Raw genomic sequence first — 117,649 nt, 5'->3', positions numbered from 1 at the left:
CATTTTACAAATGAGGGCACTGGGACTCAGAGAAGTGATCTACCTTCCTAAGATGATCTCGGCCACTGTCACCCCCTCTTGTGCCCCTTTCCTTTCCTCCCCCTCCCTCTTCATAGCACAGCACCTAAGCCAAAAGGTATTCAGTGCAACCCCCTCAGGTTATAGATGAAGAAGCAGACCTGGGGAAGGAGGGGACTTCCGCAAGATCACATGGCAAATCCTAAGGGGCCCAGAGTCAGAAACCAGACTCTTGACTCCTGACACAGTGCTCTCCACGCTGTGTCCCATCCTGATCCCTCGCGGCTGCCTCCTGCTGCAGTTACAGTTTAGGCGGCCCACTGGTATCCACCCAGGACCTCCTGGGGGCAGACTCTCACCCAGAACCCCGTGCCTTGCAGAGACCCTGATCTGAGAAAGCCTTGTTCGTGGATGTTAGAAGTGGGCCTGGGAGGGCAAAGAGAGTCAGGCTGTCAGGCAAAGATCAGGCCCACCGGGCCACACCCCGGCTCCTGCGGGCACTGCCCCCTTGTTGGATCTCCAGATAGCTAGAAAAAGGTTCTGCCCAGAGGAGGGTAAGCATACAGCTTCTGGGGAGGGGGTCTGTGCTGAAGCCCCAGTGGGGATGGGCTGGGGCGGGAAGCTGAGCCGCTGGAAGGAGGGGGTAAGGGCAGGTTGAATCTTCTGGGGGAGGAGGAAGAAAGCCGGCTTGGGGAAAGACCACTTCCATTTCTGCCTTTGGGGGGAGCAAGGAATCTGTGCCTCAGACAGCAAATTGCAGTCCTTCCCTGGAGCCCAGCTGGAGAAGCTAGGATGTGCCCACTCTCCTTTCCCCCTCCTTTCCCTCCACTTCCCCTGCAGACTTCCTCCACACTCCCAATGGCATCCCAACATTCTGCTTTGTCCCCACGGCACGTGAACACGCCAACCAGTGCGTCTGTCCCCCTGCCTTGAACCCTTGCCTTGGCCCAAGTTCTTTTGGGATCAAGGCTTTCTTTTGATTTTCACTCAGCCCCCTGATTTTCACTCATGTAGCTGATAGAAAAACCCCAGGAAGACCCAGGCAGGTCTAGCTGGGGCTGGGGGTGGGGGGGAGGGAAGTGATGCATCACCCTATCTAACCTTCCAGCATCTTCAGCTCTGGAGGGCACCTGAGCTCTCCCCCAGTTCTTCTCACTGTGGGTGGCTGACATGGAGTGGATACGTTTGCGCAATACCTGTAGATCATGTTTTTCTTCAGTTCTGGGTGAAATGAACCGAAACCCTCTTCCCTTCTTTCCTCTCTCTCTCCCTCCCTTCCTCCCTCAACCTCTGCCTGTTCCCAGGGCCGGGCCTCCTGGGGGATTACACTGGCCTGTTTGAGAACAGAGCTGGCCCAGTCAGGGTCCATCCCAGAGAGCTGTTCTGGAAAAAAACACACTATCTCCTCAGAGTCGTTTGGGCAGGAGGGAGTGGGGGTGTCCATGGTAAACACAGTGCTCCTGGGCAGCAGAGCCATTTGGTGCCATGAAAAGAGCACTTGATTAAGAGTCAGAAGAGCTGGAGGCTGACTTCTAGGCCTTACTCTGCCACTCACTGGATGGGTGGTCCAGGCAAATCACGTTTCCTCCCTTGGCTTCTGTTTACCCATCGGTCAACTCAGGCAATTGACATCTTTCGTCCTCTCCTGCTCCAACAGCTGGTAAGTTCATTCCAAGGGGAGAGACATGGCCAAGATGGAGACCACGGGTGCTGGGCCTTTCTACCTAGAAACGTTGTGAGTCCTGACTACCCCATCTAGGGCAGATTCCAGGACTGAGAGGAAGAGAGTTTTGTGGCAGGAGAAGGGGGCATCAGAGGTCTGTAATGGGAAAAAGACAATGTGAGAAAGTGTAGGCAAAACAGGTGAAAAAAGATTCCCAGGATTTACATTGAGCCAAAAACTCTCTGGCTTTCCAAGTATGTCCAGGACCCCCTGACTAGATGACCCTCCCCAGACCGGGGGCCACTCCTGCTCTGCCAAGACATGACCCTCCAGGCTTTCCCCTCCTTGAACAGATGAGTCTTGGTTTCTTCATCCATAAAATGGGCATAGGAGTACTACCTCCCGCATAGCTGCGAGGGCTTAATGCGCTGACTTATGAGAGTGGCTGGAACAGATATTTTATCCACAAGACAAGTAGGCAGCACCAGGCAGCTGGAGTGGTGTCCGCAGTGGAAGGAGTAGGGGAATGCAAAATTCTCAAATTTGCTCTGTGCAGCCAGTCGTGCTAAATCCCACAGGTACCAGACTCGGGGGCCCTTACAGGAACCCAGTGAAAAGCTTTTTGTGGCTCAAGGGACAAGATAATATCACAGTGAGTCTAAATACTCCCAGGGCCTACCCTTCACCCCCTCGCCCCTTTACCTCTTGGTCCCACTTTTTTCCTTCCGGAGCCCCATCCTGGGCTTCTCCAGGCCCCTCACCCCTGCAGTCTCTGTGCTGAGGGCAGGGCTGTAGGGAGAAGAGGGAGGGCTGAAGTGTAGCCCCCCTGAGGGGCAACCTCACATGCCCTCCTTCCTAGAATTCTCCAAACTAGACAGGGAAGGGTCTGTCCAAGGAGGGAAGCCATTCCTGGGCACCCATTCTCAGGATACCAGCAGGAATGGGGTAGCGAGGCCAGCAAGGCCCCCAGAGAGGCCTGGGGGAGTGGATGAGGTTTAAGATTTGTCTCTTTCCCTTTCCAGCAGGGAGGAGGTTATTTTGGTCTCTGTGGTGTTTCTCAGCATTGTTCTGGGCAGTATGTGTACAAGGAGAAAGGGGAGGAGGGCTGAGCCAGGGCAGGCAGGTTGGAGGGGAAGGATTTCTGGATGGCTGGGAAGCCCCTGGCCTTCCCCCCCCCCGCCCCGGGAGCCCACCTCCAAGCCCCTGCAGTGACTTCCTCCGAGTTCCCTCCCTCTTCAGATTTGGAATCTAGGTCTCTCTGCGTCCTCATCCCTTCTCCCCTCTCCCAGGTCAGAGGCTCCTGTGGGGGAGATGCTGGGGAAGGAGTTTCCACGTGGCCTGCATATTCCCCTGTGAGCCTGCGTGCTTGTGAGGGCGGGGGAGGCATGGGATCGGTCGGGGCTAGTTAGTCCAAGTTCCTCCAGACAGCATGGAACTCTTCCTGAAGGAGGACGTCACTCTCATTCCTTCTCAGCCTCATTGTTCCTTTGTTCATTCATTCATTCTTTTATCCTATTCAACAAACATTTATTGCACCCCTTTTCTCGTATCAGACAGTGATCTGAGCACTGGGGATAGAGAGATAAGAAAACTAAAGTCTCCCCCATAGTTTCCAGAAAGAGCTCCCATCAGGTGGGGAACATCGGCTTGAACAATACACGTCCCTCCTGTGAGGATAGGATGTCTTTCTAACCTCAGTCTCCACCCCCCCACCAACCCCGGTCTTGTTGAATTTCAGCAGGGATGAAAAAGAGTCGATGCCAGGGCTGGAAGGGTGGCTGGCAGCCCTCTCACCAGTGGGGTGGGATGGGCGGGTTGTACTGGGAGCTGAGGACCCTTCAGGGCTTGGGGGAGAAGCCTCAGGGCCTCCAAGACTGGGAAGGAGGCTCAGGTCTTGGGGGCTCACAGAGCCACCCACTGCTTTTTCTAGAGCGCCTCTGCCCTGACTGGTCGGACGTGTGGGCTCCTGGTGTGAGATTTTATTTGAATGTAAGGTTTTATTAGCTCTGTGTCTTTAAAAAAACTTGAAAATCGGAAGTTCAACTCAACGTGTTCATCGTGTACATGAGGAAACCGAGACCCAGAGAGGCCCTTAACTTGGTCAAACCTACCCATGCGATGGGGAAGAGCCTGGTGCCTAGGGGGAGACATCCAGAAATGAGCCGTGCTCTGGGCCCCGGCCCCATGGATCCCTCGGGGAACCCCTTGAGCACCAGCCATTTAACCCCCCGCTGGAGTTCACGGCCTCCCCAGCACCCCCAGACAGAGCCGGCATCGAGTAGATGCACAGTCCCATGATAACAGAGGGGTGTCAGGTGCACAGCAGTTATGGCCCACAGAGAGCAGCCCGTTTAATGCTCACCACACGCCTGGCAGGTAGCAAAGCCATTGTCAGCTGAAGCCAAGAGGTTAAAAGGGAAGCCACCTGGCGGAGCTGAGACTGACCCAGTTGTGGTGTGTTTTATTCTGGGCAGGATGTGTGAGGGTCAGGGGGTGATTGGGATTACTGAACCCATTGGTCTGGAAGGGGTTCCTGGAGAAAGGAATCTCCAGCAGCCTCATCCATTCATTGGTTAGCTCAACTAATATTAATGAGGGACCTACGATGGAGATGGCCCTGTTCCAAGGTGCTGTCCAAGAGCTCAGAGTGTGCACCCAGAGGACAGGGCTAGCGTCGAGCCTGCTTAGAATTTGATAGAGCTCCAGAGGGTATGTTGCAGGTGCCACAGGGAAGGCAGAGTGCTCACTGGGCCGGCCCGGCCTGGGGGCCTTGGAGGAGAAGCAGGATGCTCCGTGTTTGTGGAGAAGCTCCGATGGGATGGAGGAGGGGTTTCTGAGCAAGACTGGGGCCTTGGCTGGGGCACTGACCTCAGGCTGGGTAGCAGGGTGACAGCTGGGGACCATGCTGCTGCTGGCCTCCCGGGGGAGGCTGAGAAGACTCACATGGGCCAGGCACCCAGGAGAATCCAGAAGACTTCAGCCCCAGTCCCGGCTCCCCTTGTGGCACTGGGTGAACCCCAGTCACTCACCACATCCCTCTGAGCTTCAGTCCTCTTTTCTATAAAAGAGGAATAATGATGTTACCTGTTTTATTTGTTCGAAAGTGCTTTTCACGTTGGAAATCACAAGGCAGATATCATGACCTACGCTATCAGTGATGAGAAGCCTCTGAGCATTTTTGAGCAGGACGAGGATGGATCTGAAAGATGCTTTGGAAAGACCATTCTGTGACCCTGTGCAGAGTGGACTGGAGGAGGGAGAGGTAGAGCAGGAAGACCTGTCTTGGCCAAAGAAGATTAAAAGCCAAACATAAGAGGAAGCTGTGGGAACGGAGAAAATGGCCAAGAGAGATGTCACATGGGACTCCCAGGCTCCTTGGCCAGTCACACAGAGCAGCCAGGGAGAACGGAGAGGCGATGATTTAGATTTCTAGCCGGGGCTCCTGGGGAGTGCTGGCGACAATGGGGTGGACATAAAGCAGGAGACGTGGCTTTCAGGGGCTGGGGGCAGGAGCACAGGTTGGGGGGGATGTGCCTACGGGGACATCCAGGCGCAAGGGCCAGCAGGCTTGTGGACATGGCCAAGGAGACAGTCAGAGCTCCGGCTGGGTCCTCTCCATCGAGGTGGTGGTCCAAGCCCTGGGAGAGAGGAGATCACTCAGGGGGAGCAGGCAGGAGAGAAATTGGAAAGAAGCCGGCTGTGCCCACGGCACCGGGAAGAACAGTCAGAGTGGGGAGCAGGCTAGCAGCTGTTTCAGGAAGAAGGGTGCTGAGTGGTTCAGGCCTGGAGAGCAGCCGTGAAGGATCTGAGGGGGAAGTGGTAGGATTTGGTGACAAGAAGGGGGAGGAGTGGGGGTAGAAACACCATCTCCAGAGCTAACGCTGGAGCAGGTAGGGAAAGGGGGGGCCGCGGGTGCAGACAAGGCTTTGAAAGAGCCTGGCAGGGAAGAGAATAAAAGATGGACGATTAGCTGCAGGAGAGTGGGGTCAAAAAGAGGTTGGTTTTAGGCGGGGAGATCTGAGCATGCTCACAGCCTGAGGGAGTGAAGCAGGGGCAAGGAAGAGATGAATCCGAGGGAAGAGAAACTGAGAACAGACCCCCCCCTTGTCAAGTATCCTAAGTGGCTGCTGACAGCTGGCTGGGCACAGAGCTCTGGAAGCTCACAGACCTGGGGGTACTAGCTTTCCACCATCTCCCAGCCCCTCTTCCCCCACCCCCACTGAGTCTTGAGGGCAGGCCCCCCAGGCCTTCTGCCCCAGCCTGACTCTCCCCCACTCCCCACCCCCCCCACCGCCCCCACCAGACACATGGCCAGCAGTTTGCCCTGGCACGTTGCACACCAATTAAAGAATCAGCCTTCTCCAGGCCCCAGCAACTCCTCATGTGACAGCCCATGGCCTGGCCCCACCCCTGACCCCAGCCCACGGGGCACCAGCTGTGGATTTTTTGGCTCCTCTGCCCCTGACGGCAGCCAAAGAAGCACCCCTGTACAGTCCACCTGCCACCCCACCACCGCCGGGAAGATCCCCGGCGGCTCCACCACATAACAGGCACATGAGAGCTCCCTGCATGGCCCACCCCACCTGGCCATTCTCCCCACCTTCCTGGACTCCCCCAACACCGTCTCCAGGGATGCAAGGGCCCGGGTCCCCTGCCTCCTCTCCCCACAGTGGGCCAAAGGGGAAATCAAGGCAGGGGAGCTCCCGCGGCTTCTGTCGTAGTTAGGCAGGGTGGCATCCGGACTCCCTAATGCGTCCCTATTCCTTCCCACCCATCCAACAGTGCCCTTGCCCCTCAAGAAAGAGAAGTATGCCCATTACCTTCTGTATGTTCTGAGAGGGAGAAGAGGGCCATGAAGGTTGGGGGAGAGAGGGGAGGAGGGGCAGAAGAGGGGTTTCTAGATTAAATCAGGACACCCAGATGCCTTTTTTAAACCGCTTTATTGATGCCTAATTTACCTATCATAAAGTTCACCGTGTAAAGTGAACAACTCGGGGGTGTTTCAGCATAATGACGGACTTGTGCGGCCATCCCATGGCCCAATTTGAGGACATTTTCGTCACCCTCCAAAAACCCTCGCCCCCATTAGCAGTCACTTCCCGAACCCTATCCACCCCTCCGCAGACCCAGGCGGGTACTACTGATCTGCTTGCTGTCTCGGGGCGTTTCCTGTTCTGGACCCTTCATGCGAGCAGAGCCATACATCATGCCGTCCTCTGTGGCTGGCTTCTTTCACTTGGCATAACGTCCTCGGGGTTCAGCTGTACTGAGCAAGTGTTAGTCCTGCATTCCTTCTGAGGACTGAATAGCCCGGCGAGTGTCTGTACCACACCGTGTTGATTGGCTCGTCGGCTGATGTTCATTTGGGTGGTGTCCACTTTGAGGCTATCGTAAATGATGCCGCTGTGAAATTCGTGTCTGAGTTTTTGTGTGAACCTGTCTTCTCACTTGTTTTGGGGAGATGCAGACAGAAGGAGGGGCCGGACCACGCACCTGGGACTTTGTCACATCTATCCGAGGTATCGTCCTGCTGCCTGGTGCAGAAGCTCTTATGATCCCCTGTAACAGGTTACGACACAGAGGCTCAGAGGAAGGCCTGGGACCACCAAAGACTGGCACTGAAACAGGAGCTCAGGCCTCCCATTCCTGGTCTGGGGTTCTTTGCAACAGATCACGATGAGCCCCTCTCGGATATTCTGCGGTCTGCCCGAGGGAACAAGGCGTCCGGAATTTGAAAAGCAGCATCACCAGTGTGAACAGTCACCTTGTCACGCTGAATTCCTCATCAGGTGCTTTGGGGACTGCGCCCTGGGTGGAGGGGGGGTGCAGACTGAAGGCTTGCTGGCAGGAGCGAGGCGGAAAGCCCACCGCACACAGGCTTCCACCGAGATGGCCTGACGCAAGCCCCGCCCAGCAGGGATGGGAGCCAGGAGCCCAACCACCAGGCACAGACTCCATACCACTGCAGCATCCAAATGGGTCCACATTCTTGGGAAAAGAACAGACAAGAGACCTTTGAAAAATCTCAGGCTTGGCCACAGATTCTGGCTTCAGCCCATTCTCTCAGCTCCAGTCTTACCCTGATTTTAAGCAGAACTCTAAATGCTAGTTGGGGTTATTCCGTTCACATCTTCCCCGGCCCTCTGCCCTGAGCCCAAGGCCCTATCACCAGAGAGCCCTGGCGTGTGAAAGGTCTTTGCACTAAGTGCATTTTCCTAAAGTCAGGGTGGAGAGGTGGATGTGGCCTGGGCTCCCTGCCTCCTCTGCGGGCCCACCCAGAAGTCCAAACTTCCTGGCCAGAGGAATAGACAGGAGCTTGCTGGAAGTGTCCACTCACACCCAAGAGCCCCCACTCTCTCTGGTCAGGGGCATGGGAGGCACAGAGGAGGCCTCCAGTTGCCAAGCTTTTCCATTTTAACCATGGTCTGTGGCCCACAAGTTAGACAGGCTTCATCCAGGACTGAAAATGGGTTTCTAGTGCCTAGCAGAGTTCAAGAAACATTTACTGAATGCTGAATGTTCAGAATAACATAGTACAAAAGAACAAGAAGAGAGTCTAGCAACGCTTTATTGTCTAGAACTCATTTAACTCTCACATCACTGCTGATGAAGTTAAGTATAATTATTTTCCCATTTCTCAGACCAGGACACTGAGGCTCAGGGTGGCCAGTGGCTCTGTTGACCCATAGCAACCTGAGCCAGAAGAAGCCGCCCCGCTCAGGGCCGTTGCCTGGGCCTCGGGCTCCCCCTGCTGGCCGGACGGAAGTCTGGGCGTGGGGTGAGGCGCTGCCCAGGGCCTGCACCCCGCCCCCCCCCCCCCCCCCCCAGCTGCTGCTCGATCCCCAGCCCGCTCTGTGCCGGATTCCTGAGGCTGGGAGAAGGAGCCGTATCTGGGTTCAGGGGTAGGACGACTCGCAGGTGCACTGCGCCAGGCGTCCGGTGAGATGTTCCACCGGCAGAGTGCACCAGGCCAGAGGGAGACAGACGGAGTCTCTGTCCCCACCTCCGGAGGCTTTGTCTTGCTCCTATGGAAAGCTGTAAGACCCAGGGGGCTCGGGTCTAGGAATGCCAGCAAACCTGCCCGCCCAGAGCGAATGGAGAGACTCGGGTCTCCTGACGCCCAGCTCAGTGCTTGGTTCCCTTTTCTCCAGCCCAAGTCTCCTAAACCAGCCCAAAGGGGTGGGATCACTCCTATTGGGAAATAGCTCCAGAGAAAAGGGTTTTCTAGCTTCCTTTACTTCCCACCCTACCTCATCTACCTGCTCGGAATTCAGACAGAGAAAACAGCTAATTTAGCCCCATCCCCCTCTCGCTCCTTCTGGAAATGGGGAAGGGCTGGGTCTCAGGTGAGCCTTTTGCTCATTCAGTCCTCCTCAAAGGTTATGAGTTTGGTCTCTTGTGTCAAACAAATGCGACATCAAATCTTTTGTCCCTTCTTAGTGTCTGACTTTGAGCGCGTTACTTAACCAAGAAGCCTCAGTTTTCTCACCTGTAAAATGGAAGTTCCAGTACTTTCATAGTGGGCTGTTGGAAGGATACAGTGATAAATTATAACATCAGTAGCCTTGTGCATACAGTAAGTGTTCTATAAGTGTTACTAATAACCATCACTCTATTCACAGTTCTCTTACCTTTCCTACTACCCTTTCACTTAACTAAAGAGAAATGGGGTGAGGGGGGCAGTGGGCAGGTGAGAGTTTGGGGCAGAATAGTGTGGACTGTCCTGTCATGTGTTCGTGACTTCCCAACCTGGTCACCTCCTCGTGCTCCTACCGCTTGTCTGCAAGGGGAGGGGTGGCAGCTGCTTCCCTCCCCTGCCCGGGCCCTGACCCAGCCAAAGGCCTGGCCCAGCTGCTGGAATGGCCCAAATGCCTCGGGTTTAGGGCTACGTAGAGGACAGCTGGGGATGGGGGAGGAGGGCGGAGGGGCAGAAAAGGCGCACTGTCCTCCCTCACTGTGTCCACTCATCCTGCTGCTCCCTAAGCCTGTCAGGTCAGCCTGGGACCTCTGACCTCCCTCCTGCCTCAATCTCCCGGGTGGGCCGGGCGGGAGTGGGCGGGAGGAATTCTCCCTCTTTCCCTCCCTTATCCTCTGCCTTGTCATGCCTCCTCTCCACGGCTGAACCCACCCACCCCAGCCCACCCCCGTGCCCCTGCTCCCTCTCCCGCCCACGCGCTGCTCAGCTGTCCCCGGCCTTGAGCTGGGCACCCCGCCTGCCTGCACCACTCATGAATCGCCAGCATTCACACTCTGGCCCCAGAGCCTCCACCTGTTCCCCTCGGTCTGAGCAGCAAGGCTGTGTGGCCCCATCTGTTGTCCTCCATCCAGGATTCAGGGCAAGAGACTGCACTTCAAAACCCTCAGCTTCCACCTGCTGGGCTGGGGGTGGGGAAGACTGGCTGAGAGGCAGGGACTGAGTCAGGGGCATCCTCATCTTCCGGAAAAGCTTCCCCCCAGCGGGGCCCACCAGTACTGTCTGAAACAACCTACACACCAGCAGGGGACGGGGGGGGGGGGGGGGGGAAGCCCACTCTTCCCAGCAGGACATTTGCATATTTAGCCGCACTCTCTTACTACGTACAGTTCATTTCTGTGCAGACAGCACCTGAATCCGGGCTGGTCAGTGTACAATGCAAACAAGAAGACACAACAGCAGCAACATTCATTTAATTAATTTTTGGTTATACAGGCAATATGTGAGTACATTTTCCTTGATTAAAACAAAAATGAAACCAGTGCAGTTTAGACTTCGATTCCCTTTGATCGGTCCCCCAAATCCATGCCTTTTCTCCCGAACAGAGAGGTGATCACTGTTATCAGCCTGTCTGTATAGATTCACAGAAAGTATAAGGTACTGTCATGTGAGCTTGCGTTTTGCTGTTATTTTTCATGTAAATTGTAACTACGAATATTCTGCAACTAAATTCACCAAAAAAAAGTCTTATCTACCTAAGCTGGTACATACAGATCTGCAACAATATCTTTATTTTTTGTAAGATTTTATTTATTTATTGAGAGAGAGCACAAGGAAGGGGAGTGACAGGCAGAGGGAGAGGGAGAAGCAGACACCCCACTGAGCAGGGAGCTGGATGCGGGGCTTGATCCCAGGACCCTGGGATCAAGACCTGAGCCGAAGGCAGATGCTTCACCCACTGAACCACCCAGGTGCCCCTACAACAATCTCTTGAAATGATACGTTATATTCTGAGCATGGACATAACATGGTTTACTTAGCTGTTTCCCTATCGCTAGACATTCAGGTCGTGTCTCTCTTTCTTCCATTACAAACATTGTGTCCCTGTCATAGGCTTGCGCCTTCTCTCATAGTCCTGCCTAATCCTATATTCCTACCCCCTGTGGGCAAGAAGCTTTACCATTTATACTGTTTTAAGGGTACAAAAATAGCAAAAGTGACCATAGCAGCATTTTATAACCAATTAGTAGTAATTTTTCTTTCCAAAATTCTGGGCCCCACTAAGGTGATTTCCATATTCACTTGGGGGCAAATTACTATTCTAAAAGACAGTTATGGTCAAGGAGGTAGAAGGAGACACGAGAAACAGCAAAGAGAGGAGAAAGTGAGGAAAAGTGAACAGGGAGGAAGAAGAAAGAGGAGTAAACGATGCTGTTTATTACAGCACACTCTGCAACAGGGAAAAACTGGAACTGTCCAGCAGAAAGGAAACAGTTAAGTAAAACTTGGCATATCTATTCTACGGAATATTATGCAGCCATTAAAATGATAATTATGAAGACTATGTAGGAGCATGGAAAATGCTTCTGATATTAAGTTAAAAAGTAGACTACAAAATTAAAACTGCATTATGATTACAACTCTGCAAAATTATGTGGGCATACAGAGATGGGAAGGGAATCTAGACAAATGAAAACAATCAGATTTGTTGTGGTAGCAGAATTGTGGGTACACTATTATTATCACTTATTTCCATTACCATTGCTATAATATTGCTTTGTGCAACATAAGATTAATGCTAAATAGCAACAGGAAGAAGGAGGGGAAGGAAAATGAATAAAAGAAAAGACGAAGAGCGGGAAGGAGGAGGGCATAGACAGAGAGATGAGGCAGGGAGGCTGGAGTAAAAGCCCATGTTCTGGGGTTTGGAACATTGTTAGCAGCCATGGCAGCCACAGCGTCGACCCGGGCTCTTCCTCCAGGATCTTTGGACTGAAAACAGTTTTCACTGTGCACAGAAGATGTAGAGCTCCTTCCTGCTGCCCTTCAGGATTTTTTAAAGCTTACCAAGGAGTTAAGGACACCAAGCTCAGGATTTTAAGGGACTCAGAGTCTAGCAGGTGGGGGGGGGGCATAGATATGTAAGCAATGGCAATCAACAAACACTCCCCCAGAGGTCTAATCCTGAAGCTGGAGGCTCTAGAGTCCCAGGAGTCCCCACAAATTGGGTCTCAAGGGATGGGTAGGAGATTGGCAGGTAGAGAAAAGGGGGTAGCATCCCAGGTAGAAGACACATGCGCAGACGCACTGAAACCTACACACACACACACACACACACACACACACACACACACTGCATATACACTACCATTTAGCATGGCTAAACATAGTGCTCAGGAGAAACAAAGACAGGTGATGAGACCTTAATTATAAAGAGAAGCATTGCAATGTTTAATCAGAACCACGGTACACTCTAAGTTGTGCCTTGGAGAGATGACCCTTGAGAGGATGAGGAAAGTGAGTGGGAGTAAGCCAAAGTGGAGAGAAGGAACATCAGTTAAGAGGTTACTTTATTAAGAGTTCTGATGGGAAAGACCAGGACCCTCAACTGGGGCAGTTAATGGAATGGGGACAGAGGGATTAACTCAAGAAATTCTTACATAGAAATGATAGGACATTATTTATTTATGCAATGAACATCTTTTGAGGGTCTGCTATGGCACTGACCATTCAGAGATGGAAGACAGTCTCTGTCCTCAGAGGGCAAGATGGACAGGGAGACAGATGGTTCCAGATCAGTGTGAAAAGTGCTGCAATAGAGGTAAGCCAATGAGGGAGAGACCATGAGGGACCGAGAGCAGATGGGATGTGGGAAGTGAGGGAGGTCCTTTTAGGTCCCCACTTCAGACGTGGGGTGGATAGGGGAGCCATCAACTGTGTCGGGAAGTGCAGGGCAGGGGGGTGGGGGCTGCAGGCAGGTGATGGTTGTGACTTGGACCTCTCACTCTTGCTTTGCTCCTACCCTATTGAGAAGAGCCAAATGTGGCTTAGGCTGCCTGTTGCCTTCCCAGTTGAATGAATCACATGGAAAGCACCTAGAATAGATCCTGGCACAGAGTATGTGCCCAACAAATGCTAACTTAAAGAAAACAAGGAAAAAATGCAGACACTTAAAGCAAGATTCACACTTATCAGGCTAGGATCTCTCCATGAGACCAGGGAGAGACTTACGGCCCCCTGGTCCTGAAAGGCAGTCCACCAGAGCTTTTGATGAAACCAGACTTCCACCTCCCAAGAAGAGGTTGTTAAAAAGAGTGTGGCTATAAACATGCAAAACCCAAGCTCACTGCAGATGGACGGGGCTCCCACAAACAAAGGCAAAGAGGGGGGCAGAAGAGTCTCAGTAGTTTTGTCCTACTGAAAGGAGTTGGCCTAACATCATTTGTTTGAAGAATATGGACCACGCACTTTGCAAATCACACTCACTGCATGATTCCACAGAGCAAGGCACCAAAACTGTGAATTTTCTTTCTTTGTGGGCTTTTGTTGGTTTATTGGAAGTTTGGAAGAAGACGAAGCAGAGTATGGAGACATTGTTTATGTTGATGCTGTTGGGTGATGACATCACGGAAACTTGTCGGAAAGATTTACTGAACTGCTTTCCCACCACAGGGAATTAAAAGGCTTTGAAGGACCCAACTCACCAGAGCTCAGGCGGCTCATGTCTTACTGATGTGACAAGACTTGTAAACACTCTCATCTTGAAAGTAAAACACTGCTGATGCATTAGATGGAGGAAGTGCTCACACTGAACTGACACTGGCCCTACAGCCTGAGAGACTGACCACTGGCATCTGCTTTCTTCTCGTACTGCTTGACTACTCCGCGCACCGTGAAACCACCGATGGTGAAGAAATGCAGTGCTGTCTGATGGGCATGACATCACATTTTAGGAGAAATCCTTGGATGTTTAAGTATGAGTTTTGCTTTAAGTTTCTGTATTCTTTACATTTTTAAAGTTAACCTCTGTTGAGTGCTTATATGTTCCAGGCACAATTCTTGGTGTCTGGTGTGTGCTTATTCATACACGCTGCACAACAAATCTGTGGGGTAGTTTCTAGCATTATTCTCATTTCCCAATAATAAAACAGAGACGCAGAGAGGTTCAGAAGAAAACCTTTTAAGTGGGGGAGCCTGGACTCTGACCCTGGCTGTCTGACCTCAGTGCTCTTGACCACTTCTCATAAACTTGAGGATAGAGCCGAATCATGGAGCACCAGCCCTATCAATGGGGCTTCATCTCCAGGGAACTCTTACGATGAAAGTGAATTACACTCACCGAAAAGACTCACTCTTCCTAGAATTTTAGAATGCACTGGATAATGCACCTATTGTGTGGTCTAACTTTAGGCAATGTTTGGGTCCATTTCCTTCTTTTCATAGAACAGCTGAGACTAACACTGAGAACTGTCATAGCGATGTATACCTGGGGTCTGTGTTGACACATGCCTGACCGAAGGACACTTCACTGCTCCCTCTGTTAAACACCCGTCCTCATGGACTTCACTGATCCTCTCAAAACTGACCCACGTCTAGCATAGGTGCACAGGAGTGCACTTCGGTATAAACTATGTTAATTTGGTTTTGTACTGCTTCTTTGCGGCTGTTAAAAATCCACACATTTATTCAGCTAACTTCACCATTGCTATTCATTTTTGAAAGTGGCGGGCTACAGGTTCTAAAATATAGCAGAGGAGTGTACCGACTGATCCTCACACTAAAGACAACTAAAAATACTGGACAAAATAAATGAAAACCTCTTTTCACTCTGCCTCCTCTACTGCGAGAATGAAGACCATTCTTGGCAATAGACCGCTGACATTCCAGAAAATGTTGACATCACTCTGATGCGCTGTTACTCTGAAGGGTCCCAGAGGAACTCTGCAAAAGTACTTAAATCACATCGATGTAGAACTCAGTCTCCTTGGAAAGAAAAAGAAGAGGCTCCGAGCTGATGAATGGTGGGACCTAAAAAAGAACTGGCTTCCACTCACACTATCTGTAGTCATGTACAGAACTTGATCAAGGGTGTTACGCTGGGCTTCCATTACAAGATGAGGTCCGGGTATGCTCACTTCACCATAAACATTGTTATTCAGGAGAATGGTTCCCTGGTTGAAATCTGAAATTTCGTGGATGAAAAAAATATATCCACAGGGTTTGTATGAGGCCAGGTGTTGCTTTTTCAGTATCTCAGACCCAGAAAGATGAGTTAATTCTTGAAGGAAATGGCATTGAACTTGTATCAAATTCAGCTATATTGATTCAGCAAGCCACAACAGTTAAAAATAAGGATACCAGAACGTTCTGGGATGGCATCTATGTTTCAGAGCAGGCTGATGTCCAGCTACAGAAACAGCAAAAGGCCAGATGACTTTTCAGACTTATTTGTGGTATTTTAAAGATGCAAGAAAAGCCATATTGATTTGGGGCTTTTTCTTCAAGCAAACCAAACCAAACCAACAAACAAAAACACCTCTTTTTAAATGTAGCAATTGACTGGAGAAGAATGAAAGGTGAATTTGGAAACCTAAAGTCATGAAAGCAGGACTCAGAGAGAATCCTCACACTGATGTCAGCATTTACAATGAGCTTCAACTTTCACAAACCTCACAAGGCATTGGAGGGCTTGTCAAAGGTGAGGAGTCTTAGAGGAAGCTGCACTCCCAGCATAAACCTATAAACCTGGAACCCAAAGGCTGCAATTGATTTTAAGGGTGAATTCAAAATAAATCCATGCTCTATCTACTTGCAATGAACAGAAGGGAGAAAAACATCTCTTCTTGAGAAGTAGTAACTACCAGCTAGCCATTGTGCAGTGTTGCTGCCCAAATTCACACCACCTAGGTGGCCCAAATAATCACAACTAAAAATTTACTTTTTTGCAATCCTGAGCTGCCAATGCCCTCAGGTGCCTGGCGGTAGCAAATGAAAAACAGTCCTGAAAGAAAACAGCTTAAACCCGGGCATCGGAGAATTTCCAGGGCACAGTTCTAAGAAACATGAGCTTACAGTAAAGACAAATCACAAAACACAAGGAAACAAGACCTAGGAAGTGAGGTCCCAGGAGGGGAAAAAAAAATAGAAAGCATAGTGGTTCACAGTCCAGGGCAATTTTGCCCTGCAGGGGATATTTTTGGTTGTCACAATTGGAGGGGGAGAAATGCGTGCCACTGGATCTAGTGTGTAGAGATCAGGGATGCTGTTAAACGTTCTACAATGCCCAGGACAGCTTCCCACAATGAAGATTCATCTAGCCCATAATGTCAACAATGTCAAGGTCGGGAAGCTCTGAGACAGCAGAATCAAACCTGCAAAGCTTCTGTTTTGGAATTATCAAAAATAGTATATGAAATAAGTAAAGGTGCAGACTTGAAGACATTTAACATATGAGTAAAGAGCAAGGGAGTGTATTATCAAGCAGATTTGAAGACGAACCCCAAAAATTCTCAAAATGAATTAAGTAAAACAACTGAAATTAAAAAATTAGTGGAACAACCATTTTAGAAAATGGCTTTGAATTATCTAGCAAAATTGAAGATATACATAATCTGTGACCTGACAAGTTCACTCCTAGTATATAGCCTAGAGAAACTCCTACACATGTGCTCCAACATACATACACATGGTGTATACATACACAAATACATATACCAATGTTCATGGCAGCATTGTTGAAAGTGGTTCCTCTTCAAAAGGGGGGATGAACTAACCCAACAAAACAGAATGAAAATGCATAATATATTTATACAACAGACTACCTCACAGCAGTGAAAGTAAATGAACCATTGGTACAAACATGGATTAACTTTCAAATATCATGTTGAATGAAAGAAGCAAGACTCCAAATGTATACAGATTATTAAAGAGAACAGACAAAAATGGACAGAGCTGATAAAACTATTAGGAGAAGCAAAAACATTAATTACATTGAAGTTAGAGTGGTGGTTACCTCTGGTGGAGGAAGGGGTTAGAGATCATGAAAGGACATACAAGGGGCTTCTGGACTATTGGTAATGTTCTATTTCTAGGGCAATTACTTGGCATTTGTTTTATAATTAATTGTTAAGCTGTGTGTCTATTTTTTTTTCACATTTTTCTGAATTGTGTTGCATTTTCCCAATTTAAAAAAAACGTTCTAAAAATGAAGTGGCAGGCTTAACACCAAATTAGACAAAGCTGAAGTGAGAATTATTGTACCGGAAGACAGATCTGAAGAAATTATCCAGAATGCAGTTCGGAGACACAAAGAGATGGAAAGTATGACAGAAAAATTAAGTTGGAATTCTGGAAGACATGAGAGAGAGAATGAATGACTTAATATTTGAAGAGTTAATAGCTGACATTTTCTTGGAACTGAAAAATAGATAACTGATAACCGTCCACTAAATTGGGAAGCCCAGCTAATCACAAACAGTATAAATAAAAGGTAATCCACACCTAGACCACATCACAGTGAAATTTTCAGAATGTCTCAATTTTTTTTAATTCAAAAGAATGAAAAGATATTAAAACCAGTCAGAGAGAAAAGATATATAACCTTCAAGTAAAGGACAATTAGGCTGCTTTTCATCAATAGTGAAAGTCAGAAGATAGCATATCATTAATAGAGTTATATCATTAATATACCTTAAAAATAACTCTCATCCTAGAATTATAATTCTTAGTGAAAATATCATCCATGAAAGAGATATAAAAAAATTTAATAATTCATAGATTAAGGAGTAAATTATAATGGAAATTTAAATATTTAAAAAAGCTTAAAACAAAAACACTACATGTCAAATTTGTTAAATACAATTAAACTGGTACTTCAGAAGGAAATCATAATCTCAATGCTTATATTAGAAAATAAAAAGATTGAAAATTACGGGCACCTGGGTGGCACAGTCAGTTAAGCATCCAACTTTGTTTCAGCTCAGGTGGTGATCTCAGAGTCGTGAGATGGAGCCCTGCATTGGGCTCTGTGCTCAGTGCAGAGTCTGCTTAAGTTTCTCTCTCTCTCTCTGCCCCTCCCCCTGCTCTCTCATTCTCTCTCTCTAAAATAACTTAAAAAATCTTTAAAGAAAAAGATTAAAAATTAATGTGTTAACTATTCAACTTCAGAAATTTAATAAAGAACAATAGATTAAATTCAAAGAAAGTAGAAGGAAGAAAACAATAAAGATAAGAACCAGAATTAATAAAATAGAATCAATAATGCCAAAAGCTAGCTTTTTTGAAAAGCCTAATAAAATTGATAAAACCCTGGCAAGAATGATTGTGTAAAAGAGAGAGGATATGACACAAAAAAATGAAGAATGAAAAGGGGGCAGAAATACATAGGCTACAAGGATTTTTAAAAGATAGTAAGATGATATTACGAAAATTTTTATGTGCAAAATTTTGGAGCTTTAGATGAAATGGAAAAATTTCTAGGAAAATATAATTTACCAAAACTAACCCAAGGAAAAAAATCTGAATGGTCTTGTAACCAATAAGGAAATTGAGTCAGTAGTTTTACCAAAATTCAAGAAATAAATAACTGCTATCTTAAAAAAACTCTTCTAGAAATATAAAAAAGGGGAAATGCCCAAATCATTTTACAAACCTAGCATAACCTTGATACCAAAACCAGATCAAAAAAAGTATGAGAACAAAATTTTATAGGCCATTTTTATCATGAATATATATATGCAAAATCTAAACAAAAAATTAGCAAACCAGATATAGCAACATATACAACATCTTAACCAAGGGTTTATTCAAGGAATGAAAGTTGTTCTATCATTTTTTTTAAAAAAAACAATTAATGTACTTCACCACATTAACAGACTAAAGGAGATAAATCATCTCACTTGCTACTTTAAAAAAATTTGATTAAATATCTGTTCATGATGAAAACTCTTAGCACACTAGAAACAGAAGGAAATTGATTTTAAAAAATAGCCTTTAAAAACTCGCAGCAAGGGGCGCCTGGGTGGCACAGCGGTTAAGCATCTGCCTTCGGATCAGGGCGTGATCCTGGCGTTATGGGATCGAGCCCCACATCAGGCTCCTCCGCTATAAGCCTGCTTCTTCCTCTCCCACTCCCCCTGCCTGTGTTCCCTCTCTTGCTGGCTGTCTCTCTCTGTGTCAAATAAATAAATAAAATCTTTAAAAAAAAAAAAAACTCGCAGCAAATACTATACATAACAGCAGATCCTTTGAAATATTTCCTACAATATCAGGAACAAGAAGAGGCTATATATTATCACCCACATTGATCTGGAAAGTCAAAGCAAGACACAGAAGGTGGGAAAGGAAAAAAGGAAGAGAGGGGAAATTTAAAAGAATTGATGTGGGATCATCAAAATTGTTATTTCTCACAGATGATAAGATTATCTGTAAGACAAATCCTAAAGAATGCACAGGTAAGTAATTAGAACAAATTGAAGCATTTTGCAAGGTTACTGAGAAAAAATATCACTATACAAAAATCAATTTCACTTAATTTTATTTCCATGAACCAGCAAAAACAGATAGAGAATACAAGTTTTAAAACTATGGTCATTCAAAATAACATCTAAATATAAAGTAACTAGGAATATATCTAACAGAAGATTGCAAGTTTTTTATGAAGAAATATTTAAAACTTTATTGGAAAACATTAAAGGGGAATTATTATTTCATATAACAGTTTTGCAAAACCCACTACGTATCAAGTGCTTCTAATGTTTTACAATTATTAACTTACTAATTCCTCATAACCATCCCTATGAGAAAGACATTATTATTATAATCATTGCATTTACAGGTGAGGAAACTAGAAACTATCACCAGGTCACAAATCTATTGAATGATAGAGCTGGGACTTGAACCCAGGCAGTTTAGCCATAGAATCCATGCTCTTGATCTATTATGTTGCCTTTCTTTGTAAATTAAATAAATGGAGAGAGACATCTTATGTATAGTTTGTAATACACAAAATTATAAAGATGTCAAATCTCTGTGAAATTGATAGTTTCAATGCAATTCCAATTAAAATCACAGGAGATACCACAGTGGTTCAGGTGCCGCATCTGCCCAGATTTTGAGGTTCACTTGCAATTCCTGAGGCAAATCACATCATTAATGTGACCCATGTAGAAGCCAAGACTGGGCTGCCCCATTTATTAAGCACCTACTGTATTCTAGTCACTGCCCTAGAAACTAGGATACAGTGAAGAATGAGATAGACACGGTCGGTCCCTGCTCTCACTGAGTTTTTAATCTAGGGGGGACTTTTGCTTTTACTTATAAAAACGTAACTGGTATCAGATTATTCCTCACACTGGGGCACCTGGGTGGCTCAGTCATTAAGCGTCTGCCTTCGGCTCAGGACATGATCCCAGAGTCCTGAGATCGAGCCCTGCATTGGGATCCCTGCTCAGCGGGAATCCTGCTTCTCCCTCTCCCACTCCCCCTGCTTGTGTTCCCTGTCTCACTGTGTCTCTCTCTGTCAAATAAATAAAATCTTTAAAAAAAAATGATTATCCCTCACACCGAGAACTTTAAAATCTAGTCAAAATCAGTTGAAGGCATGAAGCTATGGTGGCCATCTTGGATGGAGGGCCAAAGTCCAAAGAAAAGGGAAATGTACTCAGCTGATCCCAACATTCTGAAGACAATTTTCCATCAAGTAATTTGCCTACATTGTGCATATGTAAGGCAATGCTTCAAGAAACCAAGTAGAAATTTTGGCAATGCTATGGTTCAGGAGAGACAAATTAGAGTTCAGGGCCCCAGGCTTTCAATTAAGCCACTGGAAGAACTATATCCTCGAAGTAAGGGTAACATGGAAACAGACAAGTCTCAATTGAATCAGGTTAATTTGATCATAATCTATCTGCCTGCCAGAAGAAAATTAAATCCTTATCTGGAGGAAGTTAACATCATCTAGACCTTCTACAATTTATCAGAAACAATATCTAGCAATCAATCAAAAATTGGCAACACAAGAGATTGAAAGCCAAGAGGGAAAAAAAAAAAAAAAGACCTTTATCCCCAAGAAGAAAACCCAGACCCATAGTCGATTGAGATTTGTTATTTACCATATACAGACTTTAAAATAACTATGATTAATGTATTCAAGAAAATACATTAAAAGATATATATTTTGGCAGAGGAATAGAATCTTGAAAGATTCTCTTCTCTTGAAGAGATCCTAGGACTGAAAAATAGAATAACATATTTAACAACAAATAATTCATTTGATGGGTCTAACAGCAGATTAGATGAAGCCAAAGAAAGGATTGGTAAACTGGAAGATGAATCAATGAAAAAAATCAGATTAAAATTAAAATCACTCTCCCAAAAAGGCAGAAAATGTGTAAGACGCATAGTATATAGTTAAAATCCCAACATATGTGTAATTGGTGTGCCACAAGAAGAGAAAAGAAAGATAAGACAGATGCAGTATTTGAAGAGATACTTGAAATATAAGCATTCCGGGACACCTGGGAGGCTCAGTCGGTTAAGCATCTGCCTTCGGCTCAGGCTATGATCTCAAGGTCCTGAGATTGAGCCCCACATCAGGCTCTCCACTCAGTGGGGAGTCTATTTCTCCCTCTCCCTCTGCTCCTCCCTCTTGCTCATGCTCTCTCTCTCCTCTCCCCCCACCAAATAAGTTTTTAAAAAATCTTAAAAAACAAAAACAAATGTAAGTATTCTAAATCCTAGAACATTCCAAAATGATAGAGGAGGTGGGTGGGGATGGGTGAAATAGGTGAGGGGGATTAAGAGCACACTTACCATGAGGAGCACAGTGTAATACATAGAATTGTCGAATCACCATATACACCTGAAACTAATATAACACTGTATGTTAACTATACTTGAATAAAATACACACACACACACACACACACACACAGGGGAAAAAGAGAAATGAAGAAAAAAACCAAAACAACAACAAAAATGGAGCCATAGACTCAAGAATATCTATACCCCTCCCCTGAAAACAAAACAAAACAAAATACATCATAGTAAAACTGGAAAAAACAAAAAGAGAAAATCTTAAAAGCAGACAGAGTAAAAAGACACATTGTTGCGAAGGAGCTAATTCAGTTAGCAAACTCTTCAACAGAAACAATTGAAAGCCAGGAGACAATGGAGTAACATCTCTGAAGTGCTAAAAACAAATAACTTCAGATTTAGAATTTATAAACAGCAAACACAACTTTGGAGTGACATCAGCAAGATGGCAGAGTAGGGGACAGCAGGTTTGTTCCCCCACAAAAAACAACGGACAGCTATCCACAAACAAAAATAGCCCTGGGAGGGCTCAATAGTCTATTTAAGGACCTATAGAAACACCATGGAGCAAAAATAGAAAATATCCACAAAGAAAGATTGTTAGGGACATTGGCTTACCTGACATGTCTGAAGATGGCTGGGAATAAAGAAGAAGGGTGGGGGCTATCAGTATCAGCCACATGGCAGTGCCATCAGGGTCCCCAGTGGCCTGCTCTGTGGGGACACCAGCAGCTTTTGCCACTGGGGACACCAACAGCCTCACACCACATACAAAACTTGGTTCAGACACAGAGACCTAAATGTGAAAGGTCAAAAAAGACCACTTCTGGAAGAAAATAGAAAAAAGTATCTTCATGACCTTGCAAAACAGAGATTTCCTAAACAAAACAAAAATCCTTAACTCTAAAGGAAAAGAAGCAAAAAGACATCTCAAGAGTGAAAAGGAAACCAGAGTGGGAGAAGATATCTGTCATACTTCTCTCTGACAAATGACTACTATCAAGAATATGAGGGGGCCTGGGTGGCTCCATCAGCTCAGTGTCTGACTCTTGAACTCAGCTCAGGTCTCGATGTCAGGGTTTCGAATTCAAGCCCCATGTTGGGCTCTGTGTTGGGCATGGAGCCTACTTAAAAAAAAAAAAAAGAATATGAGGAACTCTACAACCAATAAGAAAATGATAAACAATCTAATAGAAAAATGGGCCAAGCACTTGAACAGGAATTTCACAAATGAAGAAATACGAATGGCCAATAAATATCTGAAAAAGTAGTTAACTCTATTAGTCATCAGGGATATGCAAATTTTAACCATAAGAGATGCCATTTTTTTTAAGATTTTATTTATTTATTTGATAAAGAGAGAGCACAAGTGGGGTGGGGGGTGGGTGGAGGGACAGAGGGAGAGGAATAAGCAGACTCCCAGCTGAGCAGGGCCAATTCCAGGACCCTGGGGTCATGACCTGAGCCAAAGGCAGATGCTTCACCGACTGAGCCACCCGCGTGCCCCAAGAGATACCATTTTAATCCCTCCCAATAAACAAACAAAATTTTTAAGTTTGACAATATCACTGTTAGTGGAAGTGTTAATTGGGGCAATCACCTTAGAAAGCACGTCTTACATTATCTAACAAAGTTAAGATGTCTTTACTCTGTGGGGCAACAATTCCACTGCTTTGTATACACACTAGAGCAGCTCTTTCAGGTAGAAGAACATTCGTTGTAGTGTAGCATCCAGTACTCCCAGACTGGGGGGAAATCCTTTCCATCAGCAACAGAATTGAGAAGTAAGTTGTGGTATATTCACGCAAGGGAATCCAGCACTATAATGAAAGAAAACGTGAATAGCAACGCAAAGCAACAGAGATGAAAGAAACCAGTCTCGAGAAGATATGTACTTTGATCCCACTGATAAAATACTCAAAAACGTATGAAATCAAGCTATATCTCATTTTGGGATAGAAATGTGATAAAACTTTGGGGCGCCTGGATGGCTCAGTCGTTAAGCGTCTGCCTTAGGCTCAGGGCGTGATCCCGGCATTATGAGATCGAGCCCCACATCAGGCTCCTCCGCTATGAGCCCGCTTCTTCCTCTCCCACTCCCCCTGCTTGTGTTCCCTCTCTTGCTGGCTGTCTCTTTCTCTGTCAAATAAATAAATAAAAAATCTTTAAAAGAAAAGAAAGTAATGTGATAAAACTGTAAAGAAAAGCAAGGAAATCATGAGCACAGAATTAATGATGAGGGTTACCTCAACTCAAGGGGGGAATGGGTAAGATTAGGGAGGCATTCAAAGGCGATGTTTCTTAAAAAAAAACGTCCTGTTTCTTAAAATACGTAGCAGGACTGTGAATGTCTGTTGAATTTTTATTGTTATACATTATAACTTACAAATACTACTTTCTATTTAGTAAAATTTGATACATTTAACACTTTATATATCTCACATCCATATGGATTTCTGATCAGTTGGCTTGTGGTGGAAGAAACATGGCTGCCCCTACCCCAGGTTTCAGCTAAGAAGAAGACCACAGCCATTGACGTTGTCTCCAAGAAGGCCCTGTTGAAATGCTCTTCTTGAGAAGAAGGGAGTGTCCTGACCAATTTGTTCATACAGTGTCAGTCAGCTCAGGCAGCCATAATAAAATACCACAGACAGGGTGTCTTAAACAACAGAAATTTATCTTCTCAGTGTTCTGGAGGCTGGGAGTCCAAGGTCAGGGTGCAGGCATGGTCAGAGTCTGGTGAGGCCTCCTTCCTGGCTGGCAGAAAGCCACCTTCTCACTCTTCTCCCATGGCCTTTCCTCAGTGAGAACATAGGGAGAGAGGGCAAGCTCTCTGCTGTCTCTTCTTAAAAGGGCACTAATCCCATTATGAGGTCCCCACCCTCATGACCTCATCCAACCCAAACTGCCTCCTAAAGACTCCATCTCCAAATACCATCACACTGGGTGTTAGGGCTTCAACATCTGAATTTGGTGGGGGGCGGGGGACACACATATTCAGTCCATAGCATATGGCCACCTGATTACCCAGTCATTATATTTAGCTAATATATATTATACCTAGCTAATTATTGCAGGCTGAGAGGGGCCGGGGCCCACAGGACTGCTATGTGTTTTTAGGGGGCAGGAATGAGAACAAAGGAAGGGCCCAGGGATTCTCACCTCATCTCCCCAACAAGGTTGGGGGTTTGCTTAGCCCTGGAGACTCCGAGAGCCACTGCTTCTGAGCCCCTCTGCTGTAGGGGGGCACGTACCTCACAGGCCTGGCAGGTTTTCAGTGCACATTCCATCTGCCATATTAGCCTCTGACCCTGCCCGGCCATGGGTGAAGGGAGGGAGCACAGTACTTCTGGGCAATTTCTTTAAATGGGCATTTCCTTCCAAAAGAACCGTTCCCCAGAGATTTCCTTGACATCTGCAATGATGAAGAGTCCACACACGGGCTTGGGAAGAGCTTTAACTTCTGAAGCAGAGAAAATAAAAATCCTGCCAGAAACAGAAGATGGGTAAGGATGGAGACAGGGATCTAGGAAGCTTCTGCTTTTGGGCTCAGTATTGGGGTTTCATAGAACAGATGGCCAGGGGTTATTTATAACTCGCAACAGGCAGAGCTGAGATCCGTGAAATGCTATGGGCTTGTTTGACAATGGATGGGTCCAGGGTAGGGACTGAAACCTCCCCAAGGGCTCCTAGAATGCTAGTCTCGTGTGTGTGTGTGTGTGTGTGTGTGTGTGTGTGTGTGTGTGTGTGTGTGTGTGGCGGGGAGCTGGGGAAGGGTACCATCATGGAAAGTTTGTGGAACCCCAGCCCCATCTCCCAGCTAGGTGGGAGATCCCCCAGAGAAACACTACTTTCAGGAATAATAATGTTCCCACTAGCAATAATACATGGTAACTAACACGTAATTAGCCGGCTGGGTGCCAGGCACCAAGCTAAGTGTATTGTTATGCCCATTTTCCAAATGAGAAAGCTCACCAACCTAAGGCCTCATAACTCTAAGCGATGAAATTCTCTGCCTGGCGCCTTGGCTTTTGTGGGAAGGAGGAGAGGCCAAGGGTCTAGACAGCTTCCACTGTCATGTCAGCCCTTAGCCACTGTAAAGAGGCAGGATCACAAGGGGTAGAAACCTGGACCAGGAACTTTGATGGGGGTGGAAGGGGACAGGGAGCTGGCAGAGCCAAGGGCGTGTACGTGTGTGTGGACAGGCATGCGTGCGTGGTGTGTGTATACACCCAGGTGATCACTCAGCTGGAGGCAATGTGATTATACATAGAAGACAGTACATGTATATTAAATGAATACCTCCTGGCTCTCAAAGACAAGGCAGGCAGGCTGCTGAAGTACAATATGGCTTACCCCACTCTGCCATCTGTCACCTTAGGCAAGTCACTTCCTACTCTCTACTTCTCAGTTTTTCCTCTTTAAAATGAGACAGTTGGTCTAAGATTCTTCCCAGCTCTGATCATCTTTGCAGCTATGGTTTCACTGGAGTTAGCAAGTGTTGGGGAGTGGGGAGGGGGTTGGGGTGGTCAGAGGTCCGAAGTCAAGCTTTTGGCTACTAACCTCCACAGCCAAGAACCAAGCCCTGGTGAGGACAGCCAGCAAGAGCAAAGCAAAAGGAAGCAAGTCAGGAGGCTTTTCTCCATCGGCTCCATGTGGCAAGGAACAAGGCACCGTGAGCACCACTGATCATGCCAACACCCACTCCCAGGACTACAGGCACTGGTGCCAGGCATGCCCGCCAACGGGTGGATGGAATGTTCCTAAATTCATGACTCTAGGAGCGAGACTCTCTGTTTCAGAATAAGCAAATCCCCAGGCAGCTGTATACAGCTCACCTTTTCTGCAACCGCCCTTTTGAAGGTCAAGCTGTCCAGCCTCCTGTCTCAACCTGTTGACAATTCTATGCCCCTCTGCGTGACATCTTCACTCTTCCCAGTGGGTCCCACCAGCACCCAAAGAGCCAGGAATTCACCCCAGGTCACAAAGCGTGAAGACTGTGACGTTCAGGTCAGCCCAGAGAAGGAAAAATGGCCCGAACTCTCATCTTGTGCCAAAGAAGGGACTTGCTTTAATGACATGGGCTCCGTTGTTCAGCTCAGCTAATCAGTAAGTATGTAGTGAACATATCTACACGTATGCTTGCTGAATACCTACTGTATACCCAGTGTAAAGAAGAGCTGCTCACCAAGGTTGCCTAAGGCTTGAGTCTGAGGTGGTAGACATTCATGGAGGAGACAGTCCACCAACTTTGGAGTCGGCCAGCCTGGGTTCTAACCCTGCTTCTACCTTCTATTAATACTGTTCACAAATTTCTTAACCATGACTCCCAGTCTGAAAATTGAGGTAAGAATACTTACTTCATAGTATTATTGTAGGGACCAAATAGTTTGTGTGTATAAAGCGTTCATCACAGTGCCTGGTAGACAGGAAAGTCCTAAATGGTGATGTCGTTGTTGATGATGACCTCGTAATGACAGTCACATTGTCCCCGAGTCAATCCTGCTCTGGACCCAGGGTACTTCCCCTGACCAGCCAATGCCTACCAGGCGACATGAGATGGTGAAGGCAGCTGCCTCTGGGTTCGGGAATCTAAGAGAACATTGCTCCTCACCCCTGGACCAGGAAGTGTGAGAGCTCCCTAGGCAACAAAGGAAACAGTCTCTTTCAAAAATCTGGTTACAGCCAAGAAAGATGAGAAATAGGCAACTGGAGACTTGGGAAGCCAGACACAGTGTTGGGAAAGCAGCCTTATTGAAAGACAGGGGTGGGGGGTCCAGTCCAGTTGGGGGAGGGCAGGTGCATGAGTTCCTGTCCCAGTCTGAGTCCCAAGGCCTCAAGTTCCCCATCTATAAATGCAGAAAGCAAACCATAGTCTGAGAGGAGCCATGGCTAGAAATCTGAAATCAGGGCTCTGTGTCCACTGTGAGTGAGCCAAGATGGAGTGAGGGCATGGAGCACACGAGTTAGTGAACTCCACCACAGTCTGAGGGTGCAAGGCTTGGCACTTTAGGAATGAATACAGCCTACAGAGGAAAAATCCCTGGGCCTGGGAAGCAAGTCCACCCCACCCCACCCGACCACCAGGAGGCCATCTGCTTTCAGGCGCAGAAAAGCAAATGGGTCCTGCCTTGGGCTGGCCCAAGCCCCCACAGAGAGGGGAATGCAGACAGGCAGTATGGCTCAGGGAAAACACTCCAGGCACCAGGGCCGGAGGGCAGAACGCAGTGTTCCCACAGCCCGCTATTCGGGGAACGCAGCAGATGGATCTGCCCCAACTCCCGGGAAACATTTGGTTTCTTGTCCCACACCAACTCACTGAAGAGGATTGTGAGGAGGGCCTGGGGATAAGACAAACAAAAGAGAAGGGCAGGGAAGGGCAGGGAAGCCAAGCCAGGAAGCTAAGCACCGATTTCCTAAGATCCCTCCAGAGGCCTTGAGCAGGGGGTGACAAAATGCCAAAGCTGGAAGGTATCTTCCTGAACACTGAATCCAATCCCCTTGTTTTACAGATCAGGAAATGGGAGGCCCTAGAGAAGTCAGCCTAGCACGATGGAAAGAAACTATGGAGTCACGGACAGGAGCTCATCATTTATAAGCTGTGTGATTTGATGCAGGTTCCTTAACTTTTCTGAGCCTCAGGTTTCCCCTTTGTAAAACGGGGACTCTGCCTCCACTCCGCATACTTGTGAGAAATGAGTGAGGTCATGTACATGGACCCACGTAGCACTGTGGCCAGCATGCAGTAGAGACTCTGCAAATACTAGCTTCCATTTCCCAAGGCCACGCAGGAGTTCGCAGCAGAGCTAGGAGTAGAATACAGACGTCCTGACTCTCAACCAACGAGTTACACCACATTCCTCATCCCAGCTCAGAAAAGAGTCAAAGACAAGACATGCCTATGATGTGCCCTTTAGGGTGGGGTAGGGAGGGGGTGAAGTGATGTTAGAAGGGATTTTCTCACGGCCAAAACATGGGAATGCATTACCAAGGGTTCCATTTTGGGAGCTTATTTAAGTGTGTGCCTGGAATGGATTAAAGGCTGGGAGTGAACTAAATGTCATCGCAATGACCTGTTCAGCCCGCAGATGCTAGAATTCAACTTACCAGAAGCATGACCGGTTGTACCACTCCCTAACGCTTGCCCCCCAAAAAAGGAAATAAATACTCATTCATTCATTCAACGAACATTTATTGAATATATGATATGCCCGGAGAAACAGGTTTTCTAATTAGCGTTTTGTCTGCAAAAAAAAGTTTTCAAGATAGTAAATGAATAAGAGGTCACAGAACTAGCAAGTGGCAGAGCCGGATTCAACGTCACCCCACGCCATCTGCATCTCCTGTCTCCCGACGGAGAGAAAGGAATGAGATTGTGCCGAGGGCTGATGACCTCAGTGGTGGACGTGGACAGGAGTCTTGGGACAACTCCCGCCTGGCCCCTTCCTGAAGACAGAAGTAGCCCTTGGAGGCTGCCTTGGGATGTCATTCTAAGAGCCACCCAACTCTCTCTGGGGACCACCCTGCCCTGGGTAGGAATCTGTCTACATGGCTCCCTCAACAGGGCCCCTCCCTGCAACATGCTCACCTCCCGGGAGGTGCCTGCCACATTCTCATCCCTGTCCTGAGAACAGAGGGGCAGGCAACGAAGGAAATTCAGAGCCTGACGACGCAGACCCAGTCCCTGTCTAATGGTAGAGACACATTTTGTGCCTTCTGGGAGCCCCCCGCTCATTAGGGAAGATGCAGCCCCTCTCCCCAGAGAGCTCCCAGGATGATAGAGTGATAGAAAAAAAACCACTACTACTGCTCTCAGGGAGCTCCCAGTCTAATGGAGGAGACAAGGACAGAAAGCAGATGCAATATTAAGAACAGAGCTAAGTTAATTGAGTAGACACTGAGTGCCAGGAGCTTTATACATACGAACCCATTTCATCTATACAACAATTCCATGAGACAGGTCCTATATTTATCCTTATTAAATGAAAAAGTAGAGGCACAGAGAGGTCAAGTCACTTATATAAGGTCACAAAGCTCAAAAGTGACAATGCCAGGACTACAAGCCAGGCTGTCTGCCTCAAGGGTCTCTCAGTAAAAGACCAAGAAAAAGCAAGCCCCTGAGCAGCGCTGGACAGTCTGGGGATGCTTCGGCTACCGTGGATTCCAGGAGACGGGCGTCCGTGGGTGTGGTCTGAGAAGGCTTTCTGAGGAGCATAAGAGTCTCAGGTCTTGCTTGGAACTGAGGGCCCAGGGATAAGCTTCCAGAAAGGCCTGAAGCAGAGAGCAGGCTCACTGAGATCAGGATGGGGGAGCCAAGTCTGGGGGCAGTAGAAGGAGGACCCCTGGAGGAGGAAGAGCAGGAGCACTTGGAGAGAGTTGGATGGAGCACCTGCAGAAGGCCAGTGAGGCTGCCATGGAGAGAGCTGGCTGGGGACAGGGGAGCCCCGAAGCTGAGAGGAATCTGGGTGGGGAAGTGCACCAGGAAACATCCGGTGTGAGACTGTCCATAGGGAAGGTTCTTGAGCACCAAGCCTGGGGGTAAGACTGGGGATGGGGAGTTGGAGAGGAGGCAAGCAGCCTGTCAACAGCTCAGCCACGCACTCCCCCACCCCAGGCCCAACAGGGCTCTCCCAGCCCGGTGCTCTTTGGGGCACCCATCTTAAATGCTCTAACTAGTTGACTGTTGAACAACATAACTGATCATGAGCTGGGCTTTGGCATGAGATGGATCTGAGTTTCTGGTCCCGGCTTTACAATTTACCAGCTGCCTACCCTCTCTGGGCTCTGGATCCTTGATCTGCAAAATGGTGATAATAGTGATTATCTTATGGGGATTATTGTGAGGATTAAGTGAGACACAGTTTATCTAGCACTTAGCATAGGGCTTGGCAGAAAGGGCTCAATAAGGAATCATCTGTGGGTTATTTAAAAGTTTAATTTCCAAATATTTGGGGGATATTCTAGAAATTTCTATAATTGGTTTCCAATTGAATTCCATTGCGCTCAGAGCACATGCTCTTTGTTGTCAGTATTTTTAAATCTATTGCAACTTTCAGTGGCCCAGCATATGACCTACCTTGGTCAGTGTTTCATGTGCCACTTATTGTTACAAACGTCAGTTGGTAAATTGATGGAATGAGTGAAGTCTTCTATTTCCATATTAATTTTACCTACTCGTTCTGTGAGAAAGGATTTTTGAAATCTCTAAGAGGGCACCTGGGTGGCTCAGTCGGTTAACCATCTAACTCTTGATTTTGGCTCAGGTCTTGATCTCAGGGCTGTAAGTTTGGGCCCCACGTTGGGCTCCTCACTGGGTACGGAGCCTATTTAAAAAATAAAAATTTTTTAAAAATAAAATTTCTAACTAAAGTTTTGGGTGTATCTAGTTTTCCTTTCAGTTCTGTCATTTTTTGCTTCATCTATTTTGAACATCTATTATTAGCTGCATAGACATTCAAAAATTAATACTTCTTATTGATGAATGTCAATATTACCTTTATCATGTAATGTCTCTCTTTATCCCTGGTGATATTTCTTGTTCTGAAATCTACTTTTTCCTGATACTCATAGAGCCACTCCACATTTCTTTTTCTTTTTTTTAAGATTTTTTATTTTAAGTAATCTCTACACCCAACATGGGGCTCAAACTCACAACCCTGACATCAAGAAGTCACACACTCCACCAACTGAGCCAGCCGGGGGCCCCGACGCTTCATGGTTAGTGTTTGCATGGTATGTATCTTTCCATCATTTTACTCTCAACCTGTCTTTACATGTTAAGTTAATTTCTTGTAGACAGCCTATAATTGGGTATTGCTTTTTATCCAGTCACACTATTTACATTTAATGCAGTTATAGATACAGTTGGGGGTAAATCTACCATCTTGCAAATTGTTTCCAATTTGTCCCACCTGCTCTCTGTTCCTCTTCCTCTCTTCCTGTCTTCTTCTAGATCAACTAAATGTTTTTTTTAATATTCCCATTTATCTCCAGTATTGGCTTATTAGTTGTAGGTCTACATTTTATTTTTTTAGAAGCTCCTGTAGTGTTAACAATATGCATCTTTATTTTTTTAATACTTTTTTTTTAAAGATTTTATTTATTTATTTGACAGAGAGAGAGACAGCCAGCGAGAGAGGGAACACAAGCAGGGGGAGTGGGAGAGGAAGAAGCAGGCTCCCAGCAGAGGAGCCTGACGTGGGGCTCGATCCCAGAACGCTGGGATCACGCCCTGAGCCAAAGGCAGACGCTTAACGACTGAGCCACCCAGGTGCCCCAACAACATGCATCTTTAACTTCTCGCAGTCTACCCTCAAATAATACAATACTACTTCACATATAATGTAGAAACCTTACAACAGTATAATTCCATTTCCCAACTCCCATTCTCTGTGTTATTGTTCTCATACATTCTATTCTTATCTTAATACCCTACAGCACATAGTTACTATGGCTGCCTTAAATAGGGAACTATCTTTTAAAGAAATTTTTAAATTTGTTGGGGGTAGAGTGTAATCCTTTTCATATCACCCATGAGTTTAGCATTTCTGATGCTCTTCATTCCTTTCTGCACATTCAAGTTTCTACCTTGTATCATTTTTCTTCTGCCTAAAGAACTCCCTTTAACATTTATTATAGGGACTATTTCCTGGTAATAAATTCTGCCAGCTATTCTCTGTCTGAAAAAGGCTTTACTTCACTTTCATTCTTGAAAGATATTTTTATTGGGTATAGAAGACTTGGTTTATAGTTTTTCTTTTCTTTTAGCACTTTAAAGATGCTGTTCTATTGTCTTCTGGCCTTCATAGTATCCGACAAAAAATCAATACTTTTTTTTTTAACTTGATTTCCTATTTGGCGTGTGCCTCTTTTTCTCTGACTGCTTTTAAAATTTTCTCTTTACCACCGGTTTTTGGAAATTTGATTATGATGTGCCTTTTTAAAAAAAAGATTTTATTTATTTATTTATTTGACAGAGAGAGACAGTGAGAGAGAGAGAGCACAAGCAAGGGGAACAGCAGAGGGAAAGGGAGAAGCAGGCTCCCCGCTGAACAGAGAGACCGATGCAGGGCTCAATCCCAGGACATTGGGATCACAATCTGAGCTGAAAGCAGATGCTTAACGACTGAGCCACCCAGGCGTTATGATGTGCCTTGGTGTGGTTCTCTTTGAGTTTATCCTTTTGGGGATACACGATTTAGATTAATGAGTTTATAGTTAATAATTTTCATCAAGTTTGGAAAATCTATAGCTATTATTTCTTCCAACATTTTTCTGCCCCTTTCCAGGACTTCAATTACCTGTACGTTAGTCTACTTGATATTGTCCCATGGGTAAGTGAAACTTCTTTTAAATGTTATTTTTCTCTGTGTTTCATTTTGGATATTTCTATTGCTTGGTATTCAGACTCAGTGAACTTTTTTCGGCAACGTCTAATCTGCTATTAATATGTAATATAGTGAGTGTTTGTGTTCTCCCCAATAGTCATATGTTGAAGCCCTTGCCCCCAGTGTGATGGTATTTGGAAATGGGGCTTTGGAGAGATAATGAGGTCATGAAGGTGAGAGCCTTGTCTAATGGGATTAGTAACCTTTATAAGAAGAAACACCAGAGAGCTTGATCTCTCTCTCTGTACACATGCACTGAAGAAAGGCCATGTGAATACACAGCAAGAAGGCAGCCATTTGCAAACCAGGAAGAGAGCTGTCACCAGACCCCAACCATGCTGGCACCCTGACCTCAGACTTTCAGCCTCTAGAACTGTGAGAAAAGAAGTTTCTGCTGTTTAAGCCACCCTGTCGATGGTATTTTGTTATGGCAACAAAAGCAGACTAATATATAATCCTATCCAGCGAAATTGTAATTCCTTTTTGTATCTTCTAATTCTCTCTTCATTATGTTCATGTTTTTCTTTAAATCCTTAAACATACCGAGCATATTTATAATAGCTCTTTTAATGGCCCTGCCTAATTCTATCTTCCCTATCATTTATTTAAAAAAAAAAAAGATGTATTTACTTATTTGAGAGAGAGAGAGAGAGAGAGAGCATGCGAGCACACGCACACGGGGTAGGGGCAGAGGGAGAGAATCTTCAAGCAGACTCCCTGCTGAGTGAGGAGCCCAACACGAGGCTCCATCCCATGACCCTAGGATCTTGACCTGAGCCAAAATCAAGAGTCAGACACTCCACTGACTGAGCCATCCAGGCGCCCCTCTATCTTCCCTATCATTTCTGAATCTATTTCAGTTGACTGATTTTTCTCTGCGAGTCACATTGAAATAAAATCTTTAGAGAAGACAAGAGTAATGGGGTTAATAGCACAGGGAGAGTTCCCAAGTTCCTACAGTTAACAGGTGGCAAAACTACCTGCTGTTGGCAAGGAAGACATTATTCATCACCCCCATCTTAAAGATAGAAAAATAAAGCCCAGGGCAAGGGAGACTTGCCTCAAACCACACAGACTGGGACTTGGCAGAAGAGCTCCTGCCCCCACACCCAGCCACCTGACTTTCTATCCAGAAGGCTCCCTTTGTATCAGTCTAGAGCCTGGGCCACTCCTGTAGAAACTGAGGAAAAGCTGGATGTCTGAGTTCCACAGAGGGGAATGCAGGGAGGGTCTTCCAGCACATTCTGGGAAGGGGTGGCTGTTGGGAGAGGTATCAGGGAGGAGAAGACAGAGCCAGGAGAAAAGCAAAGGCATCTCCACCCAGGCAGCAGCTGCTCCCAAATATGTCACAACTTGTCAAAGAGGCAGAAATAGAAGCTGTCCATGGAGTGGAAGGGGGAGGGGCAGCTTCCGCACCCACAGGGAGGGCAGAATGGGGGGGGTTACTAGGAGGGAAGGGGGCTAGGTGGGGGGCTAAGTCTGACAAATATATGCCAGGCAGTTCTAGGGAGACGGAAATGAGTCCAGAGAACCATCTGGTTGCCCTTCAGCGAGACTGAGTATGGGAGGAGGAGTGGAGTTGGGAAAAGGACAACAAATCCAAGGAAACCTGCCTTCTCTGATCCTCCAAGTCCATGTGCTCGGGCCAGGCCCAGTTCAAACAACTCTCCAAACCGCCCTACTCGGACCCTATGAGCACTTCCTCAGGACCCACATGCTGAGTCAGAAAAAAAATGTTACCTCTCAAAGGGCCATTTGGATCATCCAGATCAGCGCCTTCATCTACAAACAGGGAAACTGAGAACCAGAGAGGACGAACGACGGCAACGTGGCCCGACGTCTTATCCAAGGTTCCTTCTTCCACTTGCCCTTGACTTCCTCACAGTATTTGTCATCATCCAGAGCTGAAGGCCCGGCTCACATAGGAACACGGGATACTCATAAGAAAATCCTCACCCATTTTTCCAAAGGCCCCTAGGTTCACGCGGCCACACAGTCTGCCCAAACCTGGTCTGGTTATTTTTAAACCTAGTTCTGTGCTTCGTGTCCACCAGTCACCACCCCCATGACCCCCACTCCCTGGGGGCCCATTCCCTTCCGCCTCCAGGCCCACACCTTCCCCCACCCCAAGGCCAGAGATTCTTGATGAATGAGCCTGGCTCTGAGCTCCAGATTCCAAGCAGGGACGGATTTCCCAGTGGTTATCTGATGCTCAGTCCTCAACGGAAACAATGTGTGGCCTCCGGAGACCTGGGGCCCCCCTGTGCCTCACCTCTCAGCTGGGGCTCCCATCTGCCTCTAGACCTCTCCTCCTGTCTCAAACCCCAGGCTTCCCTCGGTCTCCCCAGCCTAGTGTCTCTCACCCCCTTCTCCTGTCTTCATCTCTCCGCATCTCCCGGACTCTCCATTCGAAGCCTAGAGCACCTGCAGTTGTCCCCTCACTGCCTCCCACCTGGAAAGCACATACTCCCGTGAAGCACGTTCCTCACCTGTCAGCCTCGGGGAGGCAGAGGAGACACCTGGATTCGGCCCCAAGGCCTAAAATCAAGTAGTCCAAGAGCCAACACCCTTCACACTTCTGGTCCTAGTGCTCTATGCACCCCCGGGCAAGTCGCATCTCGCCTCTGGGCCTCAGTTTCCCAGTGTGTAGAAGAAAGAAGGTGGACTAGCTAATCCTTAGGCTGCCTCCCAGCTCTGACAGTCTATGACTCTGTGATGGGTTCTCACCCCGCCGCGAGGCTCCTGCTCCCCAAATAATCAAGCTGATTTGTAAGCCACATTCATGCATCTAGGTCCTTGAAATGTACACACATTCCTGCCACCCAACCCCCACCTAGTTCTCATCCATAGCACCCAGAGACCCAGGCTTAGAAAACAAAAGGTGGGCCCTTTTTGGAGAAGCCGGAAGCCTCCACCCTTTCCAGACTCTTCTCCTTTTTGCTTCTCTATTGCCAGGCGCTTGAGACTCCAGAATGGGAAACCTGCTTTGATGTTGGCCAAGCCACAAGGCAGCCCAGGTCAGCCCACCTGTGAGGTCAGCAGGGACTGGAAGAGGCTAGGAGTCAGAGAGCAGAACTGGGTGTGCAGCAGAGGGGGAAAGAAGGACCCACGAGGCAGGTGAAGGGGATTTCTGGGCATTTTGAAACCCAACCACTACCATGCAAATGAGATCAGCCCGGCATGCAAATAGACACAATTGAGTTGAGACAGACAGGGTGGGGGCACAAACAGCTTGGCCCTGGAGCCCCAGCCAGGGATAAGGGCTTCCTCTGGAGGGAGCAGGACGGCTGGAGGCCTCGAGGCTACAGTCGGGGCAGGGGGCCCTGTGTGCCCAAGCCAGCAGGGGTGGGGATTAGGGCCCGACGCCCTGCTGTCAGGTTAGAGCTGATGGATCACCGCTGGTGGCGGAGCACAAAGGCTGCTCTGTGCTTGGCACCAATGTGTTCCCATCCATCAGAGGGCAGCCTGCGTGGGGTGGACGAGTGTGCAGGGGAGGAACGCCAAGCCCCTAGATGCGGCTGCTCCGCAGCTCAGCTATGAAAGAGGAACAAGGTGGGTAGAGCATCAATCCCCCCATCAGGGTTTTGAGGTCAGAGATGCCTGGGCCACCCTACCTTCTCAGTCCTGGGAGGGTCTGTGCCCCACAGGTGGGCCCTGACATGGTCCTCAGGCCACTTACACGGACAGACATACACAAACGTATCTACAGACAGGGATTCGTTGAAACCCAGACACAGAAGATCACCCTAACCTTCCAGCCCTGCCGTCACCTTTGGTTAGCGACAAACGTTACACACGCGAGGCCAAACTCACACCTCGACCGGAGATTAGGTGCTGAGCCTGTTTACCGCTCTCACCCAGGTCTGGCCCCAGCCCCGGGGACTGACGCAGAGGGGGCTCCTAGGAAACTGGGTTCACCCAAGGAAGGGGGGAGTTGATAAATTCTTCCTCTGGGTTATAGCACAGCACTTTTTCGAACCTACTCTTGTACCAGCTAACACTGTCTGCCTTGGTTAGCTTTGCGCATTCACCTTCCTTACTCAACCTTGACTGTGCTGGGGGCACAAAAACCACGTCTTATTCACATCCGTAAGCCCAACACCCAGCACAAGGTGTGCGATCAGTGCCTTGATTGAAAGAGTGAGTGAATAAATACACACCTGGGGATGGGGCCAGGGCTTCCCTCCCCCACTCCTGCTCTTCTGGTCCCCTGGAGGCGGAGGATTGCCTGGGAGAGAGGCCAGGAGTGGAGAAGAGGACAAAGCAAGGAAAGGGACTGCTATTTATTGGGTGTCTCCATGGGCCAGCCGTCCTTTCCTTACTACAGCGGCCATTCCCTTCTAGCACGCACGCGCACGCACACGCACGCACGAGCACGCCATCCCTCTGCCAGCTGAAACACACACCCTCCCCTGGTGGAATCCATCCTCCCGCCTCTCAGTGGGTTGCTCGGGCCTCCAGCACCTCACTGCTGGATCACTGCTGTGGTTTTCTGCTATGGGATCTCTCTGCCTCGGCTTTCGAGTCCACCCATGTCCAGTTGGGCCTCCTCCTATCTTTACAGACTCGTGGAATCGCCTACTTACCAGAAGCCCGAGAGCCACGCAACCCTCTACACCCAGAGCCCCCCTCCGCCTCCTCTCTTCGCATCGAAATCCCACCTGTTCTCCTAGAGCCAGCCCAGCACTCTCCTCCTCACGCCTTCCACAGAGACCAGACTTCGGTGATTTTGACTTTCTACAAACTCCTGAAACGCTGGGTTGATGAGCCCACTCATTTGCAATCGATCACGGCCCCCATGTTTCCTGCTGAATTAAAATAGCTCTCTCTTACATTACAATTTAACATTCACGTTTCAGTGTCCATGCTCGCCAACTAGATAGTAAGATCCTGGAAATCAGAGCAGGCCCAGCTTTCCTGCTTCCATTTTTAGAGGATGTGAACACACTGTTTAGGGGCAAGGCAGATTGCATCCCAAAAGGACCAAACGATGAAATTTTTCCGTTTCCATAGTAACTTCCACACCACTTCTTTCCTCAGGGCTCATAGGACTGGAGTGTAAACTGAGGCAAGGTTTTTCTTTTATCTTTGCTTGGCGGGATGTGTTAGAAATAGCACTTGTTCTTCAGCCCAGCTGGTCCAAGCAGGGGTGAGAGCCCAGAGCCCTCAGGCTGCCACACTGGGAAGGCCAAGAACCCAGTAAAGACCCCTACTTCCCTCAGCTGCTTGGGGTTTTTTTATTGCCCAGCTGCGACCCCTCCTCATCTTTGGCCCCTACCCCAAACAGACACCAGCATTTTCCTGGCTCCTCACCATAGACAGTGAACGTCAGGAAAGCCAGCTCCTTCAAGCTCCATTCAGGTCTCACCCCCCATGAGAAGTTTTCTCGGAGTCCCCAGCACCATTCCTGCTCCTCTTAGTGTCCTTGCCACCGGCTGGAACTTATAACATCAATCTCAAATGTCAAGTGGAGGAGGGATCAGACTTAGTTCACGGGATCCTAGGGAAAAAACAGGACCAAAGGATAAAAAAGGGAGCACATCACAGTCCAAAACCCAGAAGGCTTCCCTGCGGCCAGAGCTGCCCCTCAGTGGAACGGGCTACCTCCTGAGGTCAGCAGCAGCTGGACAATGGCCACCTGTGAAGGGGATTCAGGACTCAGGGGCTGGGGGGATCTAGGTGATCAGCAGGGTCCACTTATGGTGAGGTCCTTGAGGGCAGAGACCCTGCCTAGGGCGTCCCTGTCACTCTTCAGTCCCAAGACTGAACTTGTGCCCTGCTGGTCTCTCAGGTCAGCCCACAGTCTTGGGAGCACTGTCCTCTCAGAGCCCAAACCCTCTGCTGAGAGGTGACCATGGACCGAGAAGCCTGAAGATGTAGGAGCCCCTCCTCCCCCTGACATCTGAGACCTACATGCTACGCGTAAAACTGATGGCTTAACCGAGAAGGTGCAGAACCACCAGGCCAGGTGGTTAAGGAGAGGCGAGATTCAAAGTGAGTCTGGAGGGCTCTGCTTTTTCTCCCTCCCACCCCACCCAGAGTACGCAGTCAGGAAAAGCTGGGTGTCCAGATGGGGCAGCAAACAGAGTTGAAGAGGCAACACAGAGGACAGATACATTATCCAGAGGGAGAGAGGGAGGTGACAGAGGGTTTAGTGGATCTTGACCTTGCTACTGCGGGGAAGGTGGCAAGGGGGAGCCTGTAAGTCCTCATTCTCGCTCTGCCCCTGACCAGCTGTGTTAAAGGGAAGACTTCTACTGACCCCTGCCAAAAAGACCAAACAATCCCTCTTGTCTCCATTTCCCCCCGTTACAGGAGACCTTTGAGACATAGGATGTCCAGGCTGCTTCGGAAACTCAGAAGTTGAAGCCATTTGCCTCTCCAGGTTCCTTCTTACCCTTGGACATTGAGCCCCCATACACACCCCAAATTTGAAGCGGTCTCACGCTTCTGACGGATGGAAGCTGGTGAAGGTGCTGTCAGGAAGCAGGGGGATGGACACATTGACTTCTTCAGGCCCCTTCCAGCCTGAACCCTGCCCTTCCTTGTTCCCTCCCCTCGGCTTCCCTCCCCACCCCCCACACACATCCTACTTCTTTGGGACTAGCAAGGAGAAAGCAGGCCGCCCTCCTGGCTAGGAGTAATTGAAAGGAGCAGATGAGAGGAGAATGTGTGTCCTCCCCCACCTCCCCTGCCCCACGGGGGCTGCTGGGAAATGAAAACTAATCAAATTACACCGACGGCCTCCCTCCCCGTGCACAGGAGCCGGCCGGGCTGGGGCAGGCAGGCTGGGTGGGGTGGGGGCTGGGGGGAGAGGGAAGGGGAATCACATCTAATCCACTGTAAACGTCTTGATGTGCAGCGACAGCTTAGGGGGGCTCAGGTTTCCGCGGCATTGGCTATATTTATCTCTGGGTCCATGCCAGCGGGGAGGGTTTAAATGGCACCCAGCAGTTGGCGTGAGGGGCTGCCGGAGCTTGGGGGCCGGTGGCAGGAACAAGTCCTTTCCGACCCCATGGAGCTATATGAGACATCCCCCTACTTCTACCAGGAACCCCACTTCTATGACGGGGAGAACTACCTGCCCGTCCACCTCCAGGCCTTCGATCCGCCAGGCTACGAGCGGACGGAGCTCAGCCTGAGCCCCGAGGCCCGAGGGCCCCTCGAAGACAAGGGGCTGGGGACCCCCGAGCACTGCCTGGGCCAGTGCCTGCCGTGGGCGTGCAAGGTGTGTAAGAGGAAGTCGGTGTCGGTGGACCGGCGGCGTGCGGCCACGCTGAGGGAGAAGCGCAGGCTCAAGAAGGTGAATGAGGCCTTCGAGGCTCTGAAGAGGAGCACCCTGCTCAACCCCAACCAGCGGCTGCCCAAGGTCGAGATCCTGCGCAGTGCCATCCAGTACATCGAGCGCCTGCAGGCCCTGCTCAGCTCCCTCAACCAGGAAGAGCGGGACCTCCGCTACCGCGGCGGGGGCGGGCCCCAGCCCGGGGTAAGTGGCTGTCCCACCCCGGGCCCCAGGGGGAGGGGGCACAGGAGGCGCCTGGATGGCCTGGGGACCCCAGTGTGGGGCTCCGTCAGAAGGTTGGAGCAGGTGGCAGGTGGGACCTTACGGGGCCACAGGACCCCCTCCTTCATCAGAGCTGGGCTGTCCGGTTGACCTCCCGTGTCCCTTTGTCCTTTCAGGCCAAGCTAAAGGCAGTGGGGAGAAGCAGGTGTGGAGGGGGGTGGCAGAGGACCGAAGGAGGGACCCAAGAGCAAGTCCAGGGTCAGCTTGGGTGGGAGTGAGGATTAAGCCCGGCGCCTGGGGATGGGGCCCGCAAGGCATGGCCAAGTGCCACTTTGTACCCCCTCCACTCCACCCCATGCTGGGTGTGTGGCCAGACAGAGAGAACACCTACCCAATGTCTCTCCCAGAGCCCCAGCCGGCCTGCACCTGCTTCCTTCACCCTTATCCTCCACCCTTATCCTAGCGTCAGGAAAACCAGGGGCCCCTTTATGCTGGGTGCCTGCGAGGACAGAATCACCACCCAGGATGGAGGACAGGAAAGACCTGGCAGCAGGGGCTCTGTGGCCAGGTGGGGGCATGAAAGTTGGTGATTGTGAAGATCCTGAGGCTGGAGGGCTGCAGCCTGTGGCCCACCCTCCAACCCCACAATGGGAGCTTTTGCCCATTGGAACTGGACAGAGAGACACCGCCAAAAATGGCCCGTGCTCTGACCTTGGGCCTTTACTCTATCTTGCAGGTACCCAGTGAATGCAGCTCCCACAGCGCCTCCTGCAGTCCAGAGTGGGGCAGCACACTGGAGTTTGGCCCCAGCACAGGGGGTAAGTGAGACCCCGACCCTCAGAATCTCAACCCCATCAGCCTGACTGTAGGCCCAGTTGTCTCTTTTTACCTTACTTCTGCTCCAGTCCTCTTCTCTTGGTCTCTCCAGGGAACTGCTGAACCCAGGGCCCCAAATGGCCCTCTGCCCCTATGGCTCCTGGAGACCTTGCCCAGCTAAGGATCGGTCTAGGCCTCCTGCAGCTCCCCAGCCCGTGCCTGGGGCCCGACCTTCTCCATGGAGAGGAGACTGTCCGTGCCCCAGGGGTCCCTGGGAATTGCTGAGTCAGTGCTGCAGAGCTGGCCAGCAAAGGGCAGTCCCAGTCTCCCAGGATACGCCGTCCTGGCTCCACCTCAGAGTAGCTGCTTTCAAATTCTAACCCAACTAGCAGAGTTCAGAGAGGAGGCACAAGTGTTCAGTGCACACACACACACACGTACATGCACTCATGCACGCACGTAGGGCACCGGGAAAGGTGTGGGCTGGGGAATAGGATTCTTGAGGTTTGCTCACCCATCTGTCCGGGAAAACCTGCACCACCCCCAAAGAGCTCGTTCCCTGTCCTGGGTCTTGAAACCCCCTTCGCCACCCAGGTAACATCCTCCCACCTTCTCCTTACAGATCACCTGCTCACAGCTGACCCAGGAGACGCCCACAACCTGCACTCTCTCACCTCCATCGTGGACAGCATCACCGTGGAAGATGTCTCTGTGGCCTTCCCAGATGAAACCATGCCTAACTGAGCTCGTCTGCCAGGCTGGGCATCCATGAGAGCCCCCACGCTGGCCGCAGATGCCACAGCTCCGTAGCCTGGGCTTCCTAAGCCAGGCCGTCCTAATGCCAGCCAGCCAGCCAGCCAGCCAGCTCCGGGGCCGCCAAGTGCCAGACTATCCCCTTCCTCATCCATATAAGGTTAAGTCACCACCCAGAGAGGGAATGGAGGCTCTCACCTAGCTGACTCCTTACAGCAAGGAGCATCCTCTGCCCAGGGAGATAAAGCAGGGGACCAGAGCGCCCCTCGTGTGTGCCCGTCTCAGGGGGCAAACTCAGGAGCTTTCCTTTGTTCATAATGCAGCCAATTCTACCCCCTCAAGAGAAACGGTTTGAGTGCCGAAGACAGCGTCCTGACCAGGACGAGCTGTGTACATCTCCTGTTCTTGTCTCTTCCTGATGCCAGTGGCTGGGCTGGGCCTGCCCTGAATCGAGGGAGAAGAAAGGGAGAGGAACAGTCCTCTGTTCCCAAGTCCCTGGGGGGCCAAGCTTTTGCAGTGAATACTGGGGAACCTTCCAGTGGTTTTATGTTTTGTGTTGTTTGTAAAGCTGCCATCTGACCAAGGTCTCCTGGGCACAAGTTGCCAGGGACAGGCAGGGAGGGGGGCAGGGGCTCCTGGGGTGATTTCTTTTCTTAACTAAGCATCGTGTGGTTTTGACATTGTTTTGTAATTGTTTTTTCTTTTTTTGCTAACTTATTTGGATTTCTTTTTTAAAAAATGAATAAAGACTGGGTGCTAGAAGAGCGTCTGTGATGATGTGGAGGGAGGGGGTGCCCCTGCTCCTGCCCCTCCCCCTCGGTGGTACAGACAACCCCCCTTCGGTGCCTCCTAACGACTGAATTTGGTGGGGCTCCAAAAGCAGCCGAGGCACTGTCTTGCTCGTGCTGGGAGCCCTGCTCTTTTCAGCATCATGAAGGGAGCTGGCTGTGCCCCACCGGCTAGGTGAAGACCAGATCCACAAGCTCCTTGAGACCTGGAGGAAAGCCTGGCCAGCGTTCTGTGGCACGCTTCCTTATTCGTGGACACCGCAACAGTCTATGTGCTCTGTCTGAAATCCCGAGGGGGCCGGTCCCTCCCAACCAATGAATATGCTCTATGCCCCGCGCTCATCCCACAGCCACGGGCAGGGTTGTAGAGCGGGAATTTGTGAGTTTCCCTCCCCAATCCCTGCCTCTCCTCTCGTGTGACATTACCGGGAGCCCTGCAGGAAAGTAGGAGGTGAATAAATCAGTGTGATTGGGGTCAGACACTGTCACTTCCCTGCAGGCCAACCAGCACGTCCCCTCGCCATACCCTTCTATCCCTCCAGGCTGAAGGGGATTCTGGCCCCTGCCCACAGCTCCAAGGATGAAGGCAGTTCTGCTGGGGGCAGGCGGAGGACCTCACAAGAACACTTTTCAGAGGAAGAGAAGCCGGGGCTCCCTTCATAGGCTGCTGTCTTCCAACTACTGGCTGAAGGGAGAAGGTGGGTGGAGAATTCAGAAGATTCTGGACAGAAACAACATAAGGACTAGTTGGGGAGATAGCAGGGGCTAGAATTTGAATGCGCCATGAACCTCTACTAAAAATTTTATTAACTCCAACTGCTTTAGGCTAAATTTGTCTGATTTATTGCAAATTATAAGTTTCAGAATCATTACAGAAGTCTGGGGATTCGGAGCATGACACATTCCGGCCCCCACTCAATTCTTCGGGGCCCCTGACAATGGACTTCACCCGGTTTGACCTCCCAGGCTCTGGGAGCCAGTCTGCACTTGCTCTGGGCTCAGCGGGGCCATCTCCCCCACATCTGCCCTCCCGACTTGCTCCTGAAGAGGGCTATCACCTCCCTGCTCCCAGAAACCCTGCCTAAGGAAGAGAAGGAAGTCTCAGAGCAGGCTCACAGACCAAGGTGAGGGTACAGAAGGAAGCAGCCCCCTGCCCCAGGGGCTGTTTGTCTCCAACAACCAGTCAGGGCTGGGCCTACTGGGAGGCACAGACTGGCTTCATCTGCCCCATCTGTGGGGGTTTTCTTCTTGAGTTTGTGTCCCTGTGTTTACAGTCTCACCTTCTTGGAACAAGGGCCGGAGAGGAATACCTATGTCATTTGCATGACTCGTAGCTTCCCCTGACTCACTGCCCTTGGAGATGAGGAGAGCCACAAGCCTGGGTGCAACACCTTGGCTCTCAAGTCTACATTCACTCCCTTACTATCCACTAAAAATGCTAGACTACACATTCAAGGGGGTGTCTGCTCCCCTCAAGTTCATTTCCTCTGTCCCTGGCACCTCCCAAGCTCCCAGGTGGATACGATCCCACCACGTTCAGTTGCCCTGCCTCTCACTGGGGGGCCAGGGGCAGCCAAGGACAAGGGTACTCGTCTCTACCACACAGCTGATAGGCTCTTGAGTGGCTGGACAGATTTTTTAGGTTTATTCTTCTTCAGTTACCACGTCAGTTGGACACTGAGGTTCATATTCCTAACCTGGTAAGAATGAACAGTCCTCAGCTATGGCCACCAGGGTCGACCATTCCTGACCATTGTCAGGGGGTGGCCATTGTCTACCTATTTCTTCTTTGGTCTTTAAGTCCTTAAGCCTCCCACCAGAGCGACAAGCTGCTGGGATCTCCCAGGTGTGAACAGCAAACTTTGCCACATGGAAGCCCAACCTCACCCATTATTTGCACAAAATAAACAATTGTCATCAATGCACTGAGCCTTTCCTAAAATAAATGCTTAGCCTTCGCAATTAAATTACAGATAAGACTTCAATTAATGAATAATGAGTGGTAGTTCTTTAGGGAAATTAGCTTAAATCTGGTCTCCAGTGGAAGTACCTGCAATGAATCAAACCGGGTTATTCAAATGTTACCTAATAATGGACTTCAGGGAATCCTCTAGAACGTAAAGATAAGACTTACTGGGCATTGACATACTGGTTGTCAATGTGTAAATAGGAACTTCTCAGAGGGTTTAGCTAATCAGCGTGAACTGAAGAATGCTTCCAGGACTATCTGTTGCTCCAAGTACTCTTGTTGCTTAGGTATCCAACTTCTCAGGTCATCTATCTGGCAAACTGGAAAACCTTTTCAGTGCTGCCGGTGTAGTAGCCGGTTGGACCACCTGGAGAGGGAGGTGGAGGAGGACAACGGAGGGTGAGAGGAGAGGCGCCCCCTCAAATCGGGTGTCTGTTGCCTGGATAGAACCCTATCACCAACGTGTCTCATCCCTTGGACTTGTCTGAGTCCCCGGCTTCTGGGCTCCAGGCTGGAGCTGAGGCCCCTGGTAGTGCACCGAACCTCAAGGACTGAAGGTTCTGGGTTCGGCTGGGGTCTTGGCTAAGGACCCACAGCCCAGGCCTGGGTGGAAACCCCAAATCTCCACCCTACGGCAATTCTGGCTGTGCCTCAACCCCCAGCCACAGGCAACCACCAGACACAGACTCTTTGCCTCTCGCTCTGCTTGGAACATTCCTAAGGCAGGCAAAGGAAAGTGTTCTAGGAAAGAAACCTAGAGCCTTCTTTCTTTTCTACAAATGCTGACAGAAACATGATGTTGGGGTCTCATCTCAAGCTCAGAATGTCTACAACTGAACTCACATTTCCATGTACACTTGCTTCTTCCACATTCCCCATCCCAGTGGATGGCAACACCGGAAAACACTTTTCAATCCAAAAAAAGTTTTTCTGGATTCTTTCAGATCTCATCCTGTAGCCAGCTGGTCACCAAGACTGGTCAATTCTACCTTTGGTCTTGGAGTGGGTGGGAGGAGACCTCCAGAGGTTTGCAGGCACTAGGCCAGCACCTTCTCTCCTCTGTGTGCCCTTCCTGGGTCACAGGTTGCTTTGTCTGGCTCCCATCCTGTCACCTGTGCCCGTGGACTCTGCCACCCTGTGTCATCAGTGTTTGGGACAGTGGTAGCCTTAGAAAGGATATGGTGTATTATGCTGCTCTCAAGGAGTCCACAAATTAGGTGAGCAGAGAAACAGTCCAAAGAAGATCACAGAAGCCTAGAACCACATGAGTGTGCATTTGGGAGAGAGAGCTGGGGAAAGCTGAGCCGAGGGGCAGAGGCTGGAGCTCACTTAAAACAGAAGCAAATAAGAGAGAGAGAGAGGAGCAAGTAACATTTGGTAGGCAGTCCTGGCATTGGGTCAGAAGTTTTAACATACATACTGTAGCCAGGACAAGGCACTGCAGTCAGAAGACCTAGCTTTGGAACCTACATCTGTCTCTCACCAGCTGTGTGGTCTTAGCCTTACAATTTCCTGTTCTGCAAAACAGCCAAGATAACACACCACAGGGCTGCAAGGATTAAATGAGCTAATACATTGGGCATGCTTAAACGGTATCTGGCACACAACAGTTCCCAGTAAATTTTACTTTATTTAATAATAATCCTCATAAAAACTCTCTGAGATAAGGTTGATTCATTTATTCACTCGAGTGTGCCCATCTAGGGATCCGGAGATCAATAAGACAGACCCAAGGGGCTTCCTCACAGCCCCGTGTGGGAACAGACGAGGAGAAAGACTACATAGCATGGTGGGGTGCAGAGTGCCAGGGAGCAAAGGGCTGTTGCTTATCTAATTCTGCTGGGGAGGGGCTGGTCATGCCTCTCAGGTCATGTTCCAAGTGGGTCTGGAAGGTTCATCGAGGTAAAGGCAAGGCAAGAGGTACTCTCGCTGTCTTCTGGTGTTGGGGCTGGGGGACAGACGTTTCTGAGTTCGGTGGACTCAGACTGGTGAGTGAGGGGGCTTTGGAGCCAAGTCATAGGCAGCCATCACGCCACATGGAGGGGTGGGCCTCTGCTCAACAGGCAGAGGGGGCTGCTGCAGCGTGAGACAAGGGGTGACCTGAGCAGTGGCCGTGCAGGGGGAGCAGCCCTGGGAGCCTGGCGAAAGGCCAGCAGGAGGGCAGAGCTGGACCGTGTGAGTAGAAAGGAAGAAGAGGAAGAAGTCGGGCCCAGCAACAGGGTTCCTCACTCCTTTTCCTCAACTCCCTTGGCACGAGCAACCTGGACATGAACCTCTCTGGCAATCCCATGGTTATGTAAGTAAACAGAAGGTTCCCGACCATATGTCTTTAAAACGCGGATGTTTACTTCCCAGAGGAGCGCAGCCCAGAAGACTGTGGAGGAAGCTGGACATGTCAGCGGAGCTCTAAGTTGAAAAGAGAAAAAAGACCAGAGCCATGTGTAGGTTGTCTTAAAACCAGGTTGTTTATTGGCACGTACACACCCACACTCACACTCATCCACACCCACACACCCATCCCTGACACACTGAGCCAGTACAGTACTGAGAAGGGAACCGACGAGATACAGGAGGCTGGTGAGGGCGGGGTCGGGGCACTGGCGACTCTCCAGGTAAAAACTACATCAACTGTGAGGCAAGGGAGACTCCAAGATAACAGCTTTCCATCACTGTACGCACGAGTTCTCCTGCCCGTCAGCTCCCTGCAATACTTCCCAGGATGCCCTCAATAGACCCAGGTACATGGCCAACCACGACAGGGTGAAGGTGCGGAGGAGAAGCTGGGGCTGAACTTCCCACTTGGCTAGTCCATCAAAAGTCCCCTGACGCAGTCAGATGGCCTGATGGTCCCCAACTCCACTAATCTTAGGAATCCGGAGTTTCTCCACAATCTTAACATCCACGACCCAGGGATGGGGGCCTTTTCTCTCCATCCAACTCAGAACGCCGCCAGCTCCACTTGCAGCAGCCTGCCAGCAGGGAGGGCAAGGAACCATGAGGGAGAATCAGAGCGGCTGCTTGCTGCGCCCACGCCCGGGGAGCCCACTCGGCCCCACCATGGGTGGACCTCCTCTCTACTGAAAAACAGCAGAAGGTTCCAAGCCCTGGCATCGCCCCAGGCTCCATCACTCCTTCTGGCCAGGGTGCTCTGACCCACTATCCCACCTGCTAGCCAAGCCCCTGCTCAGAACCCAAGTCGATCAGGTTGCAAACCAGCTGCTCGACCACCTGCAGGATGGCTGGGCGCGGGCGCTTCTCCAGGACACGTGCTCCAGATACTTTTCCTCTCTCTCACTGGGGTCCATCAGCTCACCCTGAACTCGGGTGCCAAACACTTCCAGGCTTTTTGGCAGGATGAAGAAGCGGCTAAGGAGGAGGGGTTTCTTGGGAATGACATTCCGACCAAACCAGGACCTGTATCCCCGAGCCCCAGTTGCCACCATGCTGCTGAGGAAAGCAATGAAAATTATCGAGGCTGGGTGGGTCTCCAGAATTTCTGGAGGAGGCAGTCCCTGCGCACCAAAAGAGCCCTGAACAAGGGGTGGGTGACTTAGGGGCAAGCAGGAGAGTGATGGGCTTCACCAACATTGGATTTCCTGGACCTGGGATCAGACTCACGGAAGGGGAAGCTTTATTTTCTTCCCAAGAGATCAGGAGAAGAGAGCCTCACACTACCTTTTCCCAAATCTGATTTGGAAGTCAATGTATCTTCAATCCATCCATCGTGTATATTCTTAGGGGCTGGATTACTCAAGAGGTGGGGCAGAGGAGGACAGCAAGGGAGGCAAGACTGGGAGCAGAGTGGGCAGTGCATGGGTGGCTCTCTTCTGTCCCAAAGCCAAGACCCCACACGACCCCCCAGCCCGGCCCCAGCAGCAGCTCCACCTTACAGCTGGGGCATTCCGCCAGCCTTTGGGGCTTATGGCTAACACAGGCCATTGGCTCTCCCTCCAGCTGGCCGGCCTACATGTCTCACTGGGCTGGAGGGCTGAGGGTTTCCCCATCCTTAACCTTGGCTCAAAGCTCAGGGGCCCATTTCTCTGATTCTTCCCCAACTCATGTTTGGGATTCATCTTAAGCAAGGGCCTGGAATCACCACCTTAGCCTTCCTCCCCAGCCTCACCATCCTGAGAGAGAATGGGGCTTTCTGCAGCCCCTCCCAGCCGCCAAGGAGGTCCTGGAGACAGGAGCGGCCCTTGTGGGGATGAGGTGGGAAAGGGGTGATGCCGGGTGGGCCGAGGCCAAATGTCAGACAGCCCGGATGTAGGCAGGCACCGGAAGGCCCAACAGCCTGAGCAAGGCAGAGTCTGAAGTGCCGTTTTCTGGGAAGGGCCATCTCCAGTCCTTGGCCCCGCGTGCTGGTCTCTGGTGGAGGTCGCAGTCCAGACCAGGCTAGGTCCAGAAGAAGGACCGTGAAGTCACACCCCGCCCTGGGCTGTTGCTGTCCTGTCCCTTTGGCAGAATCCCAAGCATGGACAACCTGGACACCCAGCCACAGCCACAAGAGACTTACAAAGGACACACGGTGGGACTCAGGGTAATGGGATGCCGAGGGGATGGATGAGTATATTCTGAGATCCAGGGCAACTGGAAAGTCACGGAGGAGACTAGGAGCCGTGAGAGGACGGGGAACGAGCAGGAGGGGCCAGGGCCGGCTGAGCCTGCGAAACACAGCCGGAGGACGCTGGCCCTGGGGGCCGTGGCTAGTCCCGAAAGGCGGAGAGCATGTGTCCGTAGAGATAGTGGGAGCGAGCTGAGAGAGAGGGAGGGAGAGAGAGAGGAGTTGCGCGGTGAGCTGGGAGTCGTCCCGGCGGCCAGGGGGTGCAGGCGTGAGCGGCGAGCTTGCAAGCGCCAGGCGCCCCGGCGGCAGCGGCGGAAGCGGCGGGGCGGGGGAAGGCCGGGCGGGGGGCGCAGCGCGCGCGAGCAGGGGCCGGCGGCGGCGGGGGGCGTGCGGCCCGGGCCCGGCCCACTTACCCCGCGCCACAGGCACACCCCCGCGAGGGCCGGGGCGGGAGGCGGGGGTCAGCAGGAGTAGGTCCGAACCGTGGAGGGCTCCAGTCTCGGCGCCCCCGCCGTCCCGGCTGGGAGGAGTCGGCGGCCGCGGGAGAACACAGAGCGGCGGTTAGTGCGCGCGCTCCGAGGGCCCGCCCGCCCCGCCGGCCCGGCGGCAGCGTGAGTGCAGCGGCGCGCGCAGGCCCCTCCGGCGGCCCGTCACTCACCCTCCGGCGTGATCTTCTTCGGCGGCGCGGGCGGGGGCTGCAGCGGCCCCAGGCTGGCCACGCGGAAGGCGGCCGGGAGCGTCTCCGCCGAGGCGCCGAGGAGGCCGCCGTGCGGGTCCCGCGGCCGGAAGCGCTTCCTCCAGGACGGCGCGCGCCGGAACACCTTGTCCTCGCCCTGCACGCGACACGCGGAGACCCTCACTCCCTGCCTGCGCGAGGGCCCCCGCGGCCGCTTCTAGGGGTGCCGCTCCCGGCCCGCGCGAAGGCGGGGGCCAAGGTCACCTCCCCTGTCGGACCCTGTCTTTCCCTCTGTAGACGGATCGGGCTGAAGGAGACGACTCCCAGGGGCCCTTGCAGGCTCTGCGACGCCCGGTCTCCAGGTGGGATGGGGTCCCCGCTGGTCTGACCTGTCACCACCCTGCAGCATCCTGCCCAGCCCCGTCATCTCAACCTGGGCGGGGAAGCCCACTGACCTTTCAAGCATTTCCCCCCCAGCCTCGTCCCATGGGAAGTGGGCAGTGCCCCCCCCCCCAACGCCTCCTGCCTTCACTCTGGCTTCGGTCCAGGGCGCTGGAAGCGCACCCGGCCACGGAGACCTGGCTGCCATTTTACTAGCTCCGTGTCCCTGCACAAGTTAAGGGACCTCTCTGAGCTTCGGTTTCTGAAAAATGGGAAGAACATTATCCGCCTTTTTCTCAGGCTGCCTACCCCTAATGGGATTAAGTGAGAGCACCTTGTGACAGTGATGGGGCAGGTGGATGGCCCATCAGAGGCAGGTTCCTCCAAAGGCCTCTACCACCTACCAGCTGAGTCTCCAAACTATGTCTGCCAAAGGGCACCCAGAGCCACAATCCTACAGGATGCCCCTCTACACAGTCCTCCCCACCCCACCCGGAAGAGCCCACTTCCACCCTGCTTGGCAGCCATGTCTAATCTCCCGCCACCCTCAAGCCAACCCTGGTGTTCTCAGAACAGGTGCAGGCCGAGAGCTGCCAGAGGAACAAAGGACACTAACCCACCAGTTCTTGCCTCAACAACCCCTCCCAGTCCCAAGACCTAGGGGTTTGCTGCTCATGCCCTGAGGAGGCCAAAGGCTCCTATCACTCTTGGCACCATGCACCTCTGTCCCAGCACCCACCCCAGTATCATTTTTTTCATGTTTTTACAAGATTATTTCATTAAGCTCTCCCTCTCCTTCTCCCTCAACCCCACTCCCTCAACTCTCTCCCTCTCACTTTCAAATTCTATGCTCCACAGGACAGAGACCATGATCTTTTTTGTTCCAACAGGTATATCCCCAAAGGCAGTGCTTGGGAACACAGTAGGCCCTCAATAAATATTTGTTAAATGAATGGATGGCAGCTGGCTTCCTATGCAAGCATCCCATCCGTGAGTTCATCAGCAACTTTCCTCATCACTTTTATCCACTCCATGATCCTGCCCTTAACCTAGCCCAGATTGCTTTCCCTTTCTCTCTCTCTCCCTCCTTTCCTGGTTCCCTCTCTCTCTCTCTCCATTTCCACCTTCAGCCAACCCTAAGACTTGTGTCTGTAGCACTTGTCCCCTAATAGATGTTCTTCCTGCTCCCCTCCTCTTTTTCCTGGAGTCCTGCTCTCCATGTAGGGGGAGAATCAGATGCAAGGGCCTTGGAGCTTGCGAGGGGAAACTGAGAACCAGAATTGACAGAGGAAACACTTCAAGAGATAGCTCAAGGTTGCTGATGGCTGGACAGGAAACAGTCTCCCTGGATCTCTGAACTCCCCTGCAGCACCACCACCAAATCCCACCCTATTCCCAGCACCTGGCCTTCGACTTTGAGCTTTCTGAAAGAACCAGTCCTCTGTAGCCCCACACCTAGCTGCATCCCAGAAATCCCTCTGTGCTGCCAAGATGACATCATCTACTCAATAACCCCACCCCAATGTCTGAAGCCAGAGAAGCTGGCTAGCTCTGCATGCTTCTAGAAGGCAGCAGGATATAGGGGAGAGAATAGGAATCAGAAACACTTGCTCCATCCCTGCTCTGCCACGCATCGGCCTGTGACAGCAGGTAAGTTACCTCTTTGAGCTTAGTTCCTCATCAGTCAGTCCGATGGGATAATAACCCATCCCCCATGATGACTGTTAGCATAAAACGAGATGTCTGTCACCACTGTACTCCTCTGCCTGGGCCAATGCCTGGCCCAGAGTAGGTTCTTCAAAGAATATTTTTGTAAGGATTGAAGGAATAAATAGCTTTCTAACTAGAAAGCACCAGGCTAAGATATACAGACATCATGTGTCTACGCAGCATCAAAGAAAGCCAAGATCCTAGGTGTGGGGGAAGTAAGAGGAGGATGCACATAGCAGGGGCATTGGGAAAACTAAGATCCCGGAGAGTGGGGACAGCTGGTGGGGTCTGGCAATGTATCTCCTTGACGGGAATATGTACACACACATACACATGTATATGACGTGTACGTGTAAATAACACACTCCCAATTTCAAGGAACCTCTGTGAAGAAAATACCCCTCCACAAATTCTGTGTATTCCTGGGTGTGTCCTATCCACCGAAGCAGGGCAGTCACTCCACAAAGGTGGACTTCAGCCTATGAAACCTAACTCAGAAAGACTAATTGATACATAGGTAACACGAATGGTGTCCCAAAAGAGAGGCCCAAAAGTCTAAACAGAGGCATTGGTCGGGGCAGGGGTGTGTAGAAAGGGAAGCTACACAGGCCATGGAGATCAGAAGAAACAGACCTGATTGAAGATGGAGACACTAAAAATAAGTAATCTGGGCTCTTTCTTAACTTGTTTGGAGCCAAGGCAGCCAAGCCTGACCTGACAGGCAAAGGTAGGCGAGGCTGGTGATCGAAAAGTGAGTAGGGAGAAAAGGACGAGGAGGAGGGAAGGGGGAGGAGAGAAGGGGGAAGAAGAGGAGTGCTGAGGAGGGGCTGCATTCTCAGGAAACAGGTACTTTGGCAGGCATCTCCAATGGGAGCATTACAGCTCAGGACTCAGTCCAGCCTAAACTCAGGGAAAGGCCTGACAAAACCCAGGGGAAAAGGCTGGTTTTTCACTGACCAGGGGGACCAGAAGAGGAGAACCTTAACTTGGCTTGAAGGTGACTCAAGAATAGAACTGGAAAAGAAGCTGTGATGATAAACGTCTGGGCCAGGGTGTCAAACTGCACGGCCGAACAAGCAAGCAGACCCTTCATTTAAGGACCTCGGCACAACGCGGACCTCCAAACAACCACGCTATGACAGGATGGGAAACCTGAGAAGCAGGCTGGAGTCATGCTCTGCCAAGAGCACTGAGAGATGGGGTCTGAGAAATGAAAAAAAAAGGTGTGATCCCAAAGAGATGGCCTTTGGGGGGAACCTCTGATTCTACGTAGTTAGGAGGGTGGCAGGGCACAGAGTTGGAAGGTGCTAGAAGTATAACATATAGGAGCCTTTCGTTTTTGTACAAGGAGTTTCATGGAGACTTCTCTAGGCCTATTGCTAGGCCTGGCCCTGGCCCTCCCCCCCCAACTCTCTGACTTCATCGCCATCCCCTCAGCTCTCCTCTCTCAGACCACCCCACCAATCATCAGCCAAGGAAGGCGCAACTCATGAATTTCAACCCAACGAAACAATAATGCCCAAATCCAAAGGCCCCTAATTCACAGCCAAGTACTCACATCATCCAGCTTCCGGTCTGTGCCCAAGGCCAACAGGTTGTTGAACTCTCTCTCCATCACCTGGCGTGCCTGGAGTCCACAGGGCGAGAGACGGAGAGATGGGAGGGGTATAGTTAATGACCTCTATGCCATCTTGCTCCCGTTTCCTAGGGGCCCAAGGGCAGAGGTGGGATTTTCAGTGCATTTAACCCGTGAACCCAGTTGCTGCTCCTTCACGCAAACCTCAGGGTCCTCTTGGAAATGAAACTGTAAACCTTAGGATGCTTTCACAAGGAGCACATTAGAAAAATGTAACTTTGTACAAAGTAGGACCATAGAACGCATGGATACGTGGGCTTCATGTATTGGGGGAAAGCCCCACATTCTGTCTATACAGCAAAATCATGCCTTCCTACCTTTCTGGAGCGGTAAATAAGCATGTAGACCATGGGAAATATGGATTTAATTTATTTAGATTAAAGAAACATATTTCATAAGGCTCCACGTCAAAAATTTGAATCAGGAGGACTGCTCAGTCATAGATGTTGGTGGCCCTTAGGCCGACTAGCGCCTTGCAGGCCCTGACTCAGCCTCCCAGGAGCTGAACTCAGCAGGAGAATTGGGAAATGCCAGAAACAACGAAGCTTTCAAAACTGCCATCAGATATTTTTAACCATTGTTGATGAAGAATTCCACCTTGGGTCAGCTCCCACTCCCTCTAATCGCTGGGCTAAATGGACCAGTCAGGAAAACCAGAAAGCTTAGCGAGCACCAGGGAGGTCTCCTGCTGCTCTTCGCAGATGCACTGCTACAAAACCCGGACACATTTAGAGACAGGAGACCAACGACAGAGAAGAACAAGCCCATTTCTGGGTGGAAAATGTTAACCACAGAGCTTCGTAAGGACCGCCTCTGTCCCTATTGAGAACGTAATATTCTTCTAAGTGATGGGAAAGGAGAAGCACAGTCTATTTCCAAGTATCCAGATGACACCGCTCCTCCGGGTAGTGAGAGGGGAAGCTGACACTAACCTCGGAAACGTCTCCCCAAGCCGTGGGAGCGGCAAGAAAGCAGAGGAGGTCGGAGATGGGCACACACAGAAAAACCACATGGGGGGCACGGGATCTCAGCGCTTCTCAGAGAACAGGGCATCTGTGCTCTCCGTTCTAACTGGTCAGAGGGGTCACCGCAGCGGGCCCATGGGACACACTGGCCCTGCGTGATGCCCAACACCCCCAAAAGACCAACACGCCACCCAGAATTACGAGGCCACACAGCCTACCCTCACATAAGCCAACACGCATCTGCTCCCGGAATAGCTTGTGTGGCTCTAGCGGCTGAATTTCAAGGCACCTGACAGCTGCACACAGTCCAGACGAGGGCGGCTAAAATGATCAGGGCACGGAGGCGCGTCTATATGAGGAAAGCCTAAAAGAATTAAGACCACTCTGTCTGGAGTGACAAAGGCTTGGGCCCCAAGGCAACACAATCAGAGTTGATGAAATGAGAAAGGTGAGGCTGGGTCAAACCCAGCTAGTGCCCTTCCTTCCCCAGCGGGAGCCTGACGGGGGCACGTTGGGGACAAATAAAATCAGGAAGTTCTTTGCACAACAGGTAGTACTCCTAGAGTCCATTACCCACAGGAAGCTAGAACGGCCAAACGTATAAATAGGTTCAAGAGAGTTTAGATATAGTCTCGGATGACAGCTCCATAGTAATTATGAAATGTAATTTAAGGAGATGTCTCATCTTTTGAGCTGTTGACAGGGAGACAAAGCCCTGGCACGGAGAGGCTCTGGGCTGTGTTATTTGGTATATTTAGTTTTCTCAAGCCTGGGAGCCCAGGAGCAGATCCTTAGGATGGGAGACAAAGGAGACAGGGGGCTCTCTGATCCCCTCAGACCCCAAGGCTAGTTCTCCTCTAAGAAAAGTCGGGTCACAAAAGCAGAGTGAGGAAAAGGCAGCCGCAGAGTCTCAAATGTGAAGATGGGGTTGGGAGAGGGAGGGGGTGCCCACGGCAGGGAGGGGATGAATGCAGTATTGTGGGCCTGGGCTGGGTGTGCTCTCTACGTGAAGGACCCTGGTTCCCTAGGCGGCTTGGTTGTGCACTGGGACCACTTGGAGGTTTGAGGACATGGTGATTCCCCTCTGAGACAGGCCCTCAAACAGTCCCCCAACAAATCCATAAACCCATGTGTGTGAGCGGGAGAGAGCTGGAGAGTGGGGCAGAGGGGGGGCCTGAGATTGAGGCTGACTGATGACAAGGATGCCCACCTGGGTATTCTGCGTGGGGATCTGGAGGACCAGGGCCAGCGTGTTGTGGTCAAAGTTCTCATCCAGGGCCAGCAGGGCACCATGCACGCCGCTCTCCTGCAGGTTTCCTGCATAATCCCGCAGCCCAATGGACTGGACCCAGTGAACCACCTGGTCGTTGGTCCAGACGAGCACATCTGGAGGGCAGAACAAGGAAAGGGGCAGGAAGAGGCAAGAGGTTTGGCCACGACCCCTCCGGGGACAGAAACGGGGCTCCCTGGACCCAGAGCACCAGTCTGTCCTGCATTCTGTCTTCTGTCTCCCTGGCACCTGGGCTCCTGGAGAACCAGCCCCGCTTCCCTCCAGCCCTGCCAGCTGATAGGATTCAAGGCCAGGCCAGCAGGCTCCTGGTGTTCCTCCCAGGGCCCTTGCCTAGGCCCTCTCCTGCCCCCAGGCTGGAATGGTCCTCTTATTTTTCCACCTTCGAAGAGTCTCCTAAGACTTGTCTCTTTTCTGCCCAATACCACCCCGATCACCAAGTTCCACGAGCCCTTTCCCATGCCAGTCTCTAGCACTGTCCTAGGGGATTCACTGCATTTGTCCAGTTGGTGGCCACTGTCGGGGTGGGGTTACAGCTGACTGGGCAGGGACTATTTCTTCTCCACCGGGATGGCAACGTGCTTTGAGCATGGACTATGTCTCCCTCGTCACACAGCCTGGGGCTGTGTCTTCCCTCTCAGGTTTGGAGCTTCCCTGAGGCACAGAACGCCTCCTCTCCCCGCCACTCACCCAGGACAGGGAACAGTGAGGTAGGGGCCTGCTCCCTCCAGGCTGCTCCCCTCCCTTTAGTGGAGGCCTGCTGAGCTTGACCAGCTTACCCTTGATCTCGTGCTGGCTTTCCTCCCGCCTTTTCTCCAGCTCCTTCCGGTCATAATTCAGCCTCTTCAGACACATGATGCCGTACTGAAGACTGGTTCTGCAGGCACACCGCGCCCCCTGAGCCAGAGTCTCAGTGGGGCCACGCTCCTGCCACCTCTGCCCCACATCCAACACCAGCCATAGCACGTCCAGGCCTACATCTCCCAGCTCAAAGAGCCCCCCAGCCCACTCATGCTTCTCCTTCTCCCAGGGCTTGCATGTGACCCAGCCCGAGGCTACTTCCCCTCCTCTGCCCACCCCTGTGTCTTCCCTCTCGGCCAGGGTATGGGTCTGACTGATGGAAGGAAAGTTCTCTAGATGAAGCAACGGCCCCTCACTCTCTAGACACTGGAATGACCCTACAGATCTCTGACCCATACAGATAGGACCCTACAGAAGGAGCCTTACAGATATTTCCTTGATTCCTATTTCCCTCAGAGTCCTTCCAATGACCTGCACAGGCTACACGATTTGCCCTTGTACACTGACTCCTCTGTTCTTCCTCAAACACAGCAGGCACACTATGCCTGCCTATGTGCCTCAGGGCCTTTGTACTAGCTGCTCCCTCTGCCTGGAACACTCCTCCCCCAATCTGTTGCATGGCTCATCCCCTGTCTCCTTTAAGTCTTTGCTCAAATGTCATCTTCTCAATTCAATGGTCACCTTGTCCACCTGATTTAAATTGCAACATCACCATCACCACCACAGCCCATACCCTCAACCCCCCTTATCCTGGTCTTATTTTTTTCCTAGCACTTTTTATCTGTTAATATACTGTGTGTGTGTGTATATATATATATATATATATATATATATATATAATATATATAATATATGTAAATTCATATATAGTATGTTATATATATTATATATAATATATATATAGTATAGATAGATGGATGAATGAATAGATGGATGGATGGATAGATAGATAGATTGATAGATAGATAGATAGATAGTTCCTTGTCTGTCTCTCCCAGTTAGAATGTAAACTCCATGAGGGCAACTTTGCTTTGTTCACTGATACACCTCAAACCTCTAGAATAGTGCACGGCACATAGTAAACACCATAAATGCTTAATGAATGAAATGAAGTGGTTCATAGAAAGCACTAAAAGTACTTAAACAGTACCAGGTGCAGATTAAGCATTCAATAAATAATAACAAGCCAGGCCAAGAACCACAGAATCTGCAGGTTAGAGGGGACCCCATGGGCCACCAGTCCAAGCTCCCATCTCATGCAGGCGTCCCCTGTGTAACATCCTTCTGAGCAGTGTGAGCGCCTGTGCGCAGCCCCTCTGAGACAGGGAGCTCACTACCTCTCGAGACAGCTCATCCCACCTTTCATTAGAGCGTTCTTCCTTCACTTGAACGTTGCTTGTCATTCAGCCTCTCTGGGTTTTGTCATCTATCAAATGCAGGAATAGACATTCCCTCCCAACTCTATTATTGAGGCCATTGCCTTGTGAAATCAAATTATGCTGCCTGCTCCCTCCTTCTCTCCCCTCAGCTCTACCCAGGCAGCCCTGCTTCCTAGAACAATCCCTCACAGCTCACAGACACCACTTCTAGGAACTCTTTTCTGGCCCAAGGCAACGAGTCATTGCTCAAGCCACTGGTTTAAGCCTTGGTCCGCTGGAGGCGGCAGGACCACACACACCTCCTGACTGGAAAGGCCTCCTGTCTACTTTTGATCTCACTTGCTATCATATTCTGTCCAGTTCCTAGGTCTTTCAAAGCTGTTGCGTAGCATAGCAGAAATTTAAATCAGACAACCCGGGTCTGAACGGCAGCTGTGCCACTTCCCAGGCTGGCGGCCCTCAGCCCCTGGAGATGAGGCCAGCCCTCCCCTGCAGGGCTGCCATGAGCATCACAGGTGATCACGCATGGAAGGGCTCGCCCGAGCCCCTGGAGCACCCGGGCCTCCAGGCACGCAGCAATGGTACCACCATCAGGAGGACATTGCCAATCACTGTGTGTGCTGGTTCTCCTGTCAAACAGCTGGTTCTCTAGGAGAGCCGCTCGAGAGGACACGATGCCCCAAGGAAAAGAGCTTGGAGTTCGATGTCGAGAACGAAAGATATTGGCCCCATTCCATAACCACCCGGCTGAGTGACCTGGTGGCACTCGGTCTCTGTTGGGCTTGTTTTCCTCACTAAAAGGAGGGTTTTTAAATATCTTTTGCCATAAAAAATTATGATTTAAAAGAATTTTTAAAGACATAAGGGCATGCTTGTGAAATGTTATGTGGAATAAAAGCAGGTGTATATGTAGTTGGGGTAAGCAACAGGGAAATGCTTCAGAAACCCTGAGACACTCCAGGCTTCGAACTGAATCTGGAACTGAATCTGGTGCAGGCTGAGACTCTCCTCGGGCCTGAGCAGAGGGTCACCAGGAGGACCTCCAGAATGCGGGGTGGGGCCAGCTGACTGATTCCCCTTGCCAACCAGGCACATCCCAGCTTGGCAGGGGCGTAGCCCTTCCCTCCCCAGCCTATCAATCGCTGAGGAGGGGACAGGTGCAGCCAGGCCTGGCAGCCTCCAGGACAGAGACAAAAGATTCCCTTTCAGCCCTGGGAAGGGGTGGGGGATTGCCGAGGGAGGTCAGAGTAGGGAGTTCCAGCATCACAGGCTCTGCGCTGTGGTGGCAACAGGGCTGGACTCCGGTCAGGAGACGTGCACTGGGCTGCCATCCCTGATGCTCCTTCCTGTGCCTCAGTTTCCTCCCCCATAAAAATGGGGAAGCTAGCTAGATCCCTTCCAAATTGAACCTTCTGTGGTTTATGAGTCACAGAGACCAAGAGACGTCCGCAGAGCCCCAAGAGAACCTTGAAAAGCTACACATGCCCAGCCCCAACATTCGTCACACTATCCTCTCATTCTCCTGGGTCTGAACGCCAGCTGTGCCACTTTCCAGCTCAGTGGCACTCAAAATATGGGAGATGGGGTCATACATCTCCTGCAGGGCATCTCCTGCAGGGCGACCCGTGGACATTAAAGGTAAAAAAGACAAAGAACCTGGCTCAAACAGCAGCCTGTGTGATTTGAAGCTAGATGTTAAAAAGCCTCCCTAAGGACTGTTGACCCCTGGAATGTGACCACCCACCCTGCCCCCCAGCCCAAGTGCCTCCTGCAGTCAAGCAGATAACACAGTGAGTGAAGCTCCGGGATCTGGAGACTGTGCCCACCTGTCGTAGGAGGGGGACGCCACCAGCTCCAGCTGGCTGTCTCCATGCTGCAATGTGTCAACAGATCTTCCAAGTTTTTTAAGAGAAGCCAGACACCCAGAATTTTGTGTAAAATTTCCTAGTGTTTAAATACTGGCAACAAAATTCATAATCTTTAAAATACCGTGTCAGCCAAACAAAACACAATTGTGGGGCCAAATTCTGCCCACGGGCTGCCAGTTGGAGACCTCCGCGGCAGACACGTGGGAACAGAAGACCTTTTCAGCAAGGGGGAGGAGACACTTGGATGGCATCCTGTACCGAAGGGCGTGGGTTCAAAGCTGAGCGGCTCAGATCTGCGATGGAGGCAGGACAAGGGCCCAGAAAGACCTTTCCTCTCAACTTGGAAGGAATTAGACACCGAAACGGGACACTGGTTTCCGTTTAAGGCTTCCCAGGGTAAAGAGAGAAACTTCAGCAAGCCCAAAGGCAAAGACACGAAATGCAGACCTAGCAGGGAAATCTCCAAGAATGTGAAGCTAAGGAAGAATGACTTTCTGAGTCTTAAGGGCTGGAGGTGAGAGGGCCGAATCCTCCCCCAAAATGCTGGATGAGACGAGGCTCCGGCTTTCGCAAGGGGGAGACCCGTTAGCGCCCACAGGGGCCACACAAGCAGCCAGCGGCACCTATATTGGTGCAGACGGAGCCCCAGGGCTGGGGGAGACCCGCGGCGCGCTCCAGCCTTGCTCACCGGTGGAAACTGTCCACCATCTTCAAGTGCACCCGCAGGTCCTTCTTGGTGAGGTGGTCCAGCATGCGAGCGTCCACCAGGCACTCCATGAAGTAGCTGCGGTACTGGGGGAGCCCCAGGCTGGGCAGCCATTCGTTCCCGATCCACTCGTGATTCATGTCCCCATAGGCCAGGGTCTGCGGGAACAAGGGAGAGCGGCCATAGGGGGGCAGGCAGGGCCAGCCGGCTGCAGCTGGCATATCCGGTGGAGAGAAACATCCCTCCATCCGCCGTGGCAGCTGAGTTTCACTAAGAAGCTGGGCGTGGTAGGAGGTGGGGGTTTTAAATGGCACTTTTTAAGATCTCAGAATGATATGGTTCCACTCACGGATCAATTATCTACACTAATGAACAGAAGCAACTATCCAGGCAGCAGATAATACGAAGTCCTTCCTGTCGACTCAGGAATGCATTTGTGGTGTTGTGTGGCCGACCTGCCTTCCTGGTTCTCCGCCGGCCTCAAGCCCACTGAGCCCAGGGGACAGGCCGAGTTACAGAGGACCGCAGAGTGGGGGGGAAAAAAAACTCACTTGGGAAACTGGCCTCCCACATCCTCAGAGAGTTACAGACGGACTGAAGAAGTCAAAAGCCGCAGGTGACGGCCTGCACCTGAAGCTCTCAGCACTCTAAGCTCTGGCGTCCACTCCAGGAATTTACAGGGCCCTGTTTGCAGCTTTTTCTAGCACCCTACGCACACCCCCGGCCAAACCCCCTCACGCAGCCCCCCCCGCCGCACCCCGCTACTCACACCCTCCACCTGCACTTCCATACACACATACCCTTCGTCGCACCCCCCTACGTGGACTCCCCCCCCCCCCCCGCCTGACCCCCCTACGCACAACCCCGGCTGCACTCCCCTACGTGCACTCCCCCACCTGCCCCCCCACACTTCCGGCCACCCCACTCCGCGTACCCCTGGCCATCCCCCCTACGCACCCCTCCCACCCCTCCACCCGCTCTGTTGTCACCTCCTGCCAACAGCAGGGACTTCTCTGGCCACCTATCCTTAGAAACACTGTAGAAACAGCACCCCTCTGTCACTCTGGTTCCTTACCCTACTTCATTTTTTTTAGACTGAAGCACTGATTTTATCTTTTAAAACAAAATCATTATACATATTAAAATAAATGTGGCATAGGTTTGTTATTAAGCACGAAGAGGAAGTTAACGTCGATGGACACCAACCACGCCATCCCATGGCTGTGTCGGCCCCACGCTCGCCTTCCCCGTCCCATCCCCTGCTGCCCCTCCACAGGTAACCGTTATGCTGAGTGTGCTATCAGGCCCTTGCTGGAAAAGATGTTTTTACAGTTTTTAGAATCACCAATGTGTAGTCCTCTAAAAAATATTAAGTTTTCTTGTTTTTGAGTTTTAGTATAAAATTTTATGAATCTTTTGGGCTTAGATTTTGCACTTAATATTTCTAAATTTCATCCATTTCCTCTGCTGAAGCTTTCACTGTGTAAAAATACTATGACTAATCTGTCTGGGACCTGGTTGGGTTTCCCTAGAAGAACCCACAGTGCGGCTCCACGGCACTTAGAGCCACATGACATAGCGGTCATGGATGTGTTTACGTGTTTACTGCCTGTCTCGCCCCTAGAATATAAGGGAGAGTGCTTAGTTTGTCCACTTCTGTATCCAGAGAGCCTAGAAAGGCCTGATACCTAGGAGCTGTGCAATAAATATTTGCCCACTAAGTGAATGAGTAAAAGGTCTTTGCCCAGCTCACCAGGGGTGACCCCTGAGAGGGATGGGGTGAGGAAGAGGATTCATACCAATCTCAGTCTCATTATTACTGGGAAGAGAGGGGGAGGTAGGTGTGCTGGGGGCACAGCCCTCTAGGGCTCCCCATCTGCCATCCTGAGAAACCAGAACAAGTAGCTAGAGGGGAATGAGGAGGAAGGGGGCTTCAATGGGAGGAGAAAACCCATCCAGGGCTTTTCATGGGAAGAGGAACATAAATAGACTGAGGAACATAAATAGAGGAACATAAATAGACAGGAAGTCCTGTTGGACAGAGAGCCCATTGGGAAAATACTGTCCCGAACTCCTGAGAGGTGGTTCTAGACAGAGCAGGGGGTCTTACCTGAGCCCAGCTGCCCTCCTCACTGTCCTAGCAGGAACGAGTGCAGCGTGTCAGGGGAAACAGGCAAAGTCAAGAAACCTGGAAGCACCCACCCCAGGCCCCATCAAGCAGAGGGAGCAGACACCCCAGTGGCTGGGAGGGTGACTAGGGAGAGCTTGTTGGGATGGTCAAGAGAGAACACAAGGCTGGTGCGTGTGTCTGTGTTTGCACTGAGGGGGGAGCACATGTGTGTGTGGCAAAAACACACTCCCACACCTCGCAGGCTTGGCTGGGAGCCCCCCAAGGGGCCAGGCTCTCCCATACCCTGGTCCGCCACCAAGCCTCAAGCACAAGGGCAAGGACTCCATGGCTTCAGGCCCAGAGCAGGGCAAAGTACTCCCCACTCCCAAGGCCAGCTCTTCTCCACTGCAGCACACCAGTGGCCTAGGGTGAGCTCGGGACCCCCTGAGACGGATCCCCCAGCACACACAGACTGTCCTCGTTCCCACTCCTTTCCCACCAACCCACCATCCTGAGAACAGAACCCAACACATCAGGGATACCAATCTCATATTAGACCGACTGCAACCCCCTCTGACTTCCCACCACCTTCCCCTCATCCTCATGGGGGTCATCAGTCCCAACCCCAGGCCCAAGACCCAGGGCCAGACTCACTGTTTTAGTGGGTGTTGCCAGAGTTTCCATCTCTTCATGGGTGACCCAGACATTCCCGGAAGACTGTAGGCACAGAGGAAACCTAGCTGGTCCTGCGTGTGGGTCCCCAAGATTCCCTTGAGGCTGAGAACCCCAAGGACAAGGACAAACATCCCTTCCCCCGAGTCCTCCCAAAGGCCCAGCCCCAAGCCCTGCATACTGTGCTCTGAGCAGCTCCCCGTATCACTGTAGGCGCACTGCTCAGCACAGTGCCTGGCACCTAGAAATGCTCAACAAATGTTTCCTGAATGAGTATGAATGAATGGTGCAGATCTGGAACATGGGCTGATCCCCATCAAAGAGATGGATGGCAGTGAAAGATTTTACCCAGAGGGTCCATGGACTAGTCTACATTCTGATGGAGAGGTTGGAGGATGAGGACAGAAGTCACAAATGCCCTACTCCTCGCCTCGCAGAGTCTGGCAACAACAGAGAACCCCCAGAAGCCCTGTCCTTGGAAACTCTGCCCGGAGATCTGCCATTGTTGGCAGTGTAGGGATAGGGAGATGGGGCGCACTGGTGGTATGTGAAGGCAGGAAACGAGGCTTCTAGAGTCCTCCTGGAATCAATGTCAGCCCCTCCTGGAGAGCAGGTGGAGCCCTTTGAGGGACTGGAAGGGGCAGGAATCCACACTACCATCTTCCCAAAGACCAATGGAAAACTGCAAATACTATTCCAGGACTTCGGAAAATGTCGTGGGTGAGGGAGAGGGCACTCACAGTCCTGGAGGTGGGCGGGGCGGAGGGGCTGGTCAGCGACACCATCTCCTGGATGGCCAGCCGGAGCTTGAGCCGGTGCAGGGCGTTGCTGATGCCGATCTCACGCTGGATCTCTGTGTCCGACAGGGCCGACATGATGGCACCGCTCTTGACGTTGGCCCGGCAGGCTGCCACGTACCAGGCAGGCATCCCCACCCAGAGCTGCAGATACGGGCACAGGAGGTAAGTTCAGCCCCTTCCCCAAGATCTGGGCCTCGCCGCCAAGAGCTTGACAATATCAACGAGCAAGGGCCAGGCCTCATGCATGGTCTCAAAAGAGCAAACGCAGAGCAGAAGAATTCAGAAATATAGAGATGACAACCACCAAATGCCTCGCTTTCCCATTTTACAGAAGGAAAATCTAAGGCCTGAGGATGTGAGGGGATTTTCCCAACATCACATGGGTGATTAGCTCCTGGGGATAGCCTACCGGGGGTGTCAAATTGCCTGTGAAAGCCTTATGGCTCGGTGATGCTTAGTTCCCCTCACCCAAACCAAGCTACCCGTGAGGCATCAGCAGTAAGTAACATCAGTTCTGCCCTCCACAGTAACTGGTACATGCATTTGCTGGGGAAGGGAGCGGGGCTAAATGCTAGGCATGCCACGCGTGTACTTGGCAGGAGAGAAACAGGCTGGGAAAGTTCCAGGGACACTACCCCTCTACCTACCCTCATCCCACCCTGCACATCCCACCCTGCACATCCTTCCCACCAGTCCCCTGAGTAGACTGCCTTTGCCTAGGCTTACCTCCAGCCAGGAGACCACAGTAGGGCCATCCCACTGGGCAAAAGGCATTCCTTTTCTGCGGGCATCTTCAAGCAGCTGGTGTCTTATGGGAAGAGGAACAATAGACTCACTAGTCTCCTTTTCTCCCAACCCTGCTTACTCCTGGGACCATGGACTGTGCTAAGTGGGACTCCCACAACCCGACTCCCCACCACTGGACTGCCACCCCTACTCCGTGCCTGAAGCGGTATGATGCCAAGACATGGGGCAGGACTCCTCTCCATCCCCAGAGGGCAAGGGTCTCTGACTTTGTTTGCACATGGCCTGACCCATAGACATTTCAGTCTGCTCTGCCAGAGACCCATAGGTCCTGGGTCACCTTCTCACAGCCCCCCAGCCTCCTTCTCTCTTGGGTCATCTCAAGAACCACCTCTCAGTCCCTGCTGTGCCTAGGCAGACCAGGCCAACTCAGTTCAGAAAGGGCCTTGCTCCAGCGCTGGCTGCCTGAGCTCATTCCCATGGCACCTAGAAACGTGCAGTCCCACGGCAGGCCAAGGGAAGGACAGTGGACGAGGGGTTGGGTGGACCCCTGGCAGAGCCTGGCCTGTGGCTCTTACTTCTTCTTCAGCCGCCGGTCCTTCTCTGCCTGGGTCCCCAGCTTGGCAGGCACCATGGGCTCCTGCAGACCAAGCTCGGAGTCTGTTAGCAGAACTAGAAGGGAAGAGACAGCATGTGAGCCAGGCCCTCTCCTTCTCCTCCCTTCGCCTGGACAAGGATTGGAGAGCAGGCCCACAGGAGGCTCCACAGTGTTTAACAACCCAGGAGGCCTGATGAGACCGTCCACTCTTCCTGGAACCTCGGCTCATTGTCCCTACATCCAGGCGGCCCCACAGCAGCATCAAACCGGTCACCCAGCCCAGAGAGTCTCCCCCGGGGAGCCTCAGCCCTGGAAGCATTTTCCAACCAGATGGACCGAGGTTGTCCTACCCGTCCAGCAGCAGAGTCCTAGACAGAACATAGCTGTCCTCCAAACCAAGGTGCAAAGGAAACCTGGAGAGCCAGATGTGAGTGGGCCCTGGGCCAGAGAGGGTTACCCTGACCCAGCTGGGGTGCAAAGATGGGCACACCGAGAGACATGGCCTCGGCCTCTTTCTCAGGGAGCACACGCGCACGAACCACACGAGGAAACATTCCCAACCCGGTCGTCTTCTCTTAAGGGTCTCCTGAACGGACGCCAGACCCCCATAGGAGTTCATGGCGGCGCCACATCTTAGAACTCATTAAGTTCCGGTCACTCGGCACCATGCAGCTGGCAGTAGGTGTGGGCATTCCAGAAAACGAGGTGAGATGCTGTCTTGGGGTTAGGCGCCACTGTGGTGCAGGGAGCGTAGAAAATCCTTCCCACAGAATACCTCTTCCACAGACCAGACCTTCTCAGCTCCCTCCCAGCCCCATCTGTGCCAGCTCCACCACTCCCTGCACCGCTGGGGGCTGGGGGCTGGGGGCAGGGGGCTGCTCCTCATTCCCCACCCAGGCGAGAGGTGCCTGCCTTCCCTCCTCCTCCTCACTTGGCTAGCTAGCTTCTGATTCACACCTTCTCCGAGGTGCAGAAGGTCTAATTATGCCTTTGGGTTCAAAGGTTCCTTTCTTCCCGTTGATCAGGCCCTCCCCCCTGCACCGGTTGTCAAGGCTCCCGCTGCCTGGGGAGAATTTCTCAAGGCCCTTCTGAGCTGACCCCAGCCTCGGGTCCACAGCCACCTCCTCCACGCCTCCCACCCTCTTTCTCCCCCACTCTGAATAGACTCACTGCATACAGAGCTCCTGCATCCAGAGCCTGCCTCTCCCAGATCCTCAGGCCCCTCACGCACAACTCTTCTTGGTTTGGCTATTTCTTACTTAGCCTTCCGGCTTCAGCCCAGCTGCTGCCTGGCAGAGGAAGCCACTGCTGGCATCCCTAACACTCCATGACTGAGTTCTGCGTTCCAGAAACACCTGAAGCATGTTGCTATCATTACTGTTCCGGAATCATCTCTATTTTTTTTTCCTTTCCCTGAGACACTGAGCTCCTTGAGGGAATGACCTATTGTTCCAACACCCAACACACACCTTGTATACAGTAGTTACTCAATAAATGTCTGTTGAACAAATGGCTGAATAGATGAGGGAAAGAGGAGGAAGGGAGGGGAGGAAGGAAAGGAAAGCAGGAATGGGGGAAGGAGGATGAACACGGCTGACATTTATTGCGTGCCCACCAGGTGCCAAGCACACACAGCAGTGGTAATGCTACTGCAGCCCAAGCATTTACACGAATATACTATCTATGAAGCCATCAATAGGCATTATGGTATGCTGCGTCCCGGAGGCCAGATGTGCTAGAAATAAGTTCTAATCAAGAACTGACTCTCCTCCAGAAAGAACCCAGAGATTCCTCCTGAAGGTCCGGAGCACGGTACCTCAGAAAAACCTCGAAACTGCAAGAAACCTCAGAGGGCCAACCTCTTGCTCGGTACAGGAGTCGCTTCCACAGGATTCTAAGTGAATCACCACCCACCTGCAGCCTGACGCTCCTCGTGGCGGGAGCCCGTGGCACCTGAGACAGCCCGTGGCACTGTGCCACAGCTTTAACCCAGAACCACTGCCTCTCCTCTCCGGAGCCAAAATCGGCCTGACTATGGCTTCCACCCACTGGCCCCTGGGAGGCAGGCGGGGAAGGCTGGATCCCAGGACTCCCTCCTGCTCTGGGCCCTCTACTTGCACCCATTCGCTAGGAAATGGACAGACACCATGGCCCGTGGCTCCATCCCGGCTCAGCTGGATTAGCCGGCCCTTCTCCTTCTTCCCAAACAGGCGGCCGATGGACGACTTGATGCCCTTGCGCTTGGCGCCCTTGTGCAAGGAGTCCTGGCTGCTGTTGCTGCTGCTCGGGTTGCTGCCTTGATCCTCCAAAGCACTACGGGATGACAGCCGGCGGGGGTGGAATGAAAAGAAACATGCTTTCATTATAACAGGACACCTGGAAGTGAGACCTCAGGAAGAACTTACAGTAAGTGTCAGAGGTGGGGGGGAGGGGTATGATCAGAGCCGGTGACCAAAGGAGGCATGGGAATGTCCTTCCCTGACGGTGTTTCAGAGAAGTGACATGTTCAGACACCCAGACAGGTGAGACTCTGTCCCTCCAGAGGCGGGGGAGGGATGAGATGACGTTGGAGGTAGAGGGACTCAAGGTGGGGCCTGTGCCACTTACCTTTTGCCTTCTTCCTGGCTCAGGGCTGGATGGCCAAGCTTCTCTAGCCGCAGCGTCCTGGGTGAGGAAGGAGGAGAAGTCTCACATTTTATGGTGGCTTTATCCTCTCGGTTCTCTTCCCGAGACACTGGCGACTGAACAGACAGTGGAGCCGTCAGGGGATAGAGGGAGAGATCTGGGGCCTGCCTACCCAGCCCAGATGAGGCACAGGAGTTCGGAGAAATGCAGTGGGAAGCCTGGGGGTGTCTCTGAGCCCAGACTCCAACTCAAGGGCCCAGGGAAGAGAAGCCAAAAGGGAAGGGCCTGGGAGGATTCACCCGTTAGTACCTGGGTCATTGGGCAGCACTCACCAGCAGCTTCCTCCTATGCTTTCTTAAGTCACTGGGCTGGAAGAGAGAGTGAAGGGTGAGCTCAGAGTCACCCTCCAGATGCCCAAAAGTCAACCCCAAGGGGAGCCCGGTGGTCTTAGGAGAAGATAGGATTCAGTGCCTCACATTGGAGGCCTGGAGAGAATACCACAGCAGAAAAAATGCTGGCCTGGAAAAAGAAGTCAGGGCTACCTCTGGAAGACAGGGAGAGGTAGGGGCAGGAGGTGAGTTTCTTAAGCATGCCGTGCTTATTCAAGAGAGAGGGTTGAGGAAGACATGACAGGCCCTTGCCAATCCCAGAAGGGCTTGTTGGAGGCCTGACGTGCTGGGAAGAGGATGCCAGGCCCAGCTGAGGAAGAGTGAGCCCTCCCAAGCCTTCGCAGCAACCCTCAGCCAGCCCCCAAAGCGGAGCCCAGAGCTGACGAGGGCCGTTCATCAACTGCCCCAAGACTCTCACCAGGGTCATGACCCCCATTCGGTCCAGGTCCTGGGCAGCACTGCGGGAGGTAAGCTTAGGCGTGGAGCGGCCGCTGAGTGGAGGCGACGCACTGGCCAGGGACAGGGCCGTCAGAGAGGTGGGGATGGAACCGCGTTTGCGCAGCTGGGTCAGGTTGAGGGCCTCCATGCTGCCACTGGTCACACGAGTCTCGATCTCCTCAGCACGCAGCTCCGTGGACTCCTTCTCTTCCTGGATCATCCTGGGAGGGAGGCAAAACCAGACCTTATGTTGGCCCCAGCAAGGCCCAGCAGGAGGCGGGTGCCGGCACCACTCTCCCCACCCCGGGACCCCAGGCAGCAGGCAATGCCCAGGGGGACCCCGCACTGCTTCTGGCCTCGATGGGACGTGCAAGGCCTCGCGGACACAGCTCGGTCTTCCCACTGCAGCTCAGAAACATTTCTCTCTCTGTCTTGTTAGCTGATTTCATGTAACAGAACTCCCCAGCTCAGCAAAAGCAGTTGCTGGGAAAGGAGGCATTTAGTCAGTGGGAGACGAACCATCCTGGAAGGCAGAACTCTGGACCTACCACTGACTACGCGGGCCACCTGGAGTCAGACTCCCGGGCCTCGTTTTCCCCCTCTGCCCAAAGTCAAGAGGGGTCCAAATCAGCAGTCCCCAAACCCAGGTCCTTTAACTGACGTTGACCCCTGATGGAGTTTTCCCTGTTCCACAGAAAAATGAGAAAACCCATGATAATTCTGGGGGGCGGGGAGCTCAGAGAGGCACGTGTGTATGCACCCTCACACTCAGGCGCACACACGCATGTGCTGATGTGACAAGGCCAACTGTCCATTAGGAGCCGGACTTGTCTTTTCTCTGAGAATATGTCTTTCCAATGTGAGGGCTGTTAAAATGCCCTTTCTTTTCTAGAACAGTTATGATAGGAGACAGTAGTTACCTTTCATGTTTTCCTTTGCAGAATAAAAGTTGGCAGCCCTATGTTAATACCCTTCTCTCCTGTGTGTGTGTGGGGGTGCCTGGGTGGCACAGCGGTTGAGCGTCTGCCTTCGGCTCAGGGCATGATCCTGGCATTATGGGATCGAGCCCCACATCAGGCTCCTCTGCTATGAGCCTGCTTCTTCCTCTCCCACTCCCCCTGCTTGTGTTCCCTCTCTCGCTGGCTATCTCTATCTCTGTCAAATAAATAAATAAAATCTTTAAAAAAAAAAAAAGAGAGAGAGAGAAATACGTTTCCTTTCTAACTGGTCTGTAAAATCCAAAAGTATGGGAACCATGGAACCAGATGCCCCCTATAGCCCTGCAAAGCTCTGATGTATTCTGGCTCAGGTTTTCCTTGCCGCTGGTCATAAACATTTGTAAACCTACAAAGGCAGGGTAAAGTACAGGTCTTGATCGCTTTCCCTGCCATTGGTTTCTGCGTCATGCCTCATTAGGGATGGAAGGAATGCTACAATACATTGAGTGCAGACCTGAGTTTGAATCCTGACCCTGCCACTTACTGTGTGGCTTCGGGCAAATTCCTTAACCTCTCTGGTTTCTGTTCCTTTGTCTGGACAATGGAAATAATGCTGCCTCCCCCCACAGACTGCGGTAAGACTGACAGGAGCATTTACGAAGTTCTCCCCCTGAGTCAGGGGGAGCTCCGGTCTCCGCTGCAGGAGCTGCGGGAACACAGCCTCCCCAGTCCCAGGAGAGGAAATGAAGCCCGAGACATCAGGCTGAGGTCTCACCCCTCTCCGTCCGGTATGGAGCCAGATGCCCCGCACAGAATCCCTAGACTGAGCACTCAGAGGTGCCGCGAGAAAAGGCAAGCAGACACACGTGGAATTTGTCCTGTAGTGCCCGAACCTAAAGGGGCCCCTCTCCTTCAAGGCACCTCCCAGGCCCTCTGCCCCTGCCCGAACCTGATCTCCTCGTTGATGGCATCCAGCTGTTCCTGCAGCATCATGGCCAGAGTCTGGGCATCCGAGTGGCCGCTGGGGGAGACAACATCCACAGAGCCCACCAGACCCCCTGGCTCATCCTCATCCACGTCAGAGATCTCGGGGTCACTGTCAAAGGCAGGGGCGGCTGTGGGGGCCAGCACCCCAGGCAGTGGAGAGGGCTCCCAGTCCTTAGCAAAGGAGGGGAGAAGAGCAGTAGTAAGACACACCAGGCAGCCGAGGAGCGGGACCCTCCCCACCAATCCCAGCAGCACTGGCAGCTCGTGGCGGTGCCAGACGTTAGAAGCGCAAGATGTCAGGCCCCATTCCAGACCTAATGATTCCAAATCTGCATTTTAACCAGTTTCCCAGGTGATTTATTAGCCCATTAGAGTCTAAGAAATGCTGCCCCAGTTCAAGGAGCCAGGGAGCAGAGTGGCTAGGAACAGATTCCGGAGAGAGACTGCCTTGCTTTGAAACCTGATTGTTAGCTGTGCAACGGTAGTAAAGTTGTTTAACCTCGCTGTGCCTCAGTTTCTTCATCTGTAAAACGGGGATGGTAATAGTACCTACCTACGTTGTAGGTAATCGTGAGAACAGAGTGAGGGCATGCATGGAAAGCACTTAGCATGGCATCTGGCACAAAGTAAGCACTATATAAAGGCTATCCCTTTCTCTGAATACAAACTCTCAGAGTAACTAGATCCAGGGGACAAGAGAAGCCAAGCAGTCCTGTCTGTCTCGTGTCTCCCAGAGTTTCAGCACATCACAGGACCCTGTAGCCAACCCTGAGCGGTGGTGGTCCCAGAAGTCACCCTACAAATCTCTCCAGCAGACAAAGGCCCAGAAGAGGAAAGAAAACAGAAGTGGGCTGAGCAAGCCAGAAGAGCAGGAGGGCCAGGGATAGAGAGGTGCTCTAACCCCATCCTCTAGGACCCAGACCCTCAAGTTCCCGTTAGGGCTCTTTTCCAGTTCCTGGGCACCTGCTGTGTTCTTATCAACAGCAAGAGAAAAGGGTGAGGGGAGAAAGAGATGCCTTCAGACTGTGACCCCATCAGACGAGGGCTTTCCTAAGGGCAGAGATGAAGCCTCCGCGTCAGACTAGGAGTTCCCTCCTTCTCTACCCATGTCTTGTAGTGCTTTAGAGCATGCAGAAGGCCTGGGTTCAGGGCAGAGCATGCTTAACAGTTACAGGGCTAGGACGGAATAAAAGACAAGGTCAGTCCTTTTCTGCCCCTTTCTTTTCCGCTGCCCCTTCTAGCCCCCCAGGCAGTCTCAGCAGGAATGCAAAGCTGCTTCTCAGAAAACTTCAGGTGCCATCTCCAGGGCCACTTAACCCTGCCAACCCTCCCTCATCTCCCCCATAAACCACAGCTTTTGTTCTAGGAAGCTGTCCAATCCCATCTCACCCCTGCGTCTCCCACTCTGACCACCAGAAACACACGCCTACACCCCCAGGCGCACGTGCACACGCTTCAGTAGGGCCTCAGGGACTGGCTGGCCGCCCGCCAGCCCCGACCACTTGCCCACCAGGAGGCCAAGGCGAGGGGGCACAGCTGTCGCAGCTAACAATGGCCCCAACCCCAGGGCTGCAGCTGTTGTCCACACAGGGGGGACGGGAGGGGGAGGATTTGCACCACACGCCAGCCGTCTGTGAAACTGGAGCCAGGCACGCGGCCGAACTGACCCCACACTCCCTGGGGAGACCCCTCCACACTCACCCCTCCATCCCTCACCTTGGCAGACTCCTCCCGCAGTGCTGAGTAGCGGCGGTGCAGGCCTGAGGGCGCGTGGGTGGTTGTGCTCAGGGAGAGCCGCACGTCCGCTGCGCTGCCCGTGTGCGACCTTGAGTGGTTCAGGGCAGAGAAGACCAGCCCTGAGGACTGAGGGCCCAGCTCCCACCCACTGGGGCCCAAAGAGTTAAGGGATCTTTGGCTTGGCAAAGAGAAGTCTTAGCTGGCAGAAAGCTACTGTAAATGGTTTAAGGGCTGCCGTGTAAACAAGAGATTCGATTTATTCTCTGGTGCCCCAGGGATCAGAATGATCCAGGGGAGAACATTCTAGGAAGCGGCTTTCCATTTAATATAAGAAGCACCTTCGAACGGTAAGATTTGGTTTATGATGCAACTGGTGGCTTTAAAAGAGCTGAGCTCTCCATCAGAGAGGTATTCAAGCAGCGGCGCTCAGGCCATCCAAGAATGGTGCCAGAGAGCTCCTGGCACTGAGGGACTTTGCAAGGGAGGGTCCCTCAAGGTCCTTTTAATCCCGAGGGTCTTTGTTTCTTCATCTTCTCCCCAGCAACTTTCCTTGGGTTTCCCCATAATCTGGACTGAGTTCCTGGCTGAAATTCAACCCAGGCAGACTCCCTTTCCCCAGGAAGCTTCAGGAGGCCCTGACACTCCAGAGACATGGGCTAGAAAAACCACTTAGAGGCCCCCGGGGTTTATTCCAACTCGGAGATTTTAGAATCCCAGTAATGATGCTCTGGAATGTCTGGAAGCCTTCCCTAGTGACACTTCTTCCCTATGATGCCTTCCCAGTTTGGAACCCTTGAGGGGCCCAGGGCAGAGGAACAGGACAAGCCTACAATGGCTAAGGTAGCTGAGGGGAAAGGGGAGTTTCTGCTTATCCCCCTCTTCTCTCCTCCAACTCAGTCCCAGTTCCATGATGGGTCCAGTCTTTCTACGATCAAAGCCAAGAATGCTCAACCATTAAGGAAAGCAAGCAGTGGCAAACAGCTTGGTGTACTCTGAGTCATGGGTCGTGTCCCAAACGATAATTCCTGATGAACTCGAAGGTGGTACTTATGTCTCTACCACCCCAGACACCAACAGGCTTCTCTTCTTCAGGTTCAAGGTCCCTTTCCCTAATGCAAGCCCTACCCCGCCACACACAGATGTGCATAGACACCTTTCCTGTAACCTCTCTTCGGGGAAACTGATCCTTATTACCCCGATATTGTAAGAGCATTACTGAAGGGAACCTCAAAGCCTCCCTTTCGTGAGACTTTGGTTTGGAGAGAAAACAGCCAGCAGCCATGGACCTTGAGGGGCTTCACCTACTAGTATCCTCAATCTTCACCCTGCCTCTCCGGGCAGAGAAGTGGCAGCAGAATTGAGGTCTGAGTTCAATGTCAGTTACTTCACAAAATGTGGAGAAAAATCCAGAAGTTCCCTAAAACATGGACCTAATTCGAGCATTAGGTGAAAAGCACCACTCGCCATCTCTCACAATGTTTTCAGCAAAAGGGAGGTCACAACCATGACATGACATCTCAACTTCCAACAGTGTGGAAGTTCTGGATGCCTTACTTCAATCTCTCGTGCTGCCTTTCTGCCCACTGCCTGCCATCTGAACCTAGGTGGTCCTTAACTCTCCAACAACCGTCCTCCGGAGCCCTAAAGATGGTGTCTCCAAGGACCTAGACTGAACCAGACACTCTCCATGGGCAAGTCTGTGGGACACAGGTGAGCATGTAACTCAGCAGACCCCTCTCCAGGGCACGTCCTCTGTCAGGGAAGCAGGAAGCGGGGCCTGTGTCCCACGGCACTGGGGAAGGAGCACCCTGTCTTTACTTGCCTCTCTTTACTTGTCCCTCAGGGGACAGGTGCTCCTTCTACACTGCCCAAGTGAGCTAGGTGACTTTGACCAAGTTCTGGGAGCCTCAGTGTCCCACCCTGAATAGGAGGAGGACCCTGAGGTCCTGGGCGGTCTTTTGGCGGGAGGAAGTCTCCTTCCTCAGGGTCCATCTAGGACCCCATCCCAGCACGCCCAGCCTCCCGCGCTCCAGTACCTGGAGTGGACGCCATCCACAAACGGCCCCCCTCGACCCTTCAGCTGGTCCACCTCTTGGCGCAGCTTCTCAATCTCTTCAGACAGGCGGCCCTGTGCCAGGCAGACCCGGGGTGGGGGTGGGGCCAGGGAGGGGCGGAGAGGGGAGAGAGGGACAAAGAGGACAGCAGAGTTGGGGAGAAGCAGAAGAATGTACTGCAAAGTCCAAAGCCAGGGACCCCCGTCCAGGCCCACAGATGATACCAAGAGAAGAGATCCAACTGGAAAGTGAGCAGAAGGGTCGGCAGCGGGCAGGCAGAGGCGCAGGGCCAGGAGAGGGTCTGTCTCGGTCAGGATTCTACCGGACTAGGCCTGCTGAGCCCTCACCACCATGGCAATGGAGGCTGGGCAGCAGAGGGGCGTGGGGCACCCGCCCAGACCTCACAGACATGGCTGAGCCAGGGCCAGTGACGTCCTCGCGGAATCACCAGACTCCTGCGTCACCTGCTTTGAGGCCCCACCAAATCTTCCCCTGGGCCCTGCCTCTGCTGCCCGCCCTACGCCCTATGCTTATGGCCTCCGTTTCTTCTTTACTTTGGGTGGTGACGCATCCACCGTGAGGGCTCTAGCGAGGATCAGCGAAATCACGTCTGTACACAGACTGGCGTGGTGCTGGGTATCAGCGCAGCCGCGAGAAGCACGGGCGTGCCCCCTCCTCACCGCAGGCCCGGCCCTCCCGGGCTGGCGGGGCTGGCGGCTGCTGGGTACCTTGTGACGGTGCTGCTCCTCGATCTGCCGTTGGGAGCTCTCCAGCTCCTGGATCAACGTGTTCTGGGGAGAACAGCCGGCAGCTGGGGACCCCGCCCTGGTTTCTTCCACTCCGTCCCCTCCCTGCCCCACCTCTCCAGGCCAGCCCGCCCCTCCTCACCCCTCCTCGCCCCTCCTGCTCCTCCCTTCTCCAGGCTCCCCAAGTCTGTCCCCCCAGGTCTGCGTCCCAGACACGCCCGGCCCCTGACTAATCTCTCTCGCAACCCGGCTCGTCCCCTCACCCTCGCCCCGCCCCCTCCGGCAGCCCCCACCCCCACCCAGGCCCCCACCCACCGCACCTTCTCCTCCAAGGCTGCCATCCGCTCCTTGAGGTGCAGCTGCAGGCGCTCGTTGGACTCGCTGAGCAGCCGGTCCACGGTGTCTGACAGCCGCTTGTTGTGGTCCTCGTTCATCTTCTCCCGCTGGCGCACCTGCAGAGCCAGCACACCTGGTCCCAGGTCACCCCAGGGCCACCCATTCCCACCTGGTTCCACCCCCCTCACCTGTCCCTTCCTCGTCCGTCCTCCAGGAGCCCCTCTCTCCAGCTCCCCGGACCACCTCCTGTGGCCCCTCTCTGGCTCGGTCTCTGGCCAGGCCCCTCCCAGCTCCCACTCTTCTCAGGCCTGTCCACACGCCATCCTGGGAGGCTGCCCTGGGGACAAGGAGGGGGCCCGAGAGCCCAGCCCGGTGCCCTCACCCTCGCCAGCTCCTGGTTCTTCTCCTCCAGCTGCCCCTCCAGCTGCCGCAGGTGCTCCTCAATGCTGCCGTGCCTTTCTTCAGCCTGGAGGCGGGCACGGGTCAGTGCGGCCCGTAGATCCCCTGCCCTCCTGCTCAGGCCCCGCATCCCACGCACCCTGGGCCAGGGGGCTCTTCGGGGTTCAGGGCCTCAGTGCCAATAAAGCCCAGCCCTCAGCCTCTCACCCGGAAGCAGAACTGCCGCCACCCCTGCCCTTCTTCCCAAGCACTCTCTACTCCCTGCCAGGTGGTCCCCCACCCCCTTCTTCCTGCTCAGGGCCTGCCTTAAAACATCCTGGAGCTGGCAGCTCGGTGGGCTCCACACTTCCAGAAAAAACTCCACTTGAAAGCATGAGCTACCATAAATGTCCTCTACGCCTCCAGGTTAGATGGACATGCACTTAACATGAATGCAAGCCAGGCAGCCTGGGTTCAAATCCCGGCTCCCTCTCTTCCCAGGTGTGATGTTGGGCAAGTTATTGGACCTCCATGTGCCTGAGTTTCCTCAACTGTAAAATATGGAGAATAACAACACCTATGCCCATTGGACCGTTGTGAGGACTACATGAGATAATCCATGGCAAACGCTTAGGACACAACAGACACGCAGCAAATGCCAGCCATGGTTATTACCAGCCCAGACAGAGTGGGCTCCCTTCCACTCGTGCCTCTCCAGGGACGGAGACCCTGTGTCTCCGCCGACAAGCTATTCCAGACTATCACACATCTTACAGTCAGGGAATCCCTCCTCATAGCCCCCCTACTATGACTCATTTGAACATACGAATCACTTTAGCCCATCCCTTCCTGTCAGTTTGGGGAGCTATGAGAGCTGACGGCTCAGCATCCCACACGTGGCTCCCTCTGCTGCACGTCAGCCCTCGGAGCTAGAAAGACCTTAGCCACCGCCAAGTCCAACCCTGTCATCACAGAGGTGATGATATGATCAAAGAGACAATGGCACGAATGCCTGATTAGGGAGGGGGGGTCTTTTCTCAGGTCACGGAACCAGTCGGTGGCAGAAGCAGACTTGGTCCTGGATTGACCGAGCGGCAGCCAGGCTGGAGGCTCCAGCCACAGAGCCCCCCACCTGCCACACTGGCACAGCCGCCAGCCTCCGTCGTCCAGAGCCTCCGGGGCCTGCTGCTTACTCAATGCCGATTTCCTTCTCTCCGCGGGTTGGGGGGAGGGAAGCTATGGTGACACCAAGTGAGGACCCCCTGAAAGCACCCAACCTGCTGCAAACACTCCTAAATTCTCTAGATGAGCCCACCGCATGTCTACGTCCGTGCATTCCCCCAGCTCTTTCAGATCCGACGATGATCTCAGCCTGCCTACCTCTTAGAAATTATTCCTCCATAAAGCTATCCATCAGGTACAAATCTAGTCCCTTTTCTCAATCCTAAAGCTGCAGCCTTCAAGCAACCAGAGTTGGTCCCTAGATCCAGAATGCTTCCCTTTGATAAAGAAAGGTAGGCTCAGCCTACACTCCCACTGCCCCCCCAACTTTGATCAGATCTCTTCTCGGATTTCATCTTTCCAGAGGTGAAAGTCCTAATTTTTCCACTCCAGGCCCCAGCAAACGCTAGTATGAACACAACAGAGTAAATGATCATGGAAACACGTTGCACTGGCACAGTCTCATCTGCTTCTCCATGGACTTCTGCAGCCCTTCTCAGGGACTGTCCCTCCCCTGAGGGGTGATGAGGGCAGGGATTACTTTTCCTACAGACAGACACGGACGCTGTGCTTCCCGGAGTCCTGCAGTGAGAGGCAGTTCCCTGGCTCCCAGCCCTGCACGCCTCCCACTCTCTGCACTCACTGCCTGGCTCATAAGAGCTCGGCAAGCGGAAACAGGCAGATCCCCGGGCCCCGGGCCCACTCGCCTTGGTGAGGGCTGCAATCCTCTGAGCCAGCTCAGCCTCCACCTCCGGCAGCGTCTCGGCCTTGCGCATTGTCTGCTGCAGCTTCTGCTCTGCCACCTCCAGCAGCTCCTGCAGGTGCCGGGCCTTCTCCTCACACTGGCACCATGGGGGGCAGCGAAGAGTCAACCGGGAGCCCCGAAGCCTCCCCCAGCCCCTGGCCCCGCCTCAGGAGAGAGCAGGTGACAGGCCAGAGGAGCAAAGGACAACCTGGTTCTTGGCTGCCCACCAGGCATGGCTTCCTTTTCCCAAGGTGACCTGCAGGACCCTCCCCCTCCCCCCGGGGGCTCCTGGGCCATGGAGGGAAGGTTCCAGCACCATCATCAGGACCTCCAGGGTCAAGTACAACTCCTGCCCCCACACCAGTGGGAAAAGTTACCTGGCGGTGCAAGGACTCCTTATTGGCCAGCTCATTCTCCAGTTTGTCATTGAGGTCATGGATGGAGGTGGCCTCGCGCTGTGCAGCCAGGTAGCGCTTCTCGAGTGTTGTGATTCTCTCCTCCATGTCTTCCTTCTGGGCCAGAGCCTAGGGCGGGAGAGGAGGGGACGGGAAGGAAGGGCATTAGCTTCTCCCTGCCCCCATCCTGCCTGCACCTCCCCACCAATGCCTGGCTGCCTGTATTCTCCCCATGCCTCCCTGCCGGTTTAGGACCTTGACCCAGCCCTCCCGCTACTCCTCCCCACAGTGGACCCCACCCAACGTTCAGTCTTAAACTCCCCAGGCCGGGCCTGGCCCTCCCTCTACACCTAGGGCATCCTAGCAGCTGCCCTCCGGAGTGCTGAATGCCCGCACGCTGCAGCCAGATGGGGGCAGGCCGGGGCCCTAGCTCACCTCCCGGAGGTCCCGCTGATGCTTGCTGCTCAGCTCCTCCGACTTGATGAGGTCCCGGCGGGCCGTGCCCAGGTCCTCCTCAAGCTCGGTCACTGTTGCCGTCAGGGTGACCAGTCGCTCCCGAGCCTGGCTCAACTCAAAGTTCTGCTTCTCCAGGAGCTCCTGCAGCTCCTCTACCCGGCCCGTGTCATCCTCCAGGGACAGTGAGCCATCCGTCAGTCATCGGGGCCCAGGGCAGCCCGCTCCCCTGGCCCACCCCAGGGACGGCACCCCCAGAGCACATCACAGCTCTGCCTCCAATCTCAGTGCACACCTCCAGCTCCACCATCCTTCCTCTGGGCCCCAGGAGCTCACTCCAGACAGTGACCAAACAAAACACCCTTGCTCTCCTGCGTTTCTTTTGAAAAACAGTAGTTTCTAGTTTTACCTGCTGTCTCAGAATCTTGTAACCCAGGAAGGGGTATGACTAGGGGAACAAAGGCTCAGGGAGAGAGAAGGGATCTTGCCTGACGCTGACACACAAGGCAGATGGCGCCTAACGATTCGAGGGGACAACGTATTATGTGCCTAGCAGCGGTACGCACACAAAATCTATTGATTTCTTCACAGGTGGGGTGGGGGGAAGAAGGAAAGAGACATGGGAATATTGGAAAAAGCCCCAAATTTCATTCCAGAATTTGCTCTCCTGAACAAATTCAGGGCGGGGCCCTCACGCCCCGTCTGGGGGCCGCCCTGCCCCTGCCATGCAGTTCCCCATGACCTACCTTCCACAGGCGCTTTGGTCCCAGCTCCACCGTCCCCTCCTCCTCTGCCACTCCATCCCGAACCCCTGCCCCCTGCTGCAGGGCAGACACCTGTAAGGCACAGACCCCAGGGCAGTGAGTCAAAGAGAGGAGAAATTCCTGTGTATTCCAGACCCTTCTGAGTCCCCTGCCTCGTCCCAGCCTCGCGTTGGCTAGTGGTCTCCAGCCATGACCGCGGAAGAAATCCAATGCGGAACAGAGTGGGGCAAAGCCGTGAACCCGCCTCGGCTACTAGGAGCTGCCGTCGGCCGGCGGAGGGTGGACGGGCAGCTCACCTGCTGGTGGGCCCCTGCCAGTTGCTCTTCCAAGGTGGTAACTCGCTCCAGGGCCGCTCGGAGCCGCTCCCGCACCTGCTCGAGGCAAGGAGAGATGGAGGAAGACACAGGGACCCCACAGGACTCAGGCTGCAGGAGCCTGGGCTTGACCTACCAGCATTGGGCATGAGGCAAAGAGAGGGACCTGCCAAGAGGCACATCTCTGAGAGGGAACCTAACAGGGGGACCTGGAAATTAGGCCGCTGGGAGGAGGGGCCAGTTGAGAAGCTAGAGGGCAGTTTCCCCTCAACACGGGGTGCAGAAATTGCAGACGAAGGACACACGGAGGCTCCGGGGAGGCGAGGCTGGATGGTGGGGTGGGCCCGGCGGCGGGCCAGGCCGGCTACCTTCTCATCCAGGGCCTTGTGGTGCTCAAACAGCGACTTGAGGGCCTTCAGCACCTCCACCTCACTGGAGACCCCCGAAGGCGACTGGGCCTGGCGCTTCACCACAGTCATCCGCAGCGACCGCTCGTGGCGGGACACCAGGCACTCCAGATGTTCCAGAAGCAACTGGCAGGGCGTGGGGCAGGGCAAGAGGGAGGGCTGTGAGCACGTGCCCGGGGGCTAGACGTGTCCACATGACCACCGAGGAGACGTGAGTAGGGCTGTGTGCACCTTTGTTCAAATGTTGAAATGCTTCATGTTGGTAAACAGCTGCTGCCTGATTGAATACCTTCCCCAAGCCAGCTGCCCTGGCCTCTGTCCCAGGACCCCGACCTTCCCATGGCCACCCCACCTACGGGTGAAAAACCCGTAGTATCCACCCCAGAACACAAGAGAGGAAGAGATCAGCACAGGGCCAGGGGTGTGCCTGGCCCTGACCACACCCTTGATCAGGGGGTTCACCACGCAACACACACAAACCAGGTCACCCCACTTACCCTTGTGTTATTCCGTTCTGCTTTCAGCTCTGATATCTCTTCTTCCCTTTCTAGAAGCTGCTCCCGACACATGCTCAGCTCCCGGGTCAAGGTGGCAAATTCCTGAAAACCCCCAAGGCCCCTGAGTGCTCAGGGATTTGCCCCCTAACCAGTGTCCTACATGCCCACATCAGTGGTGGGATCTTCTCACCCATCCCTTACTCCCGGCACCTGCGCCCAGAAAAATCCCCATGCCTCCATATTGCAGGGCGATAAACCACAGCTAACATGTGCACCCCCAGAGGGGCCCCGTCTCTGGGTCCTCCACGCACTCCAAGTATGTGTTAGGGTACGAGGGGACTGAGGTGGAAACAAGAGTGAGAACGTCACCGAATCTGCTCTGCAACCCCTTCCCCCTCCAGCCAACAACATAACCTGATTATATCTTTCCACCTAGTTTGTACTTCTGTTTAATGACATTATCCTTGAGAAACAGATGGAGGGGAGTCTCACCTCTGGTTTGGCATGGTGAGGTCCCAACAGAGACTGGTGGATATTAGACAAAGAAGAGAGGAGGCTTTGAAGCGAGTGCCCCAGGGAGCTCCCACCCACACCCACCCCAGGGCTTTGCAAGCTACAGGTGGCTGGTGAAATAAGGGGACTGAAATAAGGACCCATGTATGTGGGAGCAAGAGAGCCTGAAGACCTGCCCGGTCAGCCATGCGGCTTTAGCCTACAACCCAGGGATCCCCGCTTCCTTAGTCTAGGGCTGCCTCCTGGTGCCTGAGACCAGGGCACTCGCTCTGGCCTTACCGTGTACCCATGTTCCAAGTGTCCCTTCCAGGAACTCTGTTTCCACACTGTCAAGCCCAGACACGCGGACACACCTTTCCAGCCCACCATCTCAGTCAGGACAAGCATACAAGCGTGAGAGGCTACCCCACGGTTCCAGGTCCATCGTATCCTATTTATCCAAGCAGACATCACCTCATTTCAGAAAAGTTTTCAGAGAGGTGGCCCCAACTCTGTGGATGCCCAGGGTCTGGGAGTGACTGAACCGTGGCTGCAGCCCTCTCGAACTGAAGCCTCCTTCATCCACCAAGGATTCATGACTGAAGGAAGAATTCCAGAGCAATCCCCTCTTATCACTCCAGATCAGGCAACAGGGGACAAGAAGGGTTGTGGGAAGGGGCCAAGGGACCCAGGGGTGCCAGAGCCTGAGAAGCCTCAGACCTCTAACCCTGTTCCTTGATTATTGCCTTTCTGTCAAGGCCATGGCCAAAAGTGGCCAAACATGTCACACCCAGAAAGCCGGCTCTGGCCCCAGTGCTGCTCCACTCCTCAGTTCATACACACACACACACACACACACACACACACACACACACACACCATGCACACCCACTCACACACATTCACTCTCACACATGCACCATGCACACTCACATTCACTCACACACACACACACACACACACCCATACATACTTCTACCCAGAGACAGGACTCCGCACGCCCCTGGCCCCACGTCATGACGCCATCACCAAAGCACCGGTGCTCTCTTCCCCCCACTCCCTGGGATCCACCTCCCCAAGACACCTGCCTCCTCCCCAACTCTAGCCCGTCTGACACACTGCTGCCAGGACAATCTCCCAAAGCAGGCGCTGTCCACAACATTGACTAGAAGCTTCTTATCCTGGTTTTCAAGTTTCTCTCTCACGGTTCCTTTTCACATGCCCCAAGACCTGGTCAACCTGGGTCACCTGCTGTGTCCAATCACCAGCAAGCCGACCTGATTCCACACCTTTGCTCAATGGGCTACCTCCCCCTGGAAAGCCCAACCCTCTGTCACCACCTGATGAAATCACATCTATCTTTCAAAGCCTGTCTCAAAGAATGCACCTCCTTGGGACATTTCTGGACTCCCTGGTGGAAGACTGTCTCCCTCCTCTGAATACTGCCTGGAACAGCACTCAACAGCACCAGCTTAGGGGCCCATCATTCAACCACAAGTACGGTGAGCACCGACCACGTGCCGGATCCTGTGCTGCTCCCTGGGGACACAGTGACAAGAAACACATAATCCCTGTCTTCCTACAGCTCCCAGTGTGGGGCTGGAATCCAATCCCAGCTCTGTCCCATTAGCTGTGTGACCTTGGCCAAGTCACCTAGTCTCCTCTTTGAAGCTCCATCTATAAAATAGAAATAGAGGCCTCCCTCCCGTCTTGCTACAATGACCAAATGACCCAGTGTATGGAAAGCACTTAGCACAAGTCCACCAAAGGCAGCGACTTTTACCACCGATGCTGTTTTAACAACCTTTGGGACTGCTCTTCTCTTCCCCTGCCTGGTCTTCTTCCAGTCACTTGGCTTTTTATCTATCTCCTTTCTAGTCTGTGAGCCCCAGGGGCAGGGCCTGGCTCCTCTAATCCCCGGCTTATTCAGGGCCTCCTGAACCCCATTCTGTAACAGGGCTCCATATCCTTTTCGAGAAAGCATCATGAGACTCCGCCCCCACCACTTCTGAGCCCTGGGCAGGAGATTTCCACAGCCCACCTGGGTTCACCCTGATTCTTCTCCCCACGCGTGAGGAAAGGGCGTGGAGCTGAGTCTGGAGCCGTGTGGCTCCTCACGGCTGCCTCCCCAAGTCCCAGCAGCAGCCCCCCCACACACACACACAGCTGGGCAACTGGCTAATCTCCTCAAGCATCAGCTTCATCATTTGTAAAATAGAGATGATGGTGGCAATAGGAGCAACTTCATAGCTGTGAGCATTTAGTGAGGTAAACTGCACACAAAGTGCTTAGTACACAGAAAACACGCCAAAATGGCGACCATCAGTGCTGGCAGGAGTGTTGTTGATCAAGGAGCACAAGACAGGTGTCAAGATACCTAGCTTCTAGATTCAGCTCTGCCTAGAATTTTCTGTGCGATGCCTCTTGTTTTTTCCATCGTGCAATAGGAGGTGGAGGACGAGATGATCTCTAAGGCTCCTCCATTTCCACCTGATTCCCCACCCACCACCTCCAAGAATAGGGCACTGATGAGGCGCAGGCAAGGCGGTGCCACCAGTCTAGGGTGCCACCTGCTGGCCACATGGGCTCACTGCAGTTGGCTGCTATGGCTGGGTTTTCTTCCTGCATCAAATTCCATCCATCGCTCCAGGTAAAGCCAATTCCAGGCTGAGGCGCTTGGCAGGGACAGGGAAAGGATTTATGTAGGGAGGTGAGGGAAAGTTAAAGGCTCTGTGAATTCCATTTGTTGATATGCAAATAGATGCAGGTACGCTGAGGGCCCAGAGTACAGCAGGGCTGCTGGGCTAGGGGAGAACCAGAACCAGGGGAGGAGGGTGGTGCCAACGATCTGGCCTTACCTGGGGGAGGGCGGAGTTAAGGTGGCGCTGGAGCTGGTCCCGCTCATGCAGGGCATCCTGGAGCCGGCTCTGTGTGGCTGCCAAGGTGTCCTGACTCTCCCGAAGGGACTCCAGCAACTTCTCCCGCTCATCCAGCATGTTCACCATCAGCTGCTCAAAGTTGGCGTCAGCATCGGCGCCATGGGGGGGGCTCAGGGGGTCCCCCTCATTGATTGTGGGCATCACCTCACACATGGTGGGGGTGGGCAGGGCCTTCTCAGCGTCGGGGGACAGGGGAGGAGTTCACAGGGTTGGCACCTCCAGGGGGACCCAGTGCCTGGGTCTCAGAGCAGGCTGCGCCAGGCGAGTGGACAGGTGGGTGGGGGCTTCTCCCATGGCATCAGTTGCTCTTGCTCTGAAAGGGGCCTGGTGCCCGGAGCGCCCCTGTGGAATGGAGCCAGAGGGCCTGGCTTAACCTCTCAGGGCTGGGGCTGGGTGCCCTGTGTCCCCAGACAAGCGGGCAGCAGCCGAGTGTGGCCATGACAGGCAGACAGAGCAGGGCTGGAAGAGGGCCTTTTGCTTAGGCTGAGTGCTGGAGCCTGGCCGAGTCCCAGCTGGGTCTAGCGACACCCATTGTTTCTGGAGGGCAGTGGTCTGTGGAAGAAGAGGCTGCCGTGAGGACCAGCTGAGTAGAGAAGGGCATCCAGGGGTGGGGGTGGGGGGGGGGACAGCAGACAGGACCTGGACCAGAAGGTGGGGGAGGAGAGGGAGGTGTTGGCGCATGCCCCTTCTCCAGGCTTACTCACTCAGATGGCGCCTTCCTTACTTCTCCCAAGGAATGCACATGCCCGCTGCCTGCCATAGCCTCTGCCTCCAGCTCTCCCCACCCCCAGCTGTCAGAAGTGCAGCCGCAGTGGAGTGGTTCCCCACCCACGTGGCTCACTGGCCAAATATAGAAATGATTCAGTCAGTGGCAAGGGAGCAGCCAGCAGGCTGCCCAGAGTCCCCCTGAGACCCAGGGGTGGGAAAGTGGGGGGAGGGGGGAAGAGGGTCTCTGCCCCCACTATAGCCTTCTCCCCTGCACTTAGGCCAAGGTAAGCACAGAAAGGGTTAAAGGGCTCTTTGTGGGTGTGAGTCCACACAGGGTGGACTATTAGGGTCATAGGAAACAGGGGCAGGGTGCCTCCTACCCTGGCCACTGACACAGTCTGGTTCCTTGGAAAGGCATGGGCTGGGCACTGGGGTGGCAGACAGCCCTGACCTGCTCCATGCCCATCATTTGGAAAAGAAGCTCTGGCTCAGGTCATCCCCACTCCTGAAACCTGGCAGAGAGCAAGCTTCCATGCTGAATTCATGGCCCACCACCTCTGTGTTAGAGCAGGAACTGAATGACGTGAAGGAACCCAGGGTCATGTGGGGGGTACGGGGTGTCATTCTCCTGATGTGTGCGGGCCCCTGCTCATGGCTGGGAATCTTCTCCTTCTGTGTAACTGCCCATTGCTGGCACTGCCAGGCGTCCGCAGCCAGGGCGGTTAGCATTTGCACAGCCTGGCTCCAGTGACGCCTTGAGGCTGGCACCGGGAAGCCCAGTGGTCAGAGCAAAGGAAGGTGTGCTGAGGAAGGTGCCTGCAGCTGGGGATTGGTCTGCCCACCCTCGGCTTCCAGCCCCCCTGCCCACTGCTAGAAGGCACCACTTTAATCAGTTTTCAGAGGAAGCTGTCTCCAGAGCTCCTGCTGCATGAGAAACAATGCGAGGCAGCCAGCACAGCCATGGGCACACAGGAGACGCCCCATAAACAGTGCTTCCCTCCCTTCCCTCCTCTTCCCACTTGGGAGACACAGGGACAGCGTCTCGGCCACCCCTCAGGTGGCCGACCGGGCAACAGGCAGACTGGGACGGTCAGAGAGAGGACAGAAGGTATCAGGACCCAAGGTGAGAAGTCAGACACTGGGCAGCCCCCAGCCTGTGGCGGGGCTGAGCCCAACAGGGGAACCAGAGAAGGGCCAAGCCTCTTCTACCTGAACCTGCCTGTCATGCCCCCCAGCCAGCCCCCCACCAAGTACTCAGGATCTAGGCAGACATGCGAGCAGCAGAGGGAGGCTGAGGAGGAATGTGGGCCTGGATCGGACACAAGCTAGAGCACCAGCTTGAGTACTCCTGAGCTCACCCCCACAGCCCTTCCCAGAGGGCTCAGGAGTTCGGGCCAGCACAGGGGTATGCCCACACACACAGACAGGCAGATACAGAAACCTGGGGACCTGGGACATACACGTGTGGCCACAGACATGCTCCCAGACACAGACTGGACACAGACACTAACCCAGGGGATCCTTTCCCCAAGCTGGACAGCCACGGTGGAGGGCAGGGTCCCAGGAAACGACAGAGGTGAAAAGGAGCACCCTGGTCTGTACTCTCCCTACCTCAACATCCCCGCCCCAGAGAGCAGCTGGGAGTGGACAGAAGGGGCTGCCGCCCCAGTCTTGCCAGGACTGACAACTCGCTGATGCTGATACCAGCAATTCCTCCAATTCTCCCGCCCACTGTGCCCAGGACCCTTCACCCTGAATGCTCCGATCTGTGAGGCCGAAAGCCACGATGCCCCCCCACCACCACCCCAGACCTCTCCAAGCTCACCAGCGGCTGGGCCCTCACCCCACCCCAAGAAAATAATGAGAGAGCAGGAGTGAAGGGCAGCCTGGGGAAGGGGCCCCTTGTGGCAGAATCTGTCCTTTGGAGAAGAGTATAGTGGTCTCAGGAGCGCAGGCGCCTGGGAGCAGCCTCAGCCCCACAGATCCCCAGGCATCCCGCAGTGTGGTAGGGAGGAAGGAGCCCAGAGCTGGGACTTTGGACACCGAGGCTGCAGTTCTGCCACAGATCTGCTGGATGACCTTGGGCTTGTCACCACCTACTGAGAGCTCTGCTGTCAGATGGAACCCACGACCCTTGTTTTGCCCACCCTCGCGCGAAGCGATCACAGACAAACAGAGCCTGGAAAAGCAGAAAGCAGCACGGATTAGAGCGCCGTGTGACTGACCATCAGAGGTGGGCAAAGGCAGGCCTGCGGGAGGGGTGGTTCTAGCTCCTTACAGGGAAGGGCTTGGGAAGTTCTCAGGAAGGGAGAACAGACCTCAGGCTGCCCGCTGGGATGTGCTAGCTATTTGGTCCAACTTGGCTTCCCCAAATCCTCCTGGTCATTCTGGCAACGGAGAAGCCGGCCGCCACTGGCCCTTTCCCAGCCTCCCTCCCGGCCAAGTGCCAGGTAGCCACTCCGCTTCCCCTAGTGAGGTGGCATCGTGGACAGCAGGTTGAGGACGAGCCCAGAGGGCACTGCCGGGCAGATGCCCCGAGATGGCTGTCCGGCACCCCCCGCCCTGGCCCCGCTGATGCAGCAGGGAGAGCAGAAGGGAGCTCTAGGGCAGCCACGCTGGGACACCTGGCTCCTCCTGGCTCCGGGGCCGGCTTTAAATAGCGCAATTATCATCTCAGCCTAACAGAAGCCTCCTCGACTCCTGCACAATTTCTAAGTAACACTCCTAGGTCCTGATTCCGAGGCGACAGCTACCAGCCCCCAAAGTGAGCATTTGAGGGGCTTTGCCAGTGAGGAGTGTGGGCAGGCTGTGAAACAGAGGGAGAGGGCTCCAGAGAGAGCAGGCGTGAGGGTGTATGTGCATGAGGGGGGGTGTGCCAGACCCACACCAGGTGTCTGGATTTCTAAACACAGAAGAGGCAAATCTGAGGCCTCTCTAGCTTCTCAAAAGTCACCCCCTCTCTTCCCCACAAGCAGGAGGGTTGTGCACTTGGGTCTGATGCCCTGGCCAGCCACACACATGCACGCACACACATGCACACACACGGCCTGGCTCCCCACTGCCCTACCAGATGGCAGGCACGCCCCACCTTGGTGAAGGAGCTCATCGAGGGCACAGCCGGCAGCCCTGTGGAGGCCAAAGGGCCAGGGCAAAGCCGGCTGGTGCCGCGCTCAAGTGAATGGGCCATGAGCTAGGCAAAGAGGGGGCCTCAGGGTGGAAGCCCCCCGGAGCGAAGAGGTAAGAGAGGAAGGCCATGCCCCCAGGAGACCAGAGGAAGATAGGTGGTCCTCCAGGAAAATCATACCAATTATGAGAGCAGCTCTGACTTACTGGGTATTTACCCCATGCCAGGCGCTGTGTGGCCGGTCGTCATATATTCACTTACTTTAATCCTCACAACGCCTTGCAAGGAAGACACAATTCTTCCCACTCCGCAGATGTGAGGACTGGGTCTCAGAGTCAGGTACCCGAGTCTACACAGCTGTGAAGAGGAAGAACTAGGATTCCATCCCAGTCTGTCTGACTCCAAGGAGGGGACAGGAGTTGAGAAAGGGGAAGAAAGGCTATGACTCGTTCACGATTTCTCGCCCTCGTCCAAGGGCATGGCAGCCTAGGGACAGCTCGTCTCGGCCTTCTCCACCTGTCCCCCCTGGGGAAAGCCGCCATGCTCCCGAGGTGGCCGCTTCCCCACCGGAAGTGACCCATGTCCAAGGCCCCATCCACCATCCACCCAAATCTCTCCCCCAACCCCATCCCCCCTAGGTCTCCAATCTGAGTTGTGAGCAGTCTCCTGAGTCCTACACACCACACCACACTCTCGCAGGAACTGCAGAAACAGCTAGCCCTCAGTTCCCCTCCCCCTGCGGAGTTTTCGGGTAGTACCCTCCCAGGGCAATGACATCCAGCTGCCCACCTCTCCTTCCCTCTAACCCAGAATCTTCTCCTCTTCCCCTGTCCCTCTCCCTGTTCAGCCCACCACCCCAAAAAGCCTTGCCCTCACTCTTCCTCTCCTCCGAGAGCCCAGTGAGCCTCCTCCCCTGCTCCCCCTACGCTGTTCACTGTCATGCTCCTAGGCTCACTATTGTTCACCCAGCCTGCCTCAGTCTCCCCTTCCATGTCAGCCTAAGGAACTTCCGATCACCCTTCTAAGCCCACCTCAAACACTACTTCGTCCATGGAGCCTTTTCTGATTCCCCCCTAGGTAAGCTTGATCCTTCCACAGACCCAGCAAAGCCCTTTACTCCTACCTCTCTCTGTGACACATCATCTCATCTGAAGACTCGGGGGTGAGAACCGTGTCCTACTTCTTTCTGGACGCTCCAACACAGGGTCACGACATCCGTGGAACTAAACTGACACGAGTGACCGGGTCGTTTCTGGGGAGACCATCCCTGCCCAAGTGCAAAGAAGAGGAACTCCAAAATAGTAAAAATGGGCTCAAGGCCTGGGAATAGGTTCATTTATCTTGCCTTCTGAAAATTAAAGCTTCTCGAGAGCAAGACAGGGGCCACTCGTGCTTTGCAAGGCAGACTCTGGAGCAAGCTGATGGGTCTGAATGCTGGCTCCTCCACTGACCACTCATGTGACTCTCTGAGCCTCAGTGTCTCCTCTGTGAAATGGGGATGATAGCAATGTCCACCTCACACAGCCGATTTGAGGATCGCTGGAGTTAATGTACACAGAGGGCTGGGATCACGGCCCAGGGCTCAGCAGTAACTCTTAGCATCTTAGGCTCTTAAGGCACCTCAAGGCCAGGCCCACTCTGAACACAGTAAGAAAACTAAAAATCCAAATTAGCTACGGGAAGCCATTGCCAGAGAAAAACTCTTGGAAAAGCTCTCCTGACAGTTTCTCCCATCTGCACAAATCCCTTCAAAAGTACCCACTTCTCCCGGCCCCCAGAAAGACCAGCAGTGAGACTTTATCTCTCTGGGCTTCGGGTTCCCAGATCTGGAAGATGAAAGTCATAACACACAACACGCTCTAGTGATGTTCTCAGTGGTCAGGAGGGTCAAAGGAGATAAGACAGAAACTGATATGAAGAGTACAATATGCTACCCAAGGGCCCGTGGGCTCCGATGGCCACCCAGGCCCTCCACGTCCTCATGCCGGCACATTCAGGTAGGCACAGGGAGCGAGGTCTCTATCCAACGGTCTCCCCGGGCCTGTCTCTGTGAAGTCCATCTCCCCAGCTGCTCCCCAAAAGTTAGGTATGGACCACTCCTTCCCGAGACATGGCCTCCCACTTGGGTAAGCATACGACTTACTGTCCAAACCAGGCCCTTCCTGAGAATGAATGGAGGCACTGGGAACAATCACACCAGGACACAGGTGTAAACTGAGGCACACCTGGCTGTATGGTCACCCTCATTATCACCACCCCAGGGGGACTGACGTCAAAGGCCAGTGGGGAAAGGAGGACTGGACGTCTCTTCTAATACTTTCTCTTCTAAAATACCCAAAAGTAGAGCCATGACAACTACCTCTCTAAATGAAGATGGGAGGGGCGCCTGGGTGGCTCAGTCAGTGAAGCATCTGCCTTCAGCTCAGGTCATGATCCCAGGGTCCTCTCCGAGGACAGCCTGCTTCTCCCCCTGACCCTCCCCTGAGCACTCGTTCTCTCTGTCAAATAAGTAAATAAAATCTTTTTTAAAAAACAAAGAAAACAGGATTTGCAGGCTGAGAGAGTACCTTTGGGGGCCGATTCCATGACACAGAGGGGAGGCAAGTGCAAAGGGCTCTGAACTCCCTTTTCTTAATTTAATCTCATCAGTTCCAAATCTGTCAATGTTTCTGGACATCTGATTAAGGCTTCATCTGTATAAAAGCATTCCAAGTCTAAAAAGCATTTTAAGTACCGTCTGCAGAAGGCCCCTGTTAAATAAACACCTGTTCCCTCAGAGTCAGCACGTCAGTGCCACAGGGCGATGAGCCTGAGAAGGCTGCACGGGGGACTCTGGGGGCCCCCTGACTCCTTCCCACATCTTAAAGGTCTCCCAGAGATCATATACCTGCATCAGCCAAGACGAAGGCTACACCCCTGAACACAGCACATGGCTTTGGCCGAACTTCCCTCATTAAGTTCAGTAACCCTAGCCGACCTCTGCCAATCAGAGCCATTGAGTAACACTCATATATGTCCTTAAAGATTGTTTGCAAAAGAAGAAACAAAGTAATAAATGTGGCATATTTGGACAATAAAAATCTTACAAAACTAGGGGTCCAAAACTGTAGGCCATATATGGTTCTTCTGGCAATGAAAAAAAAAGCTCAGAAGTCTCTGCATTAGATCAGCCCATAGATTAGGGAGCTGTCACATAGCAGAAAACAGAGCTGCCCGGGTGGGGAGGGGGGCATCAGGAACACTACAGGGAAGTGCTATCAGGTGCCAGGGCACGAAAGGTCCAGAGTCCTCAGAACTGCATCATAATGTGTGTGTACATGGTCACAAAAGGGTGTGTGGGGGGGTGGTCATGAAAGAGAGAGAGAGTGGGGGGGACATGGGCAGCCATGCCACAGAGTGGAAGAGTAGAGTCATGAGAGTGTGTGGTGTGTATGGATGGCTGTGAGAGAGTGCATGTAGTGAGACTATGGTCATGAGAACGGGTCCTGAGAGCGTGTGCATGGACAGTGAGTGGGTATGTACGCATAACGGCAGGACAGATTGTATGTGGTCATATGTCAAGGGCTCCTGATGTAGGTCTATGGTCATGCCAATGTGTTGTGCATGTACAGTCATGAGAGTGACAGCGTGTGGTTATGTAAGCACGTGCACCTGGGAGTCACGAAATCGTGCGTGCTCATAAGAGTGCGTGGGCTCCATGAGAGCTTCTGCGTGTGTGCGCGATCATGAAAGCAGATACCGCTGGTCATGAAAGAGGGTGTGTGTATGTGTGGTCTTGAACCTGTGTGAGAATGTGTGAGAGAGAGAAGAGGGAGATATGGGGATGATAATGAGAGAATGAAAATCCCCTGGGGCACCTGGGTGGCTCAGTCGGTGAAGCGTCTGCCTTCAGCTCAGGTCGTGATCCCAGGATCCTGGGATCGAGTCCCATATCGGGCTCCCTGCTCAGTGGGGAGCCTGCTTCTCCCTCTCCCTCTGCTCCTCCCCTCACTGGTGTGCTCTCTCTCTCTTCCTCTCAAATAAATAAATAAAATCTTTAAAAAAAAAAAAAAAAGAATGAACATCCCATTTGTTCCAGGTGCTCTGCCCTGAACAAGAGCCAAACATTTTGGGTACTCCGCAGTGGGCCTGGTGTGAGCTGAGGTCAAGACACTGTGCCCAGCCCACCCTTCTCCTTACTGCCACCCATGAGGTCTGCACTGCAGGGTCTTCCAAGCCCAGGGCTCCCTGCGCATTAGAGACAGTGGTGGTCACCCCCTGGATCTCCCAGCACGTCACTCCTCATAAAACAGCCCAGGCCAAGGTCCTGGCCTGGTCCCCCTTCCTGAGCCCTCCACTCTCAGCATCCTCCAAGCCAGACAAAGGAGAGTCCTTTTCTGAAGCGGCTGCCAAGGACCCCTACCATCGACTGCCCACCCCACCCCATCCCCTTACCTAGAACGGCACATTCCTACTTGGAAGGACCTCCTCCGAGGTCACGTAGGCCAACCTCCCCCACAGCGTGGGAGCTCCTTCCACACCTCCCTGACAGCTCCATCTTTATTTGATTATCCTTCAGGAATAGGAGCTCACTACTAACTGAGGAAGCTCTCGTTGTCCTAAGGAAACTTCTTCTTCAACTGAAAGGAAACCTCTCTCCCCTTTGAAGTGACAGTTACCTATCTGAAGACAGTGGCCATGAAGTCACATGGGCAGCATATTTTACCTACGAGAAGTCAACTATCTTGGGTGAGCAAAATAAGCAATGAAAGCCTCTAATGCAAACCAGCTATTTCATCTGACACTTAACTACAAAATTGTACTGTACGTAAGTACTCTGTAAAATCACTGTACACATTATATAATTAATATATAATGTATACGCTCTCTGTATATTACCATTTTGTTCAGCATCAGAAGCATACACCATGCTTTATGGGAGGTTTAGGGATTTGCACTTTACCTATAGCCTATAGAATCTAATTCTCCCACTGAATGTAACACCACCGTACTGGGTCCCCAGAGGCTTCTCTGCTCCAGGTTAAATATTTCGAATTGCAAGGAGGCCCTGCTTCACTGAGTCCAGGGAATAAGAAGACAGACCTCTGCGATTCAATCCAACAATTAACCTATTGGTAGATCTCCATGAAGCCGATGCTGAGCTAAGAGTTGTTATGGATACAAAAGGTACGTAAGATATGCTGTCAGCCCTCAAAAAGTTTAGTCTACTTGAAAGAACACCGACAGAGTGGTCCCCCCATCCATAGCCTCATTTTCTGTGATCTCGGGTCCCAGCGGTCAACCACTGATGGAAGCAGACGATCCTCCTTCTGTCATCACAAGGTCAATAGTAGCCTAACACTTCATCACAATGCCTACGTCATTCCTACTTCATCTCATCATGTAGCCATTTTATCATTTGCATCATCACAAGAAGAAGGGTGAGGACAGTAAGATATTTAGAGAGAGAGACCACATTCCCAAAACTTTTTTTAACAGTAAATTGTTGTAACTGTTCCTTTTAATTATCAGTTATTGTTGCTCATCTCTTCCTGGGATGAACTTACAGATTAAACTATCATAGGTGTGTAGCCTGGGGAAAAAATCGAGTATATCTAGGATTCGGTACTATCTGTGGTTTCAGGCATCCGCTGAGGGTCTTGGAATGTATCCCCTGAGAAAAGAGGGACTACTCTACGCACGTAATGGTTCGAAAGCAACAGGGAGTAGCACGTGACCAAATATCCAGTCTCTGGCACCGCCTGGGGGTCAGCCCCGAGCACCACTTGGAGGAGGACCAACTGAATTAACCAGTGGCAGTTTCCCCTCCAGCTCTCTCAGAATGAAGCAGCCCCAGTCAAGGCCTCTCAGCCCGATAGGCAAGAAGCTGCTCTGTGTTAGAGCTTGACTTCACTCGAGGGAATAGAAGACACCTGAGGGGGGCGGGGGTCTGCAGCCCCCAACCAAGGCTCTCTGAAAGCCAAGCAATGAGCTGGGCAGCAGTCATGTTTCCTGTGTGATTGGAGAGCCATTGCCAAGGAGAAGAGAGCAGTCCTCAAGCTCTGCCCAGCCCTGGAGTTTCACACCGTGCTAGCTCAGAGCTCCTTCTCCCACTATTCCCTGCCCCCCCCCCCACTGGTCCTGCCCCCATGGCATTCTCAGTTCCCGCAGGCCCCTCCCAGCACAACAAAGACTGAGGGTCCCCTAGGAGCTGCCCCTCTCACCACAGCCCATTCCAGTACTTTTGACTCCACTGGCCATCCGAAGTGCCACGCTCCTGTGAGCCAGCACCGTATGCCCTCCGGAGCTAATTATAGGTCAGTGAGCTAGCAGGCCAGAGGGGGGACAGATGGTGACTTCATGTGGCTGCAATACACACCACCCCTCCCCCTGACCTCCCCTCCATTTCTCCTGATCCCATACTTGGGACCTAGACTCTGAGGCAGCTTTCACTCTTGTGGTCCTCCCTGATCCTTACCAGCTCCTCTCCCAGACACACGTGCCACATGCAACTCTATGCCAATCAGAAGCCACACCTTGCTTCTACAGCAACCCATCCAAGGGCCCACAGCCCCAGGGGAGAGTATCCCTGGCATAAAAAGGCCTCAGCTAGTGCGTCCACATCCTAAAGACCCCTGACCCCCAGCTCCGCGGCCCTACTGAGCCTTCAACCCTCACTCCTCCTCCTCTCCCCAGCTCTCACCCTGCTATCCTCAGAGGCTCTGAAAGGACCCACTGAAGTCCCTGATGACTCTTGCCAACTCTAAGATTCCAGCAATCAACTCAGAAAAGAGACCCAGGAGCCTGGTTGCCTGCCCTGCCCTGCCCCTCCAATCCCTCCTTACCACCCAACAGCCAGACCTCATATACTCCACAGTTTTGACATCATGACATGCTCATCAGCACACACCCAGATACCCCTGGACAAAGTTTCACTTCATACCCCCTTCCCCCACACTCTTCTCTCTTCCAGAGAGGGCATCTCCCACTGTGCCGGGTGTCCAGGGCATTCTTGGCCCCCAATAATCATTGTGCTATTCATCATCTCATTATTTTGAGATGCAGCCTTCTCAGGCATCAGGACAAAGTCCTAGAAAATAGCCAAGGGAAATCATTCAAACTCATTCCTTTTGCTAAAGCAGCTTCTCTTGGGACTACCTGGCCAGTTAACAGTGGTAGGGAGTGGATGGGTTGGAATTCAGTTCAGACAGCTGTTTGAAAGCACGTGGACAGGGCTCTGCTTTTTTAATAATCTAATAGCAATGAAACAAAATCGGGGGCAGGGGCTGTTAAGAGAGTGCCTACTGTATACCTTTCAGCAGCTCCATGGCCCTAAATTGTCTTCAGAAGACCCAGCACATAGTATAGTGCTTGGCATACAGTAGGTGCCCAATAAATGTTTGCTGGGTATGGAGCAAAGTACTAGGAATCAGTTCCAACACTCCCAGAAAGACTGAGGGAAGTCCCTGAAACCTAGCTGCTGGAAGGGCCCCTTAAGCTCCCACCAGGAGGGGATCTCCATGCTACGCAGAGCCTCCTCCTTAACCACTTGCTCACCACGAAGAACAACAGAACAGCAGCCCCAACTCCCATATCCCTCTAATGGATACTACCAGCATACTTCTTCTCAAAGGTGACATCAGCACCTAGTGGCACCTTGTCCTGGATCCCTCCTCCTTCTCAAAGAAAACCATCCACACCACATTTCCAAGTCCTCCAGCCCGACCTCTCTCTTCCCACCCACCATCAAACCCTGCAGGATCTACACAGGAAAACACCCCTACTGCGTGGTCCAAAGTCAACTCCCCACTCTCACCCTCCCAGTTCAGGAATCTATTCCAGCCCTCTTTTCCGGTTGCGCCCACTCTCACCCCCACCCCCACCAGACCTCGGGTTGGCGGCTCCATCCATCCCATCGCCCTGGCACTGCGGAGACGGGGGCATTTTTCTGGCACAGCCTGAGACTGGCAATTCAAGGAACAGAGAGTTAGCGATATCAAGAAGGGGTGTTAGTAGCAACGCGGGAAGGATTAAGACCCCCCGGTAAGCGCGAAGACCTCAGCACCTGTGCCCAAATGAGCGGAGCTGGCCCAGGAGCGGAGCTGGGCCAGGAGCTAAGAGGTGCTTTTTCTCTGACTCTCCAGGATGGGAAATGGGGGCGCAGTCCATCCAGCTTCCACAGGGAGACTTGCCAACTCAGCCCCCCTCTTCCGAGACCGATGGAGCTGAGGGCGAACTCCACGCCCTCCCGCAAACTGGGCATCGCCCCCCATTCTCACCCCCAAGGGCACAGGGCACTGCAAAGGCCTGCGAGGGGCGGCGTAGGGAGCAGTATCTGTGCCAGCCGGAGACGACACATCCGGAGTAAAACTGGGCTGTTTTCCAAGGCGCGTTAGACAGAGACCCCCTCCCCAAACTGGAGGGCAGCTGGAGGTAGGAAAAAAAGGCATCCTTTTCCCACCCCAGGTTCTGGACGCTCACCTGCCTGCAGTCGTCGAAAGCCGACTCAGCTCCGAAGCGGAAGGGAGCCGCCCCCGACCCGGGGAACCCGACACGTCCTAGGGAGCAGAGCAAGCGCTGAGGTAGCAAGCCTCCGCCAGCGCCTTAGCGCCCCGCCTCAAAGTCCCGCCCCTCCCTCCCCGGAAGGCCTCTGGCCCCACCCCCAAGGGCGGGGCCTGGTCGGCTCCCTCAAGGCCACGCCCCCAACCCGGCACGTGACAAGAGTCACTTCGCTACTGCGCGCCATCTTGGCTTGGCCTGGAGAGTCCCTCTGAGGTGATGAAGAACCATTTTACCCAAGACGACTACAGTGTCGGAGCTCAGCGGCGCCCTCTCGCCTTCCCAGTGAGGCGCAGCACGCATTCTGTCCGTCCATTTGAACTCCATCCTTGTTCCCCATCTAACCCCCTGCTCCCTAAATTGGCCTCAGTCCTGGCCATGTTGCCAATGGTTTGTCACCTTTCACACCTGCACTCTTGCACCCATTACTCTTCTTTTGGTCGCATCTATTTCTAAAGTGGAGAATCTCGAAATCCAGATACATTTCCATAGTGTACGCTTTAGTGAATTGTATTGCTCGCCTGAATTCAGGCCCCTGGCTGTGCTAACACTGTTACTAGAATATGAAATGTTTGTTATATATACATAGTATGAAGACAAGTCTCAATGCCAAATTCCTGACTGACAAATTTTAGTGCAATCTCTCCATTTTCCTGAATTGCTCCTTACCCTGTCCCGTGTGCCTATTAATTGCATCTTTCCCGTCTGATTTGTGAAGTGTCATCACAGTGCCTACTCAATCCTTTACGATACCCAGTAAGTGCTGCTACAAGTGTGAAGAATTTTTATATACACACAATGTGTACACATTTATAAATATACACACATGTTCTGTATCTTCTGCAACAAACGCTGTATGTCATTGAGATTGGTGGCATATACCTTTTTTTTCTTCCTCCCAATATATTCACCAATTGGCTTAGTTTCCTGTATCTTCAGTAGAAGGCAGGAAAATTTGAGTAATTCTGGTTTATTATGAGGGTGAGAAATGAAGCTAAATTTGTGTTATTTTGTTTGTCTGACCCTGAGAGCAAAATCAAGAGATGTATTTTTAAAAGTGAAAATTACAGAGCAGTTTTTACAAAAGTAATCCAGAAAGTTCCAACTCTTCTCCAGGTGGTTTGGGGTTCTTCAAAAGGAAATCTCTGAGACACTTCACACATCCTTTCACTAAAATGAATCATCCTAGAAAAGGCAACTCAATCAATGCAGAGGGAAGGCTAAAGCCATGATAACACACTTTACCAAGTGTCTGTCAATATCATGCTAAGAACAACTGAGACGATACCTAATATTATATCTATCATCATCATAAAGTTTAATATAAAAACTTAGAAGTTGAGTCAGAACACAATTATTAAACCAAATTAATTTCCCTCCCCTTTTAAAGGTTACCTCCCACATGGGGGAGGACAATGATCCACCAGAATAATTCCCTTTTGCTTCATAGCATCTCCAGTCCAGGGAAACAGAACTCTGTGCTTCTCTCCTTCTGCCTCAAAGAAGCAACGTTTGCTTGTGGGGGTGAAAGGTACTTATTGTCCAAGGTGCTTAGTGTCCTTGGGTTCTTTTGCTTTTTACCATTTACATGCCCAAATTCTGATTTTTGCTGACCCAGGCTCACTTTCCATGTGAACAGCTTCTAGTACCACCCTCAGTGTAGAATAACATTTAACCGTTGGCAGCAGTATTAAGCAGATGCTTCCTAAGAATATCCTTTAAATAGCAGGGGTTAGGGAGGATGATTAAGGAAAAAAAGCACACACTAATTTAACAGTTTGGTTTGTGATAATAACTGCCCCCACAAGACTTTCATGGTTTAAGAATATTGTATTAATGTCCATCTCATGGCAATATCCAGCTAATAACGAGCTCACTGGCTAACTTGGAGGGCTGAGAAGGGAGGACAAGTAGCAAGGTTATCTTGTTAGCAAAAACAAAATAAAACCAAAATCCCACCCCTGATCCTCTTCTCAGAGTACACCAGCTACAGCAATGACTAACATGACATTAGCATTTCTGCAGGGATGAAAGGCCAGGCTCCTGTAGACACACAGGATGATAAGCAGCACAGGCCCGGGCAGAGCAGAAGAAGGTCACTAAGTGCCTATAGTTCAGGAGGCTGGTTTCAACATGGGATGCATTTTTTCAAATGACCTTCAGCATAATAAATGCCTTTCTAACGATCCTTCTTATCCTTCCTGCCTTTCTTGGTTAGTTTTACAATTTACTTAGAAACACATATTTCAAAGACTCTTTCATCAATCTAATATCCTTTTAGGCTGATAAGGGATGAGGTATACCACAAATTTTTACCCACCCTTTTACTTTCTTATCTATGTATACTCTACCTACTCCCCTTTGCCACCATCTACTACAGGGAATAAAACTGAACTTTTTAACTGTGGGATAGCAAAAAGACCTGGCTGTATGGCCTTGGGTAAATCACTGATGCAGTTTTCTCAGCTACAGAATGGGAACAATATCACCTACCTTGCAGGATCATGAGAATTAGAGATATTATGTAAAGTTCCCAGTATAGTACCAAGGGCACAAAGTCATCATCACCATTACCAAGCCTCATGCAAAAAAAAATACCTAAAATCCAAAATCGGCAAAAGAATATTTACACAATATCCAAAAATTATTTTAAAAGAAAGATACACAAGTCAATCTTGTACGATTCTGAAAACCCTGTCACCTGCTTTATTTCTGAGAAGGGTAAAGGGAGAAGAGAAAATATTCACTTGAATTTGAAGGGCAGCTTAATGGGAAGCAACAGTAGCAACAATTTCCGGCCTCGAAGGCTCCTCTCTGATCACAAGGGAATGCTGAAACTTCCTTGTTTGGAGATGGATGAGTTTAATTTTTCCCTAGAGCAAGATCATCCATTTTTGCTGGGATAAAAGAATAAAGAACAAACTCAATAGCACCAAATGGGGTTTAACACAGAAAATAGGGCCAGGTTTCTCCTTTCAAATGCAAATTTTTACATTAAAATAGGTTTATAAATCATAGTTGTTTTTCCTCTTGAGTCAATCCTTCTCCTTCTCCTAACAGGAGCCCTGGGAGCCACAAGAGCATGTGCATTACAAACCAGATATACAATCCAGACACCCCTTCCAAACTGGAATCTGATTACTAATGGACTGGCCTAGCTCAGGGCTGTCCTCAGGGACAGGAAGCAGTAACTATGCTCTCAGGGAGAATGGATACTGAGGATGCCACCAGTCAAAGAGTCGAACGCTGTGCACTGGATCCAGGATGACTTGCACACCCTGTTCACTGCGCAGTTTCCGACCACCATGGACAGGAGAATCTTGGAACACCAGTCTTACACGATGATGCCGCATGTCCGTGCTCACATTGATAGTAAACTAGGAGAGAAAAGCAAATTCAGTACCCAAATTAAACAACCTTGTTTTCCCACGGCTCACTCTGAAATAAGACAGTCTAGACAAAATTTACACTGGCTAGGCCACGAAATGAAATTCTTCATATTTAAACTATGCTAAAGAAAGCCTCTCAAATGGCTGAATAAATTAGGATACATGCACATAGACTAGCACTGAAGCCAATTTTTAAAAACTGGGTTAGAACTATACGAAATGACTTGAAGGGGTTCTGATGAGATATTGTTGAGCAAGTCAACCAAGATGCATGAAACATACATCTAATCACATTTTTGGTAAAATAAACCACAAAATCTCTAAATCTGTTTATATGTATATGCTGGTCAGAACAGAATTGTGTGAATATGAAATACATGGAATATGAGTATATAAATAGGTCACTAATGTGACTTAACCTAGAGGGAGCGGAGAGGTGCCTAACAACCAAAACAGCATATATGATATAATCTCAATTAAACAAAATTATTTAAGAGAGTGGGTGTATACAAGTACATAATAACAGATACATTAAAGAACAGTTCCCAAAAGGTTAATAGTTATAGGCCAGTAAAAGTCTAGATCACCTTTACTTTTTCCATGTATTTATGTATTATTTAAATTATTTCCATGAAGTATGCATTATTTATTTTACCATTAAAAAAAGAATAAAGCTAGGCACCTGGGTGGCTCAGTCAGTTAAGGATCTGCCTTCAGCTTAGTTCATGATCCTGGAGTCCCATGATCGAGCCCTGTGTGGGACTCTCTGCTCAGTGGGGAGTCTGCTTCTCCCTCTCCCTCTGCACCCCCCACCCCAGTTCTTGTTCTCTCTCTCTCTCATAAATAAGGAAGGAAGGAAGGAAGGAAGGAAGGAAGGAAGGAAGGAAGGAAGGAAGGAAGGAAGGAAGGAAGGAAGGAAAGAAATGAACAAAGCTATTTTCGGTGCAGAGGAGGGAACCCCACATAGCTCTGAACATAAGCCTAAAGGACAGAGAAGATAAACTGCATAAACTCTCAAGTTCTCAATCCAGTTAAAAATTTTAAAAACCTGGAAAATATGCCAGAGACATATCTGTTATTTACTAATCTAATTCTTAGCTAAGGCTTGAACAGTCATCATCACATAAGGGACAGAGCTGGTCACCCTACACTTTAGTATTCCATTTATGATACCACAAGCAAGCTTCAAGGTCCTGACATACAGTGCTCATATATAAGTCTCATTATTATCCCTGAAAGGATAATGTTTCTCAAATATTAATGATCACTACACAGAAGATAGCAAAAACATTCCCTTTACTATAAGAAGGAAACAGAGATAAAATATTCTCAGATATAATTAACTCTATTTCTAATAAACAAGTCTGCTTTCAGACTTTTTAAAAAAATTCTTCAAAGATTTCTTCTTCCTCAACGGTTAAATTTACAAATTTCTTTCAAAACTTAGGTATAGTGAGAGTCTACGAAAGAGCTAAGGATGATATTCTGTCTCCACTTACCAGGGTAAATATCATTCCCATGACAATTGGAATAAAGATGAAATTGAGGGTGGTGACCTGCAGTAGGCAGCAGTCCTGGTCTGGGTTGGTATGAACATCTTCGTACTGAATGGGAGGCTGCAACCCTCCCACACACTTGCTCTTTAATCTAGGGGACTGAAGAGAACTGAGAATTACTCGAATGGCTTAGAGGAAATGTTGATGGCTCTAAGACTCCACCAGTGAAAATCCTATGGTTCTCCTTATATACATATTGGTTTCTACACGGATCAAGGAAAACCTGCCCTTTGAAAGAAGAGGAAACACATTTGCATTAGCAATGTGGCAGTGGGTATATGCTTCATTTAGATGGTATTTCCTGCCATCTGGCAAGAAATGAAAACTTATTGTTCTATCAGAGGCTCTCCAAGGTCTGAAAGATCGCAAACTCCTCGTGACTCGTCGAACTCCAAAGAACATCTGCTGCACAAAAGGGACAGAAGCAGAAGGGGCCATCTAATTCTAGGCACCGTAAATAAAAGAACCACAACTCTCAGAAGTGAAGGAAATCTGAGCGTTCACCCTCCTGCAGTTAATTCATTCCACTCTCAGCTTGAACACTGCTGAGACTGCCCTGCAGCCCCTTCCCAGAAAGGTCCTATGGTGGACTTACCACCGACATCTCATGGGTATCACAGGTTGAAGACACTGAAGACATTAAAATCAAATGCCTAGAAACCAAAATTCTTCCCTAAAACCATGTTTATGAAAAATCAATGGAAAAATATGATTTACTTTCATTATAAACTTATCTGTAACTCGCTGGCCATCAAGTGAGGGATAACTAATCCTATTTGTAATATGTCTCCCTAGTGAGATACTAAGTAAGGGAGACAGAAGGAAGAAATGAGCTGCTGAGGATAAAAAGTAAAGGCAAGCAAGGGAGATCTTCAGTGCGGCCAAGATCTCAGGTACAGTCCAAGCAAAACGCAGAAACAGAGTAGAATACTATCTATTCTTCTTATAAATAGTCTCTTGGCGGCAGTCCCTTTCCTCATGACTTCCCCAAATGGCCTCAGGTATAAAACCATATAAATTATGGTTGGTTGCTTTGAAAAACAAAAAAATTATAGGCAAATGACCTCACTACATTGTTATAACAAGTTTTCCCCTTTTTCCCACCTTTAGAAAGTCTTCAACTATACAGAAAGTTAATAAAATAGTGCAATAAACTCCTGTATACCCTCTACCGCTAGATATTTCACCATATCCGCTTCCTCTCCTCCCACCTCTCATTTTATGTATAAAATGGTGGAGGGGGCAAAACCATCTGCAAGGAGCACTGAAGCTCCACCCTTATTCAGCATAAATAAAGACACATATATATAACCACAGTATCATTATCACACCTGAGAAATTAACAATGACTTCATGTCATCTAACACTTATACTCAAATCTCTTCAATTTTCCCACGTGTCTTTTACGCCCTTTGTTCCCTGATCCAGCACCCACTCATTCAGCTATCATACTGCTGTGTCTCTTTCATACAGAATAGTTCCTTCTACCTTTTCGTTTCATGGCATTATTGTAAATTTTGATGTGTACTAGTTGATTTTAATAAGGCAATTTTATGCCTAGTGAAATTTATTAGAACAACATACTACCTAAAAAACTAAGAGAAGATATGACTACATACCTGTTTTTTGAACTTAAAGTTGAATTCCCACATTGGTTCCTGTCTGTTCCCAACAATCTTTCTGCACCAGAAAAGTAAGCACTGTAAGAAAATAAAAACAAAATAAACCAAAAATAAATAAATAAACAATAGAAAAGGAAAAAATGAAAATAAGGTAACAGAAAATAATCAGCAAAAACCTGTCTCACAGCTCCAAGGCCAGCCACAGTCCCAATGCTGAGATTTCACTTCGGCACAGATAGAGACCCCCCCAATTTGACACTGGTGCAACATGAAAAGAGACAGTCCCAGGGCTATTCAGTAAAGAGAAGAGGGACCGATATAAGTCAACCTCAGATGCTGTTGAGGGCAACCCCCACTGTTCTCATCTTTAAAGACAGAAACATGGTCTCTAGAGACTGGGACATTCTCTGAGTCAGCAAGCCACTCCTCTATATGAAAATATAAGGGCAGCCAGTAGCCACCAGCAAGATGATAACAAAGCCATAAGGCTGGCAGAGATGGCTGTCCTGGAACAGGTGCAAGCCACTCAGGACCTTCTGGGAGCAGAGAGCCGGTGTGAAAATGACAGAGCTGGGCTGAATTCAGTCTACAGTAAGCCCCTCCATGAAAGTCAGGCTACAGCTAGGTTAACACAAGAAGTTAAGTACCTCCCAGGGGATAAGGGGTGGGTCGTCCGCCGTGCCAGCTGTCCTGCCCTTCAGACATGCCCTGTACGTCCTGCTGTTCCATCAAAAATAATGGGCTTGGCTTTAAGGGGCAAATACTTCTGCTGCCATCACAGCGGCTCCAGTGTCCCATACAAGCTATGCTATTGAAAAGAGAGAGAGGGAGAATCAAATACGAAAAGCTGGAGTCCAAGAACCTGGGACAACTTCCTTTAGGCATGCTGCCAACTCCCTGAATGCCATGCGATTGTGGTTATACAAGTGGCAAGGCCATGCATGGGACACCTGTCACTGCAGGTCCCATATCCTCTTCAGAGATCTGTAACAACAAGGCACCAAAGCAGCAGCCAGGTGGCCTGGGCTTACTGTCTGGATTAAGACCTTAGTTATCACCACCTTGGCTTTTTATAATCTACTTCAAAAAAATTAGTATACAGTGACAAGAATATGAAGACACAGGTATTTTCGATTTAGGCAGTAGCACTTGCATTGTGCACTGGAGCCGCTAGGATGCGTCAAGCATGAGGAGTTTGCCCAATGCTGCTCTACTCCCAGCAACTGATTCACACCCAGCGTGGTTAGCTGTGGGATGACCCCCACCTCCTCAGAGTTGGTCTGATACTATCAAATATTTCTGGAGGAGGGAAACTGCAAATGTGAGATGATACACTGTCCACTCATATTACTAGGAGAAGCAGCTGCTGGGTGAAATTCTACTCGCCCCACATTCTACTCCGCCCTAAAGCCACCAGCTAGTGTGATATTAAATTGAGCTCAGCCCAAGGCCCTGACCATCTCAGTTTGCAACCCTCAAAGGAACCCTGATAATCTTGAAGCCAACAGTACCCTTTCAATCAATATGTATCAGGTAGAATATTATCATACTGGAGCTAAAATAGGGGAGAAGAATCATTACAGAACATCCAAAACACAAAAACAAAATAGAATAGAAAGTACTACAGAACACCAGATTTGGGGTAGGAATGGAGTCATAAAAATTACCCTCTAACTCAAAAGATACAAAATTCAGACAATGGTATTAGTTGAAGGAGAAATAGGCTGAGACATCAACTTGCCTAAGTAATCATATCTGTTGTACCAGTCTAGCTTGGCAAAGGTGAGCTCAGTGGATATTTCATTATGGAGAAAAGGAGAGAAAGGACCAAAGGCTAACAGACCTATTTACAAATCAGAAGAATGCCAAACACTTGAAAACTATGTATGAATATAAACTACTGGGGAAATCCCAAGATATAAGAAATAGCCCAGGACACAGGAAGAATTTTAGAGAGCTAAAGTCTGTGAGTGGGAGTACCTTATAGTCTCGGAAACGACCGAGCCCAGAGGTTGGCAATAGTGCGCCCTCAGCCTATGTTAAAGTCTACACCAAAATCTTTTAAAGAGGTCAACAAGAAAGAAGAATCCCAGGTATCAAGGTCACATTAGGAAAAGAAAATTACCAAGGTGTTCATGTTATATCTTTGCATCATGATTTACAGCATCTTGTAAGAACTATGGTTTACATCTACCATTTGAGTTGTGCTCTTCCTAATCCAAACCATCAAAATCATCTAAAGTGGTCCAACGTACAAGGCATGAGAATAAATTAAAGAGAATAAAGAATATGCTAAAAGCACAAGAAAGCTTTAAGGTAAAGAGAAGAGAAGCCAGCCCAGCAGAGCAGGAATGCCTTAGAGAACTGAAACCCTGAAAGTTTACGTTAGCCCCCTGGCAGCCCGGGATTGACAGCCCTAGCCCTCCCCATCAAGGAAGCCGGAGACAAGCCATATTAACAGGCCCACCATGTAAGAGTCCATTAGTTAGGCCCCAACAATAATTCTCACTTACTTTGGAATTCTTTAATGTGCTGGGAGTGCTTTCTGGAATGGCTGGATTCTTGGAGATTCGAGCAGCAAACGGCTCATACATATGGTATAGAGATCGGATCACACATGCCCGGAGACAGCGCAGCTTCTCCATTGACTCTGGTCGCAGGCGTAAAGGCAGAGAGGCATCCAGCGTGTAGTGCCTGAAAGAGGACACATTACTCCTACCAATATGTGACCTGTCTCTCCTGCTCTACCTCAGTCTCCTAGGACTCCTGGTCTCTGTATGAACTTAATTATACTATTACACTATTCTACTGGCCAGTAGTTAGCTTGTCCCAGTGTTCTCTCGCTCTCACACACACACACAAATCACCACCTCCTTCGTTTCTCTGCTACTTTTGCTTCTTTGCTATGCAAAAACCAATTCACATATACCTTATAATCCTGCACTCCATTCATGTTAAAATTTTAAATCCCATTTGACTCTAAAAAATGGCAAGTCTGGGACTTGACACCAGTACAGTATACTTCAGTTGCTCCAAAGGAGTGTGTACTGAAGAGCCACCACGGGTCTCAGCAAGTTCCCTACACCCTTCCACTTCAATATCCCTTCCTACAACATCCTGACAGTTTATAATCTTCATTACACTTCTGCACCCGGTACCAAAAGCTAGCTGTCTTACTAATCCCATCATTTACTCCCTCCTCACCACTACAACTATATATAGGGCAGCATGAGTACAAAAACTCTATGATACACCAAGATAACTACCCAACTAAGAAACACCGAATCCAGTTAGAAAGATAAGTAGATAGGCAGCTTTTGAAAATTCTAGCTAAGATAAACGTCTGAAGACAAGTCAAACACAGTTCTTTTTAAGACCTGAAGCACAACTTTTTGCTGAAAGTGGATACTGGCTGGGGGGAGGGGCAAACATAGGGAAGACAATTACCTGGACAAATTAATAAGACCAAACTTAAATTAGAGAGGGGCTCAAGGAGTCCAAAGCTAGGTTCATGCCCATGCATGGAGTAGAGAAAAGGAAAAGAGGTCACCATCCAGGGAGTAGCTCCAAATCACAAACAGCAATGAAATCAGCTACACAGATAACAGAGTGAGTCTCTGTGGTCGCACCTTCGGTACAACCTGGTCCAAAAGGCAGCAGTGCAAGTGACAGTCCAGGCATTCTTACAAATCAGGGAAAAATTCACAATGTCCTCAGGACGGATATAGGAGGCCAGCAATAGCCAAATATCCATGGGATACTCTTCTCCTCCAGCAACGTCCAAGTCTTCTGAAACAGAAAAAACAGAACTATAACCTTTGACCTTCGATCATGTACATATCTAAAGATCCCCAATCATTTCAATTCTCCCAGGGCTTGCACCACTAAGAAAACAGTTTTAAATAGTCCAACAAAGCCTCTCAGACTCATCATTTCCTGCTTATTCTAGCTGCTGGAAACTTTTGCTTCCTGTTGCCCAAGTGACTGGGTCTCATTCTTAAGGCCTTTCTTCAAGAACTATTCACATAGTATTTTCAAGTTTTCAAAGTTTTTCAAAGTTCTGCACACAGTATTATCATTCCATTCTAATAATTCTTCAACAGAAATAAGGAAAATATTACTGTGCCCATTTTACTAGTAAGAAGACATAACCTTGCCACTAATTAAGGTAAACAGACCCAGGTTTTTGTTTTTTTTTAAGATTTTATTTATTTATTTGAGAGAGAGAGAGAACAAGAACACAAGCAGGCAGAGCAGCAGGCAGAGGGAGAAGGAGGCTCTCCGATAAGCAGGGAGCGCAACGTGGGGCTTGATTCCAGAACCCTGGGATCATGACCTGAGCCGAAGGCAGACGCTTAACCGACCAAGCTACCCAGGTGCCCAGACCCAGGTTTCTACTCCAAATTCTAGCTTCGCACTGTAAACTCTGCCCCTGATTTCCCTCATGGTCCCCTTCCACCAAACATTTTCTTCAGTTCAGTCATTTAAAACAACTGATTTTAAGAAGGTATGAGGAAACCTCAAAGTGCAAACTCAATAAAACACCCGGTAAGTTACGGTATATTTTCATTACTCAATAAATGCCTGTAGACATTTCTTTCCTTCTAGTTCCTCATTTCATTGCCAGTTTGACCTATGATCCCAGCCACAGGCGTTCAGTACTCAAGATGCCCTGTGACAATGTATCCCCACCTCCTCCTCCTACAGACTTCGTTAGGATTCATTCTCTTGACCCTGAAGTCCACTAGGTGACTCAGGTCCAAGTAAAAACTCACACTCCAAAAAGACACTTGCATCTGGGGCCTGAGTGGCTCAGTCGATTAAGTGTCTGCCTTCGGCTCAGGTCATGATCCCAGGATCCTGGGATTGAGTCCCGTGCTGGTTCCCTGCTCAGAGGGGAGCCTGCTTCTCTCTCTCCCTCTGCCTGCCACTCCCCCTACCTATACTTACTCTGTCAAATAAACAAATAAAATCTTTTTAAAAAATTAAAAAAGAAAAAAAAAAAGACACTTGCATCTGGGCAAACCCCACTCCCAACCTGTAATTCAGACCTGGTCACAGAACTATGCAAAAATCAGCTTTCTTCTTTCTGTTTCCTGGGTGAAAAGACCCTACACAACCTCCCCAAAGCTGCCTCTACTTTTTGAGCAAACTGCTTCCTGCAGCAGTATGACTCAGTCAGGTTATTGTATTGGGTTCTTCATAACAGAGACCACTACCTCTAAAACAACATCCTCTTTTCTGGTTCCTAATCTTCCCTGTAATCTCCAGTGACCACTGAAGGCTTAGTCCTATCATGTTTGAGCCCCATCATCTCCCATGTTAAGTCTCTCTCTAAAGGATGACTGTCAGGATTTCTCCCACTGAGACCCATCAGGACTTTTACAAAGCAGGGTGCTATTAAAAAATGTTCTGTCTGGGGCGCCTGGGTGGCTCAGTCGTTGGGTGTCTGCCTTCGGCTCAGGGCGTGGTCCCGGGGTCCTGGGATAGAGCCCCGCATCGGGCTCCCTCCTCCGCTGGGAGCCTGCTTCTTCCTCTCCCACTCCCCCTGCTTGTCTACCCTCTATTGCTGGCTGTCTCTCTCTCTGTCAAATAAAGAAATAAAATCTTTAAAAAAAAATGTTCTGTCTTTAGTGACAAAACGCAGTAATTACTGATGAGGAATAATTTTCATTGTTTTAAACATTATTAAGAAATTTCAGAACGTAGGAAATGGAATCAGTAAAAGAAAGCTCCACGGAGATAAGCCATGAAGGACAGAAAGAACTTTGATAGGTATAGGTTAAGAGTATTCCAAGTGAAATAAACAGCTAACAGGAAGCCCAGATACTTAGAAAACGAAATACATGTGATGGCAATAAAGAGACAAGTCTAACAGGATTTTGATGCTATCAAGAAATTACTGTAAATTTTTTTAAACATGATTAACTTTTTTTGTTAAAGAGTATTTGTCTTTTGGACGGAACTACCAAAACATGTAGAGATAATAATAGGGTACCTGGAAATTATTTCAGAATAATGCATAGTGTGTATGTTGGGGTGGGGGAATAGTGGCTGAAACAGAAATGGCCATGAGTTGATTAAGTGTTAATGCTGGGTAAGAACTAGATGGGATTCCTTAGACTATTCTCTCTTCTGTATTTGTTTCATTAAAAAGAAGCTGAAAGAGGGGCGCCTGGGTGGCACAGCGGTTAAGCGTCTGCCTTCGGCTCAGGGCGTGATCCCGGCGTTATGGGATCGAGCCCCACATCAGGCTCCTCTGCTATGAGCCTGCTTCTTCTTCTCCCACTCCCCCTGCTTGTGTTCCCTCTCTCGCTGGCTGTCTCTATCTCCGTCAAATAAATAAATAAAATCTTTAAAAAAAAAAAAAAAAGCTGAAAGAAAGAAGGGGAAAAAAAGACCAGTCTGACTAGAATAAAGGAACCTAATGGGAGTAAAGCAGAGCAAACAACTAGTTAAGTCTGTAAGCCACAAATCATACATCTGGTAAGTGACCAGTATCCTGAATATACAAAGAATTCTCACAGCTCAGCAATAAAAAGATAACCCAACTTTAAAATGGGCAAAGGAGGGAGTCTGGGTGGCTCAGTCAGTTAAGCACCCTCCTTTGGCTCAGGTCATGATCTCGGAGTCCTAGGATCAGGTCCCGCATGAGGCTACGTGCTCAGCGAGGAGTCTGCTTCTCCCTCCCCCCGCCCCTCCCCCAGCTTGTGCTCTCTGTTGCGCTCTCTCTCAAATAAATTAAATCTTCAAAAAAAAAAAAAAAAACAGGCAAAGGATTTGAATAGACATTTCGCTGAAGAAGACATACAAACGGGCAATAAGCACACATGAAAAGATGCCCCCCCACCAAAAAAGATGCTCAACATCATTAGCCATCAGAGAAATGCAAATCAAAACCGTAAGATACCACTTGACATCTACTAAGATGGCTATGATTTAAAAAATCAGACAGGGGCGCCTGGGTGGCTCAGTCGTTAAGCGTCTGCCTTTGGCTCAGGGCGTGATCCCAGGGTCCTGGGATCGAGCCCCACATCAGGCTCCCTGCTCTGCTGGGAGAGCCTGCTCCTTCCTCTCCCACTCCTCCCGCTAGTGTTCCCTCTCTCGCTGGCTGTTTCTCTGTCAAAGAAATAAATAAAATCTTTTAAAAAAAAAAAATCAGACAATAACAAGTGTTGGCGAGAATATAGAGAAACTGCAACTCTTACACACTGCTGGTGGAATGTAAAATCGAAACCTCAAAAAACACACTGGTAGGGCACCTGGGTGACTCAGTCAGTTAGTTAAGCATCTGCCTTCAGCTCAGGTCATGATCCCAGGGTCTTGGGATTGAGCCCCCTGTTGGGCTCCCTGCTCAGCAGGGAGTCTGCTTCTCCCTCTCCCTCTGCCCCTCCCCTTGGCTCGTGCTCTCTTGTGCTCTCTTGTGTTCTCTCTCTCTCAAGTAAATAAAATCTTTAAAAAAAAAGAAAACTGGCCATTATTCAAAAACTTAAACTACAGTTATCATGTGATTCAGCAATTTCACTACTACCCAACAGAAATGAAAATATATGTCCATGCAAAAACTTGTCCAAGAGTGTTCATAGCAGCATCATTCAAAACAGCCAACTGAAAAAAACTGAAGGACTGATATATCCTACAAAATGAATGAACTTGAAAACATGCTAAGTGAAAAAAGCCAGACATAGAAGGCCACATATTACGTGATTCCATTTATATGAAATGTCCAGAACAGGCAAATCTATAGAAACAGAAAGTAAATTAGTGGTCAGAGGAGTATGCCGGGAGAGTGGGAGGGTTGGGAAAGAACAGGAAATAATGCTAATAGGTCTGGGATGATAAAATGTTCTAAACTTAGATCATGTTGATACCTGCACAACCATGTGAACATACTAAAACCACTGAACTGTACACTTTAAAAAAGTGAATTTTATGTCAATAAAGATGTTTTAAAAGTCTGTAAGCTGTTCTATGGAGTGTGCCCAAAATCAAAATAGAGCAAGATAAATTTCTAATAGCATGGTGATGATGAGTAGAAATTTCAAGCAAGAAATTAAGGAACAAAGAAGTGTTAGGAACATCAATATTAATTTTGACCTTCTGGAAAAGAATGGTTATCGCTGACAATAACTGGCATAATTGCAAAACGGCAGTTCATTAATTATCAATTACTTCAATGTAGTTCAGTAAGTACAAATATCTGTTTATCTGACTCTCAAGTACACGTAAAAGTTCTGGTAGATCTGAAATCAAAAATACACATATCACTTATTCCATTAGCTTCCCCTAACTCTAGCTGATCACTGGAACCACTTCAGCTTTAAGAATGGCTATTCTGGGTGCTATCCCAACAAAGTCTGATTCATTAAGTCTAGAGCAAACCACTGCACAAAGGTTTGGCACATTACATATTATTAGCTTATTTTTTGTTTCATTTGTGTGAGTTTTATTGCCATTAGGTATAAAATCACATACTTTTCTACTTCCCACAGTATCTATTAGACATAGAGCAGACAGTAATAATTGCAAAGCACTTAAAATCCATAGTAATACCTAACTTCAGTTGAAATGAAACCAGTTAGATACACTCCACATATCTGGGAAAACATATTTTTGTCACATCTTTGATTCCTTACCTGTCCAGAAATCCAGAAATGCAAAGGCTTTTTGTTTTCATGCTACCATAGGGGTTTTTACCTAACAATGACATGTTCTCAAAGAATGGTTACTATAGTCGAGTTTACAGCTCCAGAAATCTACTGACTCTTACCAATCTCCTTTCTTCTCAAATTTAGACAAAAGTAGAAAGCCCTGGTATATTAAACCTGTCCCACTTCTAAGATCCAAACCCTGGTTCTCCACTGGTATCACCTCTTACCCTACTGAGAAAGTGAACAGCTTCAAGTTACCACCACAGACAGGACTAATCCAAAAGCAAACAAGCCCTATACCTTTGTGTCTCTTGCTTTTCTTTTTTCTGGAGACAGTTCTCTCACGGATGCTCTCCTCCTGGGCATCCATCTCGTCACTGCTGTCAATGATGTCACAGGGCTCACCAACCCCAGAAAGAGCTTCCACTGCAGGAACCTGGGAGGCTTCCAAGCCACAAAGAGATTTTACTAGAAGAAAATAAGGGGAGAATGAGATGGCAGAGTCCCATGCAGAAATACAAAGGACTTAGGATATCAGCATCCATGAGGATGCAGGAAAAAAGGGGGAAAAAAGCAATAGTGTGAGAGAGTCTGCAGAAGAAAGGTGAGAACTAGAAAGAAAGAAATTTTAGCATTTTAAATACTAAAAACTGGAAAGCAATGGGCAAACTGACCCCAAAGTTGCAGAGACTGACTCCTTAAAAGTGGCAACTTCAGACCTGAAGAAAAAGGGAGAGTATTATTCTCCCACTATAAACCCTGTAGGATAAAAAAAAAAAAAAAAACAAAAAAAAAAAGCGAATGCTATTCTCATTTGTATAAATTCTGAGGAGCAATGTTTGAGAGAAAATGACCCTGTTCCTAAGCTGGAGACAGTCGGTGTCATAAAAGCACAAGTCTCAGGGACATGTGAGTAAAAGGTTTGAAAGTAAGAGAAGCATGAGAAAAGGAAAAGCATACTTCAGAGTTATTACACAAAGAAGCAAACTGCAGAATAAGTGGAGAATATATGTGAACCACAGGAAAAAGATGAATAACCAAAAAGAAAGCAGTGAAACCTACAGAAGAGCACGCAAAGATTTTTTTTTTTTTTTGGATGCAAAGAGAGAAATAAAATATTTCTGCTATAGAAAGCGTTACTGCTCTTGGCTAATCCTCCCTGTCCCCTCCTCCGAATACATGAGGGGCCGATGAAGACAGCAAACACGTTTATGGGAAAATGCCCAAAGGATTTTGCAAGAAAAACAATGAGGCGGAGTTCCAGGAAAATAAAACACCTAGTTCTGTCTTCCCGGCCTGAGAGACTCGTCGGCAGCCTACCTTCCTGCTGCACAGCATTGGCGACGGCTTTCTTGACCCGTCCAGACCTCACGACCGCCGGATCCGAGTTGGCATAATCCGCCACGGTCACTGAAATACAGCAACAACCCTCAGAGGAGGAGGCCTTCTCTCTGTCAGCGTCCTCTCCGCCAAGACCTCCTGCTTGCTCACTGCAGGTCCCCGGCCCCAGCGCCCTCCCATTACAGGCAAGCGAGCGCTCGCCTCGGCGCTGTCCAGCCCCCTCCCTGCCGCCAGCGCCCAGCCTTTCAACGCCCCCGCCCCTTCGCCCACCTCGTCCAGAGCAGGCGTCGTGGGCCCGGAACTTGAGTCGCTTCCCTCTCTTGGGCATGGCGACCGTGTCGGGGCGAGGCCGGCCTACCAGGCCGGGCCCCCGGGCCATGTCTTGGGCCGGAGAGCCGGCTCCGGGAGCCGCGCGCCAGCTCCGCCTGGCTCAGCGGCCATCCCGCACCGGAGTCCGCGGCTCTCGCGAGGACTTAGGCCGCGGCCCGCGTCGCGTTGGCAGCCGACGCCCCATTCGGAAACCAATCACCGCCTGGGCTGCGGAGTACGTCATCATCCAGCGCCTACGGATCACCTGCCTCGGGGTTCGGTAGGGATCAACCTGTGTCTGGGTTGCTGCTGTTCTGGCAGTGTGGGATTTCGCTGCACCTCTTGTGAGGTGATTGGTGTCTCAGACGTGGAACCCACACCCGCGTTGACTAGAACTGAGTTTACACCCTGGTCTCCACGGTTTTTCAGCTGCCGCCTCCGTCCACGCTCCAGGTTCACTTCAGCACCCAAATGTCTGTACGTTGTCGCTTCCGTGCTTGCTATTAACAACATGAGTCTGTAAGAGTCTTCACTCTAATTTCTTACACAAAAGCTATAAAGTTATGAATTCTCAACATGGAGGGAGGTTTTTCGAAGTACCACGGTCCTCCAAACAAAACACTCCAAGGATCGATGAGGAAAGAAAATTGTCATTCCTTTATATTGAGAGAGAAAAAAGTCACTGAGTGAAGGTTGCAGAACTGTGAGGGAGCAGGACCCTAGAGTGGTAGCGCTAGTACGAATAAGAAGCTATTTATGGTTCTGAGTTACGTTCTTTGTCTTCTAACTTCCTTGCAGCTCTCAAAAGATGCTAATCCAGGTCTGGAGAAGCCAGACATCCAACCTGCTGGACCCACCCTAAGATATTTAGGAGACTCCTGTTTTTAATGTGATTACCTAATAAATAAAAGTTCATTAGGAGCAAACCACTGGCCTTTTACTAACATTGTGCTAATAGGCTTGAATCAATTAGGAATTATAATTGAAGCTAAATATAATTGATTATAATTGTGAACTATTCAAAAAATTTTTAAAGATTTTATTTATTTATTTATTTATTTATTTATTTATTTGACAGAGAGAGAGAGCACAAGCAGGCAGAGCAGCAGGCAGAGGGAGAGGGAGAAGCAGACTCCCCACTGACCAGGGAGCCCGACATGGGGCTCGATCCCAGCACCCTGGGATCGTCACCCGAGCTTAAGGCAGACGCTTAACAGACTTAGCCACCCATGGGGCGCCTGGGTGGCACAGCGGTTAAGCGTCTGCCTTCAGCTCAGGGCGTGATCCCAGCGTTCTGGGATCGAGCCCCACATCAGGCTTCTCAGCTGTGAGCCTGCTTCTTCCTCTCCCACTCCCCCTGCTTGTGTTCCCTCTCTCGCTGGCTGTCTCTGTCTCTGTCAAATAAATAAATAAATAAAATCTTAAAAAAAAAAAAAAAACAGACTTAGCCACCCAGGCACCCGTGAACTATTCAAATTTAATTTATCTAAAGGCAAAACATAAAACAAGGGTCCAATAGACTGTTAACTAAAAGAAAAATGTTTCAAATAATTTTTCCACGTATACATAATTCATGTTTGTTGTCAAGTTCTAAATGCAGCTAGTATGCACTGAGCCTTCTCATTTCACAATGTTATCAATAAAAAATTAGTAAGGCCACCGTTCATATAGATTTCTATATGAAATCTGATGTGGCACTTTGCTGAAAACACTCAGGGATCACAACTTTGAAGGAAATCAAAAGTGCAGAAGATAAAAATTCTATTAAAATGCTGTCACTTTTGCAAACAGTTAAAGGTTAAGGGTTTTAACTGAAATGTTCCCATTTTCAATGGCATGCACTCCTATTTTAATGCATTGGAGTGAAAGAAGTGCTAATACCAAAACTGTTTATTTCACTTTTCAAATTTTCAAGAATGAGAAGTAAGGCCACTCAGACTGTTAAGTCCTTTGGCCACTTTAGTGGAACAAAACACCTGTAGGTCTTTTATTCTACTTTTTATTAAAAAGCAACAACTTTTAATTAATACCACTGTTAGCTTCCAGATCCAAAATACAGGTTCTTTCTAGGAAGACAAGTTGTAAACATTACTAAAAGAGCTCTTATATCTAAATGCAAGTAGCATCTAGCTATTAACCTAGTATTAGGAAGAAGGAAGAAGAGTGTTCTAAAGTCTTTGTCCTCGGGGTGCCTGGGTGGCTCAGTCGTTAAGCGTCTGCCTTCGGCTCAGGGCGTGATCCTGGAGTCCTGGGATGGAGCCCCACATCAGGCTCCTCTGCTGGGAGCCTGCTTCTTCCTCACCCACTCCCCATGCCTGTGTTCCCTCTCTCAATGGCTGTCTCTCTCTCTGTGTCAAAGAAATAAATAAAATCTTAAAAAATAAATAAATAAAGTCTTTGTCCTCAGCAAAGTGGAAAATTTAAGGACAATACATGAATACATATAGTATTAGGATGCTATCTTTCTAAGTTCTATCCATCCTACTTTGGGAGTATTAAATCATCCTTTATTTTGGGCTAATAGTAAATGATAGTGGTGGTGGTTGGTTTTTTGAGGTCCTTTCTTGTCAAAATTTAAAAGTGGCAAATCTATACTGTTTATCAGAATCTTCTTTTAAATTTTAATAGCCTGTAAAGTCCTAAACCTAGAAACCATTGTTTTGGAGACACTGGAAGATTATTCTTTCTGATTTGAAGAAATACCTAATAGTAGCATTTCCTATTGGAAACAGTATAAAGCAATATAGAAGAGTAATAAAGAGTGTGGATTCTGAACCAGACTTACCTGGGTTCAGGAAATATTTCTGCCACTTCTTATCCATGTAACCTTGGAAAAGTTACTTAATCTCCCTGGGCCTCAGTTTCTGGTCTATAAACTAAAGATAATGATAACTCCTAATTCATAGGGTTATTGAAATAAATTAATTAATCCATGGAGAGAATTTAAAATAATACATAGTAGTCACTCAATAAATGTCAGCTACTGTCGTTGTGGTGGTGATAGTTAAAATTGTAGTGTTTGTTGTTATTTAAAGTCCCCTCAGATGACTAAGGTCCTTTTGCTTCTTCATGAAGAAAGAAGTTGAAGCAAGACATACATTGTAGTTGATTAAAATGCTAGAAGACTGGCTCATATTTATTGAGTACTTATCATGCGGTGACAGTACAGAATTCAAATTGAGGATTGTCTGGCTTCAAAATTCATATGTAAAATCACTGTACTATATTACCTCTAAAATGAAGGAAAACATATGAAAGCTTTGCCTTTGAATAATATTAATAGCCTAAACAGATGTGGAGTCCAAAAGTGGCTAAGGGGAAAATCTATAGGACAAAACAAACTGAAATGGTACTTAATGAATTTCTATGATGTGCCAAAGCTGTAGACAAGGTATCTGAAGAATCTGATTCAAAGTAAGATTCAGTGGCACTAGAAAAAGTACATTAACTTAAATCTGGGAAAAAAGTACTTGTGACTAACTTTTTATATACTATATTTAAAATATAGTGTGTGGTAAAATAGCTTAAGATAGGGGCGCCTGGGTGGCACAGCGGTTAAGCGTCTGCCTTCGGCTCAGGGCGTGATCCCGGCGTTATGGGATCGAGCCCCACATCAGGCTCCTCTGCTATGAGCCTGCTTCTTCCTCTCCCACTCCCCCTGCTTGTGTTCCCTCTCTCGCTGGCTTTCTCTATCTCTGTCGAATAAATAAATAAAATCTTTTAAAAAAATAGCTTAAGATAGAGTTTTTTCAGTT

At 50.5% G+C, this 117,649-nt stretch overlaps 3 protein-coding genes and 2 long non-coding RNA genes across 16 annotated transcripts; 1 reads left to right on the top strand and 4 right to left on the bottom strand.

Annotated features, from left to right (window-relative positions):
* Positions 1–6,602: 6,602 nt before the first annotated feature.
* LOC130544302 (uncharacterized) lies at positions 6,603–9,307 on the bottom strand. Its single transcript, XR_008960478.1, has 2 exons — positions 9,171–9,307; positions 6,603–7,669 (listed from the first exon to the last, which is right to left on the bottom strand). It is a non-coding gene; the product is annotated as an uncharacterized LOC130544302 (long non-coding RNA).
* Positions 9,308–19,393: 10,086 nt separating this feature from the next.
* LOC123000168 (uncharacterized) lies at positions 19,394–41,691 on the bottom strand. 3 transcript variants are annotated; one of them, XR_006407967.3, is made up of 4 exons: positions 41,470–41,691; positions 38,390–38,576; positions 24,852–25,175; positions 19,394–23,509 (listed from the first exon to the last, which is right to left on the bottom strand). It is a non-coding gene; the product is annotated as an uncharacterized LOC123000168 (long non-coding RNA). The 3 variants fall into 3 exon arrangements; XR_006407966.3 differs by having other exon boundaries at positions 24,944–25,175; XR_006407965.3 differs by lacking the exon at positions 24,852–25,175.
* Positions 39,905–42,911, top strand: MYOG (myogenin). The gene is made up of 3 exons (XM_026480447.4): positions 39,905–40,562; positions 41,317–41,398; positions 42,019–42,911. The coding sequence occupies exons 1-3, from the start codon at positions 40,017–40,019 to the stop codon at positions 42,138–42,140; spliced, it is 750 nt and encodes a 249-aa protein (XP_026336232.2). The 5' UTR covers positions 39,905–40,016; the 3' UTR covers positions 42,141–42,911.
* Positions 42,912–47,348: 4,437 nt separating this feature from the next.
* On the bottom strand, positions 47,349–97,071 carry PPFIA4 (PTPRF interacting protein alpha 4). Of its 2 annotated transcripts, XM_044377729.3 has the most exons (30): positions 96,949–97,071; positions 84,576–85,208; positions 81,226–81,327; positions 80,690–80,854; positions 80,304–80,378; positions 79,990–80,079; positions 79,226–79,417; positions 78,773–78,919; positions 78,358–78,492; positions 76,434–76,517; positions 76,036–76,167; positions 75,698–75,760; positions 74,952–75,043; positions 72,895–73,003; positions 71,141–71,349; positions 69,234–69,474; positions 68,759–68,794; positions 68,409–68,542; positions 67,948–68,114; positions 65,782–65,875; positions 65,186–65,267; positions 64,400–64,600; positions 63,642–63,704; positions 62,988–63,014; positions 60,860–61,035; positions 56,903–57,000; positions 56,046–56,221; positions 53,793–53,861; positions 50,126–50,300; positions 47,349–49,659 (listed from the first exon to the last, which is right to left on the bottom strand). In XM_044377729.3, the coding sequence occupies exons 2-30, from the start codon at positions 84,807–84,809 to the stop codon at positions 49,610–49,612; spliced, it is 3,618 nt and encodes a 1,205-aa protein (XP_044233664.1). In that variant the 5' UTR covers positions 84,810–85,208; positions 96,949–97,071; the 3' UTR covers positions 47,349–49,609. The 2 variants fall into 2 exon arrangements, with proteins under 2 accessions (XP_044233664.1, XP_057171438.1); XM_057315455.1 differs by lacking the exons at positions 47,349–49,659; positions 50,126–50,300; positions 53,793–53,861; ... (2 more) ...; positions 62,988–63,014; positions 96,949–97,071 and adding an exon at positions 85,361–85,439 and having other exon boundaries at positions 60,541–61,035.
* A 2,633-nt stretch (positions 97,072–99,704) lies between these two features.
* Positions 99,705–114,065, bottom strand: TMEM183A (transmembrane protein 183A). Of its 9 annotated transcripts, none has more exons than XM_057315370.1 (9): positions 113,856–114,053; positions 113,565–113,654; positions 112,919–112,963; positions 112,545–112,712; positions 107,223–107,382; positions 106,107–106,287; positions 103,591–103,671; positions 101,915–102,070; positions 99,705–100,403 (listed from the first exon to the last, which is right to left on the bottom strand). In XM_057315370.1, the coding sequence occupies exons 1-9, from the start codon at positions 113,962–113,964 to the stop codon at positions 100,218–100,220; spliced, it is 1,176 nt and encodes a 391-aa protein (XP_057171353.1). In that variant the 5' UTR covers positions 113,965–114,053; the 3' UTR covers positions 99,705–100,217. The 9 variants fall into 9 exon arrangements, with proteins under 9 accessions (XP_057171353.1, XP_057171354.1, XP_057171355.1 ...); XM_057315371.1 differs by having other exon boundaries at positions 107,223–107,379; XM_057315372.1 differs by lacking the exon at positions 101,915–102,070.
* Between the last annotated feature and the right edge of the window lie 3,584 nt (positions 114,066–117,649).

Source organism: Ursus arctos, unplaced genomic scaffold (genome assembly GCF_023065955.2).
Source record: "Ursus arctos isolate Adak ecotype North America unplaced genomic scaffold, UrsArc2.0 scaffold_2, whole genome shotgun sequence".
Lineage (NCBI taxonomy): Eukaryota > Metazoa > Chordata > Mammalia > Carnivora > Ursidae > Ursus > Ursus arctos.
Note: the sequence above shows the minus strand (reverse complement) of the source record. Positions and strands in the feature narration are given on the sequence as shown.

Excerpts from the sequence above, each read along its gene's own strand:
- PPFIA4 (XM_044377729.3), bottom strand. The coding sequence starts at position 84,809 with ATGTGTGAGGTGATGCCCACAATCAATGAGGGGGACCCCCTGAGCCCC. Across the intron at positions 73,004-74,951 it reads GTGGATGGCGTCCACTCCAG|GTCGCACACGGGCAGCGCAG; the intron begins GTACTGGAGCGC and ends GAACCACTCAAG. Across the intron at positions 65,876-67,947 it reads GGATGGAGCCACGGGCCATG|TTCTGCTAACAGACTCCGAG; the intron begins GTGTCTGTCCAT and ends CTTCCCTTCTAG.
- MYOG (XM_026480447.4), top strand. The coding sequence starts at position 40,017 with ATGGCACCCAGCAGTTGGCGTGAGGGGCTGCCGGAGCTTGGGGGCCGG. Across the intron at positions 40,563-41,316 it reads GGGGCGGGCCCCAGCCCGGG|GTACCCAGTGAATGCAGCTC; the intron begins GTAAGTGGCTGT and ends TCTATCTTGCAG. Across the intron at positions 41,399-42,018 it reads GTTTGGCCCCAGCACAGGGG|ATCACCTGCTCACAGCTGAC; the intron begins GTAAGTGAGACC and ends TTCTCCTTACAG.
- TMEM183A (XM_057315370.1), bottom strand. The coding sequence starts at position 113,964 with ATGGCCCGGGGGCCCGGCCTGGTAGGCCGGCCTCGCCCCGACACGGTC. Across the intron at positions 107,383-112,544 it reads GAAAAGCAAGAGACACAAAG|AAGACTTGGACGTTGCTGGA; the intron begins GTATAGGGCTTG and ends TTTCTGTTTCAG. Across the intron at positions 100,404-101,914 it reads TGGGAATGATATTTACCCTG|TTTACTATCAATGTGAGCAC; the intron begins GTAAGTGGAGAC and ends TTTCTCTCCTAG.